The sequence below is a fragment of the Hermetia illucens genome, chromosome 4, assembly GCF_905115235.1.
Source record: "Hermetia illucens chromosome 4, iHerIll2.2.curated.20191125, whole genome shotgun sequence".
NCBI classification, from domain to species: domain Eukaryota; kingdom Metazoa; phylum Arthropoda; class Insecta; order Diptera; family Stratiomyidae; genus Hermetia; species Hermetia illucens.
The window spans coordinates 27,122,803-27,251,926 of record NC_051852.1 but is presented as its reverse complement, the minus strand read 5'-3'; the positions used below and the strand labels follow the sequence as shown (position 1 = coordinate 27,251,926).

The following is a 129,124-nucleotide window of genomic DNA, read 5'->3' as shown; positions in this document are numbered from 1 at the left end:
AATTAAAGGCGCGGTAGGGATGAAGAGGACTGTGGAATTGCGGGGCATGTATTGTGGAGCCTAATTGGTAGAAGGAGGGACCTTCATTTAGGGGAGAAGTTAATGATTACAGATATCACATATTGTACAGGCTAATTAATGCTGATTGATTTAATCTAGACTAGGTAAAGAAAAATAATGAAAAGTGATCTACACCTGCGCGGGGGTTGACTACCGAAACATTGGCTCTACGCAGTTAGCCCCTGTGAAAGTCCGGGGAGGAGCTTTGATAAAAGGAGGGGATAAAAGAGGGAGGGGAGGCGTTATGGTTGAAAGGAGAATTACTGTCCGAAAGGAGAGTCAGCCCTGACACGTAGTACCTCTGCTCGAGTAACAATGCATTTCCCTTAGCAAGATTGGTTTAGGGTTAAGGTGGGACAGCTTTTTCAGTCTGACGCAGCTTGATCATGGGCGTAATTATGGATCGAACCCCGGAGAGGTCGTACAGGAGAGAATTTTTTTGAAATTTTAGGTTTGGCCTTCTGTATTTGGCCATACATTTCCTGAGTATCATCCTTTCGAAGCGTTGGACCGCTTCTGCTACGTTAGGTGACATGGTAACCCATGCTGGGAAACCATAAAAAAGGGTTGGACGAATAAGAGTTTTGTATAAAAGGGTTTTGGTGGCGGGTGGGTGGTGAGGATCTGCCTGAGTTGCGGTTGGCGTGGGGGATAAGTTTATGGCAAGGAGGAGAATATCGTGGTGGAGGCGTTAAAAAGTTTGGGGCCTGGAATAGATCCCTGAGGGACTCCTGAGTTTACCGGGAAGTCGATGGAGCGAATTCCATCGAAGTGCACGTGCCAAGTTCTGTTGGAGATGAAGTCTGCGAGAATTCTGGATAAGGGGAGGGACCAATTGGACTGAATTACTTTGTAGAGCAATCCCTCTTTCCAAACTGAATGAAATGCCTTATCGAGGTCTAAGGCGCAGCCTACGGTGGAATGCCTATTTTCCAGGTGATTGAGGATATGATCTTCCAGATACAGGATTGCCTGCTCGGTGGATATGAGGTTTTCGAAGCCGAATTGATTAAGTGGAATGATAGTGGAGTAGTGTCTATTGAGGTGACTTAGTAGGATACGTTCGAAGATTTTTCCAATATTGGAAAGCGGGTGGATGACTACTCATGGTTTCAACCTTGCACTGGAAAAAACCGAAGTAGTCATCCTGACTAAAAAGAGAATTCCGACCCTGCGTCGCATATCGTTCGGCGAGTCGATCATCGAGTGAAAATCAGCGGTAAGTACCTCGGGTTGACTCTTGACTCAAAGATGAGCTTTTCTGAGCAAATGCAAGCAGCAGCGAACAAGGCTGCGGCTGGAGTTTCGGTTTTAAGTAGGCTAATAGCATACATTGGGGATCCTACGTCTAGAAGGCGACGTCTCCTGATGAGCTCAACGCAGTCTGTCCTGCTCTACGGCGCAGAGGTATGGGCTGGCGCTCTTAAAAAGGAGGTATGTCGTAAACGACTCGCGCAAGTACAGAGACTGGGAGCTTTACGGGTGGCGTCTGCGTACCGCACTGTCTCTGAACCGGCCGTGATGGTGATCGCGGGAGTTATCCCCGTTGCCCTTCTTGCTAGGGAGCGTCAGGCCGTATACAAGCGCAAGGGAGATGAGCCAAGGGAGGTGGTTGCTCGCGAAGAACGGCAACACACTCTAGACGAGTGGCAGCTCTCTTGGCAAAATGAAACTAGAGGCAGATGGACTGCGCGGCTCATCGGCAACTTAGGTGCGTGGCTGAATCGGAAGCATGGTGAGACTGACTATTTCCTTACCCAATTTTTAAGTGGGCATGGAAGTTTTCAGTCTTACCTGCACAAGATTGGAAAGGCGTGTTCTCCGGATTGTGTGTTTTGCAATGGTCCTGAACCATCGAAAATGGTAGGAAGTTTCCTTCCAATTGGTCTGATCTGCCATCAAATGGATAACGAACTCAACCCTCCCTCAAGTCCTTGAACAAAAATCAGTTCGACGACACCTTTAGTGGAAAAACAGGCTGCAAACAACGTTGCCACTCCATGGGGCAAATTGTGAATATAAATTTGTTAAAAAAAGGGACATCCTATTTTCCAATTCCATCGATTTTGTGCAAGAGTAAACGGAAGAAAAGGAACAAACCTGTTAAAAGTTCACCCCGGCTACCTGGTAATTATTGTATCCGAATTGAACAACTAATTATTTTATAATGTGCATATTCTTGGTTTTTATTAGAGAATGTAATTATAAGATCCTGTTTGTAGAAAGCGGCGAATCCAGAGTGACGACGGCAATAATCGAAGAAAGCATCCGAGACTGGAGGTAATGGTACCGCCTACGTCAATTCGTGGAACCGTTACTATAAAGAAACAGGATCAAAAATTCAACCCATTTATTTTCCAACATGACAAACCCCACAGTCACGGGGAGGATCATCGACGATACCAACAAAGTGACGACGGCAATAACCGGAGACAACACCCAAAACTGGAAGTAATGGTACCGCCTACGTCAATTCGTGGAGCCGTTACTATAAAGAAACATGATCAAAAATTCAACCCATTTATTTTCCAACATGACAAAACGCACAGTAACGGAGAGGATCATCGACGATACCAACAAAGTGACGACGGCAATAACCGAAGAAAGCATCCGAAACTGGGCGGAATGGGACCGCCTACGTCAATTCGTGGAACCGTTACTATAAAGAAATATGATCAAAAATCCAACCCATTTATTTTCCAACATCACAAAATCCACAGTGGCGGAGAGGATCGTCGACGATACCAACATACGGTTGCTGAGACTTATGGAGAATATCGACGAAGGCATGATAAGCAACAAAACCATTCCAAGCATAAACATCGTAAATGATATTGATGGGTTTGTTGTTTTGCTTCAGGTTAGATATGTGATCAGCTTTTCTACATTAGCCATTAGTATCCTTTAATGTAACTAAGACTATGACTCCATGTTTGGGATTTGCAATGTAAATTTATGTAAAGTAACGCAATCTCAGTCATTAATAAAAATATTTTAAATCTAAAAAGTTTCAAATTTTTTATTGTAATCAATTAAGAGAATTCTATCTCAAATCAATGATGAGATTACATCTGGACTGTGTGCTGATGTCTCTGCTGCTCACTTGTGTATGTGGTGCAGTTACGGCTGTCAGATTGTACGGTCAGAAGATTCTCTTTCGCGAAGAAATCCAGCGTGGAAAATTCGTCTGAAACGTCGGGGGGCTCACTAAGGCAGGACAAAGCTGGGCTGACTCAATTCAGCTTTGGTAATGCCAGCCGGAGGGGTTTTACAGGAACTATGCCATCCCCAGTGAAATTCTGGGCACACTAAAGTAGAAACTTTCTGTCGTATGCGGTCGGTTATGACGATATGGCGAAAGTCAGACGTGTCCAGAATGTAACATACGCGAGGAACCAACGGATTCTTTCAGATCTCTCAAAAAATCCAAAGAGCGCTCAGCCATAAATTTTGCGGATGTTACCGAAGAGGAAATTCGATGGAAAATAAGCAGCTCGAAGAACTAGAGGGGTCTGAATCGGGTGCAGAATTTCTGGTATAAGAAATACACGATCGGTTGGCACACAGCATTAATCAGGTCATGAGTTGGCCGGAGAATTTCCACCCTTCTCCACTGCGGGGATTAACTACCTTATTCCTAAGAAGGACATGGTGCAGGACCCCGCAGACACGATACCGATTACTTGCTTACCAACCCCCCACAAATTCATAACGTTTATCAATATTGGAAGGGTCAATGCGTACCTCGAGACCAACAGCATTCTGTCCGAGGAACAGAAGAGCTGTCGAGTTGGGTCAAGGGGTTGCAAAGAGCAACTCAAGCAAGCAACTAGATGCCAAAGAAACCTCTTTAGTTGCAATAGCGATGTCTTACTTCTGTATCGCATTGATCCGAAACTAGTAAAGTTTTTGGCGAGAGTCATGGAAGGATGGCATACCATCTTATCATACATATACATATGCATACATCTGGGGGTGCCAATACCCCAGAACCCATCCATATACGAAGGAGCATTCGAAGTTTCCCTTGGTTTTACTTGGCACTGAACCCCCTTTCGTGGCTACTGAATGCTGGCGATCAAGGTCCCAGGTCGAAACGTGGATTGGTACCCACGATGGAGCATAACACCTGGGAAACGCCTGCTGAACCAACACCAACTACCAAAACCCTGTCTCTACCTCCACGTGGTGATCGCTGGGAGTTCTTTCTTCATGAAAAACTGCAGACGGAGGATGAAGGCGAGTCTCACGCGCCTAAAAACGGGACAAAATGTACCAACTGGTTGGTAACGAAGAACCCGGCAACGACAACGGATTAACGATTTGCGCATTTTCTCATGGAACGTGCGCTCCCTGTACAGACCGAATGCTGCTGAAAAGCTAGCCGATACCAAGTCCCAATATAAGGCTGATGTAACAGCGTTGCATGAGATGCGATGGACAGGGACCGGTTTAGTGTCGAATTACGACACCACCTACAATCCCTTCTCACGATCAGGTGAGAGTGAAAGCACAAAGATACTTGGCTCCAGCCGCAAGAAAAGTCCCAACGGCTGGTTTGACGATGAAAGTAAGCTAGGAACGGAATGGAAGAAAGCGTAATGAAGCGGCTCCACAGACGGAATTACAGCCGAATTGGTTCAATATGGAGGCGACCAATTACACCAAGTGGTTCATCAACTGATGCTCAAAGTATGGGACAGTGAATCAATGCCTGACGACAGTGACGGAGAGGATCATCGACGATACCAACATGCTGAGACTTATGGAGAACATCGACGAAGACATGACAAGCAACAAAACCATTCCAAGCATAAACACTGGTATCCATGTTTGGAATTCGTAATATAAATTTATGTAAAGTAACGGAATCTGAGTCATTAATAAAAACATTTTATATCTAAAAAGCTTCAAACTTTTTTATTGTAATCAACTAAATTCAATTTGAACATTTATGCAAGATTCGAGCACGGACACCTCCAAGCCAATGTTCCCAACAAGTTTAAAATGAAAATTAAGTTTTGATGTGTGACTACATACATTGAGCGGCCAAATCGTCGGCATCAATTCCAAGCATCGCTAAATCGTCCAATTCTTCTTGTCGCCGGATATTTCCATTTGGCGGAGAGACATTCTCCCGGTTCTCTTTCTTTTCCCCGGACTTATCTGCACTTGTTTTCCCTTCATTTGTATCATCCTCCACTGGATTTGGTGGGGGAGGAGGTGGTGGTGGTGGAACTGCTCCCACTAGAGATGCGAGGTCTGGAACGTCTTGTGTTATGTCTGGGTATGCAACGGGAGCTGCTATAGGAGCCGGCGGGAATCCTAAGAATGCCTCGCCTAAGCTGTGCTGTGATGCCTCGTCTGCCGGGAGGGAATTTGCGTCAAGCGACATTTCCTCAGGCACTGGTGCCTCTATTTGACTAGGTTCGAGTTTCTTCGCTGGCTCAGTTGGTATTGAGTTGGTCTTCTCAGATATTTCATCTTCGGGTTTTTTCTCCCCAGGGAAAATTATGTTAAGTGCTTCTTGGAAATCTTTGGGCAGAGGTCCTTTGCGTGGTATTGGAGCGTCACTTATTGGCTTAGGAACCGAGTCGACTTCAGATTCATCAATACCGGGCGGGAGAATATCCTTCTCATGTTCAGCGGGAGGCGGGCCGGACGGTGGAGGCGGCGGTGCGCCCATCAATGTGACAAATTGCATAGGGTCCGGCATTAGATCGTCGTAATCAACCATCATGCCCATATCGTAGTGTTCGTAATTCATGGTCATTTGCTCTTTGTTGATATCGTCGTTTAGCTCGCCATCCTTCTTTTCACCATCGCCACCTTGCACTTGTTTTTTAAATACTGGCATTCGGCCGATAAACGGCAACTTCTTTCCACCTGTTGGCTGCGATGATGTCGAAGTCTTTTTAGTTGGTGGCGATTTTTTGCGTTCCGTTTCATTTTCTGACTTTTTCGTTGGTTTTTTGTTTTCGCCTGGCGGGACACGTGGTCGGAATTCTGGATAACGAACGATTGGTTTTTCAATTCGATGACTTCGTGATCTTGAGCGAGATCGAGAACGCGAAAATGATCGACGACGACCGTATCTGGCTGCGGGGCTACGGGACCTGGAAATGGAGGTATGAATGACATCAAAATGCATATTTCGGTATTTCTAGTTTTTGCGATGACACAGTAACGTTATTTGATTCGCTACTAAGATTTTACTTGTGCGCAAAGGCAAATGATTCGTTTCATTATTGCGGGTTCCAGCAGCAAACGTCCAGCACTGAAGTATGGAATAAATACTCCTCAACCAACTGCTATGCGTTTGCTGCTGGGTCCAGCAATGGAAAGGCATATACGCCGTTCTTGAAATCTATGTATTTGCACAAAAATAAAGGCCATAGTTTCTACTTTTCCAATTGAGTAAGAAATTCTAAAGCAACACACAATATTACCTTCGTCGAGATCTGCTTCTTCTTGGTGATCTGCTACGTCTAAGTGATCTGCTTCTTCTTCGTTTCCTATCTGGTGAAATCCTTCCACGGCGATCATTCCTATTTCGTCTGCCACGACTTCTGCTGCGTCTTTCCCGATCCTTACTGTTCCGTCTACCTCTTGATCTGCTACGCCTATCTCGACTTCTTCGTCCCTTGTCTAAGCTGCGACTTCTTCGTCCCTTCTCTACACTTCGACTCTTACGATCACGACTTCTACTGCGTTTCTCCAATCGATCCTGACTCTTGCTTCGTTTTTGGACACTTGACTCTTCTGGACTTTTACTACGCCTTCCCTTGTTATCGCGACTAGGACTTCGCTTATCAAAACTTTCGCTACGTTTCTCCACAGATTCACGAATGGGACTCCTTGGATCAGGGCTTCTATTAGCCTTGGATTTACTTACTTCATTTGATTTTGAGTTTGGACTACGTTCACGTTTTTTATGATCAGTTGCTTCGGGGATGGATGCTTTCGATTCAGCTGCTGTTTTCGTCTTCAGCTTACCCTTCAGATCTTCCAGGAGTTTTTTCTCACTTTCGCTGATGATCGGCTGTGGGGTATTCCATTGCGAAATCAACTCGTCCCTTCGGGTGCCTTCAGCTGGTGTAGCTTTTGCGATTAATGACAAAGATGCCGATATAGAAGCTTTGTTGGTGGCGGCTACTTCATCGGGTTTGTTAACTGAAGTCCATTTGCCGCGATTGTTACTCTCCTTTTCACTTTCTTTTTGTTCACGTAGGAGGTTACGCATTGCAACACGTATCGAATTCGAACGATCTTCCTTTTCTTTTGGCTTCTCTTTCTCGCTTTCAGACGACGACTCGCTACTCGAAGATGAACTGGATGACGATGATTTCTTTCGTTTCTTTGAACGCTTCTTTTTCTTCTTGTCTTTCTTCTCTTCCCTGAAAACGAGGTTCGTCAAATACGATGCTAACAAAATAAAAATATGAAAACTTACTTCTTTTTCTTCTTCTTCTCCTTTTTGTCTAAATCCAAATTAACTTTTTGATTGTTTATCTGGAGTGGTATGCTTTCCAGCAGATCCATGCCTGTTGTTGAAACTACTGTCGTTATCTGTGGTGGCGGTGGTGGACAATTTTCTTTAGCCCGTTGACCGTCCAAGACCCTCTGTCGTTCTGCCATCCAATCGACTTCAAAGTGGGGATTTTGCTCGATGTATTTCTATAATTTAAAGCGGATGCGGGTAAAGGCTTAATTGAGAATTTCATTTTCTTAATTTAATGCAAAAATGGTTTGGACGAAAGCAGGAAACAACGTTAAAATTACATAGACACATCAGAGGGTCGCAGTTACTTGTGGGGTGAAGTGCTGAAATAAGTCTCCTACATTCTGGAATTTGACTAGCACAGAGGTAAGAAACCGGGTGTCGACGAGATACCACACCGTATTACATAGAACCTTTCGTGAAGCCATTTAATCAAATGAATTCAAAATGCTATCGAAGCTCATAAAGTATTCGAAATGTCAATACGTTCAACGAAAACAGTGTGATCACACTGCAAACCATGATTGCCACCCAACAAGGGCAAGAGGAAAGGCAAAACGACTAAAAGATGAAAGAAAAGAAACTGCAAAGGGCTGGCCGCTTAAAATCGACGTCGATGTTCAGACCAATGTTGGCAAGCGAATCTCTGTTAGCGCGAATTACATAAACATGCCATCGAAGACACTTCTCTTGCAATTTTTCTATTAGCGCAAGGTGCCGTTCATTGTTTTATATAGTCAGCCAATACTCAAAAATTATAGAGGGCGACTGGGCGGACGACACTGCGGTTGTCGATTGAGACGTTCGATACGTCGATCACAATGAACACTAATTGTGGAACATCACTTCATTTAGGTTGCGTTAATGTGTGAAATAACTTCATAATGCAGTTTTCCAGTGGCTGATAACATTGACCCGAGATATTTAAATCGTACAGTTCTGGGCAGATCATTGCCACTGACAGTGTCTGTTTCATGGGGATCTGTCGAAAAAAAATCAGTTTTTTTCAGATTCAATCCGAAGCCATGTTGCAGAGCGGATCATTTCGTTTTTGAACAAGTTGCTCGAGATCAGCTTTGCTATGAGACCCTAGGAAAACATCAACTGCATAAAGCAGTCTATAGATGCTGGACGATGGATGTCGCGTGTGACAATGTCAATAAAAAAAAAACGAAGAGCAATGGTGAGAGGGCGCTTTCTTGGTGAACGCCACATTTTGAACTTTACTTTTCGTATCGTGGTAAGGCAATTTAACCCAGCACACGAGATCTACCAGTCTTTCTAGTCCTTTTAGTGGAAAGGACGTTAGACTGATCGGTCAAAAGTTCTTGAAGATCATAGAGACGTACAAAAGTTGTTCGCGGTCTTACGAGCGACAACTCAGACCATTATTTTGGAGCATCATAATAACTAAAGTGATAAGCATTTGGATGTTTCACGCCAATGTGTGTTGCTATATGAGAGGTCCAAGTCTTCGTCAATACGGGTCTTCCTCGTCAAGATATTCGGGCCCGACACAATCTGAAACGAAGAATTACATCGCCGTACAGTTCAGATACTCAGGGACGTATTAGTCAGAAAGCGAAAATGGCAGTGGATAGGTCACATATTAGGAAATGGCGGCACATTTCTGTGGCGCGGCAGGATCTGCAGCATTCGAAATTTATTTCGGATGTTGCGGATGCGGACGGGTAGATGGCGCTGAACGTGGAAACTCTCCACTCACGCGTTTTCAGAACGCACCGGGGAAGTGGAGAGCCAGCGGTAAAAAAGTGCCGTTGGTTGGGACAGTAAGGACCGCATGGAAATAAGTCGGTCTCTTCTGTTCCCAACCGCGAGACAGAACACTTCAGCGCGAGTAATAAAAAAGTATTAGCGAGCTTGTCGTGAGAACAGTGAAGTTTCGATTCCGCCTCGTGAAGTTTAGTTAAAGTGGTGACCCCGACGTGAGACGCTGCAAGAGACGGCGTTGAGGTGTTTCAAATCGCAAGTTCTCTGTTTTCCCGGTGTTTTTGGTCTGCGCTGGAGAGCGTCCGCTTCGGTCGTCGTTTTCTTTTTTCTCGTTTCGTGCGTGCATTTGTGGGTGCGGCCTGCCGTGTCGGTGTAAATTTCACCGCGTTTCAGTATAAACTCACCGCGTCTGCATCACAATCTCGTACTTCTCGTTAGGAAAAATGTCGTTTGAAAATAAAGACGCGGCAGGCCCATCGGACCCACAAGTGACCGCCCTCGCCGTACGCGTTCCTCCGTTTTGGCGTCGGAACCCCGAGCTGTGGTTCGTGCATTTGGAAGCACAGTTCCAAATGTCCGGTATCACATCGGACGCGACCCGTTTCAACTACGCGGTGGTCGGCCTGGACGAAGAGTCCATACTTCTGGTGTCCGACGTGGTGAAGTCGGCATCGTACGCTCAGCTCAAGAGCGAGTTGATCAGGCGCCTGTCGGCAAGCGAGTCGGCAAAATTAGACCACTTGCTGGCGGGTTTAACGTTGGGTGATCGAACTCCCAGCCAATTGCTTCGTGAAATGAGGCAATTGGGTGGGAGCAAGATCGGCGACGACCTGATCAAGTCGCTCTGGCTGCGTCGGCTCCCGGAGGGCACCCAGGCGATCCTAGCATGCGTCTCCGGTTCCTTGGAGGAACTAGCAGCAACGGCCGATCAAGTACAGGAGGTGTACGTTCGCCCAACCATAGCGGCCGTTCAACCACCGTCGGATGAGGTCGGCGACTTACGGCGCGAGATCGCGGCCTTAACTGCCAGCGTGGCCGAGATGCGGGCGACGTTGGACGCTCAGCGTTCGAGTGCCAGGCCGCGAGCTCGCTCACGGTCTGCCACACGAAAAGGGCGTTCGGGTAGCAGGTCGTCAAGACAGCCTGCGGACCAGGGTATTTGCTGGTATCATCGTAACTTCGGAGATAAAGCGACAAGATGTACGCTACCTTGCAAATTCGCGCCTACCACAAAAAACTAGGTCCGCGGGGGGTCTTGGCGACGGCCACCCAGAGCGCAGCGCCACGTCGCCTAACTATTTTCGACCCCCTCAGCGGGCGCAACTACCTCGTCGACACGGGTGCGGAGGTTTCGGTTCTTCCCGTACCCCAGCATCATCGACTATTTCCTCAACCCCTCAAACTGGCGGCAGCAAATTCCTCCCGCATCAATACATACGGGTACAGGCAAGTGGACGTGAGTCTTGGCTTGCGTAGGACGTTTCCGTGGCGTTTCATCCTGGCGGATGTCAGCTTCCCCATATTAGGCGCAGACTTCTTGTGTCACTATGGGTTGCTGGTGGACTTGCAAAATAAGTCCCTTATAGACCCCACAACCAAACTAAATTCGTCGGGCCAAATGGTATCTCACGCTGACAATAACCTTTCCGTTCTTTTGGAAGACATCTCCGACTCTCGTGTTCGGACACTCCTCCAAAAGTTCAGCCAGATAACTACCGAATGTAGTCTCTCGAAACCAGTAAAGCACAATGTGCAGCACCACATAAATACTACTGGTTCCCCGATTTTCTCAAAGGTGCGTCCTCTACCACCCCAGAAACTGGCTATCGCGCGGAAAGAATTTGAACAACTTGTTCAACAGGGTATCTGCAGGCCCTCAAACAGCTGTTGGTCTTCCCCTTTACATATGGTCCCTAAGCCAAATGGCGAATGGCGTCCCTGTGGGGATTACAGAAGGCTAAACGCACAGACTGTTCCTGACCGATATCCAATTCCACTCATCCACGACTTTGCGCATCACCTCGCGAATTGCCGCATCTTTTCGACCTTGGACTTAGCCAAGGCATACCACCAAATCCCAGTAGCTCCTGAAGACATTCCAAAGACGGCAATATGCACACCCTTTGGACTCTTCGAGTTCACCCGAATGACTTTCGGATTGTGCAATGCGGCGCAAACCTTTCAAAGGTTCATTCACTCAGTCCTGCGAAACCTCGATTTCTGTTTCGTCTATTTGGATGATGTTTTGGTCGCTTCTTCTACTGAGTCTGAGCACTTAGCCCATCTCGAGTGCATTTTTCAACGTCTCCTTGAGGCCGGTTTAGTCTTAAACGTTGAGAAGTGCAAATTCCTTCAAAAACAGGTGAGATTCCTCGGCCACTCCATTTCCTCTGAAGGAATACAGCCCGACCCAGACAAGGTGCAAGCAATTACAAGCTTCCCGCGTCCAAAAACAGTGAGGGAGTTGAGGAGGTTCTTGGGCATGCTAAACTTTTATCGTCGTTTCCTGCCCAAGGCCGCCCATCACCAGTCCGTTTTGAACGCGTACTTGTCTGGCCCCAAAACAAAAGACACACGAGAGATTGTGTGGTCTGAAGAGGCTGTCTGCGCGTTCGATAAATCCAGACAGCAACTGGCTGATGCTACACTTTTGGCATTTCCTCATCAAGATGCACCCCTAGCCGTTTTTGTTGATGCCTCTGACATCGCAGTAGGTGCTGCCCTTCACCAAAAGGTGGACCAAGTTTGGCAGCCGTTGAGCTTCTTCTCGAAGCAGTTGAATCCCGCTCAACGGAACTACAGCACCTACGATCGCGAACTGCTCGCCGCATACCTGTCCATCAAATACTTCCGTTTCTCCCTAGAAGGCAGGCCGTTCACAGTGTTCACGGACCATAAGCCTCTCACGTTCGCTTTGAAACAGAAGCCCGACAAAGCGTCCCCTCGTCAGCTTCGACACCTGAGCTTCATAAGCCAGTTCACGTCAGACATCCAGCACGTGTCCGGGAAGGACAACATTGTTGCTGACGCTTTGTCTCGTGTCTCCGAAGTCAACATCCCCGCCTCACTCGATTTCTCGGCTATTGCCAAGGCGCAAGTGGATGACGCAGCACTTCAGAGCCTCAAGTCCAACCCCAAATACAAATTTCGGGAGTTGCCCATCTTCGGCTCAAACCTCTCGCTCTGCTGCGAAGATTCGGAAAAGGGACCTCGGCCATACATTCCGGCCACATTTCGCAAGGAAGTGTTCCACGCAGTTCACGACTTGGCGCACCCCGGCATCAGGACAACAAACCGGTTAGTCACCGGAAAATACTTCTGGCCCTCCATGAACAAGGATATCAATTCCTGGGCCAGAGAGTGCATCGCATGCCAGAAGTGTAAAGTCTCCAGGCATGTAAGGAAAGAAGTGGGCTCATTCCCCCGCACTACCAAGCGTTTCCACACAATACACCTCGACATAATAGGGCCTTTGCGAGACTCGCACGGTTACAAGTATTGCCTCACAATCATCGACAGGTTCACGCGGTGGCCTGAGGCAATACCTCTGAAGGACATTACGGCGCAATCTTGTGCTGAAGCCCTCTGCCGAGAGTGGATACCTCGCTTTGGCGTCCCTGCAGTGGTCATCACTGACCAGGGAATGCAATTTGAGTCCACCCTTTTCTCCGAGTTAGGCAAACTCCTGGGTTTTAAACGCCAGCGGACCACTGCATACCACCCGCAGTCCAATGGGATGCTAGAACGTTGGCACCGGACGCTGAAAGCCGCCATTGTGGCACGCGACGACCCGTCCTGGACTCAAGTCTTGCCTCTCGTCCTACTCGGCCTTCGAACAACCCGCCGAGAGGAATTTGCTGCCAGCCCCGCGGAGCTGGTTTACGGGGAGAACCCAAGACTCCCAAGCGATCCGGTCTTCGACAAGAGATCGGGTCTCACGGAGTCGGGGTTGGTGCGTCTGCTGAGGGACAATCTCCGACGCATCAAAGCGCCACCACCCACTCGACACTCGTCCATACCTGCTTGTTCGCCCAAGGAACTGGACACGTGCACGCACGTGCTGATCAGGACGGATGCCGTCCGGAAGCCGCTGCAGCCTCCATATGAGGGCCCGTACCGCGTTCTCGAGAGGGGAGAACATTTCTTCCAGCTCGAGATCGGTGGTCACAAAAAGGCGGTCTCTTTGGCCAGGCTGAAACCCGTGTGCGCCCCGAAGCAACGTCGTGTCCGCTTTGTGGATTAACGGCGAACGAAGTTCGGGGATCCGTCGCCGAAACCCCCTAGGTTTCGTCTGGGGGCGGAGTGATGTGGCGCGGCAGGATCTGCAGCATTCGAAATTTATTTCGGATGTTGCGGATGCGGACGGGTAGATGGCGCTGAACGTGGAAACTCTCCACTCACGCGTTTTCAGAACGCACCGGGGAAGTGGAGAGCCAGCGGTAAAAAAGTGCCGTTGGTTGGGACAGTAAGGACCGCATGGAAATAAGTCGGTCTCTTCTGTTCCCAACCGCGAGACAGAACACTTCAGCGCGAGTAATAAAAAAGTATTAGCGAGCTTGTCGTGAGAACAGTGAAGTTTCGATTCCGCCTCGTGAAGTTTAGTTAAATTTCATTGCTGCATATGCCTTACTATGGAATTATCGCAGGATGACCGACGAGCTAGTCGCCCTAGAACTCCATAGCGCAGAACAATGGGAGAGCGAAGCAGGGATCTCGGGAAATTCTGAAGATGGCTGGAATATATTTTGGCGAACCGGAGGCGATCGCCCGCCAACTACCTCATGCTCCATTTGATTTGATTGTTCAATGTGGTTTCACTGTTTAGAGGCAACCTAGTTGCTATGCAAAAAGCTTAATTCCGTTTGACAATTTTCTGGTATCAAGCAACTCGGAGATGGCTGCTGACCGAATCTATTTCTGGCTCGTGTTTTTATGCAAATTGAAAAGTATATAAGACATATTGACAAATGACGATAAAATATAAAGCAGGATGAGGCAACAGGGCACTTTATAATCAAATCCCGAATTGACAAAGACCCTGGGGATTATGGAGGGAACACCCTTTGCTAAGTTTCAGCACACCTACCTCAAAAGGAAATCCACGGAAACCATTCTTCACAGGGTAATTAGCCCGGTTGAGCGGTCGCCGGATGTAAAGGGAGCATTCAACAACTTTCGTAACGACATCATTACATGCATATTGGACAGAAATGCGGAGTGGTGGCGTATTCCGACGACCAGGTGATATTGGTGTCAGGGATGTTTCCTTCGGTTATGAGTGAAAACATGGAGGGCGCATTGAGAAAGGTGTATTTGCGGGCATCTGGATGTGAATTGGGCAAAAATGGAACCAAAACGGAGCTGATGTTATTTACCACGAAGACAAAAGACAAAGATTGGTCTTTTCCTCCAATGTAAACTAAGTTGTGATCCTATGTTAAATTGGAGATTGAGTTGAGAGTTAAGGAATATGTATAACCTTCTACGTCAGGAGGAGGACTTATGTAAGAATGTGCTCTTGCACCTCCACATTAAATACGTTGCAGCCGGCTGTGCGGTCACACTACGTGAGCCCGAATGTTGGCGAGCCATAGTAACGCAAGCCGAACTTCACGGGGAACTTTACTGTAGACTTTCCAACCAGGACAGAGAAATGAACCAGCGATGTGTTGCGAGATTATAGAATGTATTCTTCACCGACGGATTAAAGATGATCTCTGCGGAAGTTTTCTCGAATACACACATCGTAGCCGAGTTGTAAGCTTTCCCAGGATACGCCAGTTTATTTCAAGCGATACAGCAAATTTGTGGGTAGCTTGGACATGATTCGAGGCCCTAGCACCAAGCACTCAATAGCAACATCTTCCAAGCTGATGGGACAGGGCAGTGACCGATTGAAAAGCCTGGGCGCCGTGCTCAAAATTGAGTTCTCAGTCATAGGAACATAGAAAAAGATAAGCGAATTTGGCCGCCTAGAAGAAAATTCAATAGCAAGAACACTTGTGCCAGACGTGTGTAAATGCATACAAGATTACGACGGTCTGCACGGGGCATTAGATTATAAGGGAACACTCGCCAGACTCGGTATATCCTACAATTCGCATTGCCAAAGCTGAGGGAAGGATTGTGATTGTCCAGCTCTAGCTAGATCCAGGCTAAAGACAATAGGCAAGGAGCGCAAAGAGATCTCTTATTTCAGGGTGGGAGGAGATGAGATATATTCCTTCGTGAATGTAATGGGCTGACTCTGAAGAACTGAGCCTTTGCCCCTTCTCTCCTCCCTTCCTCTTACCATAGGCAGTCATGGTCCTAGGAGTTTGTGGCATCAAAGCAGTGCACCACAGCGCTGACCTTAACAACGACGGTCCTGTGTCTGTACCCTTAATCTTTCATGAAGGGCATCCAAGTGATCTTTTTTTCTTATTTGATTTTTAGTTTTATTATCAACAATGATTTGCAGATGATATACCCACTGGAGCGGGATAAGGACGAAAACTCCATAATCGTTGCCAGGATTCGCCACTAGATAACTGTCTACTTCCTCGTCTGACGCACCGTCAAGTTGTATAGCAAATTAGGCAGAATACTTATTAATCACAGATGTCTCCAATAGTAAGAATTTCCGAAATCAAAGCAATTGCTAGCAAATTACTCACGTAACAATATGTCTCCTATTCACTCCTTTATGAATATCCACATAGCCCCTTACTTTTTTCTTACTGTCATTATTTGCCATTTTATTTTCAAAGATGATTTTCAAACACGCTACAGTAACTTAAGCGATGGGGCAACGACCAGAAAACCATCCTAATTGGTCGAATTCGACAAAGAAGAGGAGAGAGCTGTTCTAAAACCTAAAAAGATAGCGAAATTGACGCGAGTTCGCAAATTGGGCTCTGAATCAGCTGGCCGCGGATGTGGAAGCTCACTTCTGGCAGCTTGGATCCGTTAACAAACATTCATACTAGCGGAGTGATTGGACCCTATTTTTTTTACGACGATTCTGCAAAAACTTGCACTGTGAACGGCGATCGCTACCGTACCATGCTGATTCGAGTTTTTCCTTCTCGAAGGAATGGACTTGCGCCCGCGTCAAGCTGTAAAACCTGAGGCTCGGGTGCCACACTCGAGAGGGAAAATCCACGATAGATCATATTTTCAATCCCTATTTCTCCTGTCTCAGGTTTAAGAAGAATGGGAATCTCTCAATTTCGAAATTTGTGAATGATCATTTTATTGGCGGCTTTTATTACTCCTTGCTCCACTTTATCAAACGATATTAAATCATTGAACAACTTTGTTAACGACGATAGGCAAACCATCACAATTTCTCAATCGATGATTCAGATAGTTGAGCGGCTAGAGCACAAGGTTATCGTACCGAAGGTCGCGGTTCAAATTTGTATCGTGATTTGACGTCGGATATCAGTCGACTCAATTATGAATGACAGTACCTGAATCAAATCAGGGTAGTAATCTCGGGCGAGCGCAACGTTGGCCATATTGCCTCCTATAGAGTACTACAGGGTGCGGCAGCATAACTTCCTTTTTTAAAATGCGCGCCACTCAGTTAGCTGATGTCATAGCGGAGCGCTAGTGGTCTCGTTCAAGAGGGGATACTGTAAAGTTTTGTCCCGGCACGGTTCAGTCGCCATCATGCGTTGGAATAGTGAGGAGCGTGCCTTTGCCGTTGAGGTTTACTTTTCAAGCGGATGTTCGGTTATTGCAACACAGCGGACATTTCGGAATCGCTTTAATTTAGCCCCGTTGGCTCCCGTCCCAGACCGCAAATCAATTGTTACATGAGTCACTACATTCAGACAAATTGCAAGTGCAACAAAAGGAAGAACTGAAGTCCCTCGGCCCGTTAGATCCCCTGAGAACATTGAAGCAGTGAGAGCGTCAATGTTGCGATCGCCACGGCGTTCTGCGCGCAAACGCTCATCTGGCCTTGAACTATCCGATCGTTCTGTGAGAAGAATTCTTCGTGATGATCTTCATTTTCATCCCTATAAGATGGCGATAGTGCAGGAACTTTCAGAACGTGACTTCAATTCTCGGATGAACGCGTGTGAGCTTCTTCTTGATGTCGTTCCCGAGGGTGCTATTGTTTTTTTTAGCGATGAAGTCCATTTTCATTTGTGTGAGTCGGTTAACAAACAAAACATGCGCTACTGGGCTGACACCAACCCTAGAGACTTGCATCAAAAGCCTTTGCATTCACCCAAAGTCACAGTGTGGTGTGCAATTTCTTCAGCTGGAATTATTGGTCCCTGGTTTTTTGAGGAAAATGAGGTTACAGTGACAGTGAATTCGGACCGGTTTGTAAACATGCTACAGAATTTTTTTTCCCACGGCTAGAAAATTTGGATTTGGGGGACACTTGGTTCCAACAAGACGGTGCAACAGCACACACTTCAAGAGCATCGATGGCTGTTTTGAGGGAACACTTTCCAGAGCGCCTTATCTCAATTAGAGGCGATTTGGAATGGCTCTCCCGATCTGTCCCCTTGTGATTTTTTTCTATGGGGTTTTTTGAGATCCCGTGTTTATGTGAACCGTCCAAGAACCCTACAAGATTTGAAGATTAACATCCAAGAAGAAATTGCCAATATAACACCTGCTATGCTAGCAAGAGTCATGACAAACGCCAGAAATCTGTTTACGCAATGTATGGAGAATGGGGGACGTCACCTAACTGATTTGATCTTCAAAACAATGTCAATAAAAACTTTAGACATGTACCTACATTATAAAAAATAAATAAATATTTTCCGATGCATCCGATTATTGAGTTTTGAAAAAAGGAAGTTATGCTGCCGCACCCTGTATAATCCTGTAGTGTCTTGTTACGGTCTTGAATGAAGTGCTCTAACTCACTTCAAGGCCCTGATCCAATTGGATTGTTGCGCCAAGGATTATTACAAGGTTTACCAATAGGGATGCCCCTTTTTTGAAACGTCATTATAAATGAACGCGTGAAATTATCCTCAAGTGTTAAAGCGCTTTTATACAGTCAAGAACACGCCACAAGAACCTCTCCAAACTATCAATTTATTATAAAAATAGTGAGTCGGTTACGATTTTTTTACGTGAACGACGCGGTATTCATGATCCCCATAATCGTCCAGATAAGAAGACCATTGTTCGTATGGTGGAAAAGTTTGAGTCTAAATTTACTTTTGGATGTGGAGCCACCAAAAAGAATGCGAAAGAAGCGATCCTAATAAAATATCGAGGCGGTTTGAACCAGTGTTATCGAGAAAGAGAATAAATCCATTCCACGTCGATCTCAAGAGTTGGAGCCCTCACAAATGACATTGTGGCGTATTTTACGCAAGGATCTTGGTCTACCTCCCTTCAAGATCCTTCTCATCCAAGAATTGTTGCTGTCTGACCCGCGAAAACATCGTGAGTTCGCAAATTGGGCTCTGAATCAGTTGGCCGCGGATGTGGAAATTTTGGCTGCATGGATTCGTTAACAAACAAAATTGTTGTTTGTAATGTGAGTCAAATCCTGATAAAAAATTGGAAAAGCCCTTACATCTAAAAAAGACTGTTTGGAGCGGCATTTATGCTAGCGGAGTGATTGGACCCTATTTCTTTCGCGACGATGCTGGAAACACTCTTGCACTGTGAACGGCGATCGCTACCGTACCATGCTGAGTGAATGGAGATGTGGTTTCAGCAAGATGGCGCGACTTGCTACATAGCCGGCGAAACAATCACATTACTGAAGCGTAAGTTCGGCAATAGGATTATTTCAAAAACGGCCCAGTTAATTGGCCGCCACTTTCGCCGGATTGAACACCACCTGACTTCTTTCTTCGGGGATATGTGAAATCCATGGTCTACTCCAACAAACCAGCAACACTTGACGAGCTTCGTGACAACATTGAACGGTCAATTGGCAAAATAGACCCAAATGTTTGCTCGAAAATTGGGGTTCTCGTATTCGGTCCTGCCGGCGCTGGCAAGACATATGAAAGATGTTGAGTTCCACAATTAACGCCATTAAATTCTCTCCAAATTAAAAAAAAAAGTAATGGAAAATATCGAACCATTGCGTTTTAATTGAAGTTTAAAAAAAGAGCGTTCTTAATTATAACCCCGTTATTATCAATGATATGAAGTGAAAGCCACTGTTTTTGCGTAACAATATGAAAACGACACTCACTCATTCCCGCGATATCTATTAATTTCTCAAACAAACACACAAGAAACTACGGAAAATGGAACCCATCGCCAACAAGTAAATTATTGTTTAAATATCGGTGAACGGTAACAAATCCAAGAATGGTTCCCTCGAATTTCTGAAAAAGACTCCAAGATCTTGATTGACAAAAAGCAAGCAAGGGTACATAGCAGTTGAGAGGAATTGCAAACCTCTCGTCGACAACTTGAACCTAGTGACTTGTTAAAGTTCGATGTTCTAAGGAACCTAGGTAATTGTATCCATCACAAAACTTACATTGTATTTATCCCAATGGCAACGAGATTTCAAATGAGAAGATGCACAGTGCAGGTCACCCATCCAGAAATTGCACATCTTACAATACCATCCTGTTGAAGGGACAAAGAACTGAAGGCCACGAATCGGTGTCCTTTTTGTTGGAGCGCTCGAATAAGTAGGAAATTCCTGAAAAGTAACAATAAAACAAAATGTAAATGAATTCCAATCGAACTAACACCGTGATAAATATGATTTTCATGTAATTCAAATTTATTAAGACTTACATCATTCACAACGTTCTCGTGCCACGGAGTGTCCGGGGTTAAGCAATTCTTTCCATGTTCTTCACTGTGCAAATGATTGAGATAGTCTTTTGCGGTTTTTGGGAAAACATTACACGTTGTACACCAATGCATCTCTGGGTCGTAAAAAGAATAATTAATTTTTTTGGCCGGTGTTGCAGGTTTTTCATTTTGACTGCAATGAAATTGAAACAAAAGTTGAAGCAAGAATAACAAGCATGATAGAGGGTAATCTCACATTTTTCCAGACGGTTCCTCCTTAATCTTCTCTACTTTTACTGGAGCCGGAGCCTCAGTAGATTTTTTTGCGCTTTCCCTTTTCGATTTCATGCTTTCAATCAGTTTGGTCTTCAAACGCTCCGGCGACGAAGAGCTGCTGCAGTCATCATCGTCGTCTTCATTTTTCGACTTTTTCGTCTGCTTCTTGCTGGGCTGCTCATCCGACGACGCTGATGGCTTTTCCTCACCGATAATGTTTGATAGCATGTCAATGACATTTTCAATTGTGCTGAGCTTCTTCTGAATCTGACTCTGTACGGGGAAAGGTAACAATTAATTTTCGAAATTTTCATGATTATCTTATAAAATATATTTCAAGATTTCTTTGATTTTGATCCTGTTTAGTAGTAGAAGAAGTAGCTGGAGTCGATTTACACAACACTACATTCTAGGCGGGATTTTCTCTTGGAACAATATCGGCATCACGAGCTGAAAACCATTAGGTACCTCCTCTTATCGCTGGGCCACCACAGTGTAGCAATGGGATAAAGATGTCCGGCTCAACAATGTTTTACATATCAGTTTTACAAAACATTCTAATGTAGACAGGACTTCATTGAAATGCGATAAACTGGTCGAATTTCACTTTCCCGACCATCAACAATGCCAACTCGGTCTATCAATTCAATGAAATCCAGCTTACAATTTTTTAGATACAAAATATTTCATCTTAGTAACTTAATCTAAAAAGTGCCAACAATAGCCTTTATATCCGTTAAAATATCTCCAACAGCATCATCCACTTACACGCAAAACTCCGCCGATATTTTTGTCTACCAACTCGCAACCAAAAATGCTCTTTTGGTCTTAATAGTTTCGACGAATTTTAGGAAAATCTTTTTTTTTTGTTATGAAATACTTAAGCTCAGTGACAAAATATCTGATTTTTTTTGTAATAAAATGACCAATAAGAAGCTGTGGAAAAGTTTAATTTATTCGCGGTGTAAAGTGATGGAAATAATGCTTCAAATGAACTAAGGAAGTAAGAATTCTTAAAACTGTGCATGGGCGTTCAGATGTTTGATAAGAGAATCACTTATCGGACGTTGAAAGCAGCTGGGACTGATTTGTCATAAATAAGAAACACAATTCCGCGAAAGCAAATCCAACCGCCCGAAACTTTTTAAGATTTCCAACTTTTGCGTGCAATAAATCGCATAAATTTAAACTACCTGCAACCGATCATTCTCTTCTAAAAATCCTTTTGTTGTAGGACTCGGTGGTGCCGTTGTCGATACTAAATCACTTCGCTGGTCTTTTAGAATCTTCATTTCACGCTTCAAGGCTGCCGCTCGCTTCAAGTAGTCGTTTCGCTGCTTCTTCAGTTGGTCCCGTTGATTCTGAGCTTCTTGAGCGATCGCAGCTAAAATCAAAGGAAGAAAAACGAATTTGAGTCCAATTAAACAGATTCTGAACCGTAGAGACGGCAAATTTACTGTGCACTACTTAAATTTGTTCGCTATTCTATCGTCTCATCGGTCTTACCGCACATTACTGATTAAACCATAACACAAATCTCAGCTAAGTGTTTAACATGGGAATCTGTTAATAGAGCTTTATATTTCAAATCTAAAATGATGCTTTAAAGAATGTGTTTATACTTGTTTTCGCTTGGAAAAGCATATTTTCATAACAAAGTGCCTACGAGAAAATGTGAGGTACAGTTCAACACAAGAGGCAGGACACTCCAGTCTAAGTTGAAAATACACATAGTCATATTAGAAATCAATTAAAGAATTTTGCACTTAAAAACTACAAGAGAATACGTACGTGAAGGTGCAAAGCTTGCTGAAATTGCATACAAACTCATGTATATACTGTACATTCATCTGAACTTACCGTGACGCTTGGTTTGTTCTTCATCACTCTCCGGAGCAGAAGTTATTTGCGGCGGTTGGGGTGCAGCAGGCTGAGGAGCTGCTGGTGGCTGAGGCCAGGCTTGCGGCTCGCATGGATATGTTGGAGGATACGGCACTTGCACTGGATGATTAGCGTAATCGTAGGCGGGAAACTGACTCATGTATTGATTGCCATAAGATCCATATGCATCATATTGCGGAACAGAATACTGTGGTGGTGGAGGCATCGCCGGAGATGGAGGTTTCGGCATTGGACTCCAACGACGCTGCAGCGGACTGCTACTGCGACTGCGTGAACGGCGATTTCGATAACGATCACGTGAACGACTTCGATCGCGACGTCTGTTGATTCGTTCGCGCGATCGATTTCGTTCAGGCGGTGAACGAATATTTCGATCTCTGGATCGACGGTTTCGATTACTACCATATCGTCTCCTTTCTGGCGGTGGACTGTAGTCTCGACCACGACTGCGGCTACGTCTCTTACCACGACTTCGGCTACGTGAACGTCTATCACGTGGAGTTGAAGATGATCGGCGACGAGGATCACGACTTGGCTTTGATTCTTTTTTCGATGTGGTCGATTCTTTTTGTACTGGAATTAATTTTTACCGGTGTTAAACGTAAAGTACATGTGATTGATTACAACAAAATTTAATAGAAATCTCATCCGCGGGAAATTTATTCAGCAAATATGTCGTACGCATGTCATAGAATTGTTCTTCAACTTCACTTAATGTGTTAAAGACGACCACGTTAGAATTCAGTTATATGAAATTGAAAGCTGGTTCTTGCTAGAAAAATAGGTCCCACTATATATAAACCCAATTAAGACCTTGGGTGGTGTTAATGCCAAATTGGTCAATTGCAAGATTTGCTTTACAATCAATCTGCAACGGTTTCTGATCTGTATTTCGTCAATTTTCCTCTCCCTGATGAGATACTTTAGAGTAACATAACATGACCAAGCGAAAGATGTGAAGTTGTGTGCGGAGAGCTAAATCTTGAACTGCCTCAATTTCTTGATAAGTTTTAAGCAAACTTTTAAATTTTATACAGGACAGCAAACATAAAACAGCGAAATTTTGCTCAGGAATTGTGGAAATCTTGAGCCCGTCTACTACTTCAAGCCCAACGGGATGAATTGAGAAAAAACTTTCTTCCACTGTGTCAGGTTAGCACCTAAATGTGCAAAAAATAAACGATGTTCGATTTCGTCTACGGGCAGAGGCAGCTCATGAAACGTTGCCTCAATTCTGCCATGGGAACAGTGTAACCAAATTGGTTACCAAGCGTCGTTTGCCCCCCTTATAGAAAATTATAATTTAGATTTGTCTCGACTTGTTTACGCCTTAATTCAATGGGCGGATTTGTCGTCATGATTGTTACTGGTAGGGTTGCGTATCCAGATGAATAGTTGTCAAGAAAGAATAAGCGTAAATTTGAAGGGTGGATTGAACCGAGAAGGAAATGAGTAATCTAGCTGCAAAAAAAACATTATCACATTATAACCAGAGCTTAAACTACTCATAGGAAAAGAAGATATCGCGGGCAAAAAATTGTGGAAACAGGGAATGAATAAGTTTAAATGTGTGCAATACGTTAAAATTAATAAGATCAAGAAAGATTGTAATGCATGCAGAGAAAAAGATCCCGCTACATCCAAAAGTATTGGACATGAGCGGGGTGAGGGTGATGGCGTATATCGACGAATTGGTGTTATTAGGGTCATGGATGATTCCCTCGATTATGAATAAAATCATGTAGGGCAGGTGTGCATATGGGCGACAAGATGCGGACCAAAGCGGAGTTCATGGTTTTACCACCAAGACAAGGGTACGCCAATTCCACCTCCCGCGACTAAACGAACAAAGATTGGCAATTGAATAATGAAAAGTATCTGGGTGTGGTTGGAGACTGAATATAGCACTGATGGTTAAGAATATCTGTATACCCTTCTATGCCTGCAATACAACCTTTTTAAGGAAATGGAGTCTTCGGCAAAGGATGTTTCTCTGGATGTCCAGAGCCGAAATTCATCAAATTCTAACGTACAGTTTTATTGTGCGGTGGCAAACGCGTAGCAAGAAGTACAATATAAACAAGCTCAATAGAATTCAGAGAACTGCATATGCGGATGCTACTAGGGCTCAGCATTGAATACGCTGCAGCCGGCAGTGCTGTCGGACTACATGAGTGCAAATATTTGCCAGCGAAGCGCTAGGGCCATTGTAACATCCTAAATGAAGTACCTCGGGACCCTTGGGAATTCCGAACGGACTACACCGCACACAAGACGAGTTTCATGCGAACTTTCCTATGGGATTTTCCAGCCAAGGCAGAGTGGAGAACCAGCGACGTATTGCAAGGTTATGCCACAACATTCTTCAAAGATGATCCAGTGGGTGGTTTTCTGGAACCGTACGTTCTCCCAGGATTCCCCAGTCTATTGCAGGCGGAAGTACTGGCGATCCCCGAAGCCTGTTAATGGCTGGGACATGATCCGAGTCGCAATCATAACAAAGTCATTCTGACCGAAAGCCAGGCGGCCATTAAAACTTTGTATTCAGTGGTGACATCCTCCAAACTAGTGTGGCAATGCAAATAATCGGGCGGCACGCACAAAGCCACCACCCCCGGGTTCACGGTCTTTGAAACATAGACGCAATAAGCAGACTGATGGATTGGCCAGGCAGGGATCTCCTCTTGGCAGTCCCTCGGTGGGCGCTGACTGCGTCCGTTGACGGTTGTCAGGGGTGGAATCCAATCGCTGTAGTTAACAGCCCCTAACTTCAGATGATGGATATAGATTCTGCCAAGGGCATGCATACACAATATTAAAATTGAACCTTCTTCAACATCCCTTCTCCTAGAATGTTTTTTCCTCTATCAATAGTTTCGTATAGAGGGTACAGCGCCAAAATTCGAACAAATTTTTGATTTGGTTTGTGATCCTTTCAACTATGCTCCATTCATAAAAAGTTCAAAGGATTTAAATGTAAACTGTTGGACCTTGTCAGATAACCAATTTTGAACCAATGACTTGTATGGGCAAACACACCATACTGCTGAAAAGCATAAATAACTTTTGTGATTTTTTCTACTTTGCTAAAGCAATGCGGAGCTATAACAGCATCTTCACTGGACACGACCCCTAGAACAGGAACATGCGCCGGAAATAGGGATATCTCAGGATCAGGGTCGTATGCGGGCTAGGTCACAGAAAAAAATAAGTCATCTGGCAGGGTTAAGGAATACAAAATCAAATTGCAACGTTCAACTCGCTTTGTCCCGGTGGCTTCGGAAAGCATAAATTTAATTGTGTAAGGCTCGTAGCAGAGATCGATTCAACACATAGTAACTTAACAAGGATACCATAAACGAATGATTTCTGCTGACGAGCGCGCTGCCTGAATACTTTCGAATATCGCGGTTCGTCAGTTATACTCCGATTTGGTTTCAACATTGCGACTGTTTCGAGGCTAGGATAGCTTAGTACACGTTCCGATTACCGATGATTGCCTAAAGATTCTCTATTAGATTTATGCTTGATAAGGGGGCTTGGCAAATTTATGGTGCGTGGTGGTGATAGCATTTGTTTGAAAAGAAAATTTTTTCTGATTGTTCGGTTGGAGAGTTTACTGCCATCAATAGGTGCAAACCGCTTCCGAATAATTCGTGAGACAGACAGGCGGTAAAACTATTTTAACAACGTTTATATGTAGGGATCCGTCTCGTAATACACACACATCTCTATCTCGGCTAGTATTCTTCTAACGACATCTTTCCGCGGGAGGACGAAAATTAGACCTTATGTGACACCTCCATGATTTGGGAATTCCATTTCAATTATTTAGAAACAGGGCTTTAGCTTCTGAATATTTCGTTGCAACTAGAAGGAATCATTGTATGATATGAAAACAATGGTACATCGGAGTTACATTTTACGATCTTGAATGAAATGCTCTAATACACTTCAAGGCCCTGATCCAATGGATTGCTGCGCCAACGATTATTACTATTATTATCTTGCTATGCCGAATATCCCCATACGCCCAGAACATCATTGGTCCATACCAAAGAGATTCACTCCAGACAAATAAGCAACAAATCAGATTTTCTCTCCGCGGCAAGCGATGGAAAAACTTGGAATATGGGCACCATTTGCCCCATTTTTCATCAACTTTAAAGCCGCCTATGAGAGCATAGCCAGGGTAAAATGGTACACGGCCTTGAGAGAATTCGGTATCCCGACGAAATTGATAAGACTCACTAGGCTGACCCTGACCAATGTGCGAGGTCAGATAAAAGCAGCAGGATCACTCTCGAGACTATTTAACATCAACAACGTTATAAGACAAGAGGATGCCAACAATAAAGATAGGAGACTACAACTTTGAGACCGTTGAAAGTTCTTCTTATCTAATGTCGAAAATCACAACCGATAAGAGCTATGACGATGAAATCGGCGCACGGTTGTTGGCAGCCTATTTCAGCTTACAAAAACTGTTCCGCTCGAAACGTCTCACCATAGGGTCAAAGCTCTTACTGTTCAAGACTTGATCTTGCCAGCCCTCATGTATTTCTCGGAGACCTGAGTTCTTAGCAAACAAAATTGCGAACTCTTGACCGTATTGGAAAGAAGAATCCTCCGAACAATGTTTGCCCCCTACATCAAGACGGACGATTCCGTAGCCTACATAACAACGAAATCTATGAGCGATACCACAACCGTCTCCGACTCAACAAGTTGCGGTGGGCGGGTCACCTAATTTGTATGGAAAATCTATAAGGGCAATATCTATGATAGAAAAAGAACACGGAGAGACCCTACCTGAGATGGAGCGATAGCGTAGGTAAGGTTGCCAGACAGCTTTTAAACCCAGAAAATCCACTCCCTCTATTACAAGAGCAAGAATAATGCCATCTGGACCCGCAGATTTGTATCTATGAAACGAATTCAATGCCCATTTTACATGCTCCAGTTTACCTCGTTGAGGGCTGAATGCACCTGCCGGTCCAGAACTAAAATTTTGGATGCTGCCTAAGAAGTGCACTTAAGCAAATGATTTGCCGTTCGTTCATCACTTCCTGTGTACCTCTCGTTCTGCAAATGTTGATATCTCAACTGCTGGCTATGTTCTTTAATAGCGATCCGATTCAACTTTGAGGTCGCTTCAAGAGTTAGTCTCTTCGCAAAAGCGTCTCCATGATGACCGTTCAGCCTTATTCTCTTCTTTAGAGATTTTGAGCCTCTGTACTGAGTCCAGCCAGTGACTGAATCAGACTTTATATTTTGATTTTGGAGTACCCTTGTCGTTCCTCTGTTTTGCAACTCTGAGTTCCACCATGATATCTTAGCCTTCTTTGGCGTCTTGAACGGGCAGCTCTTCGAAAGCTTCTCTCATGCTAGTTGCGATCATCTGGGTTGTTTTCTCAGCTCCAACAATGGGGCACTCAGTTATATTTTGTACATCGTACAAACTGTCATTCGCGGATCCTGAAATGAAGTGGTTGGGGGTGGATCCATTATTAAGAAATCAATGCTTCTGTGATTCGAGACCATATTGTATAATACTTCCCGACACACGCCGATGACTTCTCGTCTGACTGCATTGAAGAATGAAGATTCACTGTCCAAGTTGAGGATCTGCAGATTGATTCCTACCACATACCGTCAACCTCGATCCTTGTACGTTGATATTGGAAAATCCGCAGCATATATGCTCCTACTGTTGCCCCGTACCTTTACTTTTCGCATATTGGATAGCTCTGATGAATAATCCATAGAAGCTCGTCGACTTCATAGGGAAAATAAGAGAGCACCAGAAAGCCTGAAGGTCTTTTGCACTTCAATTGGAATTGGAATACAATAGGTCAGCGTGTCTCAAGTTTAAGCCCCTGATTTCCCCACCAATAACACATGATTCTTGTGTGATTTACTAGTTGTGCTGAAAAGTTCGTAGGCTAACGCGCAGCTGACGTTATTATTATTAAATATATATGATTTTTAGTTAGCCCTAACCTTCAGAAGACTCGTGCACAAATTTGACAGCTGTCAGACTATTAGAGGACTATTAGGATAGAGTATTTTGGGTGAAGCAAGTTTTGTTAGTTTGAAGAAACTAACACTAAAACATTGCTTTTTGGCAAAAAAATACTTTTGAAGCAAAAGTTTTATTTGATAAATATTATGTAGACTTTGCACCAGGAGAATCAACCGTGGAGAAGTGATTTTCTAAGTTTACACGAGACGAAATGAGTACCGAGAACGATACACGCAGCGAACACCCCAAAGAGGCTGTTACCGACGAAAATATAAAAAAAAACCTAGAAAATAATTTTGAATGATGGCAAAGTGCAGTTGGTCGAGATAGGGCTCTACAGATATCAAAGGGAAGTGTTGGACATACCGTGCATGAATGTTCGGGTATGCGTAACTCTGTACAAAATGGGTGCCACGTGAGCTCAATCGGCCAAATACAACAACGAGTTGACGATGCTGAGCATTGTTTGAAGCTGGATTGCATGAATTGGGCTTCAAATTGTTAACGCATTCACCATATTCTCCAGAACTGGCACTCAGGGACCTTTTCCTATTCTCAGACCAGGAGAATATTCAGTGGAAAGAAATTTAGCGCCGATAAAGAGGTAATCGCCGAAACTCAGGCTTATTTTAAGGCTAGAGACAAATCGCACTAGCAATGGTATCAAAAAATTGTAGGATCGCTTCCGATTGCATCGCTCTCGAAGGCATTGAATAACAAAATCAAATTTTATCAAAAAAAAAATCTTAATGTTAGCCTACTTCTCAATCCAACTGTTAACTATTATTAGAACGGCATATGATGGCGCTAAATGTCACTTGCTGCACCGAGGTAAATTCTTGAAATCTAAAGCTGGGTCCGCCAGGATTGTATTCTGTTGCCGATATTATTTTTCCTTGTTATCAATGGCATCTTTCATACTGCCTTGTCCGGATGAAATGGTGGAATTCGATGGACGATGACATCTTTCCTTAAACACCTCGACTACGCTGATGACATCTTTTTGCTTTCTCACCGGGTCATGGACCTTCGCCAAAGGGCTCTGGGTTTGGAAAGAGAGGCAAGTAGAGTTGGACTGAAGAAAAAACACCAACAAAAGTCATCGCGCTCCCCGTCTCTGCATTAATAGGCAGAGTATCGAAGGCGACCATCAATTTATATATCTAGGAAGAGCTTAGTTTCTAACGTTTCTAACGATGTTGCCTGACGCATTAACAGTGCTAGATCCACTTTCGCTGTCCTGTCTAAAATCTGGAAATATATTTATCTTAACACCAAGATCAAAATGAGACTGTTCTGTGCTAGTGTTCGTTCTGTGTTGCTATATGGGAGTAGCATATGAAAAGTGAACTCCGCTATTACTCAAAAACTCCTAGCTTTCATGAATACCTGTCTGCGTTATATGATCGGAGTACGCTGGTCTGAAACTATCTCAAACGAAGAACTCGATCAGCGCACAGGCCTGGCACTCGTACGCGATGTGATTGAAAAAAGGATGTGGCTAGATCACACATTAAGGAAGTGCGGCAATTGCGGGCTACGCCATGCAGTAGAATCCCCGCTCCCAAGATGATGACGAGTGGGTCGGTCCAAGAGCACTTAGCGCAGAATAGAAGCGGAATGCGAGCGTCTCAGGAAATAATGGGGGAACTGAAGGGCATTTTAGATAACCGCGAACGATGGTGCGTAGGTGTGGTTGACACGCTGAACACCCCACCAAGGGCCGAATGGCAACCCCATATATATTTATATCTGGGTCGTATGTCGGCCTACCTTTTTAGTATTATCAATTATCAATGCTTGAACGACTCAAGCCCAACTATAAAACACGGGACAAGCTCCAAACGGCCTTGTGAAGGACAACAGTACATATATCTCCGTTTCATGCCGCAAAATGAACAGTAATTTGTAGTACTGGTATTTTCCATACTTTTCTCGAAGACCAAAATCAGGTCATACTCGCTGCACTACGAGACCTTCACGTATAAAATAAAATCTTACCCGGAAACACTCCGCCTTTCAATTGTTCAGGTCACAAGCATGAATATTTTGTTTAACAAACGAGTGTTGCTTGGTAGCGAGAGCGAACCCTAATCATTTTCATTTTATCTTTCAAAACATCACAACGTTTCGTATTATGATATCAAACCATAACCACAACAAGGGATGATATCTATATCGGAATATCGCCCCTTCTGTAATCGTGACTTATCACGGCTCTTTAAAAGAAATCTTACCTAGTTCAAACGAATCATTCTCAGCGCCAGGCGGTCCTGGCGGCAAACTGCTATCATCCTTCACCAAACGACGGTCCGTTGGCCGGCTCAATATCATCTCGTCCTCCATCTTTGTTACGCAAATTTGCGATATCTTATCGCAATTTTTGCTTCTTTAGAACATTAAATGATAAATAGATTTCACCGCAAATGATCGCAATGGCTTTCAACTTACAGCAAACACTATTATTTCACAACGAATTCAATAAACACTCTAAATGTCGGCGACAAATTAACGAAGGTATGAAAACAACAATGCGTTCTACGTCCCCCTTTCGCACTTTTGACAGGTCTTTTTTCATTTCAGCATTTTAAAGTTGGTAGCGGAAGAATCTGTCGTTGTGGATGTTATTTGGGAGCTATTACGATAGTAAAGTGGAAAGTGCAAATTTAAATATCTATTCTGAAATGGAATGGAAATGAGTGTGGAATATTTTACAAAGGAATAAACATAGTATTTTGTCATACATTTAATGTTCCCAATTAGAGGAATAGAATATAAATCAGGCTCTAACCAGAAAGTTAAATGACACACAACTCACCGAATGTGTTCAGTGAAACAGAATTCAGTGATTGAATTCGGCCAAAATATCAGTCTACTTTATAAGACGTTTCTAAAAGTATGTAGGCCAAGAGTATTTATTTATTTATTTTTCCTAATAATCTTGTGGCTCACAGTAGAGCTTGTATCGAAAAATTACCTATTGCTTCTTTTCGGATTTGCATAAAATACATACCTGATGCGAGAGTGGCAATAGAAACCTCAATAGAATAAACAGTCTGCCACTAAAGGTTTATGCTCATTAGTTACTACCATTTAAGCTCTTTTACAATAAATATACATATCATGGAGCAATGTGCGGCGCTCGTAGACCGTATAAAGTACACCTTCGAGAATATCTAAGAAAGACGAAAAACTAGAGCACCTAGAAAAAGGAATGCAGTTTTAATAGAGGATAATATAAGATAGTTAACATAGGCATATTATTACCATCAGAGGAGCACAACAGGATGTACATATTTAGCATGCAATATCCTTAATCAACACAAAGGAATATTCCTACAAACGGTTTCAAAGCTAGTGCGACAACTCTGGTAGAAGAATGGATTAAACATGAGGATCACATGATAAAATCCAGCAACATAAGTCTCATGGCGTTTACTAAAAAGGGAAACCTCAAACTCTAATTCTCCGGGTTTAATTACGCACCAAGGCAAAATATCTGAGAATGATGCTGCAAATACTTTGAGTATGTTAGTTAACAAAGGCAAGAGTGCACTTTTCGTCGCAAAAAGGGCCATAGGTAAGAGACATGACGATTGATACCACACATATTGTACTGGATATTTCAAGTGGCGAAGCCCATGCTTATCTAGTTAAAAGTCGTGCTCCAAAGACTCGACTACCTTTGCATTATGAACACCATGAAAAGCCACAACCCCTTTTGCCTTAGAGACGGTACTACCTAGGGCCCGTAGCAAAAGGAGAGTCTACTCTTGCCGTGCACAGGCTGCAGTTAAATCGGATATTATTCCTGGTTGTGGGTAGTGATTTTACGTCACTGAAAAACTGATTCAATTCAATTTCCAATTAAATATTATCCTGAGAGGGAGAAGTAAGTAAGCGGCTTAACTTGCATTTAAAACTAAGGAAGGAGATAGAGTCAAAATACCCAAATTGTAGGGCGTTGTAGGACCGGCATAAACTTAGGATCGGAGAATGAAAGTAGATATCGAGTTCTGCGAAGAGGACTTCAAAAATGTCCGCACTGCGGGTACTATAGAGGCGATGTGGAATATAATATTCGAGTTAGCAGAGCAGTCCACCACGCAATTACAGAGATTGAAAAGAGTACACATAACAGAAGACTACACAACTATATACAAGGACCTTTCTAACAAGGGAGTTGAAAAGGAGGGCTGAATGGAGGGAAAGATGGACGATTGTGTCGACAAGGTGAGAATTGAAACAAAATTTGTCATCGAAGATTACACTCAGGTGTTGAAAGTAGATATGTGGTGATAGGGGTTGCCCACTAAGAGAGTAGGAAAAGGGTGTTGGGACAGGTTCAAGCAAACAGTACATCCAATGGCATTTGCTGATATTTAGCGTTAGCTGGTTAATCGAGCACCAACGGGCCGGAGTATCAATGCTGAACTGCAAGGGAGCACAAACCGGCGGAAACGAGACAGGGGCATTTAATTTAAGGTCGTCTGTGTAAAGTAAACACCGGCAGGTAAGAATGGAGGCAAGACCATTTTTTAAAAAACAGAAGTAGTAGGGACAAAATATAGAGACTTGAGGAACACCAGAGGAAGGACAATGAAGGGAATTTATTAAAAAACTTTGAAGGAACGGTATGATAGGTAGGAGGAAAACCAAGAGATGATTGAGAAGGGGAAGTTGAGTAGAGAGAGTTTGTAGAGGAAAATATTGTGGTCAATCAAATATCAAAGGCTTTGGAAAAATCTATGTAAATATCATGTACCTTCTGTCGTGAATTAAGGCAGTTAGCAAATAAGTTGTTAAAGACCAGAAGGTTTGAAGCAGTAGATAGATGTTTCACGAAACCATGCTGCTCTTTCACTATGAGGACTTTCGACCGAGAGGAAAGAAGAGAGGTGGAATGGTAGTTCACAGCTAAAGTAGGATCTCCGCTTTTGATGATAGGGGTAATTAAATAAAGATTAGGAAAGTAGCATTCTTCGAAAATTATACGCAGAGAGAAGGAAAAGTTTACAGTTAACAAAGAAAAAGGTTAGAAAACCCATCAGGACCAGGTTCAACATTGGTGTCAATCAATCAGGAACTCAAATAAAGAAGGGGTTAGAAGTGGAATGGTGAGAGATTCTAAGCAGACTGCACCTAGAAGGGGCGTAGAGGGCGCAGTCAACGAGGAAATTAACACGGAAGAGAAATAAGAACAGAATAGGTTGTCGAATTGTTATAAGGAGTTGACAGTGAGTCAGCTAAATTCATAAAAGGAGGGAAAGATTGGGTGAGCTTACGGAAATAGCAGTGTGTCATCAAAACTAAACCAATTATCTCTTACGCGTTTTTTTAATCATAGACTTAACAGTGGAGCGCATAGTTTTGAAATGAGCAAGATCGATGCCATGCTTAGAAGCCTGAAACTTCTTCCGCAGTGCATGATTCTTGTGTATGTTTTTATGGATCTTTGTGGTAAACCAAGTTGTGTAAGAACGCAGATAAGGACGAGAAGAAGGGACATAACCGGAGAGGAGATCAGGCAGAATATTGTAGAAATTGCTAAGAGCTTGATCACGCGTTGAGTTAGATATGGAACATATGGATTTAAGACAGCTCAGATACATGGATCGAACTCGAGTCACGACAAATCCAGTTCAATATCCCAGTTCCCTTTAGATGAAGGTATATACGCTAAACCTGTGTGCTTGGTAAAATTTACGAAGAAAAAGTGCTAAAGCCCAAATTCTCTCTGATTGTTAGGCGGTATTGAAAACCCTCGTATCACTCCGAACCAGATTTAAGAGGTCTCCTTGTTTCCTTGGTTGTGGGTTCAACAAATCGATTATTTCTTTTTTGCATATCGCTCCGCTCATGACGTCATGCCGAGGACCAAGGGACTTTTACAAGTTTTCAGCATGACAGAATTCCCATAGATCCCAGAATGCCTAGTTGATGATATCGACATACGAGAATTTGTCTTCTGATAGTTTATTAGTAAGGTGTTTAGGTGGACACAATCCAAACAGCAACGAATCTCTCAAAAGCTTGAAAAAAGGTTGAAATTGCTACCCACTTAGCAGTAATGATCTTCAACGAAGGATTGTTGGGGTTTATTTTGAAATTCAACAGAGAGAGGAAAATGCGACGAACCGAGAACATTTTCTTAATGGAGAAGAAGAGCGGCATACGACCATGACCTTGCAGATAGAATCGTAACTTTCTGCTAGGTAGCTGTGTACTGATGAAGGGAGTAAGCTGCTCCGGAAATATATATACATAATAAAATAAAATTGTATGTACATGTACAAATTAAATTAAAAAAATCATTAGATTATCTGCAGTGGTTACTTTGCAAATACTTCCCAAAAATTTACGCTTGATGGTAGAAGACCGTCTTAAACTGATGTGAGAATGCCAGCAAAACTTCAAAATCCTGGCTACCAAAAACGAGACAACGCTAAAATGGATAGCGAGTTACCTAGGTATTAATGGCAATGATAGGGTGGAAGGACTTGCAAAAAGGGGATCCCAAATGTAATTTGTAGAAGCTTGCACTTGGAATTAGCAAAAGCACAGCAGTTGAGTCATGTTCAACTATCGGTTGGCTGTAGACATAGTAAATTAATACTACAGGATGGACGGCGGAATTAGACCCACCGAAATCCAAATGTTAACTTAGAAACAGGTCGCTCATAAGTTTATTAACCGGTCACTGCCTTCAATGAAAGCATCTGCACGGAATGGAACGAAGACCCAATAGGCACATTCTGCAATAACGAGGCTACAACACTCTCTTACATCTTATTGGAGTACACCGCGCCCTCGCGGTGGAAATATTTCATTAGAAATCTTGAAAAATGCTTCGATTAAGTGCACTTAGATGTGCTGATATACAGTAAGTCAATAAAACTGATCTTACGACTTTAAACTACGGACCTTTGGGGTAAGAAGTAATCAAAAGATATAAAAATCCGGATAGTATTTCTTCTAGATGTTTTTGAATTCTGGTAAAGTTCTAACACTTACAATGATGATATGTGAACGAACTCAACAATGAATAAATAGAAATCACCAATCACAATCTGTTTTCTTTTTAGATATTGGCCAAGAAGAGAGGAGAAACTCTAAGGCAGACAAGTATAATTTTTTAAAAACACAAACAATTTCTTGTCACAGCCTTACTAACGACAAAACTGTCTGATAATGGTTACTTTTTCTAAAAAGTTCATTTTCTATGACGCGTCCCGCATTCCAGGAAGTACTGGATTGGTTGGAAAAGTAAGAATTCGTTTGAAAAACGAACGAATACAACTGAAAAAGTTTATTACTTCTATGTAGGCCAAACACACATTGGGGAGGAGAGATCCTCAAAATTAAGAATCTTAACGTAGACAATCAACCCTTTAATGCTGTCCTTTCAATATAACATAGTTTTTTGGAGACTGCTTGTCTTTAGGAAGAGCGTACTTTACCTTTATTAAAGGCGGCCTAAAACTTGCAGACAAAATGCTCCTCTTCCTCTTTAAATGGAAAGGAGAATGTCTTTCATAATAAGCAAACAGACAACGAGCCAAGAACGAATTTATCAAACGGGGTTAGCCAAATTATCCTCTGTATACCACCTGTAGTCACCTTTATTAACCGTTCTCCCGATGGAGTATATTTTCAGCGTCTTCTTTTATCCAATATTAAATATTGAATTAACAAGCCCCTCTGCCGTTAATAAATCTCTCGAACGATTTATGGAGATCATCATGGAGATAAAATTCAAGCAGTGTTTTGCCATGAACGACATCATCATCTGTAAAAAAGACTTTGTGCAACTGGTTTCACACATTGACCTGCACCGCGTCTAAGGATGAAATTGCGGTGCTTACTTCACGACCCAAACATATATGCATATCATAAACAAAAACCCTTTATAAATTTTTAAAAAATCCTTTCATTTAATCATCATACAAACAGATCTTCGCATCTTATATTTTCTTTTAAGAACAAAAGAGCACTCACAAAATGCCAGAGTATAATTATGACAAAAACTGAGAACTACATAATAAGTCCTAGGAAAACGATATTTGTCTCTCTTTAAGGAAATAAATATAATTTAATGTGTCTTAAACTTATGATCCAACAATGATATTGTTAATTGGAATATGAATGAGTTTCACGAAGAAACCAATGAATCCCATGATGCAGAAACCAATGGCGGTGGCAATGGCGATCTTCTGGAATTCTCGTCGATCTGGTTTTGTGCAACGCTTAACCAATCGAATGGAGTCCTTGGCGAAGGCGCGGCCAGGTTCACAGTATTTGATAACTTTATCCATTTTGTTTATCTGAAAGGAAACAGAGAAGTTGGTTAGTTAGAGAATGGATAGGAAGGTGTTGGTATGAAGTTTGACTTGAAAGTGAAAGTTCGTTTGTGGTCTAGGGATGAATTTTTGCAATCTGATTGGAGTGTTCTCTCTTTAGTTCCAAAAAAGTAGTGCAAGTTATTCCTCGTCTGAGATGAAAACCCGTTGGATCTTGACGGAAAATACTTTAGTTGAATCAACGCGATCTCGCAGGATAAAAGCGGTTTAAGCTGTGGGGACAAATTGAAAATATTTTATTCGGCAGTCCTCCTTAAACGTCTCCGAATGTTGAGTTTCTCAGTAGGTAGTAGACTAGTTGGTAGATCCCCCAAAACAAAGGTAAAGAATTGTGCGATTTGGGTGAAAATCAGTCACTGACATCCCTAGTTCTATTTCACAAATTTCTGGTGAAATATGCTTCTACTTCCTTCGTAAAAAGAGCAAATATGGAGAGAAATACAACATGTGATTAATGTAGCACATTCTACATGTTGGAACAGATGGGACAGTCCTACTTGCACAGGACTTCCGAGGGGACAACATTCACTAATAAACAATTACAATGTTGTGTGATTTGTGAACGAATTATTTAGTGAAATAATCTATTCAATACAAGTATTCCAAATGGTCATTTAAGTATACTTTATAAAAATATTAGGAAACTTTCACCATGCCATCGTGGCATGGAGGTACTCTCGACCTGTATGAATAGATTAACATTTCACGAGCCAAATAATCCAGTTAGACTCTTAATACTTTCTCCCATGGTTTTTATTTGATATATTTAGATCCTCTTCATTATTTTCCACACACAGGATTACTAACTCCATTTCGAACTCCAGCGGAAAGTCAAATTTCACTTCAAATTAAACGCCATCAAATATTCAAACTACAAAATCCTACCAGTGATGATAATTGAAACTCACCTAGAATTTGAATAACAAGAAATACTTTCTACTGTTGAGAGTGTCAATATAAAATAGCGACACGGATAAATCCTCGTAGTGCACCGACACTTGAACTCACAATACACTTCTGAAAGTTCACAAATCGCTAGCAAACGAAATTGTCGTGTCAAAACGAAGCTCCACGTCGAGATATTGAGTACGTTCAACAATAGGTGGATGGGTCGATAAGGCAGGTTCAATCGGCGGTAGTTTTGAACACTAAACAATTCTAATATTGTAAATCTCATTTATCTCTAGTAGGAAATTGATATTTACGGCTAAGTGAAATTCCTCTATTTTATATTCCCAGAGAGATTTTTCAAAATTAACGCTTATGAAAACATGGAAGTACTTCCTTTTAATTATTGAGCAAAATGAAGCGAACACATAACATATTTGTGAATACTTTCCTGAAATCGGTCGGTAGGATCAATGCCATGACATCCTACTGCAATTTTCTTTAATCAATCCCTAAGTCACGGACTTTTAGGGGTACTGGTGGACGGCAGAAATCGCCGACCTACGGAAGAAGTGTCATAAGCTCCGCCGTTTGGCACAACATTTACACTCCCGCAAGGAAGCATATGGCATAAAGGCAGAGTATAGATCAGCAAAAAGGAGACTTCGCAGTGCAATAAATAAAAGCCAAGCTGGTGGTTGGCGGAATCTATTCAACGGGGTAAATGAGTACCAGTAGATACTTGGCTATAAACTTGTCACCCGGAAAATCGGGGCTCTCCGAAAACCTTGCATACTAAGTACGAGGCGGATGGATCGCATTCTACGGGCATTATTCCCCAGACATCCCGTCAACAGCGCAGAAAGCGCCGAGACTGTCTCCTTTTCACAAGAAAAGACCTCGAAGAAGCACTTCTCAACATGAAAAACAAGAATACGCCAGGTCTTGATGATATCCCGGTGGAAGTTTACAAACTGGTGTTCTGACGACGGCCAGACTCGCTGATCGGTGCGTTCGCCTGCCTGAAGAAGGGTAAGACCGAAAACTTTCATGCCCCCTTAGAAGTTGGGTAAGGGAGTAATCAATCTCATCGTGCTTTCGATTCAACCACGGGTCTAAATTGTCGATGAGCCGCACAGTCCATCTGTCCTTTGGCTGATTTTGCTAAAGTGTGGCCACTTAGTAAGGGTGCATTGATGTTCTTCACGAGCAACCTCCTCTTTTGAATTTTCGCTCTTACAACAGTAGATAGCTTTACACTCCTTGGTAAGGAGGGCAACGGGGATCACTCTCCGCACCATAGAGAAAAACCGACTGCGTTGTTTCCTTGAGGAGACGTCTCCTAGTAAATATAGGGCCCCCAACATTCGCCATTAGCCGACTGAAGCCTAGGTCTTGAGCGAAAAATTAAAAGAGGAGGTTGCTCGTGAAGAACCACAACGCACCCTTACAGAGTGGCAACTATTTTGGTAAAATCAGCTAAAGGACAAATGGACTATGCGGCTCATCGACAATTTAGACCCGTGGTTGAATCGAACGCACGATGAGATTGATTACTCCCTTACCCAACTTCTAAGCGTCTGGAGCGATCTCCCCTGTGTTTGCATAACACTGCTAACGGAAGCCGTCTCACCTTTCACAAGAGAAAAAGGTGTACTCGGTGTCGTCCACAACTACATTACAGAACACACAACGAGGAGATCGTGTTTTCCCAATCTTTTGTAGGTAAGACTATAAAAACCTCCATGCCCACTTAAAAGTTTGGTAAAGAAGTAATCAATCATACGATCGTTCAATTCAGCCACGGATCTAAATTGTGGATGGACTGCACAGTCCACCTGCCTGTTGGCTCATTTTGCAAAGAAAGATGCCACTCGGTAACTGTGCGTTGATGTTCATCAGGGGCAACCACCTTTCAATGAGCTTCTTCGAGCAGCAGCGGACAGGGCTGCAGCTGCAGGGGAGATCGCTCCAGACAACATTGTCAGAGAAATGCTGAAGAGCGCTAGTAGATGAAGTCCTGTTACGCATTATGTTCGGGCTCTTCTTGTTGCTCAGAAGATAGAGCTCGACCGACCATTGGACCGGATAGCAAAGTGTTCGCTGAACTAACAACTCTGCTCGCCCTCTCCCCTTCCGTTGGTGAAAGGAATTAGCTCACTTGAAGGTGGAACTAATAGACTATTGATAATGTGTGCGTTTTTCAAAGCAACAAATAAGTTTGAAAGTGCTGTATCCCGTATTGTCAGGACGTTTTGCATAATTAAGTTTTCCTTAGTACACCAAGCTGCGAGTGCTGCCGAGTTAAGGTCACTAACGTTACTATGTTGCGTGTTGTTGTTGTGAATGTAGCAACGGGTGCTTAAACGGTTTCGTGTAGTTTCATGCCTAGCAACAGCCTAAGCAACAAGCCAGTGAATAATTCCACCTTCTGTGTAAATCCGATCACGATTCGCCTAGAACACCACCTCGAATGCTCTTTGATAAGCAGGTGATAGTAAACACTGCATTTACTCCATGGCAAAGTCCTCCGCAACACCTCTAAGGGTGAAATGGATGCCACAGTAACCGCAGCTATCAGATGTCGTGGAGATGAAGAGTGTTATCGTTGGTACAATGACAAAAGTGGGAACGACTGATTTGATGATGACTACAAGATAGCAATGAAATCGGAGAACCCTGCACGTAACAGGGCTTACCAAGAACTCCGTCAAGAGGAGAAACGGCTTTGTGGTGCGGCAGGATCTGCAGCATTCGAAATTTATTTCGGATGTTGCGGATGCGGACGGGTAGATGGCGCTGAACGCGGAAACTCTCCACTCACGCGTTTTCAGAACGCACCGGGGAAGTGGAGAGCCAGCGGTAAAAAAAATGCCGTTGGTTGGGACAGTAAGGACCGCATGGAAATAAGTCGGTCTCTTCTGATCCAACCGCGGCACGGAACACTTCAGCGCGATCGTGAATTTCAAATATCTCTTTGCTGTTTCTTAAATACATAAAGTAAAATCGTGAATTTCAAATATCTCTTTGCTGTTTCTTAAATACATAAAGTAAAATCGTGAATTGCAAATATCTCTTTGCTGTTTCTTAAATACATAAAGTAAAATCGTGAATTAAGTTTCAAATAGCTCTTTGCTGTTTCTTAAATACATAAAGTGTTTAATCCATAAAATAAAATTGGATAAATACTAAATTGGTGACTCCGATAAAATAAAAGAAAAAGTAACAAATTATCCGCCATCGCCGCAATTGGTGAAGTTCTATTGACGACAAAATTCGTCCGAGCAACACGGCAGAAATAGAACTTTCAAACGCCTTTCACACACCGGACCAGCCATCATTGCCACGACCTTCCGACAATCTTTGCAGGAAATACTATCCGCGCTGCAGAAGTGTTCCCAAGGTGTGTGCGGATTAATGGCGTAAAAATTCTGACGACGTTCGTCAACAAAAAGAAAGTGTCGACGAGATCTCCATATTGCATTCCTGTAAACGCCAGACATTCTTGGTAATCGCTTTGAATTGTGGCTGTGTCGCTCGCAGCTGTTCCGAGTCCGTGCCCAGCTCGCGCCGCTCTTTGTGCATTTTCTTTTCATCTTGGACAACGGCTCGTGGACAAGAGGAAAAGCAGAATTGGGCAGAGTCCAGCCCGCGATCAGGTTCAGAGCAGCAGAATTCTACATCATCAGCAGTCGTGACATCTCTAACAACCTGACGGCCAACACTTTCATCATCATCATCATCGTCTTCCTCGTCTTCTTCAGACATAGCCACCATCGTGCCACCGCAGACGTCGTAGCCGCTGCAGACGCCGTAGCCACCGCCACCACAACGGACAATTAAGTCATTTGCTAAATTAAGTGATTTCGTGCATACATTGTTACAACAAATTAATTTGAATATTATAAATATAAAAAAAAAGGAAAATCAATAAAATTAAAGCCGCTGCAAGAGACGGCGTTGAGGTGTTTCGAATCGCAAGTTCTCTGTTTTCCCGGTGTTTTTGGTCTGCGCTGGAGAGCGTCCGCTTCGGTCGTCGTTTTTCTCGGTTCGTGCGTGCATTTGTGGGTACGGCCTGCCGTGTCGGTGTAAATTTCACCGCGTTTCAGTATAAACTCACCGCGTCTGCATCACAATCTCGTACTTCTCGGTAGGAAAAATGTCGTTTGAAAATAAAGACGCGGCAGGCCCATCGGACCCACAAGTGACCGCCCTCGCCGTACGCGTTCCTCCGTTTTGGCGTCGGAACCCCGAGCTGTGGTTCGTGCATTTGGAAGCACAGTTCCAAATGTCCGGCATCACATCGGACGCGACCCGTTTCAACTACGCGGTGGTCGGCCTGGACGAAGAGTCCATACTTCTGGTGTCCGACGTAGTGAAGTCGGCATCGTACGCTCAGCTCAAGAGCGAGTTGATCAGGCGCCTGTCGGCAAGCGAGTCGGCAAAATTAGACCACTTGCTGGCGGGTTTAACGTTGGGTGATCGAACTCCCAGCCAATTGCTTCGTGAAATGAGGCAATTGGGTGGGAGCAAGATCGGCGACGACCTGATCAAGTCGCTCTGGCTGCGTCGGCTCCCGGAGGGCACCCGGGCGATCCTAGCCTGCGTCTCCGGTTCCTTGGAGGAACTGGCAGCAACGGCCGATCAAGTACAGGAGGTGTACGTTCGCCCAACCATAGCGGCCGTTCAACCACCGTCGGATGAGGTCAGCGACTTACGGCGCGAGATCGCGGCCTTAACTGCCAGCGTGGCCGAGATGCGGGCGACGTTGGACGCTCAGCGTTCGAGTGCCAGGCCGCGAGCTCGCTCACGGTCTGCCACACGAAAAGGGCGTTGGGGTAGCAGGTCGTCAAGACAGCCTGCGGACCAGGGTATTTGCTGGTATCATCGTAACTTCGGAGATAAAGCGACAAGATGTACGCTACCTTGCAAATTCGCGCCTACCACAAAAAACTAGGTCCGCGGGGGGTCTTGGCGACGGCCACCCAGAGCGCAGCGCCACGTCGCCTAACTATTTTCGACCCCCTCAGCAGGCGCAACTACCTCGTCGACACGGGTGCGGAGGTTTCGGTTCTTCCCGTACCCCAGCATCATCGACTATTTCCACAACCCCTCAAACTGGCGGCAGCAAATTCCTCCCGCATCAATACATACGGGTACAGGCAAGTGGACGTGAGTCTTGGCTTGCGTAGGACGTTTCCGTGGCGTTTCATCCTGGCGGATGTCAGCTTCCCCATATTAGGCGCAGACTTCTTGTGTCACTATGGGTTGCTGGTGGACTTGCAACATAAGTCCCTTATAGACCCCACAACCAAACTAAATTCGTCGGGCCAAATGGTATCTCACGCTGACAATAACCTTTCCGTTCTTTTGGAAGACATCTCCGACTCTCGTGTTCGGACACTCCTCCAAAAGTTCAGCCAGATAACTACCGAGTGTAGTCTCTCGAAACCAGTAAAGCACAATGTGCAGCACCACATAAATACTACTGGTTCCCCGATTTTCTCAAAGGTGCGTCCTCTACCACCCCAGAAACTGGCTATCGCGCGGAAAGAATTTGAACAACTTGTTCAACAGGGTATCTGCAGGCCCTCAAACAGCTGTTGGTCTTCCCCTTTACATATGGTCCCTAAGCCAAATGGCGAATGGCGTCCCTGTGGGGATTACAGAAGGCTAAACGCACAGACTGTTCCTGACCGATATCCGATTCCACTCATCCACGACTTTGCGCATCACCTCGCGAATTGCCGCATCTTTTCGACCTTGGACTTAGCCAAGGCATACCACCAAATCCCAGTAGCTCCTGAAGACATTCCAAAGACGGCAATATGCACACCCTTTGGACTCTTCGAGTTCACCCGAATGACTTTCGGATTGTGCAATGCGGCGCAAACCTTTCAAAGGTTCATTCACTCAGTCCTGCGAAACCTCGATTTCTGTTTCGTCTATTTGGATGATGTTTTGGTCGCTTCTTCTACTGAGTCTGAGCACTTAGCCCATCTCGAGTGCATTTTTCAACATCTCCTTGAGGCCGGTTTAGTCTTAAACGTTGAGAAGTGCAAATTCCTTCAAAAACAGGTGAGATTCCTCGGCCACTCCATTTCCTCTGAAGGAATACAGCCCGACCCAGACAAGGTGCAAGCAATAACAAGCTTCCCGCGTCCAAAAACAGTGAGGGAGTTGAGGAGGTTCTTGGGCATGCTAAACTTTTACCGTCGTTTCCTGCCCAAGGCCGCCCATCACCAGTCCGTTTTGAACGCGTACTTGTCTGGCCCCAAAACAAAAGACACACGAGAGATTGTGTGGTCTGAAGAGGCTGTCTGCGCGTTCAATAAATCCAGACAGCAACTGGCTGATGCTACACTTTTGGCATTTCCTCATCAAGATGCACCCCTAGCCGTTTTTGTTGATGCCTCTGACATCGCAGTAGGTGCTGCCCTTCACCAAAAGGTGGACCAAGTTTGGCAGCCGTTGAGCTTCTTCTCGAAGCAGTTGAATCCCGCTCAACGGAACTACAGCACCTACGATCGCGAACTGCTCGCCGCATACCTGTCCATCAAATACTTCCGTTTCTCCCTAGAAGGCAGGCCGTTCACAGTGTTCACGGACCATAAGCCTCTCACGTTCGCTTTGAAACAGAAGCCCGACAAAGCGTCCCCTCGTCAGCTTCGACACCTGAGCTTCATAAGCCAGTTCACGTCAGACATCCAGCACGTGTCCGGGAAGGACAACATTGTTGCTGACGCTTTGTCTCGTGTCTCCGAAGTTAACATCCCCGCCTCACTCGATTTCTCGGCTATTGCCAAGGCGCAAGTGGATGACGCAGCACTTCAGAGCCTCAAGTCCAACCCCAAATACAAATTTCGGGAGTGGCCCATCTTCGGCTCAAATCTCTCGCTCTGCTGCGAAGACTCGGAAAAGGGACCTCGGCCATACATTCCGGCCACATTTCGCAAGGAAGTGTTCCACGCAGTTCACGACTTGGCGCACCCCGGCATCAGAACAACAAACCGGTTAGTCACCGGAAAATACTTCTGGCCCTCCATGAACAAGGATATCAATTCCTGGGCCAGAGAGTGCATCGCATGCCAGAAGTGTAAAGTCTCCAGGCATGTAAGGAAAGAAGTGGGCTCATTCCCCCGCACTACCAAGCGTTTCCACACCATACACCTCGACATAATAGGGCCTTTGCGAGACTCGCACGGTTACAAGTATTGCCTCACAATCATCGACAGGTTCACGCGGTGGCCTGAGGCAATACCTCTGAAGGACATTACGGCGCAATCTTGTGCCGAGGCCCTCTGCCGAGAGTGGATACCTCGCTTTGGCGTCCCTGCATTGATCATCACTGACCAGGGAATGCAATTTGAGTCCACCCTTTTCTCCGAGTTAGGCAAACTCCTGGGTTTTAAACGCCAGCGGACTACTGCATACCACCCGCAGTCCAATGGGATGCTAGAACGTTGGCACCGGACGCTGAAAGCCGCCATTATGGCACGCGACGACCCGTCCTGGACTCAAGTCTTGCCTCTCGTCCTTCTCGGCCTTCGTACAACCCGCCGAGAGGAATTTGCTGCCAGCCCCGCGGAGCTGGTTTACGGGGAGAACCCAAGACTCCCAAGCGATCCGGTCTTCGACAAGAGATCGGGTCTCACGGAGTCGGGGTTGGTGCGTCTGCTGAGGGACAATCTCCGACGCATCAAAGCGCCACCACCCACTCGACACTCGTCCATACCTGCTTGTTCGCCCAAGGAACTGGACACATGCACGCACGTGCTGATCAGGACGGATGCCGTCCGGAAGCCGCTGCAGCCTCCATATGAGGGCCCGTACCGCGTTCTCGAGCGGGGAGAACATTTCTTCCAGCTCGAGATCGGTGGTCACAAAAAGGCGGTCTCTTTGTCCAGGCTGAAACCCGTGTGCGCCCCGAAGCAACGTCGTGTCCGCTTTGTGGATTAACGGCGAACGAAGTTCGGGGATCCGTCGCCGAAACCCCTAGGTTTCGTCTGGGGGCGGAGTGATGTGGTGCGGCAGGATCTGCAGCATTCGAAATTTATTTCGGATGTTGCGGATGCGGACGGGTAGATGGCGCTGAACGCGGAAACTCTCCACTCACGCGTTTTCAGAACGCACCGGGGAAGTGGAGAGCCAGCGGTAAAAAAAATGCCGTTGGTTGGGACAGTAAGGACCGCATGGAAATAAGTCGGTCTCTTCTGATCCAACCGCGGCACGGAACACTTCAGCGCGATCGTGAATTTCAAATATCTCTTTGCTGTTTCTTAAATACATAAAGTAAAATCGTGAATTTCAAATATCTCTTTGCTGTTTCTTAAATACATAAAGTAAAATCGTGAATTAAGTTTCAAATAGCTCTTTGCTGTTTCTTAAATACATAAAGTGTTTAATCCATAAAATAAAATTGGATAAATACTAAAGCTTTATAGATAGAAAAAAGAAGCCTGGAAAAACCAACTGGTCTATGATCTCGAAAATACAGGGAGCACTTTGAAAATATAAGCGAAAGGCTATACACTATGCGTTTGCGAGGCAAATTCAGAAATATAAGCCTCATTAACGTTCACGGTCCTATAGAGGAGACTGCAGAGTCGGAGTAGGATACGTTCCACGAGGCAGTTGGACGAGACATCGAAGCTCAAGATCATATTTGGAGATTTTAACAGCCGAGTAGGGGCGCAGCCCATATTCAGGCGATACATTGACTCCTATAGCTTACATAAGGATAGCAATGATAACAGTTTGCAGTCTGTTCAATTAGCAATATCGCATGAAATGGTTCTTGGAAGTATCTGGTTTGCACGGAAAGCGGTTCACATAAAAACATGAACCTCTCCAGACAGGACCACTTTCAACCAAACTGATCTCGTGTTGATTGAACGCCACCACCTTTCAGCCTTGACGAATGTCCGAACATAAGGGGGGGGGGGCAATATAGACTCTGATCACTATTTCATTGGCATGGTGCTCCGGGCTCGAATAACAACACCGCCTAGGATCCCTTCTGAAAATCAGTTGAAAGTTAACACTGAAGTCATCCACAACACAGTCCTCCGTATATAAGGGAGAAATAAATGCCCCAATAACCGCAGTCAACAGAGGTCCTAGAGATGAAGCATCAACAAATGATCTTCACAACCACCTGAAGAGCGTTATCATTGATACGGCCACAAACATACTTGGCCCCATCCACAAAAGGAGTCGTAACGGCTGGTTTGACGATGATTGTAAGCTAGCAACGGAACGGAAGAATGCCGCATACCGAGTAATGTTGCTTTCTCAAAGAAGGCTGGCACGCGCAGAGACTTATCACGAACTCCGTCGAGCGGAGAAGCGACTTCACAGGCGGAAAAAGGAAGCCTGGGAAAACCAACAGGTCTGTGAACTAGAAAAGTACAGGGAGCAACGCACCAGGCGCGCAAGTTTTACCAACAATTCAGCAGGATGAAGCCTTATACACCTCGATGCTCATCCTGCCGAGACAAAGAGGGAAATCTGATTTCCGACAGAATGAGCATATTGGAGCGATGGGTTGAGTACTTTGATGAACTACTGAACAACCAGAACATCGGCGAGTTGGAGGTCTCGCTAACTGAAGACGACGGACAAATACTGCCACCACCACGTATAGGAGAAACAATCCGTGCAATTCATCGGCTTAAAAATCATAAGACGCCAGGAGCCGATGGAATTACAGCCGAATTAATTCAATATGGAGGCCACCAGTTACACCAAGTGGTTCATCAATTTGTGCTCAAGATATGGGACAGCGAATCAATGCCTGACGATTGGCAAAGAGGCATTATCTGTCTCATACATAAAAAGGGAGATATCACACAGTGCAGCAATTATAAAGGTGTCACGTTGCTGAGTACCATCTATAAGATATTCTCCGCTATCTTGCTAGGCCAGATAGCTCCATACGCCCAGAACATCATTGGCCCATACCAAAGAGGTTTCACTCCAGGCAAATCAGCAACAGATCATATCTTCTCTCTGCAGCAAGCGATGGAAAAACTGTTGGAATATAGACACCAGTTGCACCATCTATTCATCGACTTTAAAACTGCCTATGATAGCATAGCCAATGTGCGAGGCCAGATAAAAGCAGCAGGATCACTCTCAAGACCATTAGACATCAACAACGGTCTACGACAAGGGGATGCCCTATCATGCGTCGTCTTTAACCTGGCCCTGGAGAAAGTGATCCGTGATGCTGAGGTAAATGCAAGAGGTACGATCCTCTTCAAGTCCACCCAACTACTGGCCTACGCTGACGATATCGACACATGGGATGAATCACCCGAGACGTACTAACTGCTTTCATTCAGATCGAGCAGAGATCTTGTGTACAGCAATGAAGGCAAGACAAAATATATGGTGGCAACGACAGCACCGAAAACCAACCAACCAACAACATCAAACCGCACTGGTCAAACGGGAGGAATAAAGATAGGAGACTACAACTTTGAGACCGTTGAAAATTTCTCCTATCTAGGGGCAAAAATCACAACCGATAATAGCTATGATGATGAAATCCGCGCACGGTTGTTGGCTGTCAAAAGAGCCTATTTCGGCTTACAAAAACTGTTTCGCTCGAAACGTCTCATCACAAGATCAAAGCTCTTACTGCGCAAGACAACGATCTTGTCAGTCTTCATGTATTCCCCGGAGAGTTGGGTACTTAGCAGGAAAAATTGCAAACTCTTTGCCGCGGTTGAGAGAAGAATTCTCCGAAGAATTTTGAGTCCCTGCAAGAAGATGGACGATTCCGGAGCCTATATAACGACGAAATCTATAATATCTCTAGAACCACCAAATTCTACTTTTTCGGTAATTTGGTCGGGCTCACTGTCAAATGGAAATTTTCCCAGAGCCGCGTTTCTTTGTTAATATCTTCATTACCACTTTTTTTGAAGGCAGTAACGGTTTCAGCAAGATTTATCAGGACTCTGTTTGATTGCTTTTAGTTGAGGATCAATCGTATCTTAAGATTATTTTCGCTTTCCTTCCAGGACATTGATTCCACTTCGAAATTTGTTTGGTGGCTTCCTTGTTCTTTTTTTACATTGAAAATTACTGACCAATATTTCAAAATAACTCAATATTCCGATTACGCCTGTTACGATCGTATAATACTTTAATTGGGGTCGTGTTGAGTAAGATCTACCTAGGTGGCTTTATTAGATATTCTTATGGTAAAAGAGTATATTATCAATAATCAGGTTTTTCTCTGCTAAAAAAAGACTTAAGTAGGCAAAACTTGTTTTCGCTGGAGGGAATGATAATCTCGTGTGTAAATTATAAACTTTTTCTTGATAATCGAAATCACCAATTACTATGTTTTGAAGCTTTTTTTCCTTCCATTGATACTTTACGGATTTTTGGACAATGAATTCGTACTGGAGATATGCTGTACTAAGCACTTTTTTCTTTCCCCTGTGGCCACCATTACAGTATTATATGTTCTGGCTTTTGCGGGAGCTTCTTGGTTTTGCTAGTCTTATGGAGTGGAAAAACGTTCTATGACGATAGTCCTAAGTTACTTTTTTTACTCTGAAGCTATCAATAGACATTATTGAATATGTGAGCCCAACTCTCTAATGTGACCATGTTCCTGGTCTTGGGCATGCTTAGAATTGAATTTAATTCGCAAAATATTAACGTATCTGGATGAAAAAGGCGGAGCATCCAGAGCTAGCAAGGGAAGCTTCCCACCTATGTGAACTAGCCTTCTCTTCCATGGTGAACATAAAAATTCAAAAGAGTAAGAGGCACTAATTAGAAATTGACTTGGTTATTTGTGTCTCAATAATAGAACTAAAGTTCAACAAATTATTAAAAAATAAACAGACCCAACCTTGGCTAAACTAATATTATTTTTTATTACAGGGTATTACCTACAATCCTTATTTTTTGGCCTGGCTTCGCAACCCCCGAGGTAGGCTTTGCAACTGCCTTGCGGGGCTCAACTTACCGATTGAAAAAAAATGCTGTAGGCCAAATAACTCCCTGTTGTCTACCTACCAACGATTCATTAAGAACTTCCGAGAAAATAAAGAAAATTGTTACACCCTCATTATCTTAGCATTTTTCAACCCATTTATGTTCCATAAAATCACGCCTCTGATAGTGATTTCGATTGCTCTTCGAGAGTAATTATCAAGAGTACAAGAAGGAAGTGAAGCATGTTTTGCTAATGTTATTATGAATACGAGTGATAGAGAATTCCTAGCATGAGCAATTTAATCCACTTAGTAATAAGAAATATGTGACCAGAAGACTTTCAAGTTCTCTCGAGAATTATGCTGTTTACTAGTCTCTGTTGCTCAGACGCTCGCTGTAAAAGTTTATCTTACAATTTTCCTAGAACAATTTCTTTTCTAAAGACTCGAATCCATACCTAATCGATTAGGCATTCGGGTCTTGGTCAAGACTATTCTAATTTCTAGACATTCACTTAATCCCTATTGTTCTGATTCTGAATCATGTTCACAACGAATCTATAGACATACACACTTAGCTTACTCTGATAAGGGTGATTAGAGATCTGGCGAGCAGCACTGATAGTGTGAAAGAGTCGATAAACATTTTATTACTATCAACATTCAGACTCTCTGTAAATATAAAGCCGTGAAGATAGTGCTCGTTTGATTCAATTTAAATTCAGTCTGAGTTGAAAGCTTGTCGTGTTTTGGTGTATCTGGTTTTGCAGATTTAAGATAAAGTACTTCAGTTTTCTTAGTGATCATAATGAGCTACAACCAAAGGATTCTATTAGCAGGATGCCTGTTCGCATTGATTTCAGGACTTTGTGGACTTGATGTTCAAGACTGCGGTAATATATGTTGATTGGCGTATTTATATTTTCGTATCTTTCGTAGTTATCTCTGACCCCTTAGATTGGCCATTGGGGCAGCGGCTTTTTGTTTATAAGAATATATGTGGTGATGATAAGGTGCACACATTGGGAATGTTTCTTTGTTAAACCTTAAAAGTTATGATTGATCGATGAAAATTGGCGTATTACAAATATAATGACTGTGGCAATTTTAAAAATTCTGGCTGTGATGAACAAAGTAATCGACGATGATTCAACATTGCTTGTTAGTACAGTGCCTAGCAATGGGTATGCACTCATATCAAGATTGATGACTGTAGAACTTTAGATTGGATACGTTCTTGGTGTCAGTTTCGCTATCAAATGTTCAAGTTTCAATGTTTACTCTGCTTTCTACTAAAAGTTTCTATTTCAACTCCTTTTTAAACGAACCCCATGACTAAATCAACTAATCGTGTATCTCTTTGAGTAATACCTTAGTCATTCAGAAACTGCGTAAAGTCAAGGGATAATTATACCATGTTGACGCTTTTTCTATCAGTTGGTACTGCATGGGAGGGACTCCATAGAATGAGCATTTTTTTGAGTACTTATTTCAGATGAAAAGATTCTTTCCTCTAAATTGTTCCAAGCTTGCAGAATCTCCTCGCATTAAAAGAATGCTGTACGTTCCATATCTCGTGGTAAATTTTATTTGCTTGAACGTGCATCGAGCCTTGATTTTTAAAATACGCATCTGTAAGGGTCCAACCAACATGGTTGCTATCTTTATCCACTGGAAGGCTTTTTCTTTCTACCGTCGACAACAGAAATAAATTTATTACTTTAAAATTGTAACGCTTTTAACGTATTCCCTTAGTTTGCTTCTCTAAGTCATTTGTAAGTCATGTTTTTCGTTATACTTTTATTTACTTACAATCTAATTTTGCCATTTTCTCGCGTTTGCCGAATGTTAGTTATATGTGTTAAGACCAGCAGGAGGTACTGTTCCAGTTTCGATTCTACCTGGAACCTCCCTATTTGCTGGTTTTGGGGCTATGCTTGATCGACTCTCATTTTCAATTATTTCTATACTGTGGTGCGAATGATATTACCGCACTCATTTAAGCTCCACAAGTATTTATTTTTCTTCGTAACGCTATAGACCGTTTCGAGCTTTAGCTTCCCGAATGCATTTCCTCCAGTTAATGACCGCGTCTGTCAATTCCTTATGCCTGTTTGAAGCGCTGTCGGGGCCGACTAAGTCCTCATATCGTTTTCTCGATTTGCCAACTAGTCTGGAGCCAACGATTTTCGCTTTGGAATATTTTCGAATTGTCCATTCGTTGAACGTAGTCAGTCCATTGGAGATTTCGCAATTTGGTCACCTCCGATCACTGCTATTCAACATACACTATCTCCTTGAACTGCTCCAAGGGACCTTCCTAATAATATGATTTATATGCAAACTGTATTCTCCTTTTAATTTCTGTTTCTCATGTTTCACTCCCTAACTTTTTCCTAGTTCGGGTCAATGGTCTTGGTTTTTCATTGGCCCATGACCGTTGCATTGTCGGGCTTAATCGAGGTTTCCTTGACACTGAGGAGGGAACGGGAGAATATATTGATATCATTGGTTTACACTACTGCTTGGGTTGATTTAAGGAGCAGCGTACCTTTTCTATCAATATTTTTTTTGATTGCCAGCTCAAGGTTCAATTTAAAGAAAATTGAGGCCGCTCAGTCCATCCCTTTGCTTGAGAGTATTAAAAAAGGATCACTCAGCTTATTTAAAAATTTCGAAGTTAAACTCGTCGTTATCACTTTTGTGAGACGAACTAATTTTGCTGGGGTTCTAAATTATACTTCAACTTTGTGCAGTACGTTGTAATCGATGCTGTCGTATGCTTGTATGAAGTCGACGAATATTTGGTGCATGCAGGCATTAAACTCCCAGCACTTCTCGAGCACCTACTTCATGATGAAAAGATTATCTATTGTTGAGCGTCTGCCCTGATGACTTTTTCCGCGTAAGGCTTCAACTTGTTTTTCAGGATGTTGTTAAATACTTTGCAGGTCGAAATAGCAAGAAGATGTACTGTACCTTGTACTTGAGGCACACTATCTTGTCCCTTGTTTTGTAGGTTGGTCAGATGATGTTTTTATGTCGTTGCGCTGGGCTTTCCTCTTCCTTCCATACTTGCTGGATAAGTGTGGCAATTTTCACGAAATCCTTATCATATCCTAGATCCCCGGAGTCTTGTTTACTTTCAAGCAATCTACTGTAGAGGCGGTAGACCGATGTTGAATGCCAGGTTGAGGATATCGACTGAGTACTTTATCTTTTCTTTTCCGGTGATGATGATGCCATTTTTAGGGTTTTATGTAAAACAAAACCTCATTAAAATCGGTTTACTGTCGGTCTGTCTATTCTACTGTCGGCTACTTTTATTGATATGAAATTTGGTAGAAAGGTGGGACAAGGAATGTCAAAACCTTTCATCCCTGAAGCGTTTAGCTTCCAATTTTTCGACTTGTTATGACTAGAAATACTTATTTTTGGTCGGAACTCAACCTTTATCCTTTTCCACTGGTTTGTAAGTTTGTTTTAAAAGCTGCAAAATTGTCATAAATTCTCCGTACCGTCCGTTCCTTCAGTAACCTGTTAGTTATTCGCTGAAGGTCGTCTCCCGCTTTCGTTCACTTGGTTGATTGATCTTTCTTGCAATGTGGCCGTCAATATCGTGTACAGTATAATTTTCTTATTTTGTAAAGATAGAGAGGAGGTAATCAGGACTTCAAACAAGTAAGATCGCAGCTGCATTTTCATTTAAGTCTGTGTTAAATTCGGAAGTAGCTAGCTATTTAAAGAGAATGAGCGCCAAGTATGAAAAAACGCTTCGAAACAGTATTTCTCGTCCATCATGAATAGGGCCCAAAAATGAGTCTAGCCCAGGTAGCTAGACACCTAAAAGTTTCGAGGACATTCGTAGCGAAATAGGTCAGAAGGTTTGAAACTGATGGCAATATCGATGATCTATCTAAAAAGGGACAAAGTCCGAGTATCATTGAAGCCCAAAGCAAGACCATCATCGCTTTGCTCACGAAGTTTCCAACATTATCTCTGCGTACAACAAGAAAAAATTACGGAAAAAGAACACTAAGATGTCATTACACACCACCAGATAAAAACTTCGAGAATTCTCACAAGAGTACGACGAGAAATCCTGCACTGTCAGGGAAGCACATCGAAAAACGTGTAAGTTGGTCCAAGGAGAATATCGACCGTGATTGGAGCAAGATGAATCGACTTTTCTAATTGGTAATTGCTGGAAGTGAGCTTCATCAAAAAAAGGAGAGACGATTTTGCAACAGACGTTTAAATATCCAGCAAAGGTGTATGTTTACGAATGCTTGTCTCAGCAAGGATTCGGTACACTTAATACTTTCACCAGAAATCTGGACGTAGAATTTATGATGAAATTATGGCAGAAAGTATTATTAAAGTCTCTCAGATCGTTGTATGGAATGGATTTGAGGGAATGAGTGTTGCAAAAGGATAACGATCCCAAACATTACAGTCAGTTGTGTATCACCTGGCCTGTTTAAAACCCAGAAGCCAATCCGATTGAAAATATTTGGACGTTGATGAAGCTTAAGTTAAGAGGGATGAAGATAAAAAGTACTCAAGATCTAGAAGTAACGTTGAAACGAATGTGGAGACAGTTTAGTGATGACTATGCAGACAATTTAGGGCAAAGTATGGAGAAAAGGCGTGAAGCCATTATTCGTAGCTAGAGAGATTGGACACCCTATTGATATAATGGCGGAAAAGCCTTTCTATAGTACTTTAATAAAGTGTAAAATTGAAAACAGAATTCCTCTTTTTAACCGTAATTTTGCTGAACACTTTCTTACTGAACAGACTAGCTCTATTAAGTCCTCTCTAACCATCATTTTTCTTTTTCATGATACCTTAACACTGCCGGTGGTTTTAACAGTGCTTCTTACTTTTGTCTACATGTCATTGACTCCTTGATTCCTTAACACTGCCGGTGGTTTTAACAGTGCTTCTTACTTTTGTCTACATGTCATTGACGGGTATATATTCCAGGTCATTCAGTATGGGTAATCTTTTCTTTTTAAAGTGGAAACATAATGTCTACGTCACTAGTTGACTCTGAATTCTATCGATGTTGAGTCTCTTAATGAGGCTGATTTTGTTTTCGTACAGTGGAGATATTTGACGTCGATAGGTTTCATTTGATAACGATCAGAGTGACAATTTCCTTCTCCGTATATACGAACAAATTTCTTTAAAACCCTCAATGATTTCAAAATTAGCCATACATATTGCCGTTCATACGGGTAGTGACGCTTATAGGCACACATAGAATCCTCTGTCTTAAAGCAGAGTAAAGCCATCTGCTCAACAAGTGGCTGCCGGAACCAATTTGCGCTCTTACAGGGCTTTGTCCTCGGCCATCATTGATCAAGGCGCGCCTGGTCTGATTTCATGTAAGCCAGGGTAGTCACATATGCAGTCTTTACTTGTTTTGCCGTGCCGAAAAAAATACAGGAAGGAAGGCCACTGCAGATTTCGGCAATCCCTTTTAATTATCCTAGGTGCATTGTGTGATCTTAGACCATCCACGACTTGAGTTTTGTCAACCATGACGGTAAAATTACGTACATACATGCATATTATGTAAGAAATTAACGAATGGTGGAGGTTCTCTCGTATCTACTGCGTGGTGTTATGCGACCTGGACCTAAAAAAACCAAGCCAAATAGCCTATCTACACGGTTGTATTCACGAGGGTTTTTTTGAGGTTTGACATACATGTGGATCCGACATTATTATTAGCTAGTTCGAAAATGTGGAAGAGGTCCTTGGCATTTTTGTTCCTTCAATGCCATGATAAAAAAATGCATGTGTCCACTTGACTATGGACTTTATAACCGAATAGGTCTTGAAACACAAGACTACCGAAAGCAGTGATATGTCGTAGGTAAGAACGCAAAAGAAAAAGAAAATTAAAACGGCTAAATCATGCGCAAGGAGTCGAGTTACTTGAAAACCGTGCCAAGGCGATCAAAAACTGAGAAGAATGTAGCAATTAGTAGTCTAAAAGTGCCAGATCTGCTGTATTGCTGAACCGCCTATCTCACTGTCGGTTGATGACCTAGCAATATGTATTTCAATGATCTTGCTTCTCCACGGTCTTCTTCCGCAGTATGGGGGAGAGGAGTAATTATAATACAATACCAGCCTGAAATATTACAAGAATTTTAACAATCCAGAAAGTCTATAGGGGCAATATCTATGGTAAAAAAAGAAGATTTAGCAAAATCTGTCTGAGCTGATTCCTGCTAGATGCAGAATACACGAAGAGGTTTCGACCGTGAAATAAAATCCATGTACGGTACAGAGCCATTAGACCTTTATAATATCGCATAGGCGCAGAGGTTATTCAAGTAAGCAATAAATATCTATCGCGGAAGTTGATACAAATGATTTCAACTGACGGTGCAGAAGACTCATTTTGAAAGCATTTTGAACAACACCAGGTTTGACACGATGTCTAAATTCCATTAAAACCTAGGAAAGTATGGGAACAAACCATTTCATCCACGGGAGATGTTAGTTTTCACCTCCCCCGCTCCTCCATTTATTGCACAAAAATACCACGGAAAGATTATCTTCAACGACGAATCTGCAATACATCACATGCCGGGGGACAGTACAATGGATCTTTAATGTATGTCCTGAATAGTTGAAACTATGGTTCCTCGATTTTCTCAACCTAACTCAATGATGACTACCTAGTTACAAACTACAGCAATGGTCTTAGATCATTAGTAAAATTTGATGTAATGGGGTAAGATGGATTCGAACGAAACTCGAACCTTTAAATTAATTGGGAACATGTGCCAAAGGATGCTTCGACATAGTACTGGTATACGATTTTCGATTGTAGATCATTGTTGCAAGCTGGAAGTTCATTTTGGTAAGTAGTTCTGATTACACTTTCTAGGAGACTTTCTCGTGATATCGCCATTCCCTCTTTTTGAATCAGTGAAATCTATAGAGTGAGGCATAATCTTTGTAACTAGAGCAGCTCATCGGAAGTTAATATTTTTTGTGTAAATCCATTTTTCACTCATCCTTATTTCTGCTAAAAGGCCAGGGATGGAGAGTTTCCATCAAGGAAAGAGCTTCCATCTAATAAAAGAGAAAGAGCTTCAGTTACAATGTCTTATTTAGTGGGCAATTATTTTATATTCTCATGATCGACATATCTAATCTATCTGATTTCAAGGGTTTTCATGACTCTAAAATGCTTTATATGAAAATAAGGATTGTGTAGCACCTCTCATTGTTATAGACGAGGTGAAAACACAAAGGAGATAATATTGAATGGAACTGATGGATATTACTATGGGCTGTTCTAGATGAACCTTGCATCGTTAGTTTACATTAGAATGAAAGAATCTTTTGAAATAATTTGAAAAGAATTTATGCATTAGTTCGTATGAATTTGATTCTGAAAAGTGAACAATGAAGGTTTAGGTCCGCGTTTTAGTGTTGGGAGCATTTCTCTACAAGGGTAGAAAATAGGAACATTGTTCTAGATTTCAGAATTGCTATAAAACGTAGGACAATGTGTTACGGAAAAATGCGTGTGGGTTCCACGTGACCTATGGTTTCCTTTTAATAGGTGTCGCCGCCACATATATTTTTAGAAACCCATAGTGTTACGGTTTTCATAATTTTTAATAGATTTCATGTCAATATAATTTTATTGGAGGATTTTATAGGAGAGGGAAACCGCGTTTTGTCTAGCGATTATAAAAATATAATTATCTTCCTCTGCATACAAATCAAGCCTTTTCGTGTGAAACCGCATTTGATTAAATTATAAGAAAGTCGGTTTTCCAATAAACCCTTTAAGAAAAAGAAATAACAAAGGCTTTACAATCTTTTTTTGTTTTGTAAATAAATTAAAAATACATTGTTGTTTTCAAGGCTTTAAAAAGTATTTACAAATGAAACTTTTCTCACAATCGCGTTTTGAGAGAAACGGCTTTGATATCGGGATTTTCAGGAAAGTTTGGTGATTATAGGTTGAATGGCGTAGTTAAGGATGCTAGTGGTGTATTGTGTATCTCCTATCATCACTAGCTTAAGAGATACTAAAAAAAAGTGGAGACGGCATCACGTTCGGGGAGTACCATTTGTGGATAAAACGGTTGGTTATAGTAATATACATGCACAAACCCCATTTTCTGGAAAGCAAGCATGAATATAGTGAAGCTGTTCCGTGAGTTCCGTGAAACTATTTCTTGTGAATACAATTTCTGTAGATTTACGATACCTAATCATATTTTTGTTTCAAAAACATTTATTTGTTGATCTTTTCCGACGCAAAAGAGTTTGGATAGCTCTCAACTGATACTTCTAATAAATACAGTAGACTCTTAAAATAACGAATCCCAAAATACCGAACGTCAGTTTTTCAATATTAGGTACTCTAACTAGTGAACAACAGGCCGCTTAAAATAGCGAACACAATTTTCACAACTTTCAATATAGTTTAAATTGTTCGAAACATGTTTTTCGTCCTTTATTAGCTTTGTGCTGGCATATTTAATTTTATTACTTTCACAACAACAACAACAAAGTTGCAATATTAAACGAGACGAGCTTCAATATTAAAATTCATCATCATCAACGGTGCAACAACCATCTAGGTCTGTCTTAATAAGAAACTCCAGACATCCCGGTTTTACGCTGAGGTGCAACAAATCAATATCCTTAAAAGCTGCCTGGCGTCCTGGCCTGCGCCATCGTTCTATCTCAAACAGGGTCTGCCTCGTCTTCTTTTTCTACCATAGATATTGCCCTCATAGACTTTCCGGGCTGCATCATCCTCATCCATACGGATTAAGTGACCCGCCCACCGCAACTTATTGAGCCAGATTTTATCCACAACCAGGCAATCATGATATCGCTCATAGATTTCGTTGTTATGTAGGCTACGGAAAATATGAGGACTGGCAAGATCATTGTCTTGTACAGTAAGAGTTTTGACCCTATGGTGAGACGTTTCAAGCGGAACAGTTTTTGTAAGCTGAAATAGGCTCTGTTGGCAGCCATCAACCATGCACAGATTTACCTTTTGATGTTGTTGGTTGGTTGGTTTTTGGTGCTGAAGTTGCCGCCATATATTTTGTCTTGTCTTCATTGATGTGCAGCCCAAGATCTTACGTCGCCTGATCGATCTGGACGAAGGCAGTTTGTACGTCTTGGGTCGTTCCTCCCATGATGTCGACTTAAAGAGCATCGAGCTCCTCGCATTTACCTCAGCATCACGGATCACTTTTTCCAGGGCCAGGTTAAAGAGGACGCACGATAGAGCAACCATTTGTCTTAGACCGTTATTGATGTCGAATGGTCTCGAGAGCGATCCTGGTGCTTTTATCTGGCCTCGCACATTGGTGAGGGTCAGCCTAGTCAATCTTATCAATTTCATCGGTATAACGAATTCTCTCATGGCCGTGTTTTACCCTGGCTATGCTATCACAGGCGGCCTTGAAGTCGATGAAAAGATGGTGCAACTGATGTCCATATTGCAACAGTTTTTCCTATGGTTTCCGCACAGGGAAAATCTGATCTGTTGCTGATTTGCCTGGAGTGAAGCCTCTTTGGTATGGGTCAATGATGTTCTGGGCGGCAAGATAGAGGAGAATATCTTATAGATGGTACTCAATGTTGGAATTAGAGTACAAAAACCGAAAAGCAACTGTATTACTGAGTGCGAGTTATATTCATAATATAGAATACATATAATCCATTTTAAATAGTTTAGGTCCATCAGCTTTGCATTGTCAAGGAATTAGCAATTAAACATTTCGAAATTAGTTTTCGAAAAATTTTTTGCTTTCCAGGTTTATAACCATTGCGAGAGTATTGGAATTTTAAGAATTTGCGGATGTCTGAATATTTAAGGGGCACACTACTCTATTAGAGTAAATATCTTAGTGAAATATGCTTCAATTGCGTGTTTAAGTCGTTCGGAGTCTGTCTTTGATTCACACGTTTTCAAGGGTGTTCCATACTGAATGGAAAAAGTAAAAGAACATTTTTAACCCTTGAAGTGAAACGACAAATATCAATTGATTTAAACAGAGGATTAACCCTGCCTCCGGCTTGTGAAAATATCATTGATCGAAACTGTCGGTATGCACGATTGAAAATCGAAGAAAGAACATTTTAAGGACTATTAGTAGTGCAGTGGGCATCTTTTAACGAAACAAGGAAGCCCGAACCACCAGGAATGGAAAAGGCTTTAATAAAATGGTTTAGGAAACAACCATCAAGAAATTTATCAATAAGTTGAGATAAGATAAAAGTCGAAATAAAACAGATAAATTCTCATGTCAAAAAAATCTCTGCTGGTTTGAGCGCCAGTAGCCTAATAAGTTTAAAAGGAGATACAAAGTACGTCGCTTGAAAATACAAACAAAGAATCAGCAAATTTATTTATAACATTATTTTCAAAAAGTGATGATTGGTGGTTTCTATTGGACCATCCAAATCTATAATAAGGATGAAACTGCTTGAATTGGAATTGTTCCCGAGATTTATCCACGAGTGAAAACACAACAAGCAAAAGATTATATTTCACGAACGTAACGCGATATCACAAGATCATACCACTTGTCCTTGATGAAGCTGCATAATTTGGCGCTAATTTATAGCAGCCGAATAATGCACGAATGACGACAATTATTTTTATAATTTAGTCCTTCGGGATTTTTTTTGTAGCCGGTTTTATTCTCGGTGGAAACGTGGTTTACCAGTCAGAACCCTTCTTCATTTGGACACCGATTCTCCAAATAAGATTTTGAGATCCAATTATATGAAAGATTTCAACCAGGACAATATTTCTTCTGAATATTTATCGAAAAAAGTTTTTAATTTATTGCTGATGTCTATTAAATCAATTTGTTTTCATTATTTTACCCCCTAATTTTACGAAAAAAGTAGGATAGGATTAAAAACTTTAAAGACAAAAACTCACTGAGGAAAAGGACAACTAGTCCCCGAAATACCGGTATATGAGGAATAAAAGCTCCATCATTCGGCATTTAGATAATAAAACTTGTCTCTTTTTCCATTTAAAATTTCAATTAGAAACATTATTAATTACAAAATATAAAGAACGAAATCAAAAAATATTTGCATTTAATTATATCAAAATACTCCCACTTAGAGGCACTATAGACGGGGGTGAACAGCGCGGCTTTCCAACCGCTTCCCCTTCGCTCTTCGCATCCTTTCCACCCTCAGATCTTGAAACTTCTCCTCTCCTCCTCCCAAACAAAATTTGATTCAAACTTGCTACTTATATTAAATGCTAAAAAAATCCATCAAAGAATAGGCCAATATTATCATGAAGCAATAAATTTGAGCTAGGGGTTGCGCCAGCTTTCCAGGCTTTGGTCATATTTCATCATTACGGTGTAGAGTTGCTTGAATTTGAAATCTTGATTTTACTAGCTTTTAATCAAATTCGAAATTGAAAGTAAAGATCAACCAAGTCATGTTCTGCCAATAATATTTGTCTTCTTGTGATGATTGATGTAATTTCTTTTATCTTGACTGAATAACATGATGTTGAAAAAGGGAGCTTGGATCCATGCTGAGGATTAAACCAAGCCAAAGATCTTAGTTTGGCGTATTGTTGTTCATCCCCTATCTGCATTGATGACAGAATACTGTGCCAATTACACAACTTTTTATTGTTTTAGGATCGAGGGACTCCGAAATCCTCCACCCACTTGATGGGTGTCCATGGGTCCTCTTTTTAAGCTAGCATTCAATTTATAAAAAACAGGCGACTTACAGTTTCATTCAGATTCCAAAAAGAGGAGTCCCTGGACAAACAAAATTATAGAAAGTTTCTTTCCAGTTTGTCCGGTCCAATTGGTCTGATCGGCCATCAAGTGAATAGTGGACGCAGGACTTCCACAATCCTAAAACAAGAATTAGAATTAGGTCTGCTTCGACCGGCTTAGGCCTGAACTACCAGGGGGGTTTTCGTCTCACCCTCCGTGTCCTTGTAAACTTATGTAAAGAAGCGAATAAAGTCTATGGATCACTTCCCAGGCCACCATTTTTGGCATTAGACATGCATTGAAGACAAATTCAAAACGCCACCAGAAGACAGTTTTTCATCCGGTTGGATACATTTGTATTTACATACTCGAAGTTCATTAAAGCAACAATTATAGTGTAGAAGCACATCCCCGCGATTCAGGAAGCCTTAGTTGCCCTGGTATCTCTCCTATCCATCTCCATATTTGTCGTCTTAAGAATGCCTTGAAAGCAAATTGCCACTCTGTTTCATGTGTCCACAACACTTGGCAACCTTCTATAAAAAGGTCGTGGCGATGGCGCTCGACCTTTCTGCAGAAGAAAAGTTTATAGCAGGCATAATCCATCACATTCCTGCGTCCTTGTTGAGTTGGGTTGCAGTCAACTTGACCGTGCTTTCGATTGAACCACGACCGTAAGTTTTTAATGAAACACGAGGTACATCTACCCCTCGATTCTCTTTCACACATTGCTACCATGCGCAGAGATTACAGGCTCTCTCTTCACAAGCGACGGCTTCCTTATTTCCCTCGTCTTTTCTGAGGTATATAAACCACCACTCAGCAGCATGGTGATCGATCGGAACCACTGCTATCACCATTACTGCTAGCTCAGAGACGATATAATAGGCGAACCAATTCGCCTCGTTACTGAGGGAATCAGTTCATACTTCGGAACCGTAAAGAAGGACGGGGTAAACTTCACTAATGAATTTGACAATGGTGCCCTTATCAATTTTTTATCCGGGAGGTATATGGCCCTTACAAATTTGCGATTTTGCAATGCTGCGAATGATGTTGTTTCACATCGTTATAAAGACTAGAAAACGTACAATCATGAAATTCATCAAAAGATGTATAAAGATTAAGTTCAGAAGAGTAATGAGGCAGCGTGTGATCAGTTGCCTCTTCTCTAGACGAGCCACAAGTCTCCTGTTTTTAAACAACTTGTTCATCGGTGCTGTAGTTGCTTTTGGTAGCAACACTGGGTTGGATATTGCCTAATATAAACTTTTCATCTTATTGAATTTCATAAGGCTTCAAGATTGGACTGAGTATTCACCATGATTAGTGGAATCACTCACATCCGAATTGGACCCATCGTCAACAAAATTTTGCTTCATTTCATTGACCAAATCGTTACAATGTTATTCGCTAAAACAGAACAGAGTAAAAAGCGTTTCATACTCATGTTAGTTTGGTGCGATTCCTTGAATAATCTATGACCTTCGGAGTTTTAGCAATTATCAAAGTTTCTTACATATGAGGAGCAAAATTATATTTACTTCCATATTCCTTTTTAGTTTAAACTCAACTCTATACTGAATCAGAATTTAAATTAAAAACTCGCATAATCCTTTTCAGGTTCCAAAGCTGGAAAGTTCTCAAAGATCAACATTGTCGGCTGTGATACATCACAAAGTGCGTGCATTCTACATCGAGGAACCAACGCGACTATTTCCATTGAATTTGTGTCTTGTAAGTAATTTTTTAAGAAACATCCACTCATGATTGCTTATTTTTTATATGCTATTTTCCTGAAGCTGGATCCGCCACAGCCGTCAACACAGTGATTCATGGAATAATCAATGGTATTCCAGTACCATTTCCCTTAAAAAACCCAGATGCATGCTCAAATACTGGCATAAACTGTCCGTTGAAGCCAGACACTACATACGAATATCAAGCTATTTTGCCAGTACAGAAAGTGTATCCAAAGGTTATCATATAAACATACAAGTTAAAGTAAAACTGTTGAACTAATCGACCTTCTAAATTAATTACAGATTTCGCTCAAAGTTAAATGGGAATTGCAAAATCAGGATGGTGTAGATATCATTTGTTTGCTGATTCCGGCCAAGATTGCCTAAAATAATTGGAATTTGTTGGTGTAATGACTTAATGTATGATATTTTTATATGTGGTTGTAGGAAGAAAATGAAATAAAAGACAAGATAAAATATTTCTAAATATGAAATGATGTAATCAAAAATTCATATGTGGATAATTCACTAAAACCAAAAATTGATGGTACTTCATAACTGGTATGAAAAAACCAAAAGAAATGCACATAGATATGCAAAGGCTTATAAAACTGATTCTCGATCAACTATGGTGTGAATAACAAGGAATCCCAGGGGAACGGATTGGGAATCCTATGCAACGCACTTGAGCAACAACATGGCCCATCTTCACGGTGATATCAGGAGCGAACTGGAACTAGAAACAGTGGGGGAAAACTTCAACACAATCGTCATTGACGCTTATGAGGCCAACTGTCCGGCTAAGACAGTTAAGTAATCAAGAGATGTACCATGTTGGAACAGCAACCTGGCCAGAATAAGAACAGAGGTGCGAAAACTCTTCAACCGGGCAAAACAAACCGGGGACTGGCAGAGGTACAAAAATGTACTGACTGCGTACAGCAACGCGATCAGGGAAGCAAAACGGAACAGCTTCAGGGAAGTCTGTGAAGGAATCGAACAGATCATAGAAGCAAACAGGTTTTACAAGGCTTTAGCCAAGACGGGGCAATATCCTGTCTGTTTGAAGAAGGAAGATGTGACATTTCCTGAGAATGAGGACGACAGGGTACATCTGCTTCTCACAACTCATTTCCCGGGGTCCTACCCTACGGCGGGTGACGACAATATTCTGCGTGACACCCCAACAACGAATAAAAGGGGAAGAAAGGAGAACTGCGAACTAGGAAAAGAAGTATGATGAGAACTTAGGCTAAGGTGGGCAGTGGGAACGTTTAAATCACTGAAATCACCCGGAATAGAAGGCATTTTCCCAGCACTAATTCAGAGAGGCCTAGGAATCATCTTAGTCTCTTCTGAGGATGGTAAGGGGGAGCATAGCACTGGGTTATATACCAAGGGTCTTTATTCCGAAAGCGGGCAAAACGGATCCTTTTCACCCTAAATCTTTCAGACCAATTTGCCTAACATCGTTCGTACTCAAAACGGTGGAGAAGGTCATAGACAAATTTATTTGAACTAACGTTCTAAAGCGTAATCCCCAATCAGTGTCAACACACTTACCGGGCAGGGCAGGACGGTCAACTGAAACTGCTCTGTATCTGAAATAATAAAACTATTCGCTAATGGAGAATTTTATTTAAGATTGTCCACAGGGCGAGGTACTATCGCCGCTTATGTGGGTTATGGTAGTGGACGAACTCCTGGACGCGTTAACAAATACTGGAAAACAGTTTCAGGGTTATGCGGACGCCATTGTTTTAATCTATAGGGGCAAATATGAAAAAAGCTTATGTAATAGAATCCAAACTGGACTAAGGGTTACAGTGCCTGGTGCAGGAAGGTGAGACTGCGGATCAATCCAGCCAAAATCACCATAGTACCATTTACTGGAAGACGTAAGCTTGATCGCCTGAGAGCCATATGGTTACATAACATGGAGGTGAAACGAGAAACAGAGGTCAAGTGTTTGGGAATTACGCTAGACCAAAAATTACTCTGGAAGACGCATGTCGGAAAGCCACGAGGGTTCTTGTAGGTCCATAGCAGGAAAAAAATGGGGTTGCAGTCCGAAGATACAACTTTGGATATATACCGCAATAGCAAGATCAATGATTACCTATGTTGCGGTACTCTGGGCAGAAAGAACCGAACTCAGCACACAAGCCACGGAATTGCCCAAACTCCAAAGACTGGTTTGCGTATGTATCAATGGGGTAATGAGGACATGCCCAACGGCATCCCTGGAGGCCCTTCTGGGATTAACCCTTCACCATCAGGATGACCGGTAGTATCAGTGAGGCTGGGAGCTGCCTAAATCGAAGGAAAATTGATATTCTTTCTAGGCGTTATCCCGAATTACTGATTCCAAGGGATAAGATGACAACGAGGTTTCATTTTGATAAGAAGTTTGAAACATGTTGGAGTAACAAGGCAAACTGGGAGAGCGTGGTTGCGACATACGGCTTAAACCAGCAACTGATTACTTGGTATACTGACGGATTCCTCACAGCAGAGGGAGCGGGTGCCCGTGTCATTGGTCCAAGGAAAATGTACTTCGAACCAATGGGCAGGTACACTAGCATATTCCAGGCGAGAATATACGCCATAGACAGATGTGCCACCTTTAATATGCTATTCTCATCGATAGTCAAGCAGCAACCAGGTAAACTCTAAACTGGTATGGGAATTCCTTGAGAAACTGAATACACTCGGCTCGTCCAACAAAGTCTGGATACTTTGGGCTCCAGACCATGCTGGGTGGGAAAGCAATGAGGCAGCAGACGAACTAGCTAAGAAGGGAGCAGGGACGCCTTTACACGGGCCAGAACTCTTCTGTGGAATCGGAAATGGTTTCATGGCTATGGCATTAAAAAATGAAGAGAAACGGTTGAGAGAACTATACTGGGTGGGCCTACCAGGAATGGAGCAGTCCAGGGTGCTTCTTGGGGGATACAAACCCATGCGCACAATGGATTGCTTATACCTCACCAAAAAAAACCTCCGAATCATAATGGGAATTCTCACTAGTCACTGTCCGTTAAACTATCACCTAGGGAACCTGCTGCCTGCAGGTTTTGTGCGGAGTGTGATGAAACTTCTGTACACGTCCTGAGACAGTGTCCGGCACTTGCAGGCATCTGGGAGAACACTTAATACCAGATGCAAAGTTGAAAGATCTGAAAGTAGGGAATATACTAAAGTTCCTGACGGTTATAGGCTTACTTGAGATACTATGATTAATAGCTACACTATAACCAGCAAAAGTGGCACAATAGTTCTTTAAGAGGGATTTGTTATCGTGACGTGGATGTCTGATACCAGTCGGGGGGTCAAACCAGGGTAATCATCTCGGGTGACCGCAATGCTGACCACATTGACCCCTACTGCGTACTGTAGTGTATTGTTATGGTCTTGAATGAAGTTGTTTAACACACTATAGGGCCCTGATCCAATATGGATTATTGCGCCAACGATTATTATTATTATTAATCAATAAACGATAAAGATATATTTTAGGTGGGGGAAGTTGTATTCAGAAGAAGTACCTTATTTGGGCAGAAGTTGTTCAAGTTTACAAGATCACAATACGACCTGTGCTACTGTACGGTTGTGAAGGGTGGACTTAACGCAGACGTTAGAAATGTCCATCTACACATTCGAACGTAAAGTTCGAATACTTGGACCGGTAAAAGCTGGAGCTGGCTGACGAATTACATACAACCATGAGTTGTACAAGCTTGTGGGCCGGTTACGCAGAACGGATGGATGATAAGCGAATACCTAACAGGGTATTCAAAGACACACCCGAAGGACGCTACCCAGTGGGCCGATTTGGCCTGTCACGCCAAAAATTTCTTGGGAAATCCCTTTTAGTTCACAATTTGATGAAAAGAAGACCAGACAGACCCTGGCTCAGATAAATCATTTGCTTAGGCCTGGATGCTAGGCACCTACCTGAATTCGTGGGCCTTGGCGTAGAACCGGGAAGTATGGATATTAATAAAGCAAGTCTAGTCTGGAGACCGGTTGTTGTTGATGATGATGAGTTCACCGAACACATTAAAAATCACTGTGTTACAAATAATTAAAAAAATGAAAGACCAAAGAATTGTTTTCCCTAAAATATGCGAGAACCACTTTTGTTGTATTGTTCAAAAAGGGAGGTTTAGAGGAGGAGAGACAAAAATTCACATCCAAACTTCTCATAATTTCGCCCAATATTTAACACATTTTCCAAGTTTGTTCAATTATTTATTGTATATCGTCACTGTTTGAGTCCATATAAAAATATCTAGTACATTCGAAACATGAATTCGTCTATAGTGAAATGCAGTAGACACTACCATGATTTCGCTTTTTTTTTGGATAAGTTCAGTTTCTTTAAAAACATCATGTGCAAATGCCAGAATATCGACAAAAAACTGTTTTCAACGCTTGGTTCCAGGTAGACATAGAAAAAGCATTTATGAAAGACAATCCAGAAACACTGGCTTTGATAAAGAAAATGTACGTTCATCCTTACTAAATTTAAATAAGCACCATGACATACGAAATCTACTAAAATCCAAAACATTGTCAGTACATGAATCGAATCACCATATAAAAATGTTTCTTGTTCTGTTACTGTTGGCTCATACGAAATATTTTGACTAAATACTAAAACTATAATTAAAAAAGGTACATAAATCACCGCTTAAATTAATTACACTATAAAACTAATGTTATGCAAATTGGAAAAAGTTTGCTGAATGAAACTATCATAAAGTACAACTCCCTTAACGAATATTTAGCTTTCTCATGACATCCCAGTATCATCACTAATATTTTCGATTTTTAAATTATAGGATACGCATCAGTGAATTATCAACTATTATTCCATCGCAACGTCGCTGCTATTATCACTGTATGATTGGTAATGAGAATGTTGGGTGTTGCTTGTTGCAATCAAAAACGGTTGAAGATTATAATTGAAGTCGTTTTGCGGGGAAAAAGTATCGTCATGTATTTTCTTGCGCTTCAGTTGCGCACTTCGAAGTTCACGTGAGCAACTGTGACCGCGCGATTGAGCACGTTCAACTTGTAAAATTGGCTCATATTCGTAAAGTTGACTAATAAAAAATGGTTCGAGTTCAGCCTTCTTGAAAATGCTCTTAACACGTTGAAAAGCATCACTGAAAATGAATATAGGAGAAGAATAGGAATTTACTACTTCGTTCAGGAAGTATTGTTCGCATTTAGTTTGTTTCTAATCCTTAAAAAATGTGATATTTGTATAAAGGCAAAACTAAACTCTACGTAACTACGTTAGAAAATAAATTTGTACTCACTTAAAATTGATATTATTTTTGTACATTAAATATCCAATCACAATTGTCAAACATTTCTGATCATTAAATTGATCAATAACCAAAATAGCACCACCGTTCTGTAGTGCTTTGTCAATAAATTTCACAGCTTTATAGCAATTGGGAAGAACTGTTGTCAAAAACGACTCCTCGCCGAAATTCAATTCTAACGTATTAACTGGTGCATTTTTACTAGTCTTCTGTGTTTCATATAAAAATGATTGTTTATTGGTTGAGATGATCGATGAATCTGTTAATCTATCGTTCACTGTAGATGACGATATATCCGATGGAGCTGCATAGTCTTTTCTGGCTGCCTCTAATCTCTGTGTAATATGTCTGTCGATGTTGATTATATGTGTAAATCCGTGCGATTGAAGACGATCTGGTGTCCAGAAATTATTCGATTTTGAGAAGTGGATGCCCGGTATTATTTTCTCGATGAGTATTTCATTTGAATTTGTGAGATTATTTGCTAACGCGGATACGGTTAATGGTGGAGCTGATAGTAAACGATTTTGTGTTAACGGCAGTGCTGGCAGTGACTGGAAATGGAAATAAGAATTGAATTAGTCTTCTGAATATGGAAATTTACTTTTCTAATCGGAATTTATACAATTAATTTGTTTATATGGTAAACATGAAAATTTCATTGTTGAAGGCAAGAAATCAAAACTCTATCTATCCTATATGTGAAGTCATTACAATGTGCAGTTCCGCAATTACATTTTCAATTATTTTCATGCGCTCCAGAGCTCTTTCAGCCGCTTTGAAGAATACCCAAAGATCTCTCTCATTGTTCTACTCAAGCTAGTTACCGTTTTTGGATCTTCAAAGCCGTCATTTCCTTCCCCAAAAGTGAATGAGTGGAGATCTTTATCAAACAGTATGGTGGTAGGGATCGTAAGGCCCCAATTTCACTCATTCACATATAATTCGATTTTTATAAGGAGAGTCCAATTTGTATCCTGAGTATGTGATGGTAAGGGACGATTGTTTTTAAAGCCGTAATAAAGTTCTTTCTACTAGTTAAACTGCTGATGATCATGAATATGAAATCTAACGTCAAGACCGTTAATCGCATCATTGATGATTTTTTATACAACCTGCAAGTTTTTTCGCAATACAGCTTGTGCTATTTGCACTAGACTGCTTAACGATTTCCGAATGTAATTCCAATTTATTTAAAAGGAAAAACACGTTGAGACCAGAGCACGGAGTAATCACAAATTTCAAATGACGTCGTTATGAATTGAAACTTTTATTTAAACAATCGAAAATTAATTACGAATGAAAAATCCACTAATTGGAACGAAAGAGTTTAAATTATCAAAAACTGCATCGCTAGACAACCGACTATCCAAAGGTTAGAGGCAGAAGAGAACGATCCGTCTCCATGTGGTTCTCTCTGCCCCCAACTCATGGCACACTTTCCTCGCTAGTCCTCCACTCCCGTGGCGAGCTCTACAAAGTGGAAAGTGCCGCGCCATCTATTTGTTCGCATTCGCAACATTCGAAATAAATTTTGAATGCTGCGAATCCTGTCGCGCCACAAGCTTTTAATAATAACAATAAATAATCGTTGGCGCGAAAATCCAATAGGATTTGGACCTTGAATAGTGTTAGAGCAGTTTATTTAAAATCGTAACGCTACACTATGTAGGCAACGTAGTCAGCATTGCGCTGCAGTTACTCACTACTAAGATTTTTACACCAACAATACCAAAGTTTTCAGTCTTGTTTGTCAGTCTTCCTTTCTGCATTAACAGGCAGAACAGCGAGCATGTCGATCAATTTGTCTATCTTAATATCGTCATTCCTGGCGATGGTGGCACCAAACTCAACATCACCTGATGCTTTAAAAGCGTTCGATCCTCCTTCACTGTTTTGTTTATAATTTGAAAATTGAGACTCCTCAACTCCAATAGAAAGTTTAGGTTGTTTCGCGTTGATGTTCTCTTTGTGTTGTTATATACAATAGAAGCACCAAAATGAAAGTGACCGCCACTGTTACTCGAACGTTTCAAGTTTTCGTCAACATTTGCTTCTACCGTGTCATCGGGGTACTCTGGTTCGCCACAATTCCAAACGAATAACTGCGTCGGCACACGGGCCAAATACCAATCGACGTTCTGATTAGAAGGCGAAAATGGCACAGGAAAAATCACTCTTTAAGAAAGGGAACAATTCCATGCTATGTCATGCAGTGGAATCCATCATCTAAAAACCAGCTTAAAAACAAGTGACGCAGAACAATAAAAGAGGAATGTATGCTTCACGGGAAGACTCGGAGAGAGCTCAAGCACATTTCGCTGAAGTGACAACCATGGCGAAATCGATCACTGATAAATGTTCAAACATGGCATCCAACTAATCTTTCGCCGGATAAGATTTATGCTTTTTTATATTACTTTGGAAGTTTCTTCATCAAGTAGACTTCATGGTCCACCAAACAGTCGCTGGACGCATCTCAATATTCGCGCGTTCTATGTCAATAGCACACAAGCCGAAACAAATCGATCTCAAATGTCGCGTGAATGACCGTATCACAAGGATTGCTCCTCGACAGGTTCATTACTTTATTCGCAGCTCTGAAAGTTCAAGTCATTCCAATACAATCGCGCCGGTTGAAATTAGCATTCTAGTAGGAATTTAGAATATTTTCTTAATTTTTGGTTCTTAACACTGGCCGACTATAAAAGACAATTAACAGCGCTTCGGAGTAATTCATTCATCATATTTGAAATAAGAACTTCCGCGATCGACACGGGATTGCACTGACCCTAGAAAAACTGCGAGAGGATCCGATGCTAAAATTTGTCTAAGTCTCGAACTTGAAGTAAAGATGGCTTGATGCCCTGGATTGAAATTTGAGAATTTTTTGCCTTCCCAACAAATTAGATCTATGATCGAGGCAAGAAACGGGACAAAGACCGTTACCTTATTTTTGGTGTCTTAATAATCGTTTAACATGCAGATATGAAACAAAACAACACTCTTATTCAAATTAAGTATGATGCATGTATAAATCTCATAATTATTTCTTGATCTATTTTCGTGAATAAAAGCATTGTTTTTTGGCGAAAAAAAAAATACTGTTGGAAGCCAAGGCTTGGCTTGATAAATATTATTCAGAGTTTGCATCAGGAAAATCAACTGTTGGGAAGTGGTTTACTAGGTTTAAACGAGGCGAAATGAGTACTGAGGACGATGCACGCAATGGGACCCCAAGGGGAATGTTACCGACGAAAAGATTAAAAAAAAAGGTACACAAAATAATTTTGGATGACCACAAAGTAAATCGAGATAGCTGAGGTTCTAAAGATATCAAAGGAACGTGTTGGACATATTGCTTCCGTTAAACGATGTCCTGCAGTAACTACCGTTGCCGTAGGAGGCCGCAGCATGGTTCCTCCAACTCCAGGCCCGATTCACTTTGACCGGAGTTACAGAGGATGCCGTTTGTTTAAATTACGTGTTGGTCGGGTTGTACGAGGGGCAGTTGGGCTTGTCTTCAACGTCCCCGGGGACTGCTCTTATAGGCGGTTAAAAGACCATCTCGTAAGACGCCTGTCAGTAAGTGAGACAGCTAAATTTAACCGCTTACTGACAGAGTTAACGCTGGGTGACCGTCTACGATCTTTGTCGCTGCAGAGGCTTCCGGAGAGCACACAGGCTATTCTGACGTATGCGGATTCGGGGTATCTGGATACGTTAGCTGTCATCACGGACAAACTCGATTCAGTTAATTCTTCGTCGATCCGCACGTATCATTACAGGAAAGTAGAGTTGAGATTAGCACTTCGACGAACGTTTTCTTGGTGCTTCAAAATCGCGGACATCAGTATACCCACCTTATGTGCCGATTTCCTGTACCACTATGTTTTGCTAGTGGATATCCATAATAGGTCCCCCATTGACTCCACAACTTCTCTTAGGTCATCTCATCCTGTTCACTCAGCACTCTTTCCATTGTTTTTAAAGATGTCCCATTTTTGCAAAATGCAAATTTCTACAATCGCACATGAGATTTCTCGGCCCACTGATGGGTCTTGAAGGACCCAGTCAAGGTGCAAGCGATTTCGAGCTTCCTGCTTCCGAAAACTGTTAAGGATCTGAGCAGGTTCTGAGGCATGTTAAACTTCTATCAATGTTTCTCAAGGCCGTTCACCATCAATCGATCCTTAACGCCTTCTTGTTTGGGCCGAAAATCAAAGCCTGCCGTTTGAATGTGCGGTTTCCAGATGCTACACTTTTGGCAGTCCCTCAGCAAGATGCACCCCTAGCGGTATTCGTTAATGCCTCAGACATTGCCGTAGGTACTGTACTTCACCAAAAAGTGAATCAAATCCGGCAGCCGTTGAGCTTCTTCTCCAAACAGTTCAATCCCCCTCAACGGAAGTACAACATCTATGATCGTGAGTTACTTGTTGCGTACCTCTTAATTGAATATTTGTGGTAGACCCTTGATGGCAGGCCGTTCACATTATTCACATATCATAAGCCACTCACTACTTTGAAAAAAAAAAAAAAATCCCGACAAAGCGTGCACTTGCCAACTTCGGCACGTTTTATCAGCCAGTTCACATGTTGTAGAGGACAAGATCCCGCCACCGTTGATTTTCCGACAATCGCAGAGGCGAGAAATGCGACGCAGTTCTTCATTACCAACACCGAATATACAGGGAGTTTCCTATCTTTGGCTCAACATCCAGTATATACTGCAAGACTTCAAGCAAGGGACCAAGTCCATATATTCTGGCCGATTTCTGAAAGAAAATATGTCACGTCGTTCACCACCTGGCGCACCCAGGCATTGGGAAGACGCATCGGTTAGTCACCGCGCAGTATTTCTGGTCGCCCATGAACAAGGACTTTAATTCTTGATTCAGACAGTGCATCGCTACGCTACCGTCCAATGTTTTGCTTAAAAGGTGACACAGGACGCTGAAGGCCACTATAGTGGCCCAACAGAACCTCTCTTGGTCGCAGGTCCTGCCACTCGTTCTTCTTGGCCTCAGAACAGCCAATCGCGAAGAGTTTGCTGTAAGTCTCATGGAGCTGATATACGGGGAGAATCTGAGACTCCCCAGCGACCCTGTTCTTGACATCAGATCGGGACTTGACGCTACCGGTCTATTGCGTCTGCTCAAGGACGCAATGCTAAAATTGAAGCCGTCACCACCCGTCAACCACGCGAAAACCGTAACTGACGTGCCCCGGGTTTTGAGCTGGGGTGGAATGCTGTGGCGGAGCGAACAATTTACGTGGCGCATGCGCGCATTACCCCTATAATCGTGGTATCGCCCTGGAAAGCAACTATATAGAATAATTAAATTAAATTTTATTAAAAATTGCCTTTTCTGCCCAACTGGTATGTTCTTAGAATATCATTTTCCCCCCATCTCTACCAGGGAACTAGACTAAACTAGAGGAATCTAATACCTACATCCACCATATACAATACCAATCTCCATATAAATTTCCCTAAAATTCGACACTTACCAACAAGGATTGCAAGTAGTAAAAATAACAGTATGCATGCGGAAAACCGGTTCTTGCAGGTAAAGAATTTTGCAGAAGATTATCCCGAGGAGCAAATCCCAGGTAGCGATTGCTGCGAAACGCTATGGGACAGCAAAGAAAAGTGGTAGGCAAATGAACTGGTTCTTAAGACAAATATGAACCCGCCAACTCGTCTTGAATATTGTTGTTGTACCCTGCATCCCTCTCATCAACAACAGTGTCGACTGATTCGATTTTTGTATGCTTCCCATTTGAACAGGATACAATCGACTCGATTTGGTCGCTGTGGTTGCCGTAGTTTGTTGGCGGGAAATTCATCAAAACAACATTCACTTTTAATTGCAGAAGTTCTACTTACCCGAACCCGGCCGGATAATTGCATGAACCGACCCAAAGTAGGAAAGCCATAACTTACTCTAATTCTGAAGTAGTGTAACTGGGCCTTTTCCTTTTTGGAGCAGGATCCAAGGGAGATCAAGATCTCCTTAAAATTTTATAAGTCTATATTGGGAGTTTTCGCGGTCCGGGGGGTATCACCTCACTTCCTAACCCGCTTTTCCCCCTTCTGTACTTTTACCTCATAACATTTTGTATGCATCTCAAGGGAAATCTAAGAAAGAGCCGTTCAACAAAATCTATCAATCAAATCGGAAAATTCATCCTAATCCGCATAAATGCCTCGTCCTTTTCCCGGCAAATCCTGTAGACGCTCACGGTCCGACGAACGAAAAAAATAGGCCGCCAACTCCGCGTCTCGGGCCAAATGCATCAAATGCCAAATAAACTCGAAAGGAAGAAGACACTTATTGGGCGCCACATGTTAGTAAACAGTAAACAAACAAATTCGTTTGCCGCCATTTCCGCGAGCAGTAGTTTCTCCCCTAAAGCCTCGGCACGTATCAAGTCGTGCACTCAAGCCACACACAAATGTCAATTGGTTGAGAGAATTTTCGTTTTCGTGGTTTTCGTCTGGCTACGCTACATTTTCATTGACCTACATATAAAATGCAACTAATTGCCGGATAACCGCTACACATTAATTTCATGATCTAAATAATGCACTCGAAGGTCACTTTGACTTGAGAAATGCGAATGGATTGCACGAAATCCTGTTTTGGCGCTCACAAAACCGTCTAACCTCAAATGCACTAAACAAAAAACTATTTGCGCCGGATTTACGGCAAAAACAAAATACTTTCATTACCATTTGGGTTTCCGACGTATTAGGCCCGTCTGGAAGCATTTTCGAGTCGGTATTTTGTACGTTCAACGCCAAATAACACGATTTTCCACTCAATGTTCACTACACGGCTAACAAAACTTTCAGACCAATCTCGCGAAACAACTTTTCTCAATGCAGTCAATAATTATTCGCAGGGTGCTTATGAAGAGTTCCTTCGAATGGTGAGAAATCAAACTCCACAATTTGAAATTCACCACGTTGCGACCGGTTTACGGTTTGTCACCTGCGTAGTATCTTTCTAGTTGAATCACTATTAACTGGATTCGGCTGTAATTTTTCAGATAATTATAATTTTCAATTCTTTTAAACTCTATGAAAAGCTTTTTTCTTTGCTAATGAACAAAAGATCAATAAGTCGACATTTTTCTATATTTAGAATTGACAGTTGAATATGGCAATGCCATAATTTGACAGCCACTTTTAAAGTGTGTACGAAAATAAATCATTCACTGTCAATAGAAACAAGTTGTTTACGGCTGACTTATAAACAAATTGCTTGAGAAATGGAAAAACAGGAGACGCAAACAACCGGGAATCCACGCCGAAAGATCCTTCACATGGCTATCTCCAGCATATTAATGGAGAAAGGTTTCGAATCAGCCGAGAAAGCCTGTGTCGAAACCTTAACTGAAATGTTGCAAAGTTGTAAGTGTTTTTATTCGCAGGACCTACTCAAATGAATCAGTTGTTACTATTCTTAATTAATATCCTTTTTTAGTGCTCGTAGAGATTGGACAATCGTCACGTAATTACTGTGAACTTTCAGGACGCACTACGCCAGTGATTGGGGATGTAGTTGTTGCTTTAATCAACATGGGGATTTCTCTACAAGGAATAGATTCTTTTGGAAAGCGTGACAGTAGGCATATAATTCCTACACCACAGCAGGCATCACAGCAGAAACAATTGAATCTGTTACAGGCCGGAACGAAGAATGCACATCCACCGCATATTCCGAATTATCTTCCTGCATTGCCCGACCCTCATGCTTACATACGAACTCCGGTAAGTTTCTCGTTCTGAATATACAGATAAGTGTTTAGATTCTTCCCTTTTGACGATTTTAAGGAAGTAAAACAATTTAAAAGTTTAATTCGAAACCTTTCACAATCTTTGCATACAAGATCGCTCTGGGATTTCCTATGGTTGCAAGCATAACACATCAACCACTTCTACTCGCATGAGTCCTGTCGGCTCAGAATTTTAGCGCCAGTCCGTAGCATTCGCGAAGGCAGGCAGCTCTCTCGCACTGCAGCCAGGAATCTTTCTGAGGTCCCCAAAGAATGGTTTACACAGTGTCCGTAGCCTGACTCTACCTAGAGCTGGGTAATTGTAGAGGAAGTGCCTGAAGATTTCCCCCTTTTTCCGCAGCTATGGTGATGTGAATTTTAGGGTATGCCGAGTCTGGTGGCATGGTCCCCTATGAGCCAGTGCCTCGTGCAGTCCGCCGTAATTTTGAATGCATTTACACGGGTGTGGGACAGGAGCTCTCGTGATCGGGCTATGTTATAAGCGGATCAAATCCTAAATCCTCCTCCATCCATCTAAGGCCCGCGACTGCTAAGTAGTATGAGTAGATTCCGCCCTTGACAGTCGCCAGCGGGACACCAACTTTACCCGCCGAAGGACTGCTAAGAGTAGGGCCTCGCTTGGCCAATTCGCAGCCAGTTCATTTTCCTCTATGTTCCTACGCCCGGGAACCCAGAGGAGGGTGATTTTGAGCGTGCCGCCCAGACTGTTCAGCGCGTTTCTGCACTGATCCACCAGCCTGGAGGATATCGGAGCTGAGTACAAAGTGTTAATGGTCACTTGGCTGTCGGTCAGAATGGCTATGTTACGCTTGGGGTTCAGATCATCTTCCAGCTATCGACAGACTTCCATACACTGTGTGCATTCGAGAACACCCCTGCACCGACCACACAGACCACCTTTGATCGATCAGTGACGAATACTGTATCATAACCTTGCAAGACGCCGCCGGTCTTCCACTCTGCCCTGGTTGGAAAATCCAGTTCTCGTAAAGTTCAGCTTGTTTGTGACATAGTCCGTGGGGAATGCCCAGATTTCCCGAGGTACTTCGTCTAAGATGTTACTGTGGCCGTAGGGCTTCGTTGCTCAGCATCCGGACTCACGTAGTTTGATGGCACTGCACGCTGCAACGTATTTAATATGGAGGTCTAGAAAAAGAAGATGCAGAAGTACCTTGAGAGCATCTGCCGGGCAGGACTGCAGAACCCCAGTAGCACCTGCACACGCGGTTCTTTGAATCATATTAACCTTCGGTCTATTGTACTTTTTGTTCAAAGCTTGCTACGGAGCAGGAAAGTTTGGCTGTTTGTTTGGGGTTCCTTCTCCTTGATAACAATCCAGTCGTCTATGATAATCCTGCAGTTTTGAAAGCGCAGGGATTGGACCAACTTGTCCTTATCCATGCGGACCTTCGGCAACCAGATGCGAGCGACCGGACTCCTGGGAATCTCGTCGTAGAGGATGACTTTGAACTTTACGTCCCCCCAGCTGCTGCTGATCGTAGCGGCGCACGAACTGAGAAATTCCCTGGTCCTCGCAAGCTATAAAGTGGAACGCACGGACCACCTGAGAGGAATCAAAGCAGGGGATGGATCACATGTGTTTGCCTTTGGCATCCAAGAGATGCTCAATGACCATCTCCGACAGACTGGCTAGTTTGCCGCTAACGAAATTACCATCCGCCAGTGCCACACGTAAGTGGCGCCTGGCCATGTCGCTGAAGGGTTTCGCAGTTAGTGGCTCTTGTTCCTACTTGCTTTTCTCCGGATATTGTTTAGCATCCGAGCTCTTGCCTACTCTGCTCCGATTGTGATCTTGTTCGAATTCGTCTTGAGATCGAATGCTTTGTGAGCGGTGGGCTTCACCTTTTGCTCGTCTGCTGTTGTATTTCTCAACAATCGCCTTTCATGCCCGCTCGTCGACAGTATCGGCCCCTTATTTTTATCATAGCAATCCTGCTGAGAAATATGGATGACCTTCTGGTACTGGCTCTTGAGCAGGACACCAGTGGACCTTTCCAGTGACCTACGTCAGTCTTTACTTTTCAGGAATCCCCCGACGTCGAGGGTTTCAGGTTAGGAGTACTAAGTCTGTTGCTCGTTACAGCTAGATTGATGGCAATGAATTCCAGGCTGGAAACCACTAGTTCGCCTGCCACCTCGCTCCGAGAGGTCCCTATGGTTGGTTTCAGCTCAGCGGTGCTACGGCTGGCACCGTGTGTGCTGCTCCCGACGGCTACTGTCTTTTGACTGGATGCCAGCAGCTCGTCCTCCGATGATGCGCCTGGCATCACCACCTCTCCTTCGGTTTCGGTCGTCGTTTTTTTTTTTTTTTTTTTTTAAAGTTGAGTCCATGTCTTGGTCCCACGAGCCAGGCCACCAGAGTAAGGGTCTTATTTGAAACTGAAGGTGCCCAAGGCTTTCATAGTTCGCATACTAAAGACCAGCAGACAAACAGATCCTCATCAGTTGGATGAGCCTACTCCCGGCCCGACCCTATGCACTCTTGGCCCGTCCGAAGACGGTTTCCAGCGGCTACCGCGAGGAGGTCGTGTGAGGACTTGCCGAATTATGCAACTTTAACCTGGAGCATAATCAGACCGCACCGCTGGACGGCTTCATATTTATTGAACGTTTAAGTTCAAAATCAGATTTCAATTAGGACGAAAAAAAATAATTCCAACAACATTCCTTAGAAAGCTTCGGGAAAGCAATTATTTAAAGAAAAAATCTCTAAGGCGGATTTTCGAATGAAAAATATAAAAACTATCATTTTGCAGTTTTGTGATTTGCATGGGTTCACCAAGGAGTCATTAATTGTTCATATTATTCAGTGCAGATCGTAGTCACTATCGAAAGCGTATATTGCGATGAAGCAAACTTAAACTCTAAAGTCTTCCCCCCATTGTAGTTCTGTGATGTAATATTCCATTGCAGATGCTAGTGATAGAACTTAAGACCTTTAAGGATAGAAGTAGCAACAGGATTATGCTGGATGGCAAGGAATCTAACAATAGAGTATAACTCGCTTAGTGACTTGAAGGCAATGATTCGCCAAATTGTAAATTGTAATTTAGAAGCGAGAAGAAGGTACGTAACACGGAATTATAAGAAGCGTCGCAGGAAGTGGAAGGAATCAGAAGGTATAGATAAGTGGACCCGGGAAAGGCAAGACTTTTGCGATAATTACTGTGAAGAAAGCGAACTGATAAGTAGAAGAATTCAGTTATGATGTTAACTAAATTAGACAAAGTGGACAAAGCCGGAAGAAAATGAAATTGGAGTACCTGGAGAAATGGGCACGATTCGGAACACCAGACAGATAGCGAAGATTCTTGTTCGAGACGAACAAGTTTAGGCGGTGTGTAGTGTGACGAAAATCACTTTGGGAAACTATGTGTGATGTCAATGTAAATCGTAGCAATGACCATTAGCCAGGACATCAAATTTGTGTAACAGTAGGGCGAATATTTAGTTAGGATGATTGTTTACAGATGACTCTAATTCCAGTAAGAAGACCTTATCAAAGGCACAAAGTAGTTTTCTACCAAAGTCCTTGCATTCATTCCCACGTAGTCAGTCTAGTTTCAGAGTTAGAACACATCCCGTCTCTTGTAAGTATAAATATATAATTATGCAGTTTGGTTGTATAATTTAGTGTAAAATTGACGCTTATATTAAAGTTATAGAACGGGATTTTGCTTAGTGCTACGCAATCCAGTGATACAAGTACGCAAAGCAAGAACGTAACAATATTATTCTTGTATTTGCACGGTCTCCTATACAACTTAATGGACTATAACAACACAGTCTAATGTATGTAGGGAGTCCTCTTTCAGCTCCATTGTTTAAGCTTCCTTAATCGCAGCAATTTTCGTCCTACCTGAGACATCATATCAATTCTCAAAGGATTTCTAAATATCAGGACAAACAACGGTACATTTTCAAAATTTGAAGGATACGATACGAACGATATAATTGAATATACTTTATAATGTTTTTCATAAAAAGGTTTTTAGTATGATTGAGGAGGGCTAGGTAACTTAAGCTGATTTTCACGTCTTTTTTGAAGGGAGTTTTTTGTAGGAAAATAAAAATTAATCATCTGTCATTCTGGTCGGAACTACTAAAGTTAAATTTCATGAATAAATAACAAAATGACGGACTTTGAAAAAAAATTTTTTATTCTAACAAAGAAGGAGTTGTAAAATTAAAAGTTAAAGGTTAAAAAATTTCTCGGTAGTTCCGACGAACTATAAGTGTGTAGAGTAGCCTGTTAAAATTTGAAAGCAATCGATTCGGAAGAAAACAAGTCAGGCCTCACGTTGACTAGAAAAACATTGTTTTGAGGAAAAATTATTTAAATTTCAACAACAGATTTTTATAAGTAAACTTATACTTACGTTAATCATCTATACCTGGAGCGTATAATATGCCTTAATCCTCTTCATAGGCATCATTTTCCGCTCTTTTTGGGCTTCTTTCGATGACATCGCTGTGGCATTTTCCGCTTTTGCTATCTGAGATTTATTGTAGGATTTTGCAAAAGCGACAGCGGCCCGTACGCTGAAAGTAAAGTCCATGAATTCTAAAATTTTTAGTATTGGGAAAAATTAGTTCGTTAACTATACATGCTGCAGTGAATGCAGCAATTTCTAACGTTTTTTGCATACAAAAATATGCTTTGATACAAAACTTCATACACAATGGTTGAAAGCTTCGTTGTTATTCTGCATGTTTCTTCCTAAACATCTTTCCAAAAGATCATCTGATGACAAATCTTCGGATATTGGTTTCAGAAGATTTGCAGTGTCTTTATCGAAAGCATGTAGATGAACAGACGTATCTTCTTGATCATTAGATTTTAATCTTTGGTACTGGCACTAGGATCCAGCATCCTCTGGGCAATAAGAATGCTGGGGCTCTTCATCAGTTGATACTGAATACTTTGCCCATACAGCTTTTCTCATATTTTAAACAGAGCCTGAAGGAATATTGCATAAGCAAGGAAGTTATATCGACTATTCAACTGTATTTAAGTATTAAGTGTGCGGATAGTTGAGTGGTTAGAGCACAAGGCTGACGTCGGATACCAGTTGACTCAGCTGTGCATGAGTACCTGAGTCAAATCAGGGTAATAATCTCGGGCGAGTACAATGCTGACCACATTGCCTCTTACAGTGTACTACTGTAGTGTACCGTTACGGTCTTCAATGAAGAATTCTACAAACTCCAAGGTCGTGATCCAATATGGAATGTTGCGTCAACGATTATTATTATTATTTAAGTATTACCCATTTACTCGGTCTTATTTCTGCTTCCCAATGAATTAGATTTTAGTGAATTTCCTTGTTACCAGCCATGCTTGGTATCACCTTTGGCGGAATCGGAGAAAAATCTTATTCCTTGATAATTCCCATATTAACCAACATCTCATTTCGTGAAAAAAAAATATTATCAATTCATAATTTTTCTTTCTTTTTAAAGACTCATAAACAACCTGTCACGGAGTACGAAGCTATCCGAGAGAAAGCAGCAAATCAAAAAAGGGATATTGAGCGAGCTTTAACAAAATTTCTTGCAAAAACCAGCGAAACAGAAAGCCTGTTTGACACAGAGGATAATATGTTTCCATGTAAATATGATTTTTTTCAAAATGGCGCAATATTTAGTCGTTAATAATACTGAAAAGGACACTATAAGGTACAAGTGTGATTGAAGATGAATAATCTTAGTGCAATTTTCACACCCTGATGTCTCCACATTTGAAATAAAACTTCCGACTGTATTGTTTTTCCTGAACAAGCTCTAGTTTGGGCCAAAACATCACAAGTAAAATAAATTTTAAATGCATTGCGGCCAGAAGCTTTATTTTAGTTTAAAAATGTACTTTATAAAATCATGGTTTACATTGATCTAATTTGATTTACTTTCTCAATATGTATGTATACCTTTGAATAATCTTTTATCGTTACCTATTTTACAGTGATAGCTGCAAAACCTTCCTTCCCCTCATATCTGGCTGCATTGAATCCAACAGATCAAGTATTTGATTTTGATGAGCTCGAATATCACTACCAAGTAGCGAATCGAACGGAAGACGTGACAACCAAGGGTAAGAAATTGGTCACATCATACAATTTCATAAATTTCATCATAAATCAATCATTTCAGCTGAGAACGAGAACGAGAGTGGCAACGAAGAAGACGGTGACGAACCAAAACAAGAAAAGGAAGAGCCCAATATAAAAATTGAACCAGAGATAGTACCCATAAAGAATAATTCATCCACAAACAATGCAATACTGAATAATCCAAACATAGATAATCCATATTTGAGAGCAGCAACATTACCTAAGAAGCCCAAAACTGAGCCGTCAAGTAGTTTTAATATATAAAGTTTACATTTATATTTATTAATAAATAATATTTTTTTTCGTAAAAGATTTTATTTTTATTTGGCGGACAACTTTGCTCAAATAAAATACTTGATGTAATGGTAATTAGGACAGGAGGCCAGCTTCTCGATCCGAATGAAGAAGTATGCCTTGGGATATTATTATCTAAGGGTTATCAACGTTGGCAATCACCAAGCGGATTTAAAAATGGAAGAATCTGCATATTCTTACCCTTTGTGTAGGAATTGTTTAGCGGAATTTGACTTACGAGCATTTAAGTTTCTTTAAGTACTGCCGTGATATTTCATTTTAAAATTATATAGATATATATTTCTCCATATATATCCAAAAGAAGAAGAAGTCGATGTAAGGTTTATTTCCAATATACATGCATGGGGTATAAGGCCCTCCACACACGAGTCGACTGTTTTGCAACTTGAATTGCAAAATGATTTCTCAATAGTTGCTTGTGCAACTGGTTTGTAATCAGTTTACGTTCCCTGTCCGCAGACGGGAGCAACTGAACCTGGATCAGTTGATATGTGTGAAGATACCTAGTGCAGTTAGCAGCGTAACGGCGTTGCGGAAAGTAGTTTTTGCACCATGTCAAGTACTATTTCTGATGAAGAAGATTTGATTGACTGATTGACTACTTACAGTACCGCAGAGTACGAAGAGAATATTGGCGTCATCTTTACATAGAGAGAAATATCAAGTGTAGGCTATTCATAGCAGCGGAACAACTGAATCATTTTACAGAATGTCTAAAGATTTGTACCTACATTTGGTAAATATGGTGGCTCCTTCTATTTAGAAGATGGACCCAAATATTAGAGAATGTGTGACTGCGGAAAGGCAAATTTTAATGACTTTGAGCTAAGTAAACTTTATTTAGTATTGAGTTAACAAACATTTCTTTGTAATAAACCACTGGTTGGTATCGAAGACTTCGTATAACAGTTGTGCTGTTGATGTCAACAAACAATGCTTTTCCATTAACACGCTATTTAATGAGACCCTATCCAAAAAGAAGCCTAGAAAATGTGAAAAGGAATTTCAATTAGCCTTTGGAATGGCAGCAGAAAAGTTCGTGGTATTAAATGGGTCTATACGTTGCAGAAATGCAAAAGGAGTAGATGACATTGTAAAAGCGGGATACGTCCTTCACAATTATGTACGTAAACGAGAGGGGATTAACTACAGGGCCACACACACCGACACAGGTGATGCTAAGGACACAGGTCAGGTTAGCGTGGTGGCGGAAATGCCTGGGACCATGCCAAGATAACTTGTAATACACGAGAGTTCTTCACCCCACCAATTCGATATCCCTAAAAGATGTCTGGCGTCCTGACCTACACCATCGCTCCATCTTAGGCAGGGTCTGCCTCGTCTTCTTTTTCTACCATAGATATTGCCCTTATAGACTTTTCGGGCTGGATCATCCTCATCCATACGGATTAAGTGACCCGCCCACCGTAGCCTATTGAGCCGGATTTTATCCACAACTTGACGGTCATGATATCGCTCATAGATTTCGTCGTAATGTAGGCTACGGAATCGTCTATCTTCATGTAGGGGGCCAAAAATTCTTCGGGGGATTCTTCTCTTGGACGCGGCCAAGAGTTCGCAATGCTTCTTGCTAAGAACCCAAGTCTCCGAGGAATACATGAGGACTGGCAAGATCATTGTCTTGTACAATATGGGCTTTGACCCTATGGTGACAATATCCATATCGTGTTTCTTCATCTCTTGTACGAGATCTATATTTGAATTTTGCAAGTCCGCGGCTGAAACCGTTTTGTGACTGGCAAGCGTGTTTCACATAACTATTTGGAAACTGATTACAAATCAGTTTTGTTTTAGTCGACCCATCTGTGGTTTCCCATTTCCACATAAATGCATAATCAAGGCAGGGCCGCAGAGATCCTGTCCCGGGTTGAAAACTATTTAGACCTGCTATTATCCCTTTATTTCATTGAAATCTCTACGCTGCGCTCTTGAAAAACCCGGGATCAGAAAAAACCCCTTTTCCTTTCACCCATCGAGTCCGTCTGTTAGTTCTCCTTTGGATTTACAGAAAGTTTACAGACCAGCTGTGTGTAGAACATATCTATACATACATAACACTAGGTACATTGAGGGCAAAAAGTGTCTGCACATCTTGTACACATGTACATGGCATGTATCGGCCACTAAATATGTCAAAATAGTTTGTTTACTTCTGCTCATCAGAGGCGTTTTGATTTCTGTTTAATTCTTTCGTTCTTCATAACAAACTTATAGTAATTGAGTTGTGGATTAGGCAGAATGAGCCACTCTTCATTCTCCAACATATGTCGAGCATGCAAATTCCAAAATTCAACATTTTTTAAGATCTTTAATCAAAGCAGTGAGAATTCAGTTCAAATATCAACAATGTTTTCATCTATCTCTACTCTCAATATCGACCCCAATGATCAACTTCCCGACTTAATTTGTCCAAGCTGCTATAGTATACTCTTAAGGGCTTATGAATTCCAAGAAATGTGCATTAATTCTGATAAAGAAATGCGTGCCGAACTAGCAAGGATTTCTGAAATAAGCGAATGCCAACCGTTTAATGAACCATTCAAGGACGATCCACCAGAAGCGAATTCGATGTTCATGCATGATGGACAGGAGGTAGTAAATTAGTTTAAAATAGAATTATTTAAGTAATTGGTAAAGAACTTGTGGCACAGCAGGGAGAAACTTTTGATGCAACGAGCTCGAGTATTAAGGGTGGTGAAAATGTTACGTTCGAGAATGCGTCCGGAGACAAAAGTTCCATTGAAACTATCAAAGAGACCCTCGTAAGTGAAAGGTAATATTTGAAACTATTTATATATATATTTATATATAATATGGTTGAACCTACGTAAACATGGTACCATATTTCGAATATTATTATTATCATTCAACCAAGTGCATGGAACTACATTCCATTTTGGAAAGGTGGTAGTAGCGCAGCTCAACTGAAGTGTCCATCGATACGCACGTACGCCACGGGGCTATTTAGTTCATAAACATGAGCTAGGTCCTTAGCACTCAGATTCCTCCTTACAAAAGTGAGGGAAAAGTGTAAGAAGAATTGGTTTTTCCATTTCCCTTTTCTGAGTTCTACTTATGTTATTCTACACTTCAAGACGGGAGGTATTCTCTGGTATATCTTCTGGTAGTTTTTTTTCGTACGTTTTGATATTGCATTTTTTATCGTTTTCAAGACCGCTTCTGATAGCATAGCCAGAGCAAAGCTGTAATCGACCATGAGAGAATTCTGTATCCCGACAAAATTGATAAGACTAAATAGGCTGACCTTGACCAATATGCGAGGCCAGATAAAAGCAGCAGGATCACTCTCGAGACGATTCGACATAAACATCGGTTTAAGACAAGGAGATGCCCTATCGTGCACCCTTTTTAAACTGGCTATGGAAAAAGTGATCTGTGATGCAGATGTTATCGTAAGAGGCACCATCCTCTTCAAATCCACCCAACTACTGGCCTACGCTGACGTTGTTGACATTATGGGAAGAACAACCCGGACTGTATAGTCTATCTTCATCCAGATCGAGCAGGCGGCGCAAGATCTTGGGCTGCACATTATTGAAGGCAAGACGAAGTACGTGGTGGCAACTTCAACACCAAAAACCAAAGAACCAACATCATCGAATCGCACTGGTCAAACGAGAACAGTAAAGATAGGAGACTACAACTTTGAGACCATTAAAAATTTTTCCTATCTATGGACGAAAATCATAACCGATAACAGCTACGAAGATGAAATCCGCGCACGATTGTTAGCAGCCAACAGAGTCCGAATAATTTTTGGCCCCCTACATAGGGATAGGTGATTCCGTAGCCTATTCCGCTTCTATGTTTCCTCTAGTATATTCAGCTGGATATTTTCCGTGTACTTGTTCTCCAAATAAGTTTACCTGGCGTAGTCAAGAGGACCCAACGAAATTTTTATTTTCAGTATGCGAAGTCTAATCGAATTAAGTGAATAATTCAAGAGGGGAGCCCGTATAATTTTTTGAATTTGGTTGGGAAATTTAAAGTTCCGTGGCAAATAGCGAAAAATAACTCCACCTAGCGCGAAGCCCTTTTGTTAGCGAAAAAACCAATGATATTTCCCCTTATGTATTTGCTAGTGCAATGACAGAGGTGCAAACTAGAGTATGGTTTGATTGAAAGTAAAAAAGAAACAAATGACAATAAGGAAGTGAAAGCTACGTAGAGATTTCCGAGCAATTAAAAATAGGCAAGAATCTCTAAATGATGGCCTTCACAATATCTCTTGGAGTGAGTTGTGTTGTTGTTGTGTGAGTGTTCAACAGCCACCAAAAACAACTAACGTCGCTTTGGGGTTACGAAAGCAAGGTTGTGAGATCAGTGCTATAAACCGCTATGATCGTCTCCGATATGAAGACATTCGTGGCACTAACATCGTCGCGAAGCTACGACATAAGCTTCGATGCTAAAATCTTTTCACCTCCTCTGATGATAACTTAATAGTTACACTAAACCTGATCCTCCAAGTCGTTATAAATGACCCAAAGGCTGCAAACATGATCGCCATGTTGCTCGCTCTCTATGGTTCTGAGTACTGGCCGATTATAAAATAAACGGCGCCCCACGGTAATGGAAAGGAAGATGTTATGTTGGACCAGTGGCATAACACCCCATGATTATATCCGAAATGAGGACATGCGCGATCGATATGAGATTGCACTAATTGTGGAAAAATTTTGCTGGTATAGACATGTAATTTACATTGACTAGAATGGTTTGTACATCAAAGTCGATGAGAATAGACCGAAAAGCTGGTCAAAACAACGTTGGTTTGATGCGGTAGATAGTGATTTGAAAGCGCGACTCTATGCAAATTAGGCCTTTGACCGAGCAAAATGACGAAACCGATGAAGATGAGCCGATCCCGCTTCCGAACGGGATAAAGTCTGAAAAAGAAGCTACAAGAAATAGCCATATATCGACACGCTAGCTGTTCATTTAAAAGCCTTTACACTGGGCCAACCTTGGAATCGAGAGAAGTTGATAAGGAAGTTGATAAGGATGTCAGCTCAAGGGGCGTTAATAATATGAAAGTTAATGATATAAACTTCCAAGAAAAGTGACTGGAATGATGGATATTCTATAGGCTTTTTCCTTGCAAGTTATTTGGTTTACATAATCGTTCAGCTCACTTAGGGATAGCTTTGCTCCGTCGGTTTACATTTCGTTGATACTTCAAACCAAGTTCGTCTTCCTTAATTTAACAATCTAAATCTAATCTAATTGCATTTGGCCAACTATTAATAATTGTATGATATATGTTGAATTTTCTTCTTTAACAGCTTACTGAAAAAGCCTCGACATATCTGTAAAATATGCAATCGACAATGGAGGACAGAATCAAGCTTTTATCGACATTTGAAAACTCATGGGGTCAAGACGGAAGACAACTCACAAGAACAACCAAAAATTACTAATACATCATATGAAGATTCAAATATGTGTGACATAGAAGTTAAATTAGAACGCAATGAGTATTCAGAAGAATTCAAGAACCAAGATTTTGCAGCACCTAAATTGGAGAAACGCGACCACCATTCGGAAAATAAACGATATTCATGCGATTCGTGTCCAAAGACATTTTCCCAGCTCAATGTATTAACGCGTCATCGGAAAACTCATGGCGAAACTAGAAATTTTCAATGCAATAAATGCGATAGAACATTTTTACTTCAAGTTCAATTGGATGAACATTTGAATTGTCACAACGGCCTTAGGCCCCATGTCTGCCCTATTTGCCATAAAGGTAAGATATATTTATTTGCCTAGAACTTTCAGTTATTGTTTCCCGTTTTACCATATTAGGTTTTCAGCAATCATGTACGCTCAAAGATCACATTAGGACACATAACGGCGAAACACCTTTTCTGTGTCCGGAATGCGGGAAAGCTTTCAACAATAGCAGCAACTTGAGACAGCATTTACTACGCCATAGTGGCGTGAAACCATTTGCATGTCCTGAATGTCCTAGTCGTTTCACAACTAAAGGTGGCCTGAAATCTCACATGACAACGCATTCAAATGAAAAGCCGTTTCGCTGTGATCAGTGTGATGCGAAGTTTACTAAACCATATTCGCTGAGTAAACACAAACGCATTCACACTGGTGAGAGACCTTATTCCTGTGAGGTTTGTTCTATGAGGTATGTTTTTGAAACAATTGCTAAATTTTAGGTTTTCATTTGCAAAGAAAACTGATAAACCATCAAATTATAGATTTAATTCAAATGATCATGTTAAACGACACATGCGAACACACACCGGTGAAAAGCCATATAGTTGCAAGTTTTGTGACAGAACCTTTGCTCAAAGTAATGATTTGGTAAAGCATATGCGAAGTCATGTTGGCGAGAAAACTTATGCATGTCAAGAATGTCCGGAGGCTTTTCGGTTAAATAGTGAATTACGTGCTCATATGCGAGAACATTTTAAACAGCGTAAGGAGGATGTGGTTTATGCTGATATGAAATCAAATTTGCAAGATAGTGATACAACACTGCACAGTACAACTGAATTTCAGGATTTGAGGAAAGTCCGTGCGAGGTAGTATTTATGATATCATAGTGGTTCGTAATGCTTGAAATTGCCTCTCTTTTTTAGTAGATTTCTTTTTATTTAGTAATAATAGGAATACCAAATATAAATGAAGATAATAAAAATATATTTGTATCAAATTTTTCAAGGTTTGTTTTTAAATGCTTTGCTATTGATGAATTAGGTAGAAAATTAAAACCTGTCAAGGCAAAATTATCTGATGACTCAAATTACAGTTAACTGCAAAAAATTTGTTCAAGTTTTATGTACAACAGATAAAAAAGTTAGTCTCCCTTCGGTTTATAGCTTTCTTCGATCTGAGCTGGTATCATCATGTTCAGCTTCAGTGTTTAGTTATAATACGTTGCTCGTCTCGTCAAGTTATGAAATTTGCAATGAACACTGTGATTGAGGATTTTCCAAATCATCATTCGAGTTGACTTCCAATTTAGGCATCGTTAAAAGTCGTATGTCCGGATAGCTGAGTGGTTAAGGAACAATGCTATCGTACGGAAGGCGCGGTTCAAATCTCACTGGTCGCAGTGGACTCAGCTGTGAATGAGTACCTGAGTCAAATCAGAGTAATAATCTCAGGCGGGCGCAATGCTGATCACATTGCGTCCTATAGGGTACTGTAATCTTGTAGTGTACCGCTATGGTCTTGAATGAAATACTCTAACACACTTCAAGGCCCTAATCCATTTGGATTGTTGCACCAACGATTATTATTATTATTAAGAGTCGTGCGCACTACCTAGCAGCCGCGGGCCTGAGATGGCGAAGGCTTACAAGCTGTGCCAAACCAAGGAGAATTTGGCCCGCTTATAACATAGTCCGGTCACGAGAGCTCCTGTGCCAGACGCGTGCAAGTGCATTCAAGATTACGGCGGTCTGCACGGGGCACTGGCCCATAGGGGACCATGCCGCTAGGCTCGGCTTACCCTACAACTCGCATTGCCGAAGCTGCGGAGAAAGAAGGGAAACCCTCATGCACTTTCTCTGCGATTGCCCAGCTCTGGCTCGAGTCAGGCTGCGGACACTGGGTAAACCATTTTTTGGGGACCTCAGTGAGATTTCTAGCTGCAGGGTCGGAGAGCTGCTTTCCTTCGTGAATGCTACGGGCTGGCTCTGAAGATCCGAGCCAGCTGGACTCTGCTTCCCTGTTCCTATAACAACAGTCACGGTCTTAGGAGTTTGTGGCATCAAAACGGCGCACCAAAGCGCTAATTGGGCTCCTCGGAGCGGCCACTGATACCTACCTACCTACCAGTGCTTGTTAATGTCCCTGTATTTTGCTTTCGAATACTCTTCTATCTACTAGTTCATTGTCTATTCGTTGCATCTAACCGTCCCGCTGTAGTTTTCATCCTGCTTTCAAATGCTTGATTTAGTCTCCTTATCTCCATTGCGAATCCTGACAAGCGAAACCTCACATGGTCTGCATCCTCCGCTATACCACCGCATCCCAGACAATTGGGGGTCCGACTCAAAGTGATGCAGATACTGCCTGTAGCAACCACCGTGCTACGTGAGGAACTGTGTAATGTAGTAGTTGGCCTCCCTGTACTCAAGCCATATCTTAATGTTTGAAATGAGCCTGTACGTCCATCGTCCCTTCGTAGACTCGACTCATCTGCATTGTCAAACATCACATGATTCTGAAGCTACTGCATTCCTGCGTTATGCATGTCTCCTCATACGTCTTGAATGGTACAGCACACTGATATCTTTCGCCAGAATGTCGGCTGGGATTCCGCCAGTACCAGTACTGCCTCACCTGCTGCAATGTTAAAAGCTTTGCAAACTCTCAAACCCACGAGCCGATAAACCGAATTCATTTATTTGTTTTTCTGAGAGTTTGCACGCGCCTTCACCCATACAGGTGGTGCGTAAAGCAGAATGGATCGCACCACTCCGGTTACAAGCAATATCCGACAGTGTTTCGGTCCACCCAAAATTCGGCGCCATTTTTGCAAGTGCCGCAGTGGCACTAGATGCATTTTGACATACATATTCTTAAAGCTCAGTTTGGCATCAGTCTTCACCCCCAGGTATTTGATAGGCGGGATCGAGACGTCCATATATCCACCAACTTTCGCATTGTTTTTCTTTCTATGGTTTATTATTAAGACCGTAGTCTCTTCTCTTCATTGTATATGCCATTCCATAGCATAGATCCAGTTCCGAACCCTGTGGTGTCCCCTATAACGACATTGAGTCCTTGAGGATTTTACGTAAGCACCTGTCTGGAAGACTTAATCCCACGGTCTTCTTAAGATACGGATTGATTTTGTGACCACAATCAGAGCCCCGCCGAAGCAAGCTACAGTGGTACCAGTCTATACCAAGTGCATGGCTTAACATTCCTACTGGTGGATGCAAGACCTACCTAAATCTCTACCGAACTAAGGAGTACGACACCCGTGTTGAAACGCAACACCACGCCGAGGCCCGAAGGTCTCTTCTTGCTTGAGCATAACCAACAACCTCCATGAAACTCCCACTAGGGGGCCTACCGCAAATAACCGAGCTGTACTCGCATACAACGGGAGTTCATCCGAAGTATGAGAGTCCAGGGGCTATCTCGGTTCCCATGGTACCAGTATACCCCTGGTGAGGTTTCGTGACTAATTTGGCACTTCAAATGAGTCCCCGTGCAGACGCGGGTCTGATCGCCCTGATTAGGCCTTTGGAGCATTCGCCTACTGCATCACGGCCGGCAAGCCAAAGTGAGTACAGCGTCTCCCGATGCCACCACTATGGAGGTTCTCCTCGGCCACTTGGTATTGGTTTGACCGACAGGGTCGCCGCCCCGTCTTCCTCACCGCCACCTCTGAGCACCCCCCTATAACGACATACTCTTTAGGGCTTTCATCCGTCCCGTACCTCAGAGAGGTAATTTTCGACCAGATTCGCCAAATTTCCAGGAACACCTATGTCAGCCAACGCGTCTTTAATTCGATTTCAGTTGGCGAAGTTGAATGTCGATATTCAATGTCAACACGGCACAACAGCCACCAGAACTCAGCGGGTATTTTGTCAGATTTACTACCATGCTTATTGCATTTACTGTATAGTGGGCGCGTTAAAATTCATAGTGGCGCTTCGACAAGCCATTGCTGTTGTCAACGATGCGTAGCAGTCTCACTGTGATGACTCTCCCCATTATAGCCAACACGCAGATCGGGAGATATGATGCTGGATCTTATTAGGTTTGGGAAGCAATACCAACTTTTGCTACACTGAGCAGGGAATATTTCATTTTTTAGGTACGCTTCATCATCCCGTTACGGATGCCATGCAAACATGGCACCGCAGCTTCTCTTCGGCTACTGGAGTTACCACGCATTCGTCAAGTTGAACCACCGTTTGCATCTTCCTCAGAAGGCTGCAACCGCTTTAAGCGGCCCTTCAGTCGTCTCGATTATCGTTACCGAGATTTTTCTTAAGCTTCTGGCAAAGTCTTCTTGTCCGGGAACATGGGTTGCCTACTAGGGAGTAGTCGCCTTCTTAACTTATGTTGATATGAGCGAATAGTTGGATACCCTGTATTTGGTTTGAAATGTTAACTAGAGTATACCGTGCAAGTAACTGATAATGTATGTCTCCAAATTGAACTTATTCTGCTTATTGAAAGGTGCAAAATCAGAGGATTAATTCTGAAATTTTTTAAATATTGTGTTATAGTGTAAAATTGCAACAAAAGCCTATGAACCCTACAAACCCATGAGAAAGTTACTGAAACTCAGTAGACCGGTAAAGTGTCAGATAAATTTTTTTTTCAATTTTGTCTAGATCAGATTCGTGATTTGGGTCCTCTGCATAACCATGTATTGGCTTTCATGGTCTTTATTGGCTGACCAACACTTGGAACCAGGAGGGTGACATAGTCTACGAGTTGAATTATTATCGACTGATAACTTCCGCGAGGAATTCGAGGTACTTGGAGCCTTCAGTTTTCGGCAGGTTTTTTTAATGATTGTGAACGGCTAGTTTCATTTCCCCGGATTAAACTGTAGACTGTGTTCTAAATTAAGAACATTTGCTGGAGCAACTAGGATAAGCCTCTAACCCTTACGTAGTTCAAGGCAGACTAATAAAAGAAATCAAGTTTGTTTATATAGGATAGCCAGAATGTTTACCACCGTAGCCGATAACACTAATTTCAAGAATCTATTCACTTTGTTTTTAATAATAATAAAAGTCTATATTAGGTAATTTTACTTCGTCTATATCATTATTCGAAGTTTTCCTCAAAAGGATAAAGATTACTCTGATCCAATTACGGTATTTCTAGGTTTATAGGCCATTAGTTTAGGTATTTCATATCCAATAGTATTTATTGCCTTAAAGATGTTTATAACATTGGCTTCTGGTAGCACTTCTCTCCTATAATTCTGCTTCAAAGCATTGTTGCTCACAGCAATATTTCCATATCATGTAAACGTGGTCAACCCAATCGGTATTCTCAATTTCAATTTTCCTACTGGAATTCGAAATGTCAAGTTAAAGAAATGTCATTGACAACGTAAACAAGAAACCAAAATTTCAGAGATTTGTACACACTTTTGTTATTTTCCTGTGAGAATTTCCACTAGATATCAAATGAAAAATGAATCTCAGCGAATTGTGCAGGATTTGCATACAAAATGACAAGAAACTGCATCAGATCGCCAAGTCCCTAGCGCCGGATATAAAAGTGACCTGTAGCAGTGTTGTTGAATTGTGGAATATTTTTCATAAGCTTCTAGTAAGTAACAAAACGGTAGAATTTAATCTAATTTAATCCTAGATGGTTATTTGATAGTTATTTTGATGAATTGTGTGTTCCATGAAACTTCCGAATTGGTTTGGACCGGCAGGAGTTGTAGAAAGGGTGTCGGGTTTAGGTTACTCTAGAAGTAGCCATAATGGTTTTTGCTGGGTGCAGACACAGTGTCCCGTACCTAAACGAATTCTAATCAGTTCTGTAAGCCATGTTCATTTAATTTGGTAGAACGAGGTGTTTGCTTCTTTGCAGAGACAATTAGTTTCGGATCTTTTAGGCTATATTTTCTGGCAGGTAGAGTGCTAGGTGCGGGTAGTTTGTAGGAAATAGAACCATCGGCAGAATTTTACCATAACTATCTGTTGCTGAGCACTATTCAGCTTGTACTAGACTCCAAAGTTCGATTGGTAAAAAGTATTATAAGTATTCGATTTCGGCTACTATAAAATTCAAATTGGGAAAGTTCATTTCGTGTGAATTCACTGAATTTGTGTCAGCAGATGCTTTAAGATTTGTGTAGAAAGTGCGGAAATATGATTGTTGCACCTATGCATGGTCTTTACATGGCTTAGGATAGAAAATATCATTTGTAATCGAATATTTGCCACTGCGACTGGAGAGGCAATCTACACATTTTCATTGATTAGACAGCAGGAGAGATTCATGAGCACTTCACTGAATGTTCAATGAGGTCCTAGGAGTTCAGTTCTAACCCAGTTGGAGTATGCCTTACTCGGTTAAATATATCTTTCTTTGCATCCGATTATTTCTATGAGAGTCAGTTTTGAGAATTGTGTCGTTCATGAGGCGAGTCGGGCAGTAGAACTATTGCCTTACGTTGGTCCGTTTAAGTTGAATGAATGATCCATAGTTTGTGTTTAGCCGGCGGTTTTTGACATCAAGTTCCTCGGAGATTTCAACTCAGTTCACCATCGTATCGTTGTACGGTTATATGTTGCCGTGATAACAGATATTACCTCTGGATGCTTCTTCTGCGTGAAGTCTTTAAAAGGTACTCCTTACTGTCGCCTTGGGAAAATGAATCGAAATTTAAACTGTGCGGGCTGCACCATAATGATCAAAAAGTTCATTCAGTTGATTCAAAGACGTGCTCTGCCGAAAAAGTTTTAAGGTTTTAGTAATACAGCCCCTGGCCACATTATTATAAGCACTGCAGATTCTATTATCATCATCAACGGCGCAACAACCGGTATCTGGTCTAGGCCTGCCTTAATAAGGAACTCCAGACATCCTGGTTTTGCGCCGAGGTCCACCAATTCGATATCTCTAAAAGCTGCCTGGCGTCCTAACCTACGCCATCGTTCCATCTTAGGCAGGGTCTGCATCGTCTTCTTTTTCTACCATATATATTGCCCTTATAGACTTTCCGGGCTGGATCATCCTTATCCATACGGATTAAGTGACCCGCGGACCGTAACCTGTTGAGCTGGATTTTATCCACAACCAGACGGTCATGGTAGTCATAGATTTCGTCGTTATGTAGGCTACGGAATCGTCCATTCTCATGTAGGAAGCCAAAAATTGTTCGGAGGATTCTTCTCTGGAACGCGGCCAAAAGTTCGCAATCCTTCTTGCTAAGAACCCAAGTCTCTGAGGAATACATAAGGACTGGCAAGATCATAGTCTTGTACAGTAAGACCCTATGGTGAGATGTTTCGAGCGAAACAGTTTTTGTAAGCTGAAATAGGCTCTGTTGGCCGACAACAACCGTGCGCGGATTTCATCATCGTAACTGTTATCGGTTCTGATTTTCGACCCTAGATATAGACCCCTAGAATTATCAACGGTGTCAAAGTTGTATTCTCCTATCTTTATTCTTTCCGTTTGACCAGTGCGGTTTGATGTTGTTGGTTGGTTGTTTTTCGGTGCTAACGTTGCCACCATATATTTTGTCTTGCCTTCATTGATGTGTAGCCCAAGATCTCGCGCCGCCTGCTCGATCTGGAAGAAGGCAGTTTGTACGTCTAGGGTCGTTCTTCCCATGATGTGGATATCGTAAGCATAGGCCTGTAATTGGGTGGACTTAAAGAAGATCGTACCTCTTGCATTTACCTCAGCATCACGGATCACTTTCTCGTCAAAGAGGTGGTGGGACCTCCAACTGGCCGATGTTCCAGGTTATTCAGCAGCTCACCAAAATACTCAACCAATCGCTCCAATATGCCTATTCTGTTGTAAATCACATTTCCCTCTTTGTCTCGGCAGGATGCGCATCGAGGTGTATAAGGCTTCATCCTGCTGACTTGTTGGTAAAACTTTTGCGCCTGGTGCGGTTGGTCCCCGTACTTTTCTAGGTCATAGACTTGTTGGTTCTCCCAGACTTCCTTTTTCCGTCTGTGAAGTCGCTTCTCCGCTCGACGGAGTTCGGGATAAGTGTCTGCGCGTGCACGCGTTCTTTGAGAATGCAACATTACTCGGTATGCGGCATTCTTCCGTTCCGTAGCTAACTTACATTCATCGTCAAACCAGCCAGCGACTTTTTTGCGGCTGGGGTTGTGAAGATCATTTGTTCATGCTTCATCTCCAAGATCTCTGTTGACTGCGGTTAGTGCGGCATCCATTTGACCTTATAGATGTTGCGGAGGGCTGTGTTGTGAATGGTTTCAGTATTCAATCTCACCTAATTGTTAGCGGGGATTGTAAGTGGTGCCCTAATTCGAGTTCGGACAACTATGCCAACGAGGTACTGATCCGAGCCTATGTTGGACCCCTATATGTTCTGACATTCATCAAGGCTGAAATGTGACGGCGTTCAATCAACACGTGGTCAATTTGGCTGAAAGTAATCCCGTCTGGAGAGGCCCACGTATGTTTGTGGACCGCTTTCGACGCAAACCAGGTACTTCCAACAACCATTTCGTGCGATACAGCTCACTGAATGATGCGCAGACCGTTATTATTGGTATCCCTATGTAAGCTATGGGAGCCAACGTATCGCCTGAATACGGGCTTCTTCCCTACTTGACTATTGAAATCCCCAAGTATGATTTTGATATCATACTTGGGACAGGCTTCGAGGGTCCGCTGAACTGCCTCGTAGTAGGTATCCTTCTCCGACTTTGCAGTCTCCTCTGTAGGGGCGTGAACGTTTATGAGGATTATATTCCTAAACTTGCCTCGCAAACACAGAGTGCATAGCTTTTCCCCTATATTTTCAAAGCCGATAACAGTAGGTTTCATTTTTTGGCTGACTAAAAAACCGACTACGAGCACATGGCTTACTGGATGGCCGCTATAATGGTGGCCGCTATGTATATGGTGTATGGGCTGTTCTCTAGGAAACCGCAACGCTGATACATCAGCCGTTGCCGGGTTCGTCGTTTTGAAATCCATCCTGTTCGAGGCTCCTTCCGTGGCTTCGTAACATCGGTTTTCCGTGTAAGGTTATCAGCCCTTCTCAACCCCCAAGGGAGGAGGACCAGTTGGTACATTTTGTGCCGTTTTTAGGCGCGGGAGACTCGCCTTCATCCTTCTCCGTCTGCAGTTTTTCATGAAGAAAGTACTCCCAGTGATCACCACGTGGAGGTGGAGATAGGGTTTGGTAGTAAAGCTGTTGGTTCAGCAGGCGTTTCCCAGGTTTTATGCTGCATCGTGGGTACCAATCCACGTTTCGCTCTGGAACCTATACTACCTTTGACCGCTACTAGTCGTATGCATCTCATTTTTCGTATATGGGTAGGGTTTTGAAAGCAGCTTCTAGTTGCGAATAAGTTCACTCGATCGTTCCTTTGGCGTGAGGATGTTACGCTGTTGTTCGAGAATGGGTCGTACTAGTTGAATTAAGCAAATTCCTGAAAAATTGTTTCCAAATTGTCTGGTGTCTGGTGATCCAATGTGTATAAAACGGCTGAGTGACAGTATTCCTTCCTTTTCGTTTATAGCTGTTGCCCGGACCAACCTGAAAAACGTCAACCCAATATCGGTAACCCTCAGAGTTGATGATAATATCAACATTAAATTAATATTCAAACCGATAGATAAGATTTTGCCGGGTTAAAGGGTTGAATTGTGCTTAGAGTGACTTTATATGAAAGAGCCCCGCCGGTAGCATGTGTAATGGTAAATTAAACGGTACAATGTAAGTAACCAAAGGTCATAAGCAGTTTGTGGTCAGTGAAGATTGTGGAGTCTTACTACTCTCACTATCTGTCCTATGTATTTGAAGGTAAGGTAGATAGCGAATAGCTTTCAAGCCGCCTACCTCTGCCGGAGATAGTTTTCTTTCAAGAAGAGGAGCGATTCCGAATCGTCACTTTTTTGTTGAAGAGTTGCTCCTATGGTTATATAATCGCAACGAAGTATCTCACGTGCTTTCGTTGGAGACCTAATCGTCATGAAAGTTGATTTCTAGTTGTCCAAAAGTGCACGTTCTTTTCCCTTGTGGTTTGAATTAGGGTTAGTTAGGCGAAATTTTCTTCATAGAAGAAATAAGGAAACGAACTACATCCTGGAAACAGGCAAGAAAAACGGATACAACAGGAACTTGATCGAAAACCGGATCAAAAAGAAACTACGCCAAGCTTCAAGACAACAACTTTCAACACTTCTTCAAGGGGCGAACATAGAATCTAAGCAAGGAAGTAGCAGATCTTCAGTAACTGAAGGTGCAGCGACAAATAACTCTGGATTGATGGCTGAAATGAATTATCTGCTGCTTAGAGGAGCAGTCCGTATCCACATGTTACCCTGACTAGCGATTTCATCCACAAAAGGAGGAGGAGGAACCCCAGTGTATACGATGCAATTAAGAACCGTGGTGGAGTGTTCTTTCAACCTCTTCAGTTGCTCGTGATCATGGATAAGAAGTCGACCGTAAACGTCCTTTACAGGACCATCGAAAGATTAGCGACCCCATGCAAGCTCTTTCAGGATACGATATATACTTCTGAAATCATTGCATTCTGTGGCATCTTCACTTCCCGATTATGCAGTCAGCCAGATCGCCCTTTCGAGACATGGCCGACGTCCTGCGCAAAACCCGAGAAAAAAGCATATTTGATGGTAGCGCAATGCTCATCGGTATTCTGAGGGGGGTTATACCTGCCGTCCTATAAGTAAGATAACCCTCCTACTGTTGAGCGACAGCTGGATCATACAAGCAGCTCCCCAACCATGCGCAATACACAAACGCAACTACTAAATCTATTGCTGATCTCCAAGTGGACGATCTGATGACTCGTACGGTTTCCTGTCTGCTGAAACCCAATTGACTTTATGGCAGGCTCAATGCTTGAACAATGTGCCACCCATGACGAGGTGGTGGAAGTTGCAGAAATCCACAAAGCTCCCACCATTATCGTTACGGTCGCCAGGACTGTGCTTCGTCCAAGGTGTTGTCAAAGCCCATCTTGGCATTCAGATTACCCATCACAATTACAATGTCACCTTTAGGAGGCCTGCCCTGAGTTGCATTTAATTGCTCATAGAAAGCATCATTTTCCATTATATCGGAAGTATTCGTTGGAGCATAACACTGTACAATTGTAAGAAATCTGTCAGAAACCGTCTCGCAAGTCAAGAGAGCGCGCCTTGCGTTAGCCTTCAGAAACAATTCGGCATCGGATTCGCGTCTGCTACCACTTGATTCGCGTCTGCTACAACTTGCCTCTCCAGAGTTCAAAAGGACGTTGACATTAGTCTGACAAGAGGGAGAGGAGTACTCTCCAGAGTCCCGCCACCTTACCTCGCTTCGATCCAGAATGCTTAGACTCAGCTCGAGCTGAAGAAACTGAGGATCCACGCTATCGTTGTCGAGGAGATTTGCACATTGCAGCAATCAATCACAGTCTGTTTTCGATAACCAAAGGCTGTAGCCGTGAGGTCAGTCTCTATCCAGGGCGCTTCACGTTTGGAAATTTCAAAATTTTCAGGTTGTTAGCTCACAAATTTCTATCCCTTTTACCTGCCTCTAACGACAAACAGAGAAGACTGAGTAGTTTATTTTTAAGCCCCAACTCACAGGGCCTTCTTTCTTTCACATGTTAGACTAACGAAGTGTAGGCAGTATCCATTTTGTTCCTTGTTTTCTATATGGTTTAGCACGATCGGTTTAACCCGCTGAATTACTCCAAATCGATTCGTCCATGTTTTAAATAGCTCTTTCTATTAAAAAATATTTTCATTTCCAGATAAGCACCGACGATGATTTGCCTGATAAAATTTGTGATGATTGCCTTGAAAAAGTCCACGAAGCATACATTTTTCTGGGAAAATGTGAAGCATCAAGAGGAAATTTACTTCAGATTAAAGACGCTCAGCTACAAACTGAACAAAACAATGAACCATTTCTGGTTGAAGAGCATCAAGTTCAAACAGATATCAAGGAGGAAATAAAAGATGACTTCTTTCTGGATGATATTAAAGGAAGTATTCAACCAGTTGAACCAGTCAATGAAGTTAAAGAAACGGTAGCGAATGAGGTTGTGGATCAAATGGAAGTTGTGGTTGAAGGAGAAGCAACGTTTTCTGTGAAAGAGATTAACACTTTTGAGACAAATGGCGCTGAAGATGATGATGACGATAACTTCGATGATGATAATTCTGAAGATGATGATGATGAAGATTGGCAACCACCAGCGAAATCGGATGATCAATCCGAAGATATAAAACCGATGAAGGAAAATCCGGAAGATGATACACCAAAAAGGAGGGGTCGAAGGTTAGTTCGATTATGACTTTTTATTATTAGATGAATAGTCTGTAGCGCCAAAAGAATAATTTTTCAAATATTGATTTTTGGAGGATTAGTTGTCCTCTGCATTAATGGATCTAGAAATAGAAATAGAAAATTATTCTTTCGGCAACATGGGGAAGATTTTTTTTCTAGCTATAACCAAATTGGACAAAACGACATACACAACATTAGTCTGTACTCTGTACATTTTCTCCTTTAGGAAACGAACCGTAAAAGAAACTGATGACGATAACGAGAAGCCTCGATGTGAAATTTGCCATAAAGACTTCGACAAAAGGTCGCGGCTGGTACGCCATATGAAATCTCATATAAGCGGGCGAAGGTATAAAGTTGTAGTTTATATTAACGTTTAAAAAATGTAACCTCTGTTAATTTAATTAGGCGCAAAAAAGAGCCAATGGAATGTGAAGTATGCAATAAGAAATTTGAGAAAAAATCACGCCTTCTTCGTCATATGAATGTACACGACCCCGATGGACGGCCTTACGAATGTGAGGTGTGTAAAGTTCGATTTGTTCATGAAAGTAATATGCGGCGTCATGCAATTGTACATACGGAAGTTATAAGCGAATCTTCAACTGTATTGAAACAACAGACCGTGTTCAAATGTATTGAGTGTCCGAAAGAGTTTGCTAAGCAGGAATCATTGGCATCGCATATGAGAACTCATCGAAGTAAGGGAGAGAAGAAGTCTTATACTTGTGAAATATGCACGAAAGTGTATCCACAATTAAATATGCTTACAAGACATATGAAAAGTCACGAGGAATATCGAAATTATCAGTGCAATATATGCGGAAAGAGATTCGCTTTAACTTCGCGTCTTATCGATCATATTAATCGTCATAACGGAGTAAAGCCCCACGTTTGTCATTTTTGTAACAAAGGTAATGGGAACGTAAAACAATAAGCTGTTTTAATTCATTTCAATATTTATAACCATAGCCTTTTTGCAAAGCTGTACACTTAAGGACCATCTACGTACGCACACGGGTGAGCAACCGTATCTTTGTGCCCAGTGCGGCAAAGCATTTAATAATGGCAGCAACTTGCGTCAACATCTTTTGCGCCACACTGGAATCAAACCATTCGCTTGTCCCGAATGTCCAAGTCGATTTGCATGCAAAGGAGAGTTGAAGGGACATATGACCACCCATCAAAATATCAAACCGTACAGTTGCGAACAGTGCGATTCGAAATTCACAAAGCCACAGTCCCTGAAAAAGCATATGCGAATTCATACAGGAGAGCGACCGTATGCCTGTGATGCGTGCGGAATGACGTAAGTAGTTTTACGTAAATCGTGTGCATGATACAAGTGGATAGATTTAAAAATGAGGTCCATGTCTATTTCCTGGTAATAATAAAAATAATTATTATGCAGTTTCACCTCATCATATCCTCTGAAGCGTCACATGCGCACCCATACGGGCGAGAAACCTTATCAATGTAAATTCTGCGATAGATCGTTTGCTCAAAGCAATGATCTTGTAAAACATACCCGCAGTCACGTTGGAGAGAACACTTATCAATGTGAAGAATGTCCTGCAGCTTTTCGATTACATAATGAATTACGTGCGCACATACAAGAACATTTCCGCGAGAAAAATGAACGAAAAGATTTCAATGAAGATCTGCAAGCGGCAATTATTCAACAGAAAGCCGCTGCAGAATCGGGTAAATTTATGAGTGCTCTGATGCCTGCAATAGCAGCTCCCACGGTGAATAATGAAACAGCCCCAACGACTGAAGAGTTCACTACGGCGGCATAATGAAATTTTATTTTATATGTAAGTTTACGGAAAATAGATTAATAGTAAGATAAATAGTTTAGTAATAATGACCATATGAGAAAGTAATGATTTTACAAATGAAATTATTATGTAAACAAATACTAAGTAGACGTGGTTTATGTTCGAGGTATTGCTGCAATAATGCTGGCATTACAGCTTAGGTAATGAGTAAATGTTTATTTGAAAATCAGTTAATGCCCGTTTTATACCTGATAAGTAATATATTTTTTCTCAGTAAAAGATACGCTTATTGATTACGGAAGAGAAATACCCCATTTCTAGGATTCCTTATTATATGCATATTACAAAAATTCCATAGATCTATCTGCAAAATTATTATCGTTTGCTGCATCGAATTGCGATTGTGACCGGATTTTAATGTTGAAGAAAAGGAACTTGCGAAAAGTGTTGTTGAGAGTAAGTTCAAATGTTCAACCCCAGGCAGGAAAATCAAGAAAATGGAATGGTTCTTTAGAAGATTTCTGCAAGGATATGAAGGATTTCTGAAAAATGTAAGTAGAGCATGTTTGTTCTTGTAGTAATGCATATATTCCTTAAAGGTAATGTTTTCCAGCACTGAGGCGCTCTACGACGAGTATAGTAAATACTTCAGTAGTTTTCGATTTGAAGGCATGGAACGCCAGCGTATGAGAGTTGTCATGTTCTAAGAAAACTAATAAATTTTCAAATATCATCTGAATTTACGTGAAACGCAGAAAGCTACTCTTACGTAGATATTTTGTTTCCTCCCTCAATAAGCTGCTCTTAGGTAGATATTTACTCAGCTCTTTGCTCCCTTGTTACGTTCTAGAGTAAATAGGGCTGTTTAGTTTTGATGATGTGGAATGTGTCTAAACAGGAAGTTCCTTTTGGGTAGACGAGCAGGTTTTTTTTTGAATATCCATTGCGGTATTCAATACTAGTTCGTCTTGTAGAAAAAGTTTCCGTTTTCTGGTGCTCGGCGCCTTGGCTTTGAGATTTGATTGATTGGTTGGTTGTTTAGCAGCCCTTGACTTTCCTTCTTTTATAGGTATGATAATTGGCCAATCTTTTGAAATCCAGAATTCCAGCACCTCGCCTAGAGATTGGCTTTGCATTGTATATGTTCGCCATCTCATTTGCCAAGACGTCAATCGGCATCATTCCAGAGATGACGAATACTGGATCATCTGAGACAGTCCTGAAAGCAGAGCATACTTCTCCTGACATCGTCCTGTAGACTGCACTCAGTTTTTTAGCGTTAAATGATATCCGCAACGCCTCCCTCCAAACTAGGGTCGCATAGAGCATGATTGAGGTTGCCATCCTGGTTCCAAGCAACATAGAGATATATCGTGGCCTTCGCATGTTCGGCATCATCCTTGCCAGGGCCATACTTGCAGTGGATGATTTATCGCAAACATACTGCACGTGTTGCCCTTAGCTGAGCTTCCTGTCTATCACCACCTCCACGTATTTGATGGTCGGTTTGGAAGTGATGATATGATTTCCGATCTTAATGCAAGCGTAATTTCTCTTCCGGCGCTTAGTGATGAGGACTGCTTCCGTTTTTTCCTCCGTCCTAACCCACCGCCGCGACTTCCCCCGGAAGGGGAAGATTAAGTACCTCGTTCGATATGATGTTCCACAGTAGTGGGTTCAATATGGCGTCTTGCGGGACACCCGCGGAAACAACGTACTCCTGGGGTCCGTCATCGATGCCATATGAGAGCCTCTTTTCTGCTAAATAACTATCAACGATAGCAGTGAGATAGGCGGGAATACCAACCTTTGCTAGGGATTTGCGTATTAGATTCCAATTGGCCGAATTGAGCACATTTTTCACGTCCAGGGTTATTATCACACAATATTTGCTGGTACTACCCTTTCCGTGAATTATATCTTCGGCCAAGCCAGTAACCAATTTGATGGCATCAATGGTTAATCTTTACGGAACCCATACTGCCGATCTGAAAGGCCGCCATACCTCTCAATAACAGGGAGTAATCTATTATAGATTATCCGTTGTAACATTTTCCCCACAGTGTCGAAAAGACATGGCTCTGAGGATGGTTCACCTGGAAGTTTACCAGGCTTAGGCAGAAGTACCAACTTATGCCGCTGGAAATATGCACGCTTCGAATATGTCCGGTTTGGATTTCACGCAAGCTTAAGGGCCTTATTCGGTACTACGCCTGGCACTTTATTGTCTCCTATTCTACTGGAGATCTCAAGCAGCTCGTCACATTCAGAGGTGGTTGGAATGTGTCGGTGTCATCTTCGTGCTAGGGTGGGTAGCACCGGGATGATTTTCAGCAAGAGGGTAAAACACGTAATCTGTGGAGATGAACGGCCTCTGAACCGTCCCATCGCGATCCTATAAGCGCTGCCCCAAGGGTTTCATCTGCTTCCGAGCAGAGCTGCTTAAAGCATTTCCTCTTGCTTCGCTGGATGACGAGCTTGAAGGTACTGTGGGGCGCCTTATAGGCGTACTCTTTTTGCCTCTGATTGACTCTACCAACCGCCTTTTGAGCCTACAACCTTTGGCTCGACACATGTCTCAAAGAAGATTGGCTGGTGATCGCTGTGGGTGTAGCGTTCGCTGACGCACCAGGACATATCACGCGTCAGCGTAGGGTTGACAAAGGTCAGGTCTACAACCGAACGCAACCCCTCTTTTTGAAAATTGTTTACTGCCACTTCGTTAATCAAACCTATGTCTATCTGCGCAAAAGCTTCTTATAAACTGCGGTCCCTGGCATTTGATTCTCTGCTACCACACTCTAGGACCCAAGCGTTGAAATCACATTTGAACTTCGTCCCCTTGCGTTGAGAACAAGATTATCAAGCATTTCCTCGAATTCAGACAGTGTCAAACTTGGTGTGGCGTAGCAGCTGTATACATATACATTACTTATTTTCGCCCATACAAAGCCATTGGCTGCCTGACTTGCAGTACATTGTATGGCCTGTCGACCGCAAGCCCATATTGCCGCTCCACCAGTCGAATCTGTGACCCATATGCCACCGTGAAGGTTTCTAAGCGGTTCACTTATGATGACGCAATTTCTATCTCAGATTCGAACGTGGTCTGATCAAGTAAATTCAGAGCAACCCTGCAATGATTGAGGTTTATTTGATTACACCTCATTTTCACATTGCAGTGAGCGCCTTCCTAAATCCCGGACATTTACCACTTCCGGCAATATGCCGGTTAACTTGTCCTTCTTTTACTTCGCATAATAGGCATTTGGGGACCCTATTGCATTCCCTGGCAATATGGCCTTTCTTAATATACCTTCTGCATCGATCGAATCGATCAATGCTGCTGGTACATACCTTCGCGAAATGCTCAACCATGAGGCATTTAAAGCACTTCTTTAATTGAATTTGTTTTCTTAAACGGCAGACAACCCCCAACCCATCCCATATATTGCCTCCGCTGGTACTCGTATGTGTGGCCGTTTGAGTACCGCCATAGGTTTTTCGTAAACCTACAATAGACTCGTCGGTAAGTTCCTCCAACTTGAATTGCTCCTTCAGAGCAGTACAAATTTCTCTTCTCGATGTCACTTCATCGAGATCCTTACATTGTATGTAGATCTCATGTTTTTGGACGCGCACCCAAGTGAGTTTTTAGCTTGAGTGCGAAAGTCATCAGTTTTGCCTACCCTGCATCTTTTCAGTTCGAATATGAGATTCCCTTTCTGGGTTTCTGGGTTCCTCGGATTCTGTTTATATTTCCACTCAGATTTTTTAGGTCGGGATCAGGTTTGACCTTTTTCAGTATCTCCACGTAGGACAGATTGCCCTTACTCCAGTCATGTTGCGCATTACACGAAGAAGATAGAGCTGGACCGGTGGAAGAGCCGGATGGTAGGGGGTTTCTTGAACTAACAGGTTCCTTCCTTCTCTCCCTTCTTGTTGGTGAAAGGAATTCCCTGATTCAAAAGCTCCGCAAGGCGGGAGAGTTAGATGGCCAGCTCGAAGTGATATGGCAAACGGGGTCTAGGCTAGCTCTCTGACGATAGGGAGGTGTTTAGTTGCTAGTCCGATGACGCACCCTTGCGGGAGTCTAACACTCTGTGCGTAAATGCATTTACCAACCTTACCTAAAAAAGAGTGCTTACAATCTGAGTTTTGCTTGTTTTTTTACTATGAGCGACCCTAACTAATCGATTGAGGCACTATCGTTTTTTTGAAACGAACACCTGAATATTTGTGAATCTAGTCATTTGGTGATCACTGGTAATTCAATATTGGTGAACGAGGCATAACAACTTTACAATGGTGGGTCTCTACTATGCTACTCAGTGTTTGTTCCTTCCACTTCCTGCCTGCATACTTTTGTTCTAGAAGCACCAAGCAAAGTATTTTGTATTTTTTTAATTATCACCTTCCTCTTACATTGATTTCCCTTTGCGGTAGTTCTATATATAATATTTATCTTGTTGGACATCATGTTTTTCAAATCGACGGTTATTTTGCTGATACGTGCAAATATGGCCACTCCACCTGTCCATTAGTTCAATATTTATTGATGTAGGGTAGGTCACTTCCTTGTTAGTGAAAAACTGGGTATGGGTATTTTCAGGTATTTTGTGTGTGTTAATCATACCTTCCCTATCCTTGAATAGAGGAAGTTCAGTGCGGAAGTTAAAACAACGCTGAACCAACTTGAAAGAAGAAATAAATTTAGATTGCTCTGAATAATGTTATAATATCGCGGCTATCATACTTTTTAGTCCTCATTTAGATCTTTTTCCAGATTCACATAACAAATTTTGATCGTATCCCATACATCATTTATATTTCCTAATTCTTATATTTATTTCAAGGATAAAAACCGCGCATACGCTTTGCTCCATTAATATTCGAGACTATTTGTTTTTCTGTCATTACATTCGTATGTGGCGACATTTTGCTTATAAACAAAGTGAAGTGGGAATTGTTATTCCACCTACGCAGAATACCGGCGGCAGTTAAATGTGAGATTTATGAAAGAAAGTGGAATGGTTAGGAAGTAACGATTTTGTACTAGTTCGTGAAATTAAATAACAAACAGAATGAACACGAAGGAGTTATGTAGAATTTGCTTCAAAGCAAATGATAATATGAAAGCGCTTCTAAGTTGTTTGCACCCCAACTACGATTCAAAGTCCAAAAGTGTTTTGAGTTTATGGGAAATATTCAAAAATATATTGGTAAGTGTATTAACGTATTTATTATAATATCGTGTAGATTGTGTTATCTTGTCATTGAATGAGTTTGAGACAGGTTGAAACAGACCCGTGTATAGAGCGAAATTACATTATATTCATATATGTTACAATGTGTATATATCATCATCATCAACAGCGCAACAACAGGTGTCCTTGGTAAGGAACTCCAGACATCCCGGTTTTGCGCCGATGTCCACTAATTCGATATCCCCAAAAGCTGTCTGGCGTCCTGACCTACGCCATCGCTCTATCTCCATCTTCTTCTTCAACTACAGATATTGCTTTTATATACTTTCCGGGCTGAATCATCGTTCCCTACACGGATTAGGTGACGAGCCCACCGCAACCTGTTGAGCCAGACTTTGTTCACTACCAGACGGTTGTGAATTGCTCATAAATTGGGTCGTTATGTAGACTACGGAATCGTCAATCCTCAGGTACGGGGCCAAGAATTTTTTTGAGGATTTTCCTGAGTTCGAAATTTTTATTGCCACGAATCCAGGTCTCCGAAAAATATATAAAGACTGGCAAGATGACTGTTTTGTGCAGTGAGAGACGTTTCGAACGAAACAGTTTACGTGCGTGGATTTCATCGTTATAGCTGTTATCAGTTGTGATTTTCGACTTTAGATAGGAGAAATTATCAAAGGTCTTAAAGTTGAAGTCTCCTATCTTTATTGTTTCCGGTTGACTAGTGCGATGTTGGTAGTTCTTTGTTCTTTGGCGCTGACGTTACTATCATATACTCCACCGTCCAGCTGAGGTTCGGGACGAATTCCAAAGAGCGTGTATAGAATTCTCGGATATGGATCCTTTGCATAGACCAGGTATTCCCAGGCTCTATGCATCTCCAGCAACTTCAGGAATTCTATCTCAAATCAATGATGAGATTGCATCTCGGCTTTGTGCTGATATGTAGCTGCTGCAACTACAATCACTTGTGTATTGTGGTGTAGTTACGGCTATCAGATTGCACGGCCAGAAGATTCGCTTTCGTGTTATTGGTTTTCAGTGACCAAAGGGATCCACCATGGAAAATTCGTCTGGAATGTTGGCGGGACTCACTAAGGCAGGTCATTGCTAGACTGATTCAGATCAGCACTGGCAATGCCATCAGACGGGTGAGAAATAAGTGTGCAGAGTTTCCGGTGATGGAAGCGAAAGAGTATTGGGGTAGACTTTGGGGGTTACCCGCCCAGCATGTTGTGCATTCTGAGTGGATCATCGGCGCAGGCACCCGCCATATGTATCGCATTGATCCGAAACTAATAGTTTTTGGCGACAGTCATGGAAGGGTGGCATACCACCTTATCAGTCCGTACATCTGAGGGTGTTAATACCTCAGAGCCGTATGCGGAGGGGCATCTTCTAGGGGGATTCGTTGAGTCCTCTTTGGTTTTATATGGCACTGAGCCCTCTTTCCTGGCTACTGAATGATGTTAGAGGGCATGGTTTTGCAATAAAGTATGGCCTACGTGCTAAGTGCGAACTGATATACTTGATGTACTTAGATGACATAAAGCTGTATGCTGGTACTGACGACCATCTTAGAAGGCTATTGCGAATAATAGACATGTTCAGCTGTGATATCTGGATGGAGTTTAGGTTAGACAAGTGTCGAATCCAAGCCATCCGCAAAGGTCATAACGAGCCGCATGCCGGACATAGCATTGGTGACCTCCACATCGAAGCTATGACCAAGACAGATTTCTACAAGTACCTGCTTCTGTCTGTAAGGCAGATTGTGGACTGACTGAAGGATCGATCTTTCAATCCTCTGAGTGGGGTGAAGTTGGACCAAGAGCGGATCGATGAATGGAAGTTAAAAGCAATGCACGGTAAACACGTGAATTGTCTTTGGTAGCCATTTGTCGATTTGCATTTGTCGAACAGATGACTGTGTGCTGGCGAGTTCTTTGCTGAGACGGAGAGGTTCATGTGTGCCATTCAGGACGGCGTGGTCGCCACCCGAGCTTATAAAAAGCTCAAAAGCTCGGTTGGAGAACGACCAGCGCAAAATGTGTGGTTCTGCGTTAGAGACGTTAGACCATCTCATTTCTGGCTGTACTGTTATGGCACCGGTGCAATACATCACCAGGCATAATACTGTATGTAAGGTTATCCATCAAAACCTTGCTGATCACGGGAACATATCCGGTTTACCGATATGAACCGCAAGCAGTACTTGATAGTTCTGCTTATAGCATGTATTGGGACCGGCAAGTTCTAACTGATCGCCATACTGCACATTACAAGGCTGACGTACCGTTAGTTGACAAGACGGGTCGCTCCGCGTATATTATTGATGTTGCTATCCTCTATAATAGCAACATTGAACGGAAATAAGCGGAGAAGAAGGTGAACTATGAGCCACTGGCTCGGAAAATCAAAGAAATTGGGCATCTCTAGCGGGTGGTTGTAGTTCCCATAATATTGTCAACTACAGGTATTGTACCTAAATCCCTCACGGCTTCCCTTGATGTCCTGGAACTTTCGCACAGTCTGGTTCAAACCATGCAGAAGTGCACCATTCTGAACACGTGCTCGATATTGCGGGGAGTTATCGATAGATACTCCCATTAACCTACCACCGGCCACTACCACCAGCGCCCCTTTAGTTTTTAAGTAGGTAGGATCATCCGAGCCTAAATGATTGGCACTAGTATTAAGTAAAATCCGGCATCTGCCGAGATTGTGATAAATAATAATAATTGTTGGCGCAACAATCCAATTGGATCAGGGCCTTGAAGTGTGTTAGAGCACTTCATTCAAAACCGTAACAGTACACTTCAGGAGTAAAGTACCCTATATTAGGCAATGAGGTCAGCATTCTGCTTGATTTGACTCAGGTACTCATTCACAGCTGAGTTGACTGGTATCCGACGTCAAATCATGATACAAATCCCACTGCCACCAGTGAAATTTGAACCGCGACCTTCCGTACGATAACATTGTGCTCCAACCACTCAGCTATCCGGATGCTTCCTGAATAACCCGATTAAAGTATTCACTGAGCCACAGTGTTGGGTCCCAGCTCTTCGCTTTTCAGAGCTCAGATGCGATGTCGACAGGTCCTGCCGATTTCCCCGATTTCATTCGTTTTATTGCTTCCCCGACTTTAGTTGTGCTGACAGGTGGAACTGCTCCAAATGTCGGCAATGATTGTGGAAGTGGAGGATGACCAAATTCTTCAGTTGAAATCTGGTTGAAACATTCTCGCCATCTATCCGTCGTGGATCCACGGTTCGTAAGTAAAGTACCATTATTGTCATTAACGCAACACAAGTATTTGATATCCTGTATGCGTTCGTTTCGGCTTTTGGCAAGTCGTTACAGATCTCTCTCGCCATCCCGAATGCCCAGTTTATCGCAAAAATTTTTGTAATGAGTCGCTCTGGTGACAGCGATTGCTTTCCTTGCTTCCTGGTTGGCGTTCTTATAAATTTGTCAATTGACGAGGGTTTTGTCGTCCAGAAACTTGTGGTAGAGGCGTTTCTTTTCACGGACCTTCATTTCAACATCGTCATTCCAATGGCAAGTATCTCGGTTGATGTATCGCTTACTTGGCTTGGTGATCTCGAGGGTTGCAAAGGCTAGTTTGTGGACAATGTCTTTCATTTGGTTCCACGATTTTTCCGCGTAAGTGAGATCCCTTCTTCTTTCTTCTGACCAAATCGCCACCATTTAATGTGCGGCAGGCCAGTGTGTTCCTCACACTGTTTTATCGGTAGCTTATGTCGCAGGATGCCAATCAGTGACGGTGGTACAAGGTACAAGGTCATGAATATTCGCAAAATCGATTATACCCTCGCCATCCTCATTGCGCGCTCCAAATCCCTTTCCCCATAGCACTTGTTACCACTGCCTTTTCACCCACATGACTATGAGTCGTCAGCAGGCATGTGACAAGTCTTTTCATCGAGAAGTAGCCAGAAGGCATCTTTTTCGGCATCAGGTCGACCTGTCTGTGGTGCGTAGTCGGTGAATATATGTATGAGGTATCAAAAGAAAGGTCTCGATTAGAACTTTGCGAAGCCGGTATTAGTTTTGATAATTGTTGGAAATGCGGGGAATGTGGTTGGTATAAAGTCATCATTTCGTTCATGGATTCATTCTTAGAAACTGGACAACCGAAAAATCTGAAAAAACCATGGACGTGTACGGTGTCCAGGCGTCAAAATTCGGGAAGTTGACTAGATATTGTCAGGAAGGCACTGTATGACTTAATTAAAGTACGTTCATTGATAATTATGTTTTCATTCAGAATGAAAAATCGTTAACTTTTCAGATTGATGACGATCGATTCATAGAATCTGCGTTTGTATGTAGTGAATGCGTTGCAGAAATCCAGCGCAGCTATGAATTTATTGTGAAGTGCGAACAATCAAACAGTCTTTTAGAGAAATTTTCAACATGTAAGCAAAAATCAAAAGGCACCCTCTTACCAAATAGCAGCAACAGTGATTCTCATTTATCGAAAGAAGAGCTTGATAATACAGAACAGGATGCTAGCAATGTGGAAAAATCAAAGCAGTTGAAGTACGAACCAAAAGTGGGTTTAACTCCTAATGAAACTGTCTTAGATTGCAGTCAAGAAATGCATGACGACAGTGACGATGAAGAATATTTGCTGCAAATCGTTACTGATGATGATGATGAACCCGAAAAAGCCACAAAAATTGAAACCCCGAAAAGAAGGTATAAAATTTTGTTAAATATTTTTAGCTTATAATAATTTTATGCTGCTTTTTAATCTTCAGACGGAACACTTCAGTTCTTACATGTAGAACATGCGGTAAGGCTTTCACCTAAAGATATCACTTCAATCGACATGAAAAAATTCATTACAAAGAAGGAAGACCTTTTGAATGCGAAGTCTGTAAGAAGCTGTTCACAACTGAAGAGAATAAGAATCGTCATATGCTGTTACACAACGCCGTAATATCAGGAACAGCAACGATCCTAAGTCCAAGAACCAGCTTTAGATGTATGGACTGTTCTAGAGTGTTCACCAAGCAAGAATCCTTATCATCACATATGCGCAAACATCAAAATTTGCCTAATCGAGAGCGAAAATATAGTTGCAAGGTATGTCCTGAAACATTTCCACGATCATCATTACTGTCGCGACATAATAGAACTCACTATGAGAATCGGAAATTTCAATGCAATATCTGCGGAAAAAGATACGCTGGTAATGGACAACTAGTTGACCATTTGAATAGGCATAACGGGATCAAGACACATTCTTGTGAAGTTTGTGGAAAAGGTAATATCAAATTCTATTAAATCGAATTATATGAGAATTCAAAAGAATTTATTTTCAGCATTCTATTATCCAAGTCCGTTGAGAGAACATCTTAGACTGCACTCTGGAGAGGCCCCATATCCTTGTCCCCAATGCGATAAAGTTTTTGCAAGTATAGGGAATTTACGGCAGCATTTGAAGCGCCATTCATCTGAAAAATCAATAGAATGCCCGCAATGCCCAAGCCGGTTCAAGTGTCAAAGCAATTTAGTTTCACATGCCTATGTTCATAAGGATGCAAACCTCTATGAGTGCGATGAATGTGGTATGAAATTTTCGAAAACATATGTATTGAAAAAGCATAAACTTGTGCATTCTGGGGAGAAGCCTTACGAGTGCCAGAGATGTCCTATGAAGTAAGTGATAATTTGCGTTAATTCCTTTGGAGTTTTGGCAATGATTTTTCTAATGATTTTGACCAGGTTCAATTCATTGTTTCCTTTGAAACGGCACATGCTTATACACACTGGAGAGAAACCATATCAATGCAAATACTGCGATCGTGCATTTACACAATGCAATGATTTAGTGAAACATACGAGGGGCCACGTTGGAGAGAATATATATATGTGTGAAGAATGCCCAATGGCATTTCGATATCAGAGAGAACTTCGAGCTCATGTTAAAGATCATTTCAAAAAGAAAGCATTGAGAAGTTCACAAGTAAAAGATGAAGGGACTACGGTAGAATCCGGATAGAATGACTTCCAAGGGACAGACAAAATTTGCACAACGTTCAAAGCGTCCGCATAAATTGAACTTGTTTCTATTTAATGTAATGCACAATATGAAATTTCTATAAAAATCAAACCACAATTAATATTCATAGAAAACTTTACTTAAAATTAACCACTCCGCATACATACATAGGTGTCTATCATAAATCAGAGAAACAATAGTGTGTTTTTTGTGAATTCATTCATTCAAAGAAACAATAGTGTATTGTCAAGTTCTCACTTTACATAACTCATATCACTGGATTGCGCAGCATTAGATAAAAATCCGTTCTATAACTTCAAATCATACAACCGTACTGAACAATTAATTATAGAACAATCCCTTCAACTGAGTTACGTCACCACATTATCTTCGTGGGCGAGCGACGAGTCCCGCCATCAAATTGTGCAGCCAAATAAATATGCACATGTGCATTTAGTGGTTAAGAAAATAAATATAAGATTATTATCTCTATGTTTAAGGTACAACTTATTGTTCAAAAAATAAGTATAAGATTACCCTTCTTATTTCCGTCTTTTAGGAGGTAAACTAGATTCTCCAAGAAAATATGTGGAATAAGAGATAAAAATAAAATGAATGTGGAATATAAATAGGATGCATTTTAATTTTTAAAGGACAGTCTAAGTTCAGCAGTTGAACAGCGAAAAAAAATTACCTTGCCACAAAAACGAGGGACTTACAACCGACGTGAGTTATTCTAACTCTGGAAGCACACTGACTTCGTAATTTTTTTTGTTAACACAATTAATTTATTTTTTCTCTTTGTTTTGGTTACACATAGCTTATGACTAAACTTAATACTAGACTTATCTCTAACAGCTTAACTTTGCCTCAGTAGTGGGAACCTTGGCTCCTGTGGCATCTAATGTTACAAGCGTACGGGAGGAACTTGAACTGGCTCCAGTGATGAATCCATTCAGAAGGAGCTCGATTTTTCGCAGATCCCCTCCCACACGGGCACAAGCCCCCACGATCGCTACCCCCAGTGGGAAGCGTATAGCGGGAGTCTTCGATGAGGAAGAATCACTGACGCCGATTCACCCGAGCGATGTTTTGGGCAATGATCAGTCTGGAGCTGCCTTTACTGCCCTCGGTAAAAAGATCATGGAGCTGTGTGAGTTTATAAAGGAGCGCAGGAACATTCACCAAAATATAAGGGCCATGATAAGAGGCATCCGTTTGACGTACGGTAAGGCCCAGGATGAACGAGTAGGGAAGTCGCCGATTGGAAAAGTGAACCAGGCAACTCAAGTAACTACAAGAGTCAGTGGTGAAAACGCTAAGGAAAGCCTATGGGGGAACACAAACCGCCATCATCAGCCTACCAGTGGAGAACGCACTCAAACTGTTAGCAGCAGGGAGAGTGAGAATAGGCTGGGTTATGTGTCGCCTTAGGGAACAGGTGGCGTTAAAACGGTGCTTTAGATGCCTTGGCTTTGGTCACATTGCGAAGTAATGCACTAACCCAAATGACAGGTCAAAGTAATGCAGGAGATGCGGAGTGGAAGGCCATATCAGCAAGGACTGCGGAGCTGACCCAAATTGTCTACTGTGCAAAGGAAAGGAGGGTGTGGACCATCGGCACATTGCGGGCAGCAGCAGGTGCCCGGAATACAGGAGAGCCCTTACTGGAGTAGGATATCGGCGGTGTATAGGGAAAATAGGGTTGCTATCAGAACTGAGCCTTGGGGTAGGCCCTCAGGAGAACTGTATGGGTCGGATAGGGTATCATGGATGCGAACTAGGGATTGGCGATTGGAAAGGTAATTTAGAATAAACCTGCATAGTTGCGGGTGGAATTTGAATGTGTGGGAGAGTTTGTAGGTGAGGCGTTCGTGCCAGACAGCGTCGAAGGCTTTCTGGATATCGAAGAGCAAGCGGTGGTGGGGATATTGTTGTTTAACTGGGCGAGGATGTCAGTTTTGAAGTCTAGGAGGGCGTGTGAAGTGCCGTAACTCCGCCTGTTGGCAAACTGGAATGGGGGGATAATGGTCTGGTCGGTGATGTGTTGGAGCATGATATGGTGAATGACGTGCTCGAAAATTTTCGATGTCACGTTGAGGAGGGAGATGGGGCGGTAGCTGCCCGGAGAAGCTGAAGGTTGTTCCTTTTTTAGGATGGGGACGATGTGGAATACTTTCCATGGAGTGGGAAAGTGTGCTGATTGGAGGCATAGGTTGAGGAGTTGAGAGAGGAAAGGGCTTAGGGTTTTTGTGCATTTTTTTAGGATGATAATAGGGATGTAGTCAGGGCCGGTGGATTTTTTTATTATTTCGGGAAAGGATGATGGATTCTACTGTATGGGGTGTGATAGCTTGTATTGGTAAGCAGCAGGGTATTGTAGGTTGGGGTGGTGGGATCTGAAATTGGGTGTAAATGAATGGTGTGGTAGTAAGGTTGTGGATGTGTTGGCGCACCGCAGTTTCTGTGGGTGGGTCGGACAAATTTTGGGTGGTGTGATGGGCGGCCAGAAATGGCTAGCAATCAGGTCGGCGTGGGCTTTGGGGAAAGTATTGTGGGGGAAGACGCTGGCTGTGCGTGGTTTCGCGTAGCGTAGTCGTCAGCGTATAGTGTCTGGATATGGGATTGGATGAGGTGTGTTAGGGAGTAAATTCGTGATTTGAGGAAATTAAACTGGGGAGCTCGGTGGAGTTGGCGTCGTAGGGTAGTTTTTTGCTTGATAAGGTCAAGGACGTGGGGTGGAAGGGTGATTAGGCCCTGGTAGTTTAGTGGTCTGAAAAGGGTGGTTTCGTTGCAGGCTTTTTGTGTGATTTCCGTGAACTTTTACACGGCGGAGTCAATTTCGATAGGAGACAGATTGGACGAGAGGCAGATATTCGATAGTTTATCGGCTAGGTTGTAGTTGAGGCGTTAGCAGTTGGTGGCAGCGTAGTTGGGAAGGAATTTAGGCTGGGATTTGGGAAGGCGATCGGTGATGTTGAAGTGGAGAACTACTCCGCCATGGTCGCTCAAGCCTGGGATGGTGGGAAGGTCTTGGGGGGAGGTAGGAGGGCTGGGGTTGATGAGAAGGTGGTTGCCTACCAGGAAGGAGTCGATGAAGGAGTCGATATTTTGCCTATGGTCGGTGGGTTGGATGGTGGGGAGGAGGGTGAGTTGTAGAGGGTGGGAGCGCTGCGTGGCTAACCTATTGCCATTGGCGTTTATAGTGGTGTTATACCAGGTATTATGCTTGGCGTTTAGGGCGCCCCCTAGTACAAGGGAGAAACGTTCGTGTTGGCTAATTGGGAGGGCTTTGAGGCCTTGCACTAGGTTGGAGATGTCAGCGGGATTAAGGGTTTGGTCGGGGCAGTAGAGGCTACCTAGGAATATGATGGAGGAAGGTGTGGTGATGAAGACAACGGTTAATTCAATGGATGGGGCAATAGTGGTTGGGATGTAGGCTCGTTGGGCGTCTAGAGGATTAGCTACTAATATGACTGTGCCCCCGTCTTGGCAGTCAATACGGTCGGAGTGGGAGGTGATATAGTTAGAGATGTACAGCTTATGTCTTGGGTTGAGTTTGGATTCAGTAAGAAGTAATAGGTTGGGTTTGTGGACGGAAAGGAAATTGGTCAGTTCGTGGCGTTTTTGTCGACTGACGAATTCTGTTGTCAGTCAGTAGTAATATCACTTTGGTGGTCATTACTGGGGGACACTTGACAGACGAAGCAGAGGAGCGAGAGTCTCTTCTCCATTGTTGAGGAAAGGGAGTTGTATGTGGGGAGGAATGTGGTGAGTTGGGAGGTTAGTTGGGCGGTGGAGGTGTTGAACAGCGAACTGACTTCGTGGGCGGACCTCTGATCCTTTTATACTCCGCGTAGCATTCCAGGAAAACATGCAAAGATTTTGCTACTTTGTGCCTTTGTCAATATATCCGTACTGGCATTTTTTTTGAGTAAGGTAGGTGAATGCATTTACGCACAGAGTGTTGGACTCCCGCAACAGTACTCTGTCGGAATACCAACTAAACACCTCCCTGTCATCAGAGAACTGGCCTGGAACCGTTTGACACATTACTTCGGGCTAGCCCTCCCGCTCTCCCGGCTTTTGGAGCCTTCAGGTCAGGCAATTCCTTTCACCAACGGAAGGGGAGGGGAGGAAGGGACTTGTCAGTTCAGGGAACCCCTTACCGTCCGACCCCTCCGCCGATCGAGTTCAATCTTCTTCGCAATAAGAAGAGCCCGAACATAATGCACAATACGATTCCAGCTGCCAGCTCTGACAATGTTGTCTGGAGAGAGCTCCCCTGTGTTTGCATAAAGTTGCCTCTTGTAAGAGAAAAAGGTGTGTTCAGCGTCGTCCGCCACTCCATCGCAGAACACACAATCAGGAGATCGCGCCTTCCCAATACTGTGCAGGAAAGATTAAAAACCTTCATGCACGCTTAGAAGTTGGGTAAGGGAGTAATCTATCTCACCGTCCGTTCGGTTCAACCACGGGTCTAAGTTGTCGAAGAGCCGTGCAGTCCATCTGCCTCTTGGCTTATTTTACCAAGAGAGTTGCACTCGGTAAGGTTGCGTTGACGTTAAGTTCTCCCCCTTATTGCGGTAGATAGCTTTGCACTCCTTGGCAACGAGGGCAACGGGGACCACTCCCGCAATGACCATCGTAGCCGGTTCAGAGACGGGACGATAAGCAAACGCCACTCGCAAAGCTCCCCGCCTCTGCACTTGAGCAAGGCGCTTACGATGCACTTCTTTGTGTAGGGCATCAGCCCATACATCCGCGCTATAGGGCAGAATCGACTGCGTTGCTCCCATAAGGAGACGTCTCCTAGTAGATATAGGGTCCTCAGCATCACCATTAGCCAACTCAAGGCCGCGACTCCAACTGCAGCTCTGACCGCTGCTGCTTTGATTTGCTCGAAGAAGCGCATTTTCCAGTCGAACATTAAACCAAGGTATTTAACCGCTGGTTTTGACTCTATAGTCAACTCGCCGATCGATATGAGACGCAGGGTCGGGATTCTTCTTCCTCGAGTGCAAGGCTGAAACCGTGAGCAGTCGTCCATCCGCTCACCCGTCCCATCAATATGCCAAGTCTGCTTTGCGCCTATTCAACAGTGCGTCCGGAAACAAGTAACGGCATCTTCGACCTCCATAATATCATCTGTGGACCTCCCTGTTCTGAACCCGAATTGCATTGGGGATAAATCCTCCTTGATAAATTTCTCGAACGGTCGGTATGCAGACGGGAGTCGGGGAGACGGGGTCTCCTTTACCCTTGCTGATCAGCGCGAATTCAGCCATTTTCCAGCGACAAGGAAAAATGCCCTCCTTCAAGCAGCCTTTTTGGCCGTTGGTGGAAATCAGTTTGAAAACTTCCGCCGGAATGCCATCAGGACCTGGCGCCTTCGGGAGAAAACCTTCTGAAAATGTTAGTTAGTTAGTCAATCCACCAATTCCACGATTTTAAAATTTTCAATAAGTTATCATTTATCGAATAAATGGCTGCAGGCTTAGAACTACAATTAATTGTCGCATAATTAAAATGTCAAGAAAGAATATATGATTTTTAAGAATGTCTTCATTTTCCCCGATTCTTACGCTATCCAGCCCACATACCATTTTATAGGTCTATTTCTCTTCTAAACTAGTGATCACAAATTTCGTTCCTTTTCTCGAAATTCTCAATATTAACGGAGATTAAGCGTTTGAAGTTTTGTAATGGATTTCTCCTCTATTTTTCCCCTATCTCCCTACTTTCCCGCAGATTACACCCCTCACCGCCCAAACTACATTACATTTTCTAGGTCTACCTCTGCTCTAAGTTAGTGTCATCCTATTTTTACATAAAACTTTCGTAGAAACTTTCCCGCTTAAATTCAAATTGCCATGCCTACAGTGGATGGTAACAGCATTCTATCACCCATTATAAATAGTGCTACATCTCAGCTGTTTCCTAATGTGACAGTTTCAATTGTTTATCAAACAAGTGCTCGGGTTGTTATCGCCTAACTCAATTAAATGGGATTTTCCGAAAAATCATTAGTCAAAATTTCTTAATAACAAAATATGGATCTCGGCAAAACGTGCAGGACGTGTCTGCGTTCCGATGGGACATTGAGTCCTTTGGTTGTGTCGATTACTCCGAAAGTTGGTTCGGTCTCGAGCGGCGTCGTTGACCTGTGGAAAATTTACACTCGCTTATTGGTAATTAATGTTGTATTTAATATTTATAATCAAAATATGATAGGAGTGAGTTATTAATTGATTTTTTTCCCGGGTGATAGGAAGCACTACGTAAGTTTTACATTGGGAAGTACGCGTGGCTTATCTGTGGTTTGGAAAAATCGCTACTGCCTTTCTGCTTCCTTATAAATTATTGAGAAGCAAACGCCAGCAGCTTAGTTTGGTTCTGTTATGGAAGTAGTGCTAGAAGGGATTTACTTAAACGAGATAGCAGAATTGGACAATCAGTTCAAATTCTTGAATATTTGGAGCCGAAATAAACAACTCCCTCCTAACCTGGGTTGATCTAATACAGTCCACCCCAGTATTCATCATTCTACCATCGTGTGGACATGTGAATCCTCTGATTTATTAATGAAGTTTCGAATATGTCTGAATCCATTCGCATTTCACGTTTTTGTGGTTTGTATTCATTTTGTTCTTCGGGAACCCGGCAAGCTACCAGTGTTACGCTGATCAACTCAAGACGACTGCCGAGGGAACGAAGGGTAGGCCGTTGCCTATGACGCCAGCAGTAACGCCAGCTTAGCTATATTGCCTTGGTAAAAGTATCATTGGAAGATATTTTGCACCTTATTGCTTTGTATCGTCCTGTTCGGTATTTGTTGGACCACTTTCCTTCAGTTAAGTTCTGTGAATCTGGTGAGTTGTATTACAAAATCCAAAGGAAGCGTTTAGAGTTTAATTTCCCACTTTACAATGAAGTTGCCAGGATTTTCCAAGTGTTCAGGATCCGTCTTGAAAAAAAATCCTCCAGGAAGCTAAACTTCTTTGCTCATTTATATATTTATTTTTCTATTTGGAGTCTTTTGCAGATGAAGATTATATGGTCTCATTTGTCTCCCACACACCTCCCAGTTCACAATTTCTAGTAGGGACTACTCCAATGTTAGCAAGATAATACTCGGGTGCCTACTGTTTACCCTTTTGTGGAGTATAGGGTATCCAAACATCTTAGTTTCTAGTGAGATTATGCTTCATGTTCACGATCATCACACTTGCTGCTGTGGGGTTATCAGCAGGGCAGCACAAAGACGAGACAAACACTCGGGACCGGGGTTTGAAGGGGCAGTGAGATTGAGTGGCTGGCGCTCAACTATTTTGACCATATGGAAAATTTGCAATTAATCTATATAAAGTATAGCCAAAGTATTTCCAGCAAAGGGGAAAAACCAGTGTCTTGATAAATAACATAAATAAATGTTTTATTTGAGGAGGTATTTTTATATTCCTCATTCGACTCCCCATGGCAATGCCCCATGTATTCGTCAAGAAGACATTCGGTACTGTGTTAGTTGGGTTAATGCCTGATTATGGTTTGTGAAAGGATGACTTGCTCTGTTGTACATAAAGATGTCAAGTGAGGGTTTTTAGATGTGTTAATGAAATTGTCATTGCTCGTAGCTCTGGCATTTAAGGGGGTCCTCTCATGTGAAGGCCCTTTTACTGAGAATTTTCTATCGAAGAACTGAATAAACATACAAATGCTAATTTTTCACGGTACATTTATTAATATCTTGAGCATACATAACAATTTTCTCAGCCCGATATCGTCGTTCATTATTAAAGTACCCGGCAACATATCCACTCAAACTAGAGGACGTTCTTCTTAAGGAAAAAAAAATAAACGGCATTTTAATACGTGGAGTATATCCTGGTTCGTGAACTAGGATTATTAAAAAATATCCATAAGTAAATGTTTCGTAGCTTTTTTCTGTGAATTTTGATATTTTTTCGCACTTTTTTAATGCGTAAAGAAACGGCCTGATGAATCGCAACTATCCTAGTTCGGGAATCGTAGAAACATGTTCTGAATAAGTGGTTCCAATAACTTCGTTGATTATTCACCATAAAACTTAGACTGACCCTTAATCTGCTATACTTGGTCCACAACCCGTCGGTTGCTTCAAAAAAGAGATAAAAAGCGAAGTCATTCAAACGTTGTTCGGACCGATAAATTCGCGCTTCATTGCGGCGAGCGGCATAAACCTGGCCTACGATACTTTTCATGTTTAACACTGTAATTTCCGAATGACTGGGAATATTAAAAAATCACTTTGCCCAAAAATTGTACGCTATATCTACATGCAATTGATTTCTCGGAACCGACATAAGGATGGCCCACCTGAAGCTTCAATTATTTGGACATCCTGTTTGTTTGTCCTCTAGAAAAGAGATCGACTTTGTGACCTCTTGTCGGAAGAATTTGTGATATTTTGGAAATGTTCAAGTCAAAATGTTGGATTCAGCACTGATTATGAAAAGCGATATCGTTACTGTCTTGAACGAAGTGTTCTAACACACTTCAAGGCACTGATCCAATTGAATTGTTGCGCCAACGATTATTATTATTTCCGAGTTATCACAATCTCGGCAGATGTCGGACCTTACCTCATACTAGCACTAAGTGCCAAGTATTTAGGCTCGGACGATCCTACCTACTTCAAGAATAAAGGGGCGCTGGTGATAATGGCCGGTGGTAGGTCAATTCGAGAATCCGTCGAGAACTCCCCGCAACATCGAGCACGTATGCAGAATGGTGTACTTCTGCATGGTTTGAACCAGACTGCGAAAATCCCAGTACATCAAGGGAAGCCGTGAGGGATTTAAGTACAATACCTGTAGCTGACAATATTATGGGAACTACAACGACCCGCTCGAGACGGCAAATTTCTTTGATTTTCCGAGAGCCAGTGGCTCATAGTTTACCTTCTTCTCCACGTATTTTCATTCGATGTTGCTGTTATGAGGGATAGGAATACAAATAATATAGCTTCGATGTGGAGGTCACCAATGCTATATCCGGCATGCGGCTCGTGATGATCTTTGCGGATGGTTTGGATTCTACACTTGTCTAATCCAAACTCCATCCGAATATCACGGCTGAACACGTCTATTATTCGCAGCAGACTTCTGAGATGGTCGTCAGTACCAGCACATAGACCATCCGTGATCCGTCGGTGAAGAATAAAGTGTCATAGCCTAGCAACACGTCGACGGTCTTCCTCTCGCGTAGTTCAGCTTGCATGTGGCATAATCAGCGGGGAATGCCCATATTTCCCGAGGTACTTTGTCTAGGATATTACTCTGCCCGTAGGGCTTCGCTGGGCAGCATCCGAATCCATGTAGTCTGATTGCACGCTACAGCGTATTTAATGTGGAGGTCTAGTGGAAGGAGATGCAGGAGTACATTGTGAGCATCTGCCGGGCAGGACTTTAGAGCTCGGTAGTACCTGTACACGCGGTTCTTTGAATCCTATTATTGTACTTTTTGCTCAAAGCCTGCCACCATACAATAGAGCCTTATATTAGGATGGGAGGCACCATAACTGTGTACATCCAGAGGGCCATCCTCGACCGGATACGCCATTTCATTGCAAAAATTCTCATGCAGATATAGAAGGCTATATATCCAAGGCTATAAATCCAATTTAGCTTTGGATCCGGGATTACAGCCAGATACTTTGCATTAGATGAAAGAATCAATCTTTGTTCATTCAGCCGTGGTAGGGTGAATTTAGGCACCCTTGCCTTGGAGGTGAATAGCAGCAGTTCCGTCTTGGTTCGGTTTATGCTTGATAATAATTTCACCAAGTCGTCACCTTCACCTCGCTACCGTCCAATATTCGCAAAATTTCGTCCAACACTACTAGCAAGAGCAGAGAGATGGCGCCATTCGGGCACGTGTTCACAGCTCTGGTCAAGTGGTTGCATCCCAGATCCAACTGGATTATCTTGGTTCTTAGCATGAATATAATGCGTAAGATACCCCTTCAATTCAGTACTGGTCAAGGCTTCGTTGATTGCTTTTGTAGTAACCTTGTTGTATGCCCCCTCTATATCCAAGAGGCCAGCTAAGGTAAACTGCTTGTACTGCAGTGACCGCTCAACCGTGCCAATTACCACGTGGGCTAAGCATGTTGGGACTTAGAGAAAGGCATTCTCTTCATAATCGTCCTTAAGTGGATGTCCGGTGCCAACATGAAAGAGGTTAGTTTGATTGGTCGAAAGACCTTTTGCGAACTCATGGCGGTGCCTGCCCGCTTTGGTATGAAAACCACTTGTGCATGTCTCGAAGACTGTGGTACGTATCGTAAAGAGATACAGCTCCCGTAATTCTAGACAAACCACGACACAACCCTTTCCTGCTGCTCCTGTAACATGACTGGCATTATGCCATCTGAACCCGGAGATTTTTATGCGGAGAAGCTATTTAAGCTATTTTTCTGCGAATTTTGGGGGAATTAAAGCACTTAACATATTTTCTGGTTGTCGTAAAAGGTGATCAAAAGTGTAGAAAGTGTAGAAATTTGTGGGCTAGCAACCTGAAAATTTTGAAACTTTACTGCTACCGAAACGTCTACAACACGTCGGAGAGGTACTGACCTCTCGAGTACGACCTTTGGCTATTGAAAACGGACTATGATTCGTTTCTAGAATGTGCGTGCTCGCGTCGAAAATACTATCGATGGCCCTCAGAACTCTTGCTATCGCCAGCTTGAGCGAAATTTCCAGCGATATAGGCTATATATCCCAGGCCTAAACGAAGATGTTGGGACTCTGGAGGGTACCCCTCTCTCTATTGCGGCGCTGTGTTTTTGTACTCTGGAAAGCCAAGTGGTAATATACATGGATCCGGTGTCGCACTGCTGTTGACGAGAAATGTAAAGCGTGTTCTCTTGACCTGGGAATCAGTTTCTGGCAGGATATTGATTGCAAGATTTCAGTTCAATTTAAGGAGGTTCGCAATTGTACAGTGCTTTACATCAATGTTGATTTCCGATATGGAGAAGAAGGATTCTTTCTATGAGAAATTACACGCAGTTTAGGAGAGCCTGCCTAAAGGTGTCACTCTGCTCGTGATGAATGATTTGAATGCCAAGGTGGGCTCTGACTCTACTCGGGCATATGCTGGAGAAGTATGATCTCGGTGACCGTAACAATAACGATGATAGATTCGGAGACTTCTGGAATTTCCACTGCCTCGTCATTCTCGTTTTCGACAGTACACTCTTCGACGACAAGAACTGCCACAAGATAAGTTGAGTTTCGACTGACTGGTACGGAACACCTAATCAGATCAGTCATATCGCGATGAGCAGTAGAACTAGTGTTTTCTCAATGTACGTAACAAAATAGGTGCCAAAATCAGCCTAGAAAGGAATCGTCATCTAATGAGCGGTTGCCTTCGTTCGCACCTCGCGGCTGCATCTGCTCGCAAAAGAACAAATCCTTGGTCTCCCAAATTCAATACGGCCGTCTACGCGATTTGACTGTCGTCTAGGAGTGGGAAAAATATTTAAACAACCAGCTCGAGAATATTGATGAGCACTGGGCCGCCATCAAAAGTGCCGCCTAAAAGGATTTTACAAAACCTGGATAAGAGCTGAGAGGTTTGTTGATGGCTGCGATAGGGGGAAGAAAAAAGAAAATCCAAAATTGCGTTGGTGAGGGAAGCAGAAGCTACCGCCAAGTAGCAAGAATTTCGGCGAAATCTTCGGTCATAGCCCTATTAAGCTAAATCTGCTTTTGATGTTTGGTCCAAAATTTGGAAGTGCAAATATCTCAACACTAACATCCGCGACAATACCCTCCATGCTATTATACTATATGGGAGTGGCAGTGGATATTTAACATATTAAGGAAGGGCGACAACCCAACTGCGTGTTATGCCATGCAGTGGAATCCACTATCCCAGAATGGACGACGAGTGTGTCGTTCTCTCTACTTGCCATAAAAGAGTGAAAGTGGAGCGCAAGAAGTACCGGAAACCGACAGTGATGGCGCATAGGTGTGGTTTACGCGCGTGGGACAAAGTGCGTCAGTGGACTATGACAACCATTTGCATTATGCCCTTTTATTACCATTTGTAGTTAATACCTCGTTTTGCTAAATCTTTCTCAAAGTCGGGTCCCTTCCCAATTTAGGTGAATAAATTCGGCTTTTTTGTCTCCTGTTCCGTTATGTATTCATACTTATCACCGTCGAGCTTCCTTTACCAAGGGATGGCAGATAATATATATTTATCACAAATTCAGTCGTAAAACCGAATGCTTTCAGAATCAATATTTCTCGTTGGGTTATTATTACATTCAACTAAAAATAAGTAGGCGTTGTTTAGAATCTAAATGATCATTTCACTTTAATTTTAGGTAACCTACGATTCTGCTTTGCCTGATCTCATATGCGATCATTGCGTGGACGAAATTCAACAAACGTACTCTTTTCTCGTGAAATGTGAAAGCTCTGAGTCATATTTCAGAGTTTTGAAGGAAAGTAAAGAAGAGACTGCGAATATCGATGACGAGTATATGGATATATCAGAAATTAAAAATGAGAGTTTACACGTCAATGGATTCATTCCACAATATACTGATAGTTCAGCTAAACATTCCGTTCAGAAAACGCCAGCAAATATAAACCATTCTAATAAAACTACCCTTCAGGCAGCAACAGACCATTCCAATAAAAGTGACCTTCAGACAGCCACTGACCACTCTAATAAAAGTACCCTTGAGGCAGCCACAGACAATTTTAATAAAAGCACCCTTGGGCCAGCTACAGACAATTCTAATAAAAGCACCCTTGAGGCAGACGCAGACAATTCTGATAAAAGCATCCTTCAGGCAGCTCCAGATGAAGTAACCCAAAATTCCTGCGAGTTCAATGAGACAAGTTATAAATTCGAAGTAACTGATATCACAGACAATGTTAAATATACTTTGGAAATTGTTGGTGATCGAGTTTCGCTAGCTGGAGGGAAAGTTAAACAAGAAGTAGAGGTAAATTTCGACGAAGACTCTACCTCCTTAGACGAGAATACGATTTGTAAAGAGATTAGTCACAAAAACACCAAAACTTGTCCTGCATGTTCCTATCAATGTGATACACCAGAAGTTCTCGGAAGGCATATAGTAGATGACCATATATTGGGCTCGATTTGTACTATATGCAAGCAAGGTAAGTTTGCATTTTGTCGGGTGTCAAGCTGATGCCATTTCAATGTGTCCTTGTCTTTTAGAGTTTAAATGTACTCCGTTGGAACACAGTTCTACACATCTCAGTATAAAGCAGGCGGCAGCATCCGACAACGAATCCGATAGCAATCTAGATAAAGTTCCTAGTCAGATAGGTTTCCCATATAAATGTGAATATTGTAGGAAACCATTTCGTAGTAAAACTGGATACAGTTACCATATGTTGGTGAAGCACGACTACGCTGATGAGAAGGAGAAAGTAATTCAATGCACTGTTTGCTCGAAGTTTTTCAAATCGAATAGTGCTCTTGAATCTCACATGCGCACCCATAACGGACAGAAACCATACACTTGTGGGTATTGTTCGAAAATGTTTGTGCAGAAGGGACATTTAACCGTTCACATTCGTTGCCATACTGGTGATCGACCGTACAAATGTACGTTCTGTCCCAAAGACTTTTCAGATAAGAGTAATTTCAATAAACACATACAATTTCACACTGGCGAACGACCATATAAATGCAAAGTCTGTCCTCGTACTTTTCAACGTAAAAAATTACTAGAAATTCATTTGTTATGTCATACAGCCGAAAAACAGTTTAAATGTGAAATTTGTTTGAAATCGTTTCGTCAGCGATCGGCGTGGAAAGAACATGCTAAAATTCATTATTAAAGGAGAGGCGGAGAAAGTCAATCAATCCCGCATGATTGTAGCCCAAGTGGAAAATGCTAACGAACTTTAAGAAGACAAATTTTAGTGTGTCGATAGAAGTATTATGTGTAGTCGGAATAATATTTGTACTCATTAGAGGTAAGCGTGAAAGTACTAAAGTTATTTATAATCATAAATTTGCGATGCGACCTTGTTTAATTATTAAATATTTTTAGGAAAACGAAAAAAGTTTTTCTTCTCGCCTGTAAATTACAGACTACTTTCTGGGTTTCTGCGGTGTAGCGAGCGAACATATTTTTACATGCATCCGAAAATTATACTTCGCTTTAAATCTAGACATAGAACAAAGCTGTCGAAACTGCTTCTTGGACAGCTTTTCGGCTTGCTCTTCTGCAGGCTCTGATTTTCTTTTTACGTTTGATAATTATTTAAACACATATGAAACTGATTTAATTAAATCCATGATTCATGAGCCCGCAAACGACGCTGCATATAGGGGTCGGTTGTATTGAGATGATCAACCTAGAGTATGTGGTCACCGATAACCGCTGAGATGATTGAATATAATCATGCGGAAACTGATCATGAGATATCATGGTGAATTAAGTGAAGTCTGTTAACGTTGGCTATAGAGCTCCCTACTCTACTTTGTATGGGGGAACAAATGTAATTACTCCTATGACCTCACAAATGGTGGAGAGAGGAGAGTCGACTGGAGACTCAAGGCGAACGGAAAAATATCTTCCTAGATCGGGAGTAGGCGCGTTTGAAACTCGAATTGGGGAGGTACTTTGCATGTGGCAGTGTGTCTATAACGTCTATAGCAATTTATAATTTTCTTGCGAATGCGTATCCACGCGAAGATTCGAAGCACGCATCTGTGTAAGTCAGGCCGCCACTTTGTTGCCATAATAGAGCAATAAATATTACTGCTTATATGCGGGTTAGACATGAAGTAGCTAACTGGCGCTTGGGTCGATGACGCCTAGATGTTTTTCTTGTGTACGTTTCCGATCGCATGTATCACATATACGCCACCAACAGCATCAAATAAATGTGCAGAATTCTTCACGCACAAGTGGTTGAAAAACGTCGAACAAATTGATTGTTTCTGACAATGACTGATGGACTGATGAGTATTAAAATTTTAAAATAAAATCTGCCAAGCCGGCTGGACTGATGATATGTGAGTAATTGTAATGCGGTTGTCAAGAGGCAAGAGTGATTACATAAGAATTGAAAGGAATTGGTATAAATATTTCGCAATAATAGCGGGGGAGGGGTGTTGTTGTTCAACAGGCAGAACTTCGACGTATCCAATCGTTTGACACCCGACTCAATATCTCGATTGAAGTGCTATAACTGATGGGCATTGAAATTACCGAACACAAGGCGATATTAGTTGGCTAAGAAGAGAGTGTTGCTCTTTGTGATCGACGTATCAACGAATGCCTCAAATTCAAAATTTACCGCAGTGTCGTCCCCCCTTTCGTCCCCTATTCTTCTGAGTGTTGGCCGTTTATAAAAGATAATGAACAATTTCTCGGGGTAATAAGGAGTTGCATCTTGTCACCGATATTTCGTATTCTTATCGGTGACGTTCTTCATGCTGTGTCGTATGGAGGA

General features: G+C 42.4%; 8 protein-coding genes across 11 annotated transcripts; 5 read left to right on the top strand and 3 right to left on the bottom strand.

Annotated features, from left to right (window-relative positions):
* Window positions 1–4,952: 4,952 nt before the first annotated feature.
* On the bottom strand, window positions 4,953–30,813 carry LOC119654227 (zinc finger matrin-type protein CG9776). Of its 3 annotated transcripts, XM_038059445.1 has the most exons (10): window positions 30,684–30,813; window positions 30,470–30,621; window positions 22,166–22,780; window positions 21,499–21,689; window positions 20,286–20,578; window positions 20,030–20,222; window positions 19,764–19,931; window positions 7,514–7,737; window positions 6,510–7,457; window positions 4,953–6,176 (listed from the first exon to the last, which is right to left on the bottom strand). In XM_038059445.1, the coding sequence occupies exons 2-10, from the start codon at window positions 30,576–30,578 to the stop codon at window positions 5,093–5,095; spliced, it is 3,825 nt and encodes a 1,274-aa protein (XP_037915373.1). In that variant the 5' UTR covers window positions 30,579–30,621; window positions 30,684–30,813; the 3' UTR covers window positions 4,953–5,092. The 3 variants fall into 3 exon arrangements, with proteins under 3 accessions (XP_037915373.1, XP_037915374.1, XP_037915375.1); XM_038059446.1 differs by having other exon boundaries at window positions 30,470–30,795; XM_038059447.1 differs by lacking the exons at window positions 22,166–22,780; window positions 30,470–30,621; window positions 30,684–30,813 and adding exons at window positions 21,812–21,868; window positions 21,928–22,005.
* Window positions 30,814–36,142: 5,329 nt separating this feature from the next.
* Window positions 36,143–37,659, bottom strand: LOC119654540 (protein transport protein Sec61 gamma-2 subunit). The gene is made up of 2 exons (XM_038059985.1): window positions 37,501–37,659; window positions 36,143–36,556 (listed from the first exon to the last, which is right to left on the bottom strand). Exon 2 carries the CDS (start codon window positions 36,545–36,547, stop codon window positions 36,341–36,343), a length of 207 nt encoding a protein of 68 aa, XP_037915913.1. The 5' UTR covers window positions 36,548–36,556; window positions 37,501–37,659; the 3' UTR covers window positions 36,143–36,340.
* Window positions 37,660–50,135: 12,476 nt separating this feature from the next.
* Window positions 50,136–63,430, top strand: LOC119654459 (NPC intracellular cholesterol transporter 2 homolog a). The gene is made up of 4 exons (XM_038059871.1): window positions 50,136–50,333; window positions 62,844–62,957; window positions 63,023–63,198; window positions 63,266–63,430. The coding sequence occupies exons 1-4, from the start codon at window positions 50,249–50,251 to the stop codon at window positions 63,347–63,349; spliced, it is 459 nt and encodes a 152-aa protein (XP_037915799.1). The 5' UTR covers window positions 50,136–50,248; the 3' UTR covers window positions 63,350–63,430.
* A 3,765-nt stretch (window positions 63,431–67,195) lies between these two features.
* On the bottom strand, window positions 67,196–75,206 carry LOC119653779. Of its 2 annotated transcripts, none has more exons than XM_038058782.1 (3): window positions 75,041–75,206; window positions 68,293–68,855; window positions 67,196–68,136 (listed from the first exon to the last, which is right to left on the bottom strand). In XM_038058782.1, exons 1-3 carry the CDS (start codon window positions 75,077–75,079, stop codon window positions 67,836–67,838), a joined length of 903 nt encoding a protein of 300 aa, XP_037914710.1. In that variant the 5' UTR covers window positions 75,080–75,206; the 3' UTR covers window positions 67,196–67,835. The 2 variants fall into 2 exon arrangements, with proteins under 2 accessions (XP_037914710.1, XP_037914709.1); XM_038058781.1 differs by lacking the exon at window positions 75,041–75,206 and adding an exon at window positions 74,835–74,953.
* A 289-nt stretch (window positions 75,207–75,495) lies between these two features.
* On the top strand, window positions 75,496–82,539 carry LOC119653777 (transcription initiation factor TFIID subunit 8). Its single transcript, XM_038058779.1, has 5 exons — window positions 75,496–75,724; window positions 75,798–76,084; window positions 81,595–81,742; window positions 82,094–82,222; window positions 82,282–82,539. Exons 1-5 carry the CDS (start codon window positions 75,583–75,585, stop codon window positions 82,503–82,505), a joined length of 930 nt encoding a protein of 309 aa, XP_037914707.1. The 5' UTR covers window positions 75,496–75,582; the 3' UTR covers window positions 82,506–82,539.
* A 2,179-nt stretch (window positions 82,540–84,718) lies between these two features.
* Window positions 84,719–127,716, top strand: LOC119653404. The gene is made up of 19 exons (XM_038057968.1): window positions 84,719–85,169; window positions 85,229–85,350; window positions 87,884–88,347; window positions 88,407–88,743; window positions 88,817–89,143; window positions 93,746–93,884; window positions 100,052–100,581; window positions 100,817–100,939; window positions 100,999–101,504; window positions 101,563–101,899; window positions 102,002–102,383; window positions 111,900–112,309; window positions 112,372–112,406; window positions 112,467–112,880; window positions 112,939–113,275; window positions 113,342–113,582; window positions 119,669–119,809; window positions 126,001–126,808; window positions 126,870–127,716. The coding sequence occupies exons 1-19, from the start codon at window positions 84,816–84,818 to the stop codon at window positions 127,496–127,498; spliced, it is 6,636 nt and encodes a 2,211-aa protein (XP_037913896.1). The 5' UTR covers window positions 84,719–84,815; the 3' UTR covers window positions 127,499–127,716.
* On the top strand, window positions 107,175–112,517 carry LOC119653778. Its single transcript, XM_038058780.1, has 3 exons — window positions 107,175–107,593; window positions 111,900–112,309; window positions 112,372–112,517. The coding sequence occupies exons 1-3, from the start codon at window positions 107,456–107,458 to the stop codon at window positions 112,421–112,423; spliced, it is 600 nt and encodes a 199-aa protein (XP_037914708.1). The 5' UTR covers window positions 107,175–107,455; the 3' UTR covers window positions 112,424–112,517.
* Window positions 112,428–114,190, top strand: LOC119653776 (zinc finger protein 43-like). Its single transcript, XM_038058778.1, has 3 exons — window positions 112,428–112,880; window positions 112,939–113,275; window positions 113,342–114,190. Exons 1-3 carry the CDS (start codon window positions 112,532–112,534, stop codon window positions 113,616–113,618), a joined length of 963 nt encoding a protein of 320 aa, XP_037914706.1. The 5' UTR covers window positions 112,428–112,531; the 3' UTR covers window positions 113,619–114,190.
* Window positions 127,717–129,124: the final 1,408 nt, after the last annotated feature.

What these genes read in the sequence shown, in the direction of transcription:
- LOC119654227 (XM_038059445.1), bottom strand. Translation starts at nt 30,578, where the DNA reads ATGGAGGACGAGATGATATTGAGCCGGCCAACGGACCGTCGTTTGGTG. An exon ending in AGAACAAACCAAGCGTCACG is followed by an intron (nt 21,690 to 22,165) that starts GTAAGTTCAGAT and finishes CTTTGATTTTAG; the next exon opens with CTGCGATCGCTCAAGAAGCT. An exon ending in GAGGAACCGTCTGGAAAAAT is followed by an intron (nt 20,223 to 20,285) that starts GTGAGATTACCC and finishes ATTTCATTGCAG; the next exon opens with TCAAAATGAAAAACCTGCAA.
- LOC119654540 (XM_038059985.1), bottom strand. Translation starts at nt 36,547, where the DNA reads ATGGATAAAGTTATCAAATACTGTGAACCTGGCCGCGCCTTCGCCAAG.
- LOC119654459 (XM_038059871.1), top strand. Translation starts at nt 50,249, where the DNA reads ATGAGCTACAACCAAAGGATTCTATTAGCAGGATGCCTGTTCGCATTG. An exon ending in TTCCATTGAATTTGTGTCTT is followed by an intron (nt 62,958 to 63,022) that starts GTAAGTAATTTT and finishes ATTTTCCTGAAG; the next exon opens with CTGGATCCGCCACAGCCGTC. An exon ending in TACAGAAAGTGTATCCAAAG is followed by an intron (nt 63,199 to 63,265) that starts GTTATCATATAA and finishes AATTAATTACAG; the next exon opens with ATTTCGCTCAAAGTTAAATG.
- LOC119653779 (XM_038058781.1), bottom strand. Translation starts at nt 74,882, where the DNA reads ATGAAATTAATGTGTAGCGGTTATCCGGCAATTAGTTGCATTTTATAT. An exon ending in CAATTAGTTGCATTTTATAT is followed by an intron (nt 68,856 to 74,834) that starts GTAGGTCAATGA and finishes TTCCATTTCCAG; the next exon opens with TCACTGCCAGCACTGCCGTT. An exon ending in AAAAATAATATCAATTTTAA is followed by an intron (nt 68,137 to 68,292) that starts GTGAGTACAAAT and finishes ATTCATTTTCAG; the next exon opens with TGATGCTTTTCAACGTGTTA.
- LOC119653777 (XM_038058779.1), top strand. Translation starts at nt 75,583, where the DNA reads ATGGAAAAACAGGAGACGCAAACAACCGGGAATCCACGCCGAAAGATC. An exon ending in AACTGAAATGTTGCAAAGTT is followed by an intron (nt 75,725 to 75,797) that starts GTAAGTGTTTTT and finishes ATCCTTTTTTAG; the next exon opens with TGCTCGTAGAGATTGGACAA. An exon ending in ATGCTTACATACGAACTCCG is followed by an intron (nt 76,085 to 81,594) that starts GTAAGTTTCTCG and finishes TTCTTTTTAAAG; the next exon opens with ACTCATAAACAACCTGTCAC.
- LOC119653404 (XM_038057968.1), top strand. Translation starts at nt 84,816, where the DNA reads ATGAGCCACTCTTCATTCTCCAACATATGTCGAGCATGCAAATTCCAA. An exon ending in TCATGCATGATGGACAGGAG is followed by an intron (nt 85,170 to 85,228) that starts GTAGTAAATTAG and finishes CTTGTGGCACAG; the next exon opens with CAGGGAGAAACTTTTGATGC. An exon ending in ATATTTTTCATAAGCTTCTA is followed by an intron (nt 93,885 to 100,051) that starts GTAAGTAACAAA and finishes TTTCATTTCCAG; the next exon opens with ATAAGCACCGACGATGATTT.
- LOC119653778 (XM_038058780.1), top strand. Translation starts at nt 107,456, where the DNA reads ATGAACACGAAGGAGTTATGTAGAATTTGCTTCAAAGCAAATGATAAT. An exon ending in AAATATTCAAAAATATATTG is followed by an intron (nt 107,594 to 111,899) that starts GTAAGTGTATTA and finishes TTAACTTTTCAG; the next exon opens with ATTGATGACGATCGATTCAT. An exon ending in ATTGAAACCCCGAAAAGAAG is followed by an intron (nt 112,310 to 112,371) that starts GTATAAAATTTT and finishes TTTAATCTTCAG; the next exon opens with ACGGAACACTTCAGTTCTTA.
- LOC119653776 (XM_038058778.1), top strand. Translation starts at nt 112,532, where the DNA reads ATGCTGTTACACAACGCCGTAATATCAGGAACAGCAACGATCCTAAGT. An exon ending in TTGTGAAGTTTGTGGAAAAG is followed by an intron (nt 112,881 to 112,938) that starts GTAATATCAAAT and finishes ATTTATTTTCAG; the next exon opens with CATTCTATTATCCAAGTCCG. An exon ending in TGCCAGAGATGTCCTATGAA is followed by an intron (nt 113,276 to 113,341) that starts GTAAGTGATAAT and finishes GATTTTGACCAG; the next exon opens with GTTCAATTCATTGTTTCCTT.